At 42.7% G+C, this 114,132-nt stretch overlaps 5 protein-coding genes across 6 annotated transcripts in view; 4 read left to right on the top strand and 1 right to left on the bottom strand.

The window, feature by feature from the left end:
• The first annotated feature begins 3,431 nt into the window (after positions 1-3,431).
• Positions 3,432-28,527, top strand: LOC117384299 (lamin-A-like). The gene is made up of 13 exons (XM_033981588.2): positions 3,432-3,592; positions 4,028-4,368; positions 18,598-18,754; positions 19,696-19,821; positions 20,212-20,379; positions 21,215-21,340; positions 21,910-22,130; positions 22,281-22,701; positions 23,160-23,267; positions 23,479-23,598; positions 23,902-23,955; positions 24,331-24,489; positions 25,641-28,527. The coding sequence occupies exons 2-13, from the start codon at positions 4,037-4,039 to the stop codon at positions 25,674-25,676; spliced, it is 2,028 nt and encodes a 675-aa protein (XP_033837479.1). The 5' UTR covers positions 3,432-3,592; positions 4,028-4,036; the 3' UTR covers positions 25,677-28,527.
• A 1,293-nt stretch (positions 28,528-29,820) lies between these two features.
• Positions 29,821-86,776, bottom strand: pear1 (platelet endothelial aggregation receptor 1). 2 transcript variants are annotated; one of them, XM_033980856.2, is made up of 23 exons: positions 86,724-86,776; positions 53,011-53,207; positions 50,306-50,407; positions 50,113-50,213; positions 49,470-49,562; positions 46,420-46,666; positions 45,539-45,644; positions 45,329-45,465; positions 44,193-44,405; positions 42,500-42,674; positions 41,539-41,659; positions 40,696-40,859; positions 40,244-40,346; positions 39,455-39,607; positions 37,503-37,634; positions 36,536-36,664; positions 35,151-35,267; positions 34,239-34,457; positions 33,712-33,821; positions 32,776-32,902; positions 31,876-31,944; positions 30,730-30,945; positions 29,821-30,637 (listed from the first exon to the last, which is right to left on the bottom strand). In XM_033980856.2, the coding sequence occupies exons 2-23, from the start codon at positions 53,124-53,126 to the stop codon at positions 30,510-30,512; spliced, it is 3,078 nt and encodes a 1,025-aa protein (XP_033836747.1). In that variant the 5' UTR covers positions 53,127-53,207; positions 86,724-86,776; the 3' UTR covers positions 29,821-30,509. The 2 variants fall into 2 exon arrangements, with proteins under 2 accessions (XP_033836747.1, XP_055083904.1); XM_055227929.1 differs by having other exon boundaries at positions 53,011-53,216; positions 86,724-86,768.
• On the top strand, positions 60,805-64,064 carry LOC117383659 (uncharacterized). Its single transcript, XM_033980855.2, has 3 exons — positions 60,805-60,816; positions 61,247-61,282; positions 63,261-64,064. The coding sequence occupies exons 1-3, from the start codon at positions 60,805-60,807 to the stop codon at positions 64,062-64,064; spliced, it is 852 nt and encodes a 283-aa protein (XP_033836746.2).
• A 3,613-nt stretch (positions 86,777-90,389) lies between the features above and the next one.
• Positions 90,390-95,815, top strand: ggctb (gamma-glutamylcyclotransferase b). The gene is made up of 4 exons (XM_033980854.1): positions 90,390-90,500; positions 91,472-91,617; positions 93,567-93,699; positions 95,660-95,815. The coding sequence occupies exons 1-4, from the start codon at positions 90,390-90,392 to the stop codon at positions 95,813-95,815; spliced, it is 546 nt and encodes a 181-aa protein (XP_033836745.1).
• An 8,272-nt stretch (positions 95,816-104,087) lies between these two features.
• LOC117383700 (sodium- and chloride-dependent transporter XTRP3-like) overlaps positions 104,088-114,132 on the top strand; it is a 19,751-nt gene continuing 9,706 nt past the window's right edge. Inside the window, exons 1-4 of the mRNA XM_033980909.2 lie at positions 104,088-104,335; positions 106,514-106,654; positions 112,615-112,706; positions 113,172-113,399. Coding sequence (XP_033836800.1) covers positions 104,209-104,335; positions 106,514-106,654; positions 112,615-112,706; positions 113,172-113,399 — 588 coding nt within the window. The 5' untranslated portion in view covers positions 104,088-104,208. The remainder of the gene's footprint in view (positions 104,336-106,513; positions 106,655-112,614; positions 112,707-113,171; positions 113,400-114,132) is intronic.

Genomic DNA, 114,132 nt, shown 5'->3' with positions numbered 1-114,132 from the left:
CTTTGGGGACATGTTTGTTGTGGTGATAAAAAAAAACTCAACCGCAGCAGGTACAGACTCATCCGCACATTACTGGCGACTCTGTGTGGCGCAAGGTAGGAACAAGGAAACGTGTTCGCTGTTTGAGGTATGTTGAGGGATGGGCGGAGCGTGGGCGGAGGCTTAGCGGTGGGCGGGCGGTGACGAGTGGAGTGGAGTGGAGTGTAGTGTAGTTTGGGAGCTTCCTTGGGCCGGTAGTGATGGGGAGGAAGGGCGTTTACCTGTAGGGGTTGGTAGGCGAGATTGGGGTAGGTGGAGTGGGGGCGTAGAGCTGGGGCGATTAATCGTAGTTGAATTGATTCGGGGATTCATTCATGTTTAATCAGTGATCAGGTGGGGGGGCCTTTTTGGAGAGGTCCACGGCTAATCCTCTGCCAGTAAAAACACGTGGTTTTTGGAGCAGAGTCAAGACTTTGGAAGAAAAAAACTAAGGAAAGACATTTTTTTTTTTGTTGTTGAATGGTTGTAATTAATTAAGTCATTCCATTTAGTTTATGTTATGGAGATTAATTTATCGCCAAGCATCACTCTTCACCTGTGACGTCACTAGAGTTGGGAGATGTATCGTCGATAATATTGCATTTGTTGTTTTGGAGATGTGTATCGTTAGAATATCGAGTATACGCCTCATGTGAAAGCTCAGAACCTCCGGAATTCACTCGGTAGTAGCCATGTCCCAATTAAACAGTTGCAGAAATGGGACAGGTCCAGCCCACGGAGCCGCTCCCGTTACCCAGCAACCGAGACGCGCCGCAAACGCTAATGCTAATGCTATTGATTAAAAAAGATTACGCTCTCGTGATCAAATAGTCGGACCTTGAGCCCCAGACATTATGATGAATCCAAATCTTACGACTAAAACACAAAAATTCAAAACTAGCACATGTAACTTCTATAAATATAACTAATTTGACAATGTAATAAAATAGCAGAAATTACCTTAAAGTAGGATTTTGATATTGACATGGGAATATATAAATAGTAAAGGTGCATTAGGGCAGTGATGGGAAAAGTCAAAACATTAAAATACATTATAAAGTTGTATGTCAGGACACTCTCAAAGTGTGTTCCCTTTTTACTGAATCATGTGACAGTCCAAAACAGACTCATTATCTTTGTAAAATGAACAGGTGGATTACTTCTGCTTAAACATTCTTTAGTCCATGGAAATGATTTTGTTATTATCTAAAGAGACTCAAATAAGTGTCACATCTCACAGTGGATCCAAAGTCAGTACAGACAGAAACATAAAAACATAATTAAAACACAAATCATCTAGTGGACAAATTGTATTCTGGTTTTTAAAACATTCTGCTTTTTGTCACACACTTCAAATGTGAAGTACAAATCTATTTTCTGTAACTGTAACATTTCATGTCCACTTCCTCAGTGATAAAACCGTTTGATGTTCTTCAGCTAAGATTAAAAGAAACTTCCTTTACTCTACATTTAAATTAAACATTTTTAATTTCTGTAAGAAACTAGAAGGTTAACCCTAAACTTTACACACACGCTGCAGTTTTAGGGCACATAAGGGACAGCATGGGCCCTGAAGGAACCACAGACGCCCCACAGGTCTTCTGCAGGACCACCTCCTCCTCGGGGACTCTAGACGGGGGACAGTGGAGACATGACCCAGTGCACTTAGACCACTCTGTCTGATGCGTCCCTTTGTCTTCCAGGCGAGGTGGAAAGTAACTCTGCCCACTGCCCGCTGGGATAATGGGCCTTGTGTTTGTTTGGTCGGACGTCCTGCAGAGTCAAAACCTGTAATGACAAACACATGGAATTACAAAATTATTACAGATTAGGGTGAAAATTAGGTTCACAGTGAATGTTCTAAATATTATTCATAGTCACTGGCCATTTATATGAACACAAACAACTAAATAAAGTCAGCAATAGTACACTTTGGAGAAATTATCAATTTAATGATGATACATCTTGCAGCCTTCATTAATATTACTACAGATTCCAATAGGCATCATGTCCCATACGTCATGAGGAGTGTGTGTTGGCAGCAGGTCAGCGTCTCTCCAGTGCAGTGTTGGGTTCACATTATTGTCATCTGCATTTGACCCATTTCATACATCGCCTGCATCTTATCAGCCACCAGTTCTGTGACCCCTGCAGTGTTTCTGTCCACATACAGGACGCTGCAGATGAGAAAAGAAAATGCATATCCAACATAAATAAATAAAAATAAATAAATCTGACCAGTCCAAACAGTCTTCTTTACTCTTTCATTTAAAAGCGTTCAGGGACTGTAAAAAGCAGATAAATCACAGAATTAAATGCATAAATTAGAGGCTTATATTGCGTAATTTGCATGTAAATATAAGTTTGTTAAACATAATTAAACTGTGCTTTCGTGTTTTCCGGCCTCGGAGGTGCACTGGCCAAGTGTTTAGTCCCATGTTCGTAGCTTTATGAATTACTCTGTGGGCTTCTTTTCTCCTCACAGTAAAAACATGATAAGCATTTGGTGATAATCTGTCCAAATATGAAAGTTTGAGAGGACTTTTCTCTTTGTTAGCTGCAGATTTCAAGTCAAACTTTTATCTTAAATCTCCGAGTCTTACCCAGTTAATAACAAACTCCTTTGACAGTTTTGTGAGCATTCTGGCCTGTCACGTTCACAGTTGTATTAGTAATAATTCCGTAAAGTTAAAACCGTCTACCTACATGTTTTCTCAGTTCTCCGGAGAAGCTTTTTCGCTCTGTGTTTTGCATATGCTCATTCTTCTTTCTGACTCAAAAATCATCTTGAACCAAAAACACCAAATTATAACATAAATAAATGACATTATGTCCAATATTTTTGCAATTAAGAATAAATCAGCATTAGGATTGTTATCAGAAAAAGCTGTATTAGATTTGAATGTGCTTATTTACCTCGTATCTGGGGGCACAGATAATGATTTTGCATTTTAAAATCTAAATCTTGCATACAGTTCCTTTTAAAATATCTTCTGAACACTGCACTGGCTCCAGCAGAAATGTATCTCTGTGTTTAGTCCAACTTTAAACCGTGAAACATCGGCTCCATCTCTCCTGCTCTCTTCCATTCACATTTTGTAACTCCACTCTGTTTGTCCTGGTTTAGACCTGGTTTTGCTCTGGTCTATCCCTAGTTTCAATCACTTTATTGCCCTGCTAAAGTTCTAGGTTTGCCCTGATCTGACCCACTTAGTCTAGCTCTGGTTTAGATCTTGTTTCTATTTTAGTCCCATCTTAATTCCGGTTTGGTCCTGATGTAGTCCTGGTTGTTGCTACAAAGCCAGGAACAGGCAGGGCTCTGTGCACAGCGATCAGATCAAGCCCCGCCCTTTCACACTCCTCCTCCCACTCAGAGCCCAGCCCCTTACATCCACAGCCCCGCCCCTCCGAGTCAGTACATGTGCAGAGCAGAGGCAGAGTGCTCCCGACAACTCACACACCCTCTGCTCCACAGCTCCAGCGTGCTCCTGCTACCCAGCCTCGCTCCAGAGAGTACCCACCCACAGGCCCCCTCTGAAGGCTACAGACAGCACCTCCTCTGCCCCCGCTACAGGTCAGTCTAACACTGCTCCCGCCCTAGGGCCAGAGGGAACTTATCCGCTGGGTCATTGGTCTGGTCTGAAAACTTTGCTGTGAGCTCTGGTGAGACTGGTTTGTTCACGTGGGTGTGTCAGCTTTGCATGTGCGTGTGTGTGTGTGTTCACCCCTCCCTCTCTTTCACACACTCACACACACACACACACACTCACACAGTTGATGTTTTGTTTCAGTGTGTGTGATCACTGTGGCGTTAGTAGACACACTACAGTTGTTGTAGGATCTGGTGTTTTTCGGGATGGTACAAACAGGATGACAGTGGTTTGTTGACTCTTACTCTGTTGTGGAACATGAAATGAAACGTGAGATTAGTCAGAATCTTTGAAGTCTACTTTCACTTTTGTTCTATCATGTGCCACTGTGCGTCACCCTCCTGTGTATTCCTCCTCAGATTGTCACCATGGAGACCCCGGGCACCAAGCGTGTGCGCAGTGCCGTGTCCCCGGCCCGGATCAGCCGGCTGCAGGAGAAGGAGGATCTGTGTAACCTTAATGATCGCCTGGCTGTCTACATAGACAAAGTGCGCTCCCTAGAGGCGGAGAACACCAGCCTGCGCATGCGCATCACTGAGTCCGAGTCCACCGTGACTCGCGACCTGTCGGGCATCAAGGCGGCCTATGAGAGTGAGCTGGCTGACGCCCGCCACACCCTGGACCAGGTGGCCAAGGAACGTGCCCGCCTGCAGCTGGAGCTGGGCAAGCTGCGCCAGGAGCACCAGGAGCTCAAGGCCAGGTCAGACTCACACGGTCACCTGCACACGGCCACCTGCACACGGCCACCTGCACACGGTCACCTGCACACGGCCACCTGCACACGGCCACCTGCACACGGCCACCTGCACACGGCCACCTGCACACGGTCACTTACACACCATCAGCCTCGCCAAAATATCACAATAAATATCACACCGGGAGATTGATCATTACGTCTCTATTTGTCACCATGACTTTTTGAGCAGGATGATGTAGTTTTAAAATCTTCTGAATTGCAGAAGTTTGAGCTGCATTTGGTTCTTTTGTTTAAAGACTTGAAATGACTTGAAGCATAAAGCAGAGGATGTGACTTGGGACGTGACTTGGGACGTGACTTGGGACGTGACTTGGGACGTGACTTGGGACGTGACTTGGGACGTGACTTGGGACGTGACTTGGGACTTGAGGCCAAAGACTTGAGACTTGCACAACAGGGACTTGGTCTCACAATAAAGTGTGGGGACAATAAAGTGTATCTCACCTTGACCTTTGTTTAGATCTGGTCGTGCTCCGAGAGCCAAATGTTTTCTTTGGTGACACTTGGTGTGAAAAGTTTGAGTCGCGCTGCATGTGTCACCTACAAGTGTTTTCTGTGCTGTGACCTCCACCTGAGCGGAACAGAGAAGTGGAACATCAGAGGGACTGTGGGACTTTTGTCATCAGTGTTGGTGGAAATGTATCTAAATGAATGAGTTTAGTTGAAGTAAACATTGGACAGTTGTTAAATGCAGTTAAAGTAGTAGTAGTAGTAGTAGTAGTATGCAGTGGTAGTCGACAGGCAGCAGAGTCAGTGCAGAGTCTAGACTTTGGTTGCACAGTACAGTAATGATAACTTTCACATACTTCAGTGTTCAGTGTGCGGTTACATATTTACACAGCAGATCATAAACCTGCAGATCTGAGGCCTCTGGGCCTGTCTCGGCACGTGGTCTCAGCGAGACACTGAGACATGTCCCTCCCTGTCCTCCGGTTAGGTGCTCTCTCTATATGTTAGTACTAGCCTGCTCCGGTTGGATGCTCTCTGTATGCTAGCATTAGCCTGCTCCAGCTGGGTGCGCTCTGTATGTTGACATGATCCTGCTCCAGCTGGGTACTCTCCGTATGCTAGCATTAGCCTGCTCCAGCTGGGTACTCTCCGTATGCTAGCATTAGCCTGCTCCAGCTGGGTGCTCTCCATATGCTAGCATTAGCCTGCTCTGGCTGGATGCTGCCTGTATGCTAGCATTAGCCTGCTCCGGCTGGGTGCTCTCTGTATGTTGACATTAGCCTGCTCCAGCTGGGTGCTCTCTGTATGTTGACATGATCCTGCTCCAGCTGGGTACTCTCCGTATGCTAGCATTAGCCTGCTCCAGCTGGGTGCTCTCCATATGCTAGCATTAGCCTGCTCCAGCTGGGTACTCTCCGTATGCTAGCATTAGCCTGCTCCAGCTGGGTGCTCTCCATATGCTAGCATTAGCCTGCTCTGGCTGGATGCTGCCTGTATGCTAGCATTAGCCTGCTCCGGCTGGGTGCTCTCTGTATGTTGACATTAGCCTGCTCCGGCTGGGTGCTCTGTGTATGCTAGCATTAGCCTGCTCCAGCTGGGTGCTCTGTGTATGCTAGCATTAGCCTGCTCTGGCTGGATGCTGCCTGTATGCTAGCATTAGCCTGCTCTGGCTGGATGCTGCCTGTATGCTAGCATTAGCCTGCTCTGGCTGGATGCTGCCTGTATGCTAGCATTAGCCTGCTCCGGCTGGGTGCTCTGTGTGTGCTAGCATTAGCCTGCTCCGGCTGGGTGCTTTGTGTGTGCTAGCATTAGCCTGCTCCGGCTGGGTGCTCTGTGTGCTAGCATTAGCCTGTTCCGGCTGGCTGCTCTGTGTGCTAGCATTAGCCTGCTCCGGCTGGGTGCTCTGTGTATGTTGACATTAGCCTGCTCCGGCTGGGTGCTCTGTGTATGTTGACATTAGCCTGCTCCGGCTGGGTGCTCTGTGTATGTTGACATTAGCCTGCTCCGGCTGGGTGCTCTGTGTATGTTGACATTAGCCTGCTCCGGCTGGGTGCTCTGTGTATGTTGACATTAGCCTGCTCCGGCTGGGTGCTCTGTGTATGTTGACATTAGCCTGCTCCGGCTGGGTGCTCTGTGTGCTAGCATTAGCCTGCTCCGGCTGGGTGCTCTGTGTGCTAGCATTAGCCTGCTCCGGCCGGGTGCTCTGTGTGCTAGCATTAGCTCAGGTCTTCTCAGGTCCAGATGTGTTCCTTCTCTGTGTCTGTGCTCCATTTGCATTGGCAGTTGTTGTTTGGTGTGTGGTTGCCATGGCGGTGCTTGTCTGTGGGTCATGTGACGTGGGTGACTCAGGCCTCTGGTATGGGCTGTGTGCTCACGGAGCAGGAAGAAAGGACTGGAGCTTGGTGCTCGGGGCAGGGGGCAGGAAAACCCCTGACTGCGGTGGGCTCCTGTAGGAATGTTCTCCTACTGTATGATCATGTACCCACAATGCATCTCACCCCAACGGGACGGGATACAGCCTCAAAGATCTGTCCTGGTTTAAAGTCCAGTAGGCTTAGATTAATGTTTACAACAATACTACAATTCCAAACTCAATTTTGATAGTAAGGACGAGGCCGATAGTTCATAATACTTTATATGATTTTGACACAATAGTTATGTTTAAAGGGGCACCAAGTAACATTTCCACCTTAAAAGTGCAAAAGTTGCCTAACCTGCTTGTCTCCATGGAGATGTTATTGTCTGTGATGTTGTAAAGTGATTGTACGTATCTATCCCCGTGAAGCCGAGCGGGTGGAACCAGCTGACGAGGTACAGCTCAGGGGCCTCATTTATGAAGCTTGTGTTGTACAAAAATGTGTGTGTGATTTTCCACGTTAAGTGTGTGATCTATAAAAACACAACTTTACTTGGAAATTGGCCTTCCAGTCAAAAACTCTAAAGTGTGTTTGTGTGTGGGTGTGTGTGTGTGTGTGTGTGTGTGTGTGTGTGCCTTCTGTGTATCTGCATATCTCAGTCTGTGCTCAGAAAAAGCAGGTTTGAGGAGGCTGGTGGAAGTTTGTGTTTTGTTTCTAGAATTCCACATAGTTTTATAAATGAGACTCCAGATCTGTGGAAAGGCAACCCCGCTCTCCTTAAGAACACGTGGATAATCAATATATTTTGGCAAACAACTATAATTAAGTCGTCATATAGGAGCTGTAAAAGAGTGTACGTCAAGAAGAAAACTCCAGGGTCACCCACATGATGCTCTATGGACAGTGATGGGAAGAATACTTTTTATTTAGTTACATTTTAATGCGGGTTTTCAGTATTAAGTATTTTGTAATTTATTCCTTTACATTGTCCAACCAGAGTACTGCATTCTGAGTACTAGAGTACCTTTATACTGAGTTGCGTTATGTTATAGTGAAAAAACATGAGATATAATTACAGCTTGAATCACACAAACACTCATCACAAGAGCAGCGTTCTGTTTGTTTTTTTCTCACTAATACTTCGCAGTTAAAAACTAAAATATCTTAATGAAGTACCGCCATGTATTCCATTTAAATTAGGAAAGTAACTATGTTTTGAATACCACCAAATGAAAAAGTAACTGTTCTGGAATGCAGGAAGTCAAAATTAGTATTCTGAATATGTATTTTTGGTACATGTATTTATTCAGTTACTTCCCGACACTGACTGTGCTGTTGGAAAAGTGAAAACTGATGCAGGAAAAGTCTGGAACTAAGAAAGTGGAAGAAGCCTGTACGTAAACCCCGACCCTGGCCCTTAGGTTTAGAAAAGGTCTGTGCGTTTCATCAAGATCAAAATGGCGTGAATCATTAGCGTATTTTTAGCATGTGGTTTAGCGCAGAGTTCAGAGGAAAACGTTTGTTGTGTTAAAGGTTTTCTGACGTGTTGGCGCAAAATTAGTCAGACCCCAGGACCAGATCTATCGTATAAGGTCAAAATGAGTCCGCCGGGTTTTATTATACGAGAATTAGAAAGCGTGTGGTTAGCATGCTAGTTGTTGTTAGCTTTAGAGTGACGGCAAAACCCCGCTCTGTCCTCTGATAGTTGCGAAAATGCGCTTATAAACTCGGTGAATAATTAGGATGCTCTGAATGCAGAAGTGAGTGAGGAATAACTTCGGACCTCTGCAAATCGCTTTGAAATTGTTCTGTTTTTTCACGTTTTAAGACGATATAAATCAAGCGCGACGTCTTTTAATATCGAAAGCAAAGACGAACTCGAATTGAATCGGAAAATCCAGCGATCCGTGAGGCTTGGATTGTAAAGTTTGCTCATTGTTCAGAGTTTACTGTACTTTAGATGTGACCGTGATAATACCAGATAACGCTTTACTATCAGTGAAAGTGTGTGTGGATGGGTTTTTATCACATTGTGAGGACTGATATCTCCGCACACACTCGCATCATGAGGACAAAATCAGGTCCCCATGATGTAAATCCTTTATTAGATCAACAACATGATTTAAAGATTTATGGTTTAATGTTTTTCTATAATTTAGAGGTTCCTATAGAGGCTTGACTATGAGAATCTGCCAATGATTAGGTTGCGGTTAAGGTTTAGGTTAAAGACGATTACCTAATTTCTCTTCGTAGTTCATTTTAAACAGTTTGCAGTTGTCCAAAGTTACTCCTCACTCACCTCCTGCACTCTGAACATCCTAATTATTCACCGTGATGAGTTTAAAAGCGCTTTTCACAACTAGCGGCCAAAGCGGAATCGCCGTCTAGCATGCCAACAGCGCACTTTCTGATTCTCGGACCAATTTTTGGGGGAAATTTCAACACTGTATAGGCGCAATGTTTAGGCCTGTATAACAAAAAACAATCAAAAACCAAGGAAATTTACTTGCAGTTACACCGATTGACCACTGAATTGACCTCAATGGAGTGTGGCAGCAGAGAGCACTCTAGACGCTCATATGCAGCTCCACCATTTAAACCAATGCATTAAAGAGAAAGTTATGTTTTAGTAGCTGTCCACCGCAGTGACCGCTGTGCACCAGAGGGTTAAACGCGTTATAATTCGATGCAGGTAGCGCGCAGTGGTCTCATTTTGACCTCAAGAGCTGCTTATGCAATGTATCTGTACTGGGGCAAGGCACATTTTGCTCAAATACATGGAGAAAAAAGCAGCTACAGTCACTTTACGGTCAGTTTACAGGAAATGAACGGAAGTCAAGGTAATCTCCCCACACAGCATGGAAACCCAACGTGTGTGCGTGCAGAGTGAACAGCCCCTCCCTGCCCTGCTCTGTCTGTCTGTGTGTGTGTGTGTGTGTGTGTATATATATATGTGTGGGTGTGTGTGTGAGTGGGTGTGTGTGAGTGAATTGCCGTGGTGATGGATGAGACACACCTATACACTGCCGCTGCGGGTCACACCTGTCCAAACCGCCCACACCTCCCAGTGAAAGTGTCTGACAATGAGAAGGACGTGGTTTACATTGTGCGTTACAAACACGAGAAGCTACTCAAAGGGGCACAGTCGTGATACTTCGCAGCTGATGTCACCCACAATCCCCGAGGATGTGACGCCAACTGAAGCTCTGTTACTCAATTTAGACTTTATTCTGAGCTTTATTTTAACACAGAGAACTGACTTAGCTGGAACTACGACACGTGAGCTGATGTGTGCTGTTTAAATCCATTTGGTGTTTTCTGACTTTAGACTTAGACCTAAAAAAAAAAACCTTATTTGGCAATGTTTGTTATCGCATGCGTTTTGTCACCATGGTAACTTCTCAACATTCCACCATAACCATGCGTGCAGGCGTGCAGTAAACCCCCAGCGCGATGTCACTACGAAGTATCAATTTGCATTTTCACTTCCACTGAAGTCTGGAGGACTAAAGGGGCGGGGGGATGGGCGGGGTCTGGAGGACTAAAGCGGAGGGGGGAAGGGCGGGGTCTGGAGGACTAAATTGGGCGGGCGGGGTCTGGAGGACTAAAGAGGGCGGACGGGGTCTGGAGGACTAAAGGGGAGGGGGAAGGGCGGGGTCTGGAGGACTAAAGGGGAGAGATGGCAGCACACTGTTTTGACTGTTTTGACTGTTTTAGACCACAAAGCTGCAAATTAAAGCTGCACTAAGTAATATTTCTGTTGTCATGAAGCACTAGCCTGTACACTGTGTAGTATAGTCTTTGGATGGGGGGTGTAGCTGAAGCAACAGGAAGAGGGAGTGTCCCTAAGGATCACACTGTTTGACTCTATAGCTTTGGTGAGTCTACTGATAACACTATTTGGAGTGTCAAGTATTTCCTGTAATCGACTGGCCAGTTTTCCGGTTTCTCCTGTGAATGTTCCTTTATATAAGTGTAACAGCAGAGAAGGAGATGGAGGAGAGTGAGATGTTCTGAGGAGGAGATGGAGCAGAGTGAGATGTTCTGAGGAGGAGATGGAGCAGAGTGAGACGTTTTGAGGAGGAGATGGAGCAGAGTGAGACGGTCTGAGGAGGAGATGGATTAATATAAAATGATTACCTTATAGGCATAGTCAAAGGCCTACTTAAAAAATGGTTTAAGAATTTGTTATAATATTGTAAAATAATGTCTTAAACTCCTCCACAGCTGTTTCAGAACACAGTGTTAGTCCCTGTTTCTAAAGGCAGTGTTTTTTCAGCATATTATTCGTGTTTGAGGCCTGTAAAAAGAGAGACGCCTGCCTGAAGCACATGACGACTTCACATCGGCTCTGCTCCTCCGCTGATCTGTCCAAAGTTTGGTTTTCACTCTTAAAACTCATGAAGACATCAAAGAGACAAAACAAATGCTCTCTGTCATTAATAATATTTTAGCAGCTTTAGTCTGTGTTTAAGCTGCTCTCTCAAAGCCGATACTCTAAAAATGCCTAGATCGTCGGTCCTAGAGGAGAGTGACATGTTCTGAGGAGGTGAAGGAGAAGCACGAGATGTTCTGAGAAAAGTAAGATGTTCTGAGAAGGTGACGGAGAAGCGTGAGATGTTCTGAGGAGAATGATGGTGGAGAGCAAGATGTCCTGAGGAGAGTGAGATGTTCTAAGGAGGTGATGGTGGAGAGTGACATGTTCTGAGAAGGTGATGGATGAGTGTGAGACGTTCTGAGGAGAGACCGATGTTCTGAGGAGGTGATGAATTGTGAGATGTTCTGAGAAGGTGATGGAGGAGTGTAAGATGTTTTGAGGAGGAGATGGAGGAGAGTAAGATGTTTTGCGGAGGAGATGGAGGAGTGTAAGATGTTTTGAGGAGGAGATGGAGGAGTGTGAGATGCTCAGAGGAGGAGATGGAGGAGAGTGCGAGATGTTCTGAGGAGGAGACGGAGAGTGAGATATTCTGAGTAGATCGTGTTTTTTAGCAGAATTGTGATAGTTTTCCACTATAACCCTGGTTCACCAACTCCGTGCTCCTCCTCCTTTAGTGAAACCGGATCTGTTCCTTTTGTAAAGTGTGGTTCTTTGCGGCCCTCAAAGTTTCCACAGCTGGCTGGAGGCCCGATGACTCACACACATGGTAGTAAATGGTTTTAAGATGGCGGTCTCCAGGAAGACTCCTCTCTCCGGCTCCTCTCTCCGGCTCCTCTGGCTCTCGTCGGGGCTGCTTAAGTAACAGCGGCTGAATGCCAAACAAAGGCGTATTGAGAGAGCGAGTCCTGGCATCGTAAACGTGTGCAGATGCTTTCGTTTACTACACAAAACTTTTGCACAATACTTTCTCTCGCCGCTGCTTTTTCCTGGTGGATGTTCCATTGCTTAAAACAGTGCAGGAAGTAGAAACGTGGACAATGTTGAGCCCAAAGCAGTAGATGTTTTGCTTTGAAATGTTCCACAGTATGGCATTAAACTGGTCTATCATGCATGAATTCAATAACAGATGGTTTTTTTTTATTGCTCAACACAATACCTTGAAAAACATGCATTCTTACTGTGAGCGGCCTCGTTTCTCCACAGATCGTGTACGTTAAGTCATATGTTTTTAATGCTATGCTGTGGAACATCTTAGGCAAAGGAACAGCAAGCAGATGGCAGACCTTCCACCCGAAAAGTTACATATTGCACCTTTTTAAATAACGATATGTTTTAAAGGAACTGTATGTATCAGCATTACAATAGTTATCAGTAAAAGCTGTGTTTGATTTGAACAAAAATTTGAAAACTGAATGGTCACATGCAGTTCCTTTAACATAATGGGCTGATGGGGCGTTAGATCTAAGCTGCCTGGTTTGGATTGAATTCTTTTTCGATCACAAAACTCAAACCAGACCATGAGCAAACTCGCCACCGAAATAACAAGTCTGGAGCTCTGCATATGTAAGCTCTGAACTGAACCAAACTTGTATTTCACGTGATTTTTTTGACTAAAACTAAACCTTAAAACTAGTGTAGTCTCTATGGAGAAGGTTCTTGCTTCACCTGGAATGCCCCATAGTATAGAATTGAATATATCTGTCTCGCATTCACTTCATAATTATTCAAAAACACCTTTTAAAACTATGCATGGGGGGGAACAACATGGTAAAAAGCTCAAAAAAGTCGGTATTGCATCACAGTCCCTCTATAAAGGGCAGGAGGCAGAGTTGAGCCCAGGTATTCTCCTTTCCAAAATTGTAGGTTTGCGGTCGGAGGAATCTCTGCCGGAGGAGTTCATTGTAAATCCCGGGTTACGAGACGGCATGTTTCTGGTTAAATGTGCGAGGGGACGGCCCACTTCTGTCTTGTAAACACCTCGCAGTAACAGTGTGGTGCGCATCCCTCATTAGTATTACTCCGAGCAGGCTGAGCAGTGGACTGAAATCAAATAGAAATCATAATTTGACTTCACAATTAAGTTACAAAGTGTGCCGCAGTCCTCTTTGAGATGTCCCTGTGTCTCCGTGGGGTCATATTCTGTGTAAAAGCTGCTGGCCCTTTAGTTTATTTCCGAAATGTCCCTGCGTGTCAGATGCCGTCGCTTCCAAACAATTGTAACACTGATTTATTCTTAATTACAAAATCATTACGCATGATGGCCAAGTTGTTTGTTTTTGTTCAAATCAGCTCTTCCACACCAGTAGCCGGTCTCACTAGTGTCTGAAGTGAGCAGCTTGACAGACATGTTATTTAATAGTTACAATCCTGCAGTACTTTAGTTACAGACTACAGGCTCCCTCTGGCTCCTGGGTATAAAAATAAGTGCTATGTTTGTGGTAGACCTGTGTAATAATCCTGTCAAACTCGTCTTCAAACATCTGCTGCTGTCATACTGGTCTGCTCGCCTCACCTGCCTCGCTCACTCCTGTCCTTTTATTTGAATATCTCCTAGGGGTGTGCACGTTATCAAGTTTGATTTAATGGAGTGATCTCGAGCCGATCCTCTGTTAGATTTTTATGCTCCGATTCTCCCCTCCCTTTACTGTCCGTCATTAATCAAACTACTGCACATCGCATCAGGTTTGTCAAGTTGCTGTGTACATTTTGTATCATGTTTTTGTGTATTTATGGAGAATTGTCGTGTGGGGGCATGGGTGATGTAGACTTGTGGGGGGAGTCTTGCACAGAATCTCACAGTTAACCATAAGGAGGGTTTGAATAGGGCCCAGGATAGATCACTAAAATACTCAAATATGCACGGATGACATCTAAAACCTCTTAAAACAGACTTCAACAGTAATCATTTACATTCATTTCCTGGTTTACCTTCTGCAGATGAGCAGGGGTGAGATAGTGAGGCAGTTTCTGTTCACTAGGAACGTCACGAGGTTGGGTCCACAAGAAGTCATTTGTGCAATCCAGTTCACCATGTAGTTATTTTTATTTTTTTATATATTTTTGGCTCATGAGGAAAGAACAATGTACATCCAGAACAATGCTGCTCTGGTCCTGACTAGAACCAGGAAGTACGAGCACATGAGTCCTGCACTGGCTTCATACGGCTCAGAGAATAGACAATGTTTAAGTCCAGGTCCAAACTGGTTCTGTTTAGCTGTGCATATGAGGTTTTTATTCAGCACTCTTATCTTTTAATGTTTATTTTATGATGATTATTTATGTTTTGATTAGTTGTATTGTGATTTTAATGTCTTTCTTCTTCTGTAAAGCACTTTGTGTATCCATTATGCTGTACAAATAAACTTGTGAAAAAAAGGGCTGGACGATATGACAAATAAATCACTATCTCCTGATAATGATCAGATCATGCACCAGGAATGTGCTAAAACATGTCTGTAAATGTTTTGAGGTTTAAATATCACACCAAAAGTGTCTGTAAAATGAAATAAAGGTGCTATGCAGCACTCAGGGGCCCATCTCCAGATCTTGAGCTAGTCTTGGTCAGGATTACCTTAGCTGGAGGATTTGACCTATGGTGCATGTTTTGGGTTTACCGGGGAACTGGAGGAAACCCACCCGGGCACAGGGGCACAGGGAATATTGATCTGAAAAAGTTTAATAACATAAACCGGTCCTTTGACTTCCTGTTCTGCTGGTTCCCCGCCTCTTCATAGTGGCACGTGCCTGAGCAGCCAGTCCCTTCTACTCTGAATCCAGAAGCATCTGAAATTGAAAAATTCTCATATAATTCAGAACAAAATGTATAACTTCTTTGACCTGAGATAAATAAGAGCTTTTGAGTGTTGATCTGCGCTGTTTCTCAGTCCTCGCTGTTGGTTTTTCCAACTTTTTTATGCATAAGCAGGCGTGTTTGTTTTGACACAAATGCCGCGTCTCTCCGATTGGTTAATCCATGTCAGTCATGCCCTCTGGACAGGATACAGCTCCAGATTCACTCTTCTTTTGTCAAAAAAGTATAAAGAAATGGTTGGACATAGGGGGTAGGTGAAAACAAAAATTTTCTCAGCATCCATTCCTCAAATAATGCACAGTACACTATTACTCAAATATGCACTAATCAAAGTCCAACTTACACTTAAAGGGCCTGCACCTGAGTTTTCCCATGGAGTGAATACAATGTGTCTTGCCCCAGTACAGATATACTGTATAAGCAGGTCAGAATGTCTGCTTATACAGTATATCTGCACCTAATTATGAAGGGTTTTGTTGTCCAAGGACCAAGATATGATCAGGTAGTGCATGTTAGCATGCTAGTTGTTGTCAGTATTACCGGCCAAACTCCACTGTGGTCTGTGAAAGTTGTGAAAAGTACTCATCATGGTGAATAATTAAGATGCTCAGAATGCATTTAGTAAGTGAGGAATAACTTTGGACCTTTGCAAACCATGTAAAATGAACTAGTTCTGTTTTTCATGTTTTTAAGACGGTAAAAATCTGGTGCACAGCCTTTTTAATGTGAAGGAAACAGTTAAAACTTGCTTAAAAGCTCCCCCAAGTCTATTACATAATGTTTCCCTTTCAAAAGCAACTGAATACTTTCATCTAAACTATTCATTCTCGCTCCAGCTGGCCCGGGGCAGCTGCGACTGGGTGCATTTTGCTGTATTGTGTATTTTCATGAGCTCTGTTTATACTGAGCAGTTTGACTGTTGATTGAAAAGCCCCATACACTGTTTCTGTGTGTGCGTGTGGGCGGGGGACCGAGCACACTTTGATGACTCACTTATGGACATTCCTTACTGTATTCCTGTCACATGACCATCTCCCGCCTTATCTGTATTCCCGCCTCAGAGGGTGTCTCCCATTTGTGCTCACTTGATCACTGGATTCCTGCCCAACCACACACAAAGAAGACAAGGCCGTAGAAGGACAAGTTTGGTCATCTGTCCTCAGAATTACACCCAAAGAAAAAATTTGTTTAGGATTTAGGATGGTCATTCCCGACATGACATTTCAGTTCATTTCAGCAAAGATTCTCAGGGGATCTCCAAGGGTTTTTAGAAAAGCGCTCCAGACTAGAGTGAATTTAAATGAACGGGGTGGCATGTTAAAGAGGAGGCATCTTGCAGAATCAATATTTAGCTTTTTACCATGTTATAACGTTGTCTCCTCTTCAAAAACATGTCTGAAGAGGTTTTAGATGTCACCATTACATGTCTGAGTATTCTAGCGATCTCTTTCCTTACTTTTAGCTGTAAGGTTCTGTGCAACGCTCCGCCCACAAGCCTACGTCACCCATGGTCCCACACGACAATTCTCCATAAATATACAAAAACATGATGCAAAACTGTACATAGTAACTAGACAAATCATCTTTATTAACCAGAATGTAATACTTGTTCTTATATAAGACAGTAGCTTCTCAGGTCGATGAAGGATATGTGGGTCCCCAGCATGTCAGTGGGTAAAATAATGGTCCCTGCTCGATAAGTGTTGTGTGTAGCAGTGTATATCGCAGTGTGCAGTGTGCAGTGTGCTGGTATGACTGGTTTTGCTTTGCCAGTTGTTCTGTAGTAGTGCCATGATGTCACCAGACTCATGAAAGCTCCATTCACAGACACCCAACTGCTGTGGCACATGTGTCTAAACTCACTGTTAGCATCAGTGTAACTTTCTAGAGGCGGCACGTCACCTGCACGATTCCATGGAAATAAGTCAAGTTAAAACCATACTTTAAATGATCAGTCTCAGTGGAGAATGTTCCAGTGTTGTAATGTTGATAAGTACAGCTTTTCCAAAGAGACAGGCCAAATAAGAGTCAAGTTTGTGGAGGTGCAAGCTTCACTACAGTAAGCACTAGGGTTGTCAAAAGGATCAAACAGCAGATACTGATCGATATTTAAAAAAAAAAAGGTATCAATACTAAAAAAAGTCACATTTACAGGACAGAAATGAACCTTTCCTGAATAGCTTTAGAATGATCTTGAGCTGCATCAGAACAAGTATAAGACACATATAACTATGGACCACTATGGAACCTACCTGGACACTGAGGGATTGCACATGGGAATATAAAAAGTACTACTATTTAATGTTGAAAATCACATTCTACTGTCACATTCACAGTAAGGCCGCATGTTTTTCTACCATTTTCAGTCTAATAAAAACACCAAAAATGAAAAAACACATGCTTTTATTATTATTTTTTTAATTACAGTGTGAAGCTGTAAGTGCCACCCTGTAGAATCATACAGATTTGCTCTAGTAGAAGGAGGGGCCCGCAGCAGAGGGGAGGTTAAACAGATTGTTAGTAATTAGCTCGTTGACCACAGGAAATGGGCCTTCACTGATTGTGTTAATGCAGAACTCCACTCATCACTGTCACGGCCAGATGTGTGTGAGAGGTGGTGGCGAGGCCAACACTATAACACTAGGGCGGCACTAGATATTTTTCATTGCTATAGAGGTGTTAAGTTCTACAATGAGGAGAGGAACACTTAACATGTTCATTTAGAGCCTTGTATTTGTGAATTATGAAGACTAATTGAAAATGATTGTGTTACATTTGCACAATTTTAGTTGAGATTAAATGTGCTATGTAAATGGAGGGAAATCTATGGGAGTACGTTGGCTTTCTAGGGGAGTCTAGTGCTGCCTCAAGCCTGTTGGAGGGGACACTAAAATGTTTCACATGTGATGCATAGGAGACAGATTCTGGGACGCACAGTTTATTTAGAATGAAGCTGCTTCAATCAAAATCAGATGTTGTTATTTCATGTGATTCAATCGAGATTTTACTTTCACTCAGCCCATATGAAATGCTCTTGTTACTGCCTATGATAGTTACACTTATGGTCCAGAAACACTCTCCAAGTCCTGGATAAATCACTGTCCTCATTTAGACCTGGTTTAGTTCTAGTTAAATCCTGGTTTAATCATGATTTAGTCCTGCTTTACTATTGATTTAGCCATGTTTTATACATAATTTAGTCCTGGTTTAGTCCTGCTTTTGCTTGGTTCATATTTACTCGTAATTTAGTTTTAGTTCAGATCTGTTTTAGATGTAGTTCTATCACTCTGCCCGCTTCTGATTGGTTGTGGTGGGCTTTACGTTTTCTCCACAGAAATGGTAAGAAGGAAGCTTTTGATTTGGTTCTTTTTTTGCCTGGTATAAGGTTATTCATGATTTAGTCTTGATTTAGACCTGCTTTAGGCCTGGTTTAGACCGGTTGTGTAACTCTGCCCCCCTCTGGTTGGTTATGTTCTCACTGAAGCTGTCCTCTGCTCTGCTCTCTCCACAGGAACAGTAAGGAGGCTTTTGAGTTAGTTGTGGTTTAGTTCCAGTTTAGTTCCAGTTTATTTCCGGTTTAGCCCTGATTAAACCTGTTTTAGATCTGGTTGTGTGTAATTCTGCCCCCCTCTGGTTGGTTGTGTCCTCACTGCTGCTGTACTCTGCTCTCTCCACAGGAACACTAAGAAGGAGGCTGACCTGGAGGCGGCTCTGGCCCGGCTGAGGGAGCTCGAGGCCCTGCTCAACTCCAAGGATGCCTCCCTGAATACCGCCCTGGGGGAGAAGAGAGCTCTGGAGCTAGAGGTCAAGGAGCTCAAGGCAAACATTGCCAAGGTAAATATGCTCCACAAGTCCTGGTTTAGTATTTGATCATACCTAGTTTAGTCCTGGTTTAGTCCTGGTTTAGTCCTGGTTTAGTTCTGGTTTAGTCCTGGTTTAGTCCTGGTTTAGCCCTGGCTTAGCCCTGGCTTAGCCCTGGTTTAGCCCTTGTTTAGTCCTGGTTTAGTCCTGGTTTAGTACTTGTTTAGTACTTGTTTAGTCCTGGTTTAGTCCTGGTTTAGTCCTGGTTTAGTCCTGGTTTAGTCCTGGTTTAGTCCTGGTTTAGTCCTTGTTTAGCCCTGGCTTAGCCCTGGTTTAGTCCTGGTTTAGTCCTGGTTTAGTCCTGGTTTAGTCCTGGTTTAGTCCTGGCGCCTCCCTGACCTCCCTGATAGCTCTGGAGGGGAAGGTCAAGGAGCTCAAGGCACACATTGCCAAAGTAAATAGACTCAAATCCAGGTTTAGTCCTAGTTTAGTCCTGGTCCAGACCTGGTTTATTCCTGGTTCAGACCTGATTTTGTCCAGGTTTAGATACCTTAGATTCCTTCACATTTCTACACAGCAGATCAGAATTGGACTAAATTATGACAAAACCAGAACTAGATCAGGACGAAACCAAGTTTACACCAGGAATAATCTTGGTACAAATCAGCCTTTAGTTCACTCCTGGATCAGTCCTGGTTTAGACCCAGTTCATACTTGGTTTTGATGCTTTTCCGGACAATATGCCTGTACTACGAAACTATTAGAGGGTTCGCTAAGTAACTTTGAGATTAACGTTGGTTAAGAATACTATGAAGCTGGATCACTTTCTGTTGCTGTAGATCTTTGGCAACATGCCCTGAGCTCATAACCTGCATGGGAGGGCATCTGTTGTAAATAAAATGCAAATAGACTAGATAAGTTGTAGATCTGAGTAGGTTTGTGAACATGTATGGATCTGTCTCCTCGATCTCTAGCTGGAAGGAAGCCTGGCAGACATTAAGAAGCAGCTTCAGGAGGAGATGCTGAGGAGAGTGGACGCGGAGAACCGTCTGCAGACCGTGAAGGAGGAGCTGGAGTTCCAGAAGAACATCTACAACGAGGTTCTCTCACACTGCACCCAACAACAGTCACAACCTCTGCACATGAAACCAGACAGCTTTACAGAATCATATTAACTCTGAATGGGAGTTAAGGGGGCATCGAGTCTCAGTCCCGACGCTTATCCAAACTCTCCTTACCGTTAGCTTTAAGAAACATGATCCAAAACTGTACACAACAACTAGACAAACCTGATGCAATGTGCAGTAGTTTCATTTGGGGGATTTACGTTGGTTATGTTGTGATAACGCGCTGAAGGGACAGTGACTTGGCACGGAGAGCAAAGGGAGGGGGAATTCAGAGCATCAAAAACTAAACTGAAACTTCTAAAACATATTAATATGCTGCATTGTTTTTCAGTCTCTCACTCTATCCCTCCTCTGTGTGCGTAGGAGCAGCGCGAGACCAGGATGCGTCATGAGAGCCGTCTGGTAGAGGTGGACGGTGGCAGGAGAGACTTTGAATCCAAGCTCCAGGAGGCTCTGGCCGATCTCAGGGCCCAGCATGAGGAGCAGGTCCGGCTCTACAAGGAGGAGCTGGACAAGACCTACACCGCTAAGGTACTCTCTGCTTTACATACTCATACACTACGTTTAGCGCACTCTGGCTTCTCTGCGCATGTAAACAACCAAATCCAAATAGTCTTTGCCCCAGAACCTGTCTGACCTACTGTAGACTGCGACATGAGTGGTCTAAGAACCGGACAGGTGCGAATGATAGCTACGAGGCGTTCAAGTGAATCTACTAATTTAGCTTTAGCACTAAAACTTTGCAGCTTTACCTTCTAATAAAAATGAATAGATAGATTAGCATCATCTCATTTACATTGAGAATTTGATTTTCAGACATGCTACAAACTGCATGACTCACAGGGTATTTGCTCTGGGCAGCACAAATAAACACATTGAAGCTATGGTCGTTTTTACTTTCACTTTTACGAAGCAGACCAAAACAGTAAAAAAACACATTTTAGTCTTCGGTGGAGAGACTGTAGTTTGTCCATTTACTCACTTGTTTTAGATCCACACTAATGACAAACACATGTCTAATATTTACCTGGGTGTTTTTTACCCCGTGCAGTCCTCTCCTAGTCTGCGCCTAATGTAAATCATTATCAGTCGCTGTTACATGCAGCGGGTATCCCAGTATCTACCTGCTTCTCTGGATATGTAATTGGGACCTTTCAGATTCAGTCCATCATACCTAAATTATATTTCCCGGGTTTACATGCTTTTGACAAATATATCGGTTTTCCGTGCATGTAAAAGTAGTATTGGCTAATAAACCGGTCAATTACACCTGAACTTGAGGAGGTTCACCAGTGGCCAGGCTCACATCTTTGTAAAGTAGAAATGACTGTCTGTGTAAATGGTGAGGACACGTCCCTGTGTGCAGCTGGAGAACGCCCGGGAGTCGGCCAACAGGAACAGTCACCTGGTGGGAGCCACTCAGGAGGAGCTGCATCAGACCAGGGTCAGGATTCAGGGCATGTCCGACCAGCTCGCCATGCTCCAGAAACAGGTAGGACCCTCTGCTCAGCCTGCTCACACAGAGGTAGGCCCCTGTACTCACACCCAGGTAGGCTCCTATAGTCACACACAGGTAGCACCCTCTGATCAGCCTGCTCCAGAAACAGGTAGGCCTTCTGCTCAGCCCAGATTAGGAATGCACTGATACCGATACTGGTATTGAATATCGGTGGCGATACTGAAAATTGGGTATGGGTTCCATAATATTAAGAACCAAAGCCAAAATGTAATGTAATGTAATAAGACTATTTATGGCTGATTTTGGCCTAGAACATCTCATAATACGTATTTGAACTTTTATTCATTAAGTTGTTCAGTAGTTATTTTAAGGATAAATAAAAGTCACAGAACACAATTTATCCCCAAGAGGAATGGTGTCTTGGGCTACATTGCTACTTTAGCTGCATGAAATGACAAAATTACAGCACTCTGAACTTTATATAGACACGTACAAGCCTCATATGTACAGTATCGGCTTCCTGTTTGTAAGACTGCACAGATCTACACTTCATATTTCTTGCTTCCCTGTGCCTGACCCCTGTCTACTCTATCCCCGTGCAGCTGTCCCAGTCCGAGGGAAAGGTGCGAGAGCTGGAGGAGGCCCTGGCTCGGGAGCGTGACATGATGAGGAGGCGTATGGACGAGAAGGAGAGGCAGATGGCAGATCTCACGGCCCGCATGCAGCTGCAGCTCGAGGAGTACCAGGACCTCCTCGACATCAAGCTGGCCCTGGACATGGAGATCCACGCCTACAGGAAGCTTCTGGAGGGCGAGGAGGAACGGTAAGCTGGCACACACGGGGACAACAGGGGCATGTACCACCACCACCATATTTATTTTACAATATCTTTTGCCTTCCATCATTATTGCGATCAATATGATTGTAGCATTTATTGTAGTAATATTATGGTATACGTGTTCTGTGTCCCCAGCCTGAGGCTGTCCCCCAGCCCGACCTCTGGCAAAATGACGGTGAGCAGGACGTCTGGGTCTGCACACAGCCGGGTGCTGTACCAGACGTCCTCCAGCACCAAGGCAGCATCCAGCAGCCGTAACTCCTCTGGCACCCACGCCACCCCCGCCACCCCCGCCACCCAGGCCGCAACTAGTAGCCGCAACTCCTCTGGCGCCCACTCCACCTCTGGCATCCAAGCCAAGTCCACCGTGCAGGTGGCATCCAGCAGCCGGACCTCCTCTGGCACCAGTGCCAAGAGGAAGCGCCTGGACCTGGACTCTGAGACAACAGTCACCAAAGCCCGCATCAGCCAGCTGGCCTCAGCCAGCGGCAGGGTCACTGTGGATGAGGTGGACCTGGACGGCAAGTTCATCCGCCTCAGCAACAAGTCTGACGAGGTAACGGACATTCAGTAATCCTCTCCTTTTCAGGTGAACTAAACAGTCTGTTAGCAGTTAACCATGTTTCAGTATTTTACATTGTTGGAGTTGAGTTTTGTTTTATTCACACGTTTGAGTAACTCAAACTGAATATTTAACTGTTATCGTCTCCTTGTCAAGAGTCCCACTCGCTTGGTCCCACTGCCATTGCACATAATCAGCTGGTAGTACACATTCTTTTAGATTATTTCAGTGCATAGATTTCCTTCACTACACACAACTAACAGACTTAGACATGAGCAGCTGCTTATTTAGCAGCACAGAGCAGATAAAGACCCTCTGTCCTGTAGTATGGCCAAAGATGATTTTCGTTTTTTTCCATAAATATGATTCGTTTTCAGTTATACCTTGTATAGGACCTCCAATATTTTTTTTATAATTGGATGTTTAGATCTTTTACTGTTGTTTGTGCTCAGGACCAGTCTCTGTCTGGCTGGCAGCTGAAGAGTCAGGCTGGAGGGGGCACTGCGCTGATCTACAAGTTTCCTCATAAGTTCACCCTGAAGGCCGGAGCCACTGTCACGGTAATGTTGATATGAGCTCTGACGGTCTCACTCGACTCACTCACAAGAGGAGGATTTTATCTATGTGGATTTTGCCCCCGCATTTTCATTGCATCAGAACTGAAATTAGTACTATTTAAGATGTAATGTTTCAGTTAGTTCTGTTCATTAGTCTTTTGTTCCGTGGCTCTGTAACCCTCGGCTCACTGGTCTGTCACTGTGCTTCTGTCAGGTCTGGGCGGCCTCAGGGGGAGGGACCCATAACCCCCCCACAGACCTGGTGTGGAAGACCCAGGACGCCTGGAGCACCGGAGACAAACTGGAGATCACCCTGATCAACACCAGTGGAGAGGTGTGTCTCTGCTTCAAACTGTGGAATAGTTCTGATTTAGTCCTGGTCTAGTCTTAGTTTGGTTTGGTTTCTTTCATAATGACTGCCAGAGGGAAGTAGTGAATGTTCCCTGCACATGTGCAAAGGGAGTCATTCATCCAGGATTCATAGAACCATAGTTGCATTCATAACTTTTGTTTCATGTCCTAGTTTCGTCCTGATTTAGACTCAGTATGGTACAAAGAACTCCTCCTGCCAAAATCCAGTTAATATAATGGAATATGACTGTTTTTGAATATGGATAAACATAGATATTGTTGGCAGGAGCTGGCTTCAAGGAAAGTGACCATGATTCTGCTGGAAGACGACGAAGAATCGGTAACAGTCACTGACACATGCACACACACTTTATACTACAAAATATAAGCTCCAGACTGGTCAGTGGGCGTTTGGATTTGAGTTTTAGTTGATTTGTAGAACTATATAAATACATGTTTTTTTCTGGTATATTTAAGTACTGATTCTCTTAAAAATGTGATTTCAAATTAAAATTATTGTAATGTATTATGAATAATATTTACTTGTTTTAGTTTTTTCAGTATATTGGAACCCTCTAGTGTTTGACTCATTCCAATATATAGTGTGTTTTTTGTTTGTTTTTTTTAAATAAAATCTATAAATAAGCTAGCTGTTCAAATGAGGATATATTGCATTTTGACAGTAGCCTACAGATGTGTATGTGTCCATGTGCAGACCACTCACAGCACCAGTGAAGTGGAGCGTGAGTACAACCTGCGCAGCCGCACGGTCATCTGCGACGCCTGCGGTCAGCCTTCGGAGAGAGGAGGGGCCTGCGGGGGCGGTCTGCCGGAGGGGCTCGGCGGTCACTCCTACATCATGGGACACAACCAGGTAGGACTATGACAAGACCTGATAGGCAGGACTATGGTAACCAGTCCACACGGGGGACTAAGACAACTAGACTAGACAGGTAGGACTGTGTTAACCAGACAAGTAGGACCGCAACAACCAGGACTGAAAGGGAGGACTAAGGGTAAGGGGAAGAGTAATAATACAACCAACCCCGATAGGTAGAACTAAGGTAACCAGTCCAGATGGGTAAGATTAAAACAGCCAGGTAGGACTGCGATAATCAGATAAGACCAGAAAAGGACTGTGACGATCAGCCTTAATAACTGGAAAGAAGTGGACTGCAGTTGCTGTCAGATGGAGGAAGCAGTGCAAATTTGAAAATGAAATATATTTAATTAATAAAGATGTAAAAAAAATATGTTAATAATAAAGTTAAAGGAAGATGTCTGTGTAATCCTTCAATCGTCCAGGTCTGATCCACAAAAAAGTTGTAGGAGTGAAGACTCAGTTCTGCTCAGATTGTAAGAAGCGACTTGGATGAGCAGCGAAACGTCTTCACTCCTACAGCTTTTTTTTCCCAGTTTCCAGATTTTACTTTTGTCTTTTAAAGGAACTTAGACCTTCTTTCAAGCCGCTCAACCTCTTCGATTTAGCTTACAAAAATCATAGTTTTAGTTTTAATTTTCTTTTAAGCCTCATGTCCACTGCACGATTTTGTTTGTCTGCGATGAAAAATGTAGGATTATGGGGAAAATTTTCAGTCATAGCTAAAAATCATGGATTGAGCTGCAGCTGAGATCAAGTCCGTCTGATATATTGGCGTCTCGGTCTCAGAGTGAACCCTCATCTCAGTGAATCTGCGATCAATCTTTGTGCCCAACAGTAAACACAAGCACTCCTCAGTAAATGAAAAAGAATCAGGAGGAGATGGTCCCGTTCAGGGTGAAGCTCTTCTGCTCTTACTCACTTTTACACATGCAGAAACATCGGTAACCTCGCAGCTAAGGAGTACAATTACAGAGACGTTACCTCGCGGGGCCCAGAGTGCTGTGACTTGCCGTATGCTTTAAATTCCTCACGTTGTGTTGTGTGCCGTCCAACAAGTGGGTGCACCAGGGTTTAGTTTTTGGATGACCAGTACTCAACACAAACATTGGTCTGCGTATTGAACACTCTGTCTCCTCCTCCAGGGCCGTGTGAAGCCTGAGAGCTGCTCCATCATGTAGGACTCTGTGCTGTGGACCTCTCTCTTCGTTCGTCTTTAGTTTTGGATGAGATGTTTTGTAATCACCAGCTGTGGGGCTGTGGAGCTTTGGGGGTTTTGCCGTTTGCTGACTCTTTAGCTTGTAGTTTCCTGTACTGTAGTTAGTGCTTGCCGCTCATGGGTTAACTTTTTTGTCTTTATTTTACCTGAATTGTCGTACTGTAGGGAGCTATGCAATTTTTCAGCCTAGCGTTTTAATTACCTTTTCGTAGGGATGCACCGATGTGATATTGGTATCGGATATCGGTGTCGGTATTGAAAATTTTGGATGGGGATATTGGTTTAGCCGATATTCCATTTTGGTTTTGAGGTTTTTGTGAAGTCGAGTGGAATGTCACTGACAACATGTTTAACACTTTACAAATGCAGACAAAATCGCACCTGTTTACAAAGGCTCATGTTTATGACTCAATAATAATGCTAATGCTAATTTTAAGAGCCTAATAAATATTTAAATAACGCCACTGACTGAAATAATCTACACCTAAAAATTGTGTCCTTAATCTGCATTTAGCGTTTTAATAGAAGTTAGCATTAGCATTGTGCCCAGCAGTATCCTCTGGTGCAGTTTTCCTCTCTAGTGTTCAACATGTTGTCAGTGACGTCCACCCACAGCTCTGTCCACGGCCTCATCTGTCTGATTTAAACATTTTAGCACAATTCTGCAAAAACCTCACAGACATTATGCCAGAAATGGTCGGGCTGTTCCTCTGATGGGAAGTAGCCGGCACAGAGCCAACTGGTGTAATAGTACGATTTACAAGTCAAAGTCTCATAATATTAAACTTGTGTTTTGTCATTTAAAGTAATTACAGGCCTTGCCACAGCCTTGTGAAAATACATGTGGATCATTTTTACCTGATGCTGTTTGTGTTTAAAGGACATAAATGATATTTTCAGTCAGTGGCTATTCAGTATCGGCAGATGCTTAAAGCCCAGGTATCGGCATCGGTATCAGAACAGAAAAAGCTGATCGGTGCATCCCTACTCTTTTGCACTGCAAAAATAAATATTTAAATTATCAAAAAATGGCTTGAAGTGAGACTTGAACTGGGTGACTTTACTGAGTCGGGTTAATTTAAAAGGTGTAGATTATTGGAACACTATTACTAAAGGAACACTATGCAACTTTTCTAGTATCCAGTATCGGTATCGGTGCAACCCTGAAAACTTTAAAGGGCCCATATTATGCCATTTTCTGCTCTATGTTATAATGCTTTCTCATCACAAACAGACCTGAAGTTGTGTTTTGTCTCATTCACACACGTGTAACACACACACGCTGCATATTTAGGCTGAGTTCTTTTCTCAGATGATAATTACACCTTGTGATGTCATGTGATACAGGAAGTGCTCCGCTCTATTTTTAAACTTCATGCAGTTTCACCAGAATCGTTTGGATAATTTTAGCCCTGGAGTTGCCGATCTCTACTGAACAAAAGATAAAAGCTATTGGTTAACTTGAAAACTATCACTTCATGACATCACAAGGTGGAACAGAGCATTTTGAACTTTGGAGATGTAGACAAAACACAACTCCAGGTCTGTTTTTGAGGAGGAAACGACATTATCACATGACTTAAAGCGAGTCAATTGTGCGTAATATAGGACCTTTAATGTGAGCGGGATTGCCTCTTCACAGATCTGACTCGTAACTTGGCCTGGTGGAGTCACCCGCTTGTCTCCACGGATATACTGATAAGTTAGAGTTTAATGTCATACTGTGGAACATTCCAGGCAAAGCAATAACACCTCCATGGAGACAAGCAAATAACGCACTGACCTCCACCAGAAAAGTTAGGTAGTGCAGCTTTATAACACATTTATCAAATTTGAGGTGGATTTTTTTTAAACTACCACATAAAAAATGCAAAAATACAAAAAAAATAAATAAATCCTGATAGCCTACATGTCAAAATGATCAAAATAATTAAATAAATAAATACATAAAGTAAATAAATGTAATTGGTCAAAACGTCAGGTACAAATACAACTTAAAATTTGTGAATTCAGTCATTTTTACCTTTTTTAAATATTGATTTCTGCAGTGAGGGCAGCTTTAAGCATTCAGTAACCATATGAAAAGTGCCTTGACTCGATGTAATTCTAAATTCGTTATACTGCCCTTATGTGTTCGTGCTTTGTATGATTATTTTTTTTCTTTTTTTTAATTGCATTTCATTTGTATCAAAAGTAAAGATTGTGTAAACCAAAGATTCTCTGTGCTCAGTTAACCGTGTGCCAAAAAGGCCCGTTTGATGCTGCAGTCCAGAAGTGCTGTAATAATTTGTGATAATGTTTAAAAAAAAAAAAAAAGTAATTGTGAAAGAAATGTTTGCTTTATGCTTTACTTTGATACAGTAAAAGACCTCGACACCTGCTGTGGCTGTGCTTATTCCAACACAAATGGACACTTTATTTACATATTTACACATCATATAGTTTTTACAGCTTAGTACAAAAAGTCTGAAACGTGAACAGAAACGTGCGTACATGTCACATCCAGAGGTGGCAGTATCGAGCTATACGTTGGTCTTCCATCAGTGGTTTTTAATCTCATAGTATTTGTAACTGTACTTTGAGCTTTTATTACTCCTCCCACATGCAAGTCTCATCACAAATGCCCTGTTTTGATAATGTACAGTGCGTAACAGCCATATTTTCTTGAAACTGGTCTGATCAGTTCTTGTTTTTGATTCTTTGCGGTGACATTATGCTGGGAGGGCGGTTACCATGGTGATACAATGTACACAAATAACAAAAATAGCCTGATGGGTTTAGACAAGCTGAAAAATAAATAAATAAATGGATTTAAACTACACATTTTCAGAAGTCTGTGATCAATATGAGTGTTCGATTAAAAAAAAAAAAAAAGGTGCGAGTGACAAACTGAGCGTGTGACTGTAGTTTTATTTGAGAGGGACTTATTTAACAGCACAAATCACTTCACCTGTTGTAGCGCCAATTAAGTCAGTTCCTTATGTCCAGATTGTGTTAAAACAAAGCTCAGATTAAAGTCTAACATGAGGAAACAGAGCTTCAGACAGAAAAATGCCTCCAGTTAGCGTTTCACCCTTACCAGAGCATGTTGATGACGTCAGCTGCAAAGTATCAAAACCAAAAGTTGCTGTTTTGTCCCTCCAATTATAATACCAAATCCTAAATCAGCTGTTACCTCTTTTCTCAGTATTTATGGATAGTGTAGAATAGTTTCCAATTGCTGTTTAGAAAAAAAAATGGCATTATTATAAGTTATAACTATTTTTGGTGACTAATTGCTAGTTATAGGTGATATTTTGAGGGTGTTTTCCCATTCGCAATATTTTGTTTTGAATTGTTAATCACTATGGTAACAGTCGTGATTTGTCATCATTCTGAAACCCATGGATACCCTTCTCTGGGCGTATCATAAATACTTTTTTTTAAGAGTACATTTCAACCAGAGATGTTCCTTAAACTGATCTGAAAATGAGTGAGGTCAAAATAAGTCAGCTGTGTACCGTCTGTATCCAACTGTAACGCATTTTATTGTCTATTGTGTGGCTTTGGTGTCTGAAACTTATGTGACGCGCTTATAAACTCATCATGGGGAATAATGAGGATGCTCTAAATACAGAAGATAAATGAGGAATAACTTTGGACCACTGCAAACTGTTTAAAATGGATTTGTTCTGTTTTTCACCTTTTTAAGAATCAGATACAACTTTGACTCAAAAAGACCTGCCCTTAAGTACCATGTGAGTTTTCCTTACAAAAAAAAACCACAAAAAAAATCCAGCAAATAAAACCTGCGAGGGCCAGCAGTAGTATAGTAGGTTAAGCATTTGCCTATAAACCAGAGGGTAGCCAGTTTAAATTCCACCAAGATATATATATATGCTGTAATTGTTATGTCATAGGGCAAGACACTTAATGAGGTTTAATAAATTGATGAACCATATACACGAAGCAAAGTTTTGTGATGTAATTTCTGGAGTCATTTAGCAAATTTCAGCGATTTTTAAGAGACAACTTTCATGTTTCAGTCGTCATACTGTTCTACAATATTCCTACGCATAATAAATGGTATGTTTACACGATTTTTTTTTAAATTTGTTATTTGCTTTTTTTACATTTTAAAAAATATATTTCAATTTTATTTACAATTTGGTCGACATGTATGATTTCATTGTACCTCCTAAAGCACAGCAGGAGAAGGCTACTGGCCCTGACGTTCAGTGGTAACAGGCAGGAGACGATATCCACATTCCTCACTGGTTTGTACATACAGCAGTCTGCAGTACTCTTTAACTCTAACCCAATCGTGACCACGTCCACACAGACGACCCTCCAAACACCTCACACACCTGACCCTCCGAAAGGCTGGTCCCGTCCAAATGTCATCATCCAGGTGCAGCGCGAAGCCAAGTCTGTGTGTCAGAAACAAACTGGGGAGGCCCTAAGCAGCAGGGCCCAGTAGAACAGTCCATCTGGGTAAGTACGGAGGACTTCTGCGGTCAGTATGGAGGACTTCTGGGGCTAGTGTACTATGTGTAACAATGCACACAGGCTATCTGGGGATGTGACTATAATATTATTTGAAAGGGACTTGCTTAACACAAATCAGCTCACCTGTTGTAGTTCCAGTTAAGTCAATTGTCAGATTGTGTTAAAACAAAGCTCAGGGAACTCTGATGACACCAGTGAAGTATTCCCAGTGCGGAGGTCCTCTGCGGTCAGTCTTCTTTGGTCACTGTGGAGGCCTTCTTTGGTCAGTACGATGGTTTTCTTTGGTCAGCATGGAGGCCTTCTTTGGTCAGTACGGGGGTCTTCTAGGGGAGGGTGGCCGGCGCAGTGGGGGGAGGTCGTAGTGTCCCGGGATGTGGCTGTTGACGGGGAGGTCGTAGTGGCTCAGGGGGTCGTCCTGAGAGAAGTAACCAGGCTCTGAAGAACAAGAAAAAGTCAGTATCATACAACTCCACTGGGGAAAAGATTTGAGAAGTAGTGCCCAAATGTGAGGGTGGCTTAGAGCATACCTCTGGGGGGTGGGGTTGTGGGCGGCGGTCTACTGAGCTCTGTGTAGGAGTGGTTCCGGGGGACAGCAGATTTCATCTCCATGTAGCTGCTTTCGGGGAGCCCACAGGACGGGTCCAATGAGCCGCAGAAGGGCAACCCTGGCAGGTCTTTTATGGTGGCGTACGGGTTCTCACTGTTTACAGAACTACTGCTCACAGCCAGGCTCTCCTTCAGCTCTGGGGACCAGCAGGGACACAGGTTAGCAGGGTTTACAGGTTCACCTTATTCCAAAAGTTATCATGGGTGCAGCGATTGTCATTTGGGTTGTATTATTTTTCATGGAGCTGCCGATCTTGACAGTAAATATGTTCTACAGTATATGGACTCCAAAGCCTCCAGTGTTGACTTGTTGGTCACATGAACATTGAACATTTTACACAAATCAAACTACTTTATATCAGGTTTTAGCGGCAAAACTTTTCTCCACTTTTTTCCGCTTAACCAGAAGTGCCATTACAAAGAAAGCACGGTTTAGTAGAATTTAACGCAAAAGTGGGCGGGGTGGAAAAAGGAGCATAGGCTTGTTAAGTGTGATGTCACGTTCAGGTCCAAGGTAATAAATAATGTGGCAAAAAAATTAAAAATCAGAAATGCTACAAATCAGCCAGTTGGACCTGGAAGTGACATCATGACTTAACAACTCTGTGGCTGCACAGGAAAACCTTATTTGAATAATTTTATTGAATAGAAGTTTTGTAAAAATTGTTGCGTATTACCTCTTTTGATTATTTGCACATCTTTATTTTATTTTATCATAGTTTATATTTGCTATTACTTTAAATTGTTTTATGTTGCACCATGTCACTGAAGCAAGTTCCTAAGTTGTGATTTTTCCTCACTGACAATGGAAATAAAACATATTCTGATTCTGATCAAAGAGAGACTGGTTAAAGCTCAAATGAAAATACTTCTGTAAATGAAAACATATAATTTGTCATTGCAATTTTTATTCATCTTATTTTAGACAATGGGGTTCCACTGTAGTCGTCTCTATTAAAGAGAAACTGATAAGTTAGAGTTTGGCGTAGTCTCAATATAAATCAATATAAAAGCTGTCATATAAATGCACTTTCTTTTCTTACTTCAGAAAGTATAGCAGAAAATACCTTTGTGATAATATTTTCCGGCTCCTGCTCCAGCGCTGTAACTGTAACTGCGGTCTATTCCATAAGCTCCTGAGGATAAACACAGTGTTAACTCTTCAAAACAACAGAGCATATGCAAATTATCATCCCTATCTAAATATTACTTTACAAAGAGAAAAATATATTTAAACGGCCCAGATTACTCTATTTTCTGATAGTTAGTCTGATGTTATAAAGTTGTTTCCTCATCACAAACAGAACTGGAGTTGTTTAACATGTTTAACACACTTAACTCTGCATATTTAGGATTAGTTCTTCTCTTAAAAACACTCTGTTCCACCTTGTGATGTCATGTGGTAATACAAGAAGTGCTCCACTGTGTTAAACTCCACACACCTTCACTAGCATCATTTGGATAATTTCAGCCTTGAAAGTGCCAATCTCTACTGAACTAAAGGTAAAAGGAACGACATTGCAAAATGACTACGCAACACTGCTGAATCCTACATGTATCACCGATTAAGAAAATAGAATTGGACAACAAACTTAGTACAGAGAAATGAGAGTATATTAGGGACGATGACAATATGGTGTCTCAAAAATAAGCAATTGAATATCGCTCAAACATGCACAAATCACACCTACAACTCTGCGAGGGTAAATGCTGAGGTGAAACAAGTACAATGTGGTTAAAAGCTCTGAAAAGTAGATTTCTGGTCTGCTTTAAAGTTTGCAAGACTCTATTTTGTGTAATATAGGTCCTTTTGTGTGTTTATATGACGTGCGTGATGTGTAGGGGACGCGCGTGATGTGTAGGGGACTTGTGTGATGTGTAGGGGACGTGCGTGATGTGTAGGGGACGTGCGTGGTGTGTAGGGGACGTGCGTGGTGTGTAGGGGACGTGCGTGATGTGTAGGAGACCTGTGTGGTTGCAGGGGTGGTGGGGCTTCCAGTCGGCTGACAGGGTGTTGCTCCCGTCCATTCCGTACAGCCCTCGTCTCTGCCGCTCGCTGTTCTTCAGGCTCCCAAACAGCACATTATTGGTGTTCTGCAGACACACACATACATCTGCTATCAGACAGGGCTCCTGGGGTCAGATGTACCTTTTACGAGGTCAACAGCTGTTTTTCGTTTGAAGTAAAGAAGCAACTTGTTCCTGCGACTTTCCTCTGTGTGTTGGATTATGGAGATCTGTTTTATATGAATGCTTCAGCTCAATGTCTTTGAATGGTTGACACTGTTTATCATGCTTCTCTAAGGTTCATTACTAACTGTAAAGCAATGACACATCACTGTGAGTTGTATTCTCGAGTGGGATGGCCTGCCCTGGCCGTTCGAAGGAGGAGTCATTGGTCACTTTCATTTATAAGGCAATGCTTGGACTAGTGCTGACCTAGATCTGTTCCTTACTGTCACAGAGAAGGGCTGATTCTTGTTCTCTCCGTTCACAAGATCATGTGTTGCTCTCTGTTCCTTTTGGTCCCACTGAACTGGGCAAAAAGGCTTTGGTCCACTCTGCACCTATGAGGTCAACTGTACCCTAGGGTCAGCTCTACCCCATATTCAACAGTATCATGTGTGAGGTCAGCTGTACGTTGTGGTCAGCTGTACACTATATGAGGTCAGCTACATCCTGAGGTCAAATGTACCCTGAGGTCAGCATTGGGCAGCACATGTTAAAGCTTATGTTTGGACAATATCAACACAATCTTGGCCTGGGTTATTCCTCTCAGTAAATATTTCTAAACAAACAGCTTTTGAAAAGACCCAAAAACCTCGATACTCAGAGAGCCAATAATCCCATTGCTGTTCTCTAGGGTCAACTGTACCCTTGGGTTTCTCCAGAATCACACCCACCTTGATGCTCCTGTCGTGGTTGTTGGGCAGGTGTGGCAGCGTGGCCCGGTTCTCTCTTAGGGTGTGGTAGCTCGGGTTGGAGTAGTACTGGTGATAACTGTGGGGGATATCTGCAGAGAGAGGGCGGACTTCATTAAAAATACACCAGTAACATTTTGGTAGAACAGGGTAATGTCACATGTTCAAAATCAACTCAAGTTACACATTTCAGAGCGAAAACCCCTACATTCATAGAAATTGTGTTCCCTTTTGCCTCGTGTTACCTCGCAGTCTGCACTTAACACCCGGGTTATTCAGCATACGCCGTATTCAAAGAAGGGGGGGGCTTATGGATGTGGCTTACTTGGCACAGTGTTCTTGAAACGGGCAGGGCTTACATGTGTGGGCACGGCTTGCCTCTGCACCTGGATCATACTCGCAGTGGCACAGCGTACGCAGAGGGGGCGGGGGCTAACATTTATGGGTGGGGCCTGCCTGGCACAGCACACTTAGAGCACGCAGGGCTTATAGAAGTAGGCGGAGCTTACCTGGCACAGCGTACTCGGAGCGGGCGGGCCGGCTGGCGGAGAAGGACACAGTGGGCGTGGCGTTGTGCTTCTGTTTCTGTCTGTGGCGGTACAGCAGCAGCAGGGCCAGGAGCAGCACCACCAGCAGCACCAGCACCATGATGCCAACGATGGCCCCCCATGACTCCTTCTCGCTGGGGGGAAGTGGCACCATCACGCTGCCCGTTTGTGACGTGGGGTCTGGACACAGAGAGCAGAAATAAGAAATGTTTTGTGGTAATCGTGATATATTGTTACTATGCAGAGTGTGTGTTGCTATAGGCCGATCATATTTAACACAGATGAAGGAAGCTAAAATGAATATTGTTAAAATGCTGATTTTTGTTGTACAGTTTGTCATGCAGCGAGTTTTTGGTCTAGTCAATAACAGAAATCATGAAGCTCAACATTTGTGAATTGACCTTTTAGATATTTGAAAGAAAAATGCAATGTAAAAAGGGCTGTAGACCTTTAGCCGATTAATGGAGTCTTCATCAACCAAAATATGAGACGACAGCAGAAATAAAAAGTTGTGAGAGAGTTAGCTTTGGCATTTTAAGAATGAAAAAATGTCTTTATATAAATACTTTGTTTCCTATTACTTTTCATGCATTAATAGTAGTTTTGGCATGTACTCCCCCTGCAGGTGTAGACTTGTGAGTGCAGTTTGGGTCAGATACACAGAGATACATAATAGCCACCTTTTTAGTTGACTAATCGATCAGCAGGACATGTCTTAAGTCCAACAAGACTTTCTCTAGTCTTCTACAGGCCTAAAATGTGATCAATAATGCCACCTTCTGGGAGTATAAGATCATCATGTTGTAGAACCTGAAAACCGAAAGCCGTTCCAGACTGAAAGTGCGGGGATTGTATTGAATATGAAGGCTTTACCGGGCTGGCAGTCTCCCTCGCTGCACACACACTGCCCGCTGACCCGGTCACACACCAGAGGGGGCAGACACGAGCACGTCTGAGCGCAGAATGGACCGAAGCGACCGGATTCACAAGCTGCGGAGATACATACGGCACATGTGTGGGTCACCAGAGCAGCAGAACTATCAGCCTCCTCCGCCTCTACATCTCCTCTTCACCATATGATCATAATGGTACAGATTATATTGTGCTTCTTCAGTTTCTTCAGTAAGGTTTTTACTATAAACAATGCACAGCTGCACTTTACACAAGACCTACTGTTCTTATGTCTGCTGTATAGTTTTAATCTGTGACATCAGTGGATCATTTCACACATTTGAAAGTGGTGGAAGAAGTACTTAATTCTGTTCCTTAAGTACAGATACCAGAGCGAAAAAATACTCACGTAAAAGTATCACACGAAAAAATTACCTGGTTAAAAATGTACTTAAAGTGTAATAAGTAAAATATTTTGGGGCAGATTTTGAGGTTGAGTAAAGCTTCAAATACATCGATTTTGATAAAGATTTGTGCTGAATTTTGTTCAGAAACAATTTAATCAATCGTTTTTTCTACATTTTGTTCACTCAAACTATAAATGTGCTAAAATAAACCCTCAGCCTTTTCAGCAGGTCTCATACAATAGTGAAAAATACTCCTGTTCAAAAATGTAGTGGAGGAGGAAGTACAGATACCTGCCCTTGAATGCAGTGAGGTAAAAGTAAAAAGTACCCACTGTAAAACGTACTTAAGTAAAGTACAGATACCTAAAATGTATAAGTACAGTATTGTCCTACTTTTACTTGGTTACATTCCACCACTGTAATTTGGATGTTTAAATCGCAATATTGATTGACCTAATACGACTTAATATAAGAGTCTGCTGATTTCTAGCTTGAAAAATTGTGGAGTTCAATGAGGAATTAGGAAATGATACGACGCCGTAAACATCATCACAACAAAGCGCCTCATGTTGTCGGCTGCTCCTATGGATAGCTGCATGTCACACTAGCGAACAGTGGATTTTTAAAAAATTTGCACCAAAACGACTTTGCAACGCTGCCTAATCCTACAAGATTCACTAATTAAGAAAAAAAAAATTGGAGAACGAAGTGCGGACAGAGCAGTGGGTGTGTACTGAGGACGGTGAAAACTGGGTTAGATCAGAGTAATATCTTGAATAAAGGAGAATAAAAACTACTCAAACATGCACAAATCACTCCAAATACAACTTCAGAGAGTCAATGAGAAGAAAAAAATAAATATATATGGTTAAAAGCTCTGAAAATGTCTGTTTGCTTGCATCCTGGTTGGCCTGACAGTGAGCAGACTATGCGAGGGACTATGTGAAGATGAGGACTCACGTTTGGAGCAGTCCGGGCCCGTCCAGCCTGCAGGGCACACACAGCGCCCGTCCCGAGGGTCACAGGAGGAGTTAGCACAGGGCCCACACACCTGTGAGCACTGAGGGCCGAAGAAGCCAGAGGGACACGCTGGAAACACAAAGGCACATCTGCTCAGGGCGAGGTCTCAGGACATGTTAGAGGGTTATTATGTTCCTACCATCAGCAGAGAGTTTTGGGGGATCCACTCTACTGTTCATGTCTGTGCCTGTGTTATATCTCCTAAGTTCTTTCTAAGCACTTCACTTTCAATTTTAATTCAATTTTTTTCGCAACCGAAACTCACAGCAGCAGGCACCTCACAGAACTTAAGAAAAACTGTTGATTTAACAAACAGAAAGTCATTGGTCGATAACAGACAGGCAGATTAACCAATAATCACAGGAAAGAAGCACGTGGAGAACTGTTCCAGAGCGCCCCTCGTCACTACAGACTGAATATATAAATGGACAGAGCTATCCCACTAGCCGCCACGTTCCAGAAAGGAAGTGATAAATAACTTTGGACCACTGCAACCCCTTTAAAATGAACTAGTTCTGTTTTTCATGTTTTTAAAACTTTAAAAATCAGATACAATGCCTTTAACTCACTCTGCATGACCCTGGTGTTTTTTGTCCATAAATGAAGATATGAACAATAATAACAGACCAACTTTTTTCCCCGAGATCGCTCCTGCTAGCGTTTGATTGACAGATATCACACTTGAGGGGGTGAGTACCTTCAATAACTTAGCTCCCGATTGGCTCTTTGGTTGCACTCAGAATTCCAAATATAGAACTTCAAATTAGCCGTTATAACTGCTAGTCTCGATAGCGTTCAACAAGGCCTCATCCAAATGCTAAGGGTGACATCATATTCCCCTCCAGTCTATGGCAGTCACCAGTTGTATACAAAAGGCTGTTCACAAATGCCCATGTTGTTGCCTTACCCTGCTCACAGTTGGTCCCTGTGTACCCAGGCGGGCACTCGCACAGCCCAGACACATGGTGGCACAGGTATGTCCCCCCGCAGGACGGACAGGTCAGGCTGCACTTGTCGCCATACATGCCCGCAGTGCACTCTGGACAAACAGCACATGTCAGAGGAGGCCCAGAACACAAAAGGCACATGCAGAGGACTCTTATGTCCACTAGGGGGCACACATGGACATTTACCCCCAAAGGAGCAGTAAATGTTACGTGTGTTTTAAGATGCAGAAAACGTCGCCTGGATTGTCAGGGGAGGAGAAGAAGGCTTAAATCAGTATCGCCTGGCTGTTCTCAGGCTTGAGAACAACCTGAGAACATCCAGGTGACCCCAGATCGCACAGAGTCCCGGTGACAGGACAGGATCTTACATTTGTTTGAAGTGTTGCACTGAATAAAACTACTGAATGCATTCTCCTGTTTGACCACACAACACAGACCACATCACCAGAGCAAAGAGCACAGAGCTCACTATGAAGTTTACAGGCTTAGGCCTGATCAGTGGTGAGGACAACTTTTAGCTCATCAAGATTATGTATTAATCATGTAGTCTTTATCATACAACATCCAGGGTCTTCCTGTCTGATTTTACACCTCTTTGGTGACATAAACTTAGATAGATGAGGAGATGAAGAGGAGGGAGGGATGCTCCTGAACTGCAGGGCGCCACATTTCATCAAAACATATCAGGTCCAATCAGCTGTCAGTCCACTGTCAATGCATGTATTTGACATTTCCCATCATACATTTGGGCTTTGAAGTCCATGAAGGCGGGTGAAAGCAGCTGCAGGCAGCTCTTTTTCACCATCACCTGCCTTGATTACTGGTGCCTATGTAGTGTTGTTGTAGGGCTGTCCGCCTGCAGCCGCCTTCACTGCCTTAAAACACGCCTATTACCAAATTCATCACATAAGAACATCTTAGAAATCATAAACATGTTTTAAAGGACCTGTATCTGATTTCAAACCATGAGTCTGGAATACATTTTAATTTGAACTTTTAGCCTCTCCCACTTCATCTTTTCTGCCGCTGTGACATTGCACCATGGCACAGAAACAGCTGTTTGGGATAGTGCCAGGCAAGTGTTTCTTTATGGTTCTCAAATCTCTGCTGAATGCTTTTGCTGGTTCTTAGTAACACTGTGCCTGATGGGATGAGAAGAGGAAACCCTGTCAGTGGCTTCTGTGTCAGTTATTACCTGAAGGAATGCTAGGCCCTTTAATACCAAGTGTGCGTCTGTGTAATCGTTAGTCTTCAGGTGCAAAAGAAACATTCTATTCTGTCAAGTGTACACCTATGCAACTGAAAAAATGCACTCTCAAAGTTTATTGATGATGTTTAATCCTTGTATATAAGTACTGAAGTCATGATTTGGTCCTATTTAAGACCTGGTGAAGACATCAAATACAGTATATGAAGCAAAATGTACAGAATTATGTCTCCAAGAACTTTATTACAGAATTTCAGATTCTGATTCCTCGCAGTAGCTACTCTTTGCTTTTCATGATCAACTCTCCTGAAATGGTTTTGACTTCACTGCTGTGCCACGTCAGGGTCCATTAGTGGAACGCCAAGAGTGTAGAGCAGTGATCAAAGCAAAGGGCAATGGCTAGTTTGAAGAATTTAAAATATTAAACATGTTTTGAGTTATTTCACAGTTTTTTCTTTGCAACACTCATGGTAAAACTGGACAAAACGTTGCAGGAGTGAAGGCGTTTGGCTGCTCATCCAAGCTGCTTGGATGAGCAGCCAAACGTCTTCACTCCTGCAACTTTATAGAATTTTCTTTTACTATGGATCATACCTGTATGTTCAAACCTCTGACTGTAGCTGCTCGCAAACATGTTTAAATGACTCCCACAAAGCTACAACCATCCTTGTATTTCCCTGGACAGAGAGGATCAAGAGCACTCACTGGTCTGACAGCGCGGGCCCCAGTATCCCGGGCGGCACACGCATGTCCCGCTGTCCCGCAGGCAGGTAGCGCTGTTGGGGCAGTGCTTCACACAGCTCTGGTTACACCCGGGGCCCCACAGTCCGTCCGCACAGGGCTCATTGCATCGGGAGCCTGTCCACATCAGAGGACGGGGTAAGTCACAGGGACATGTCGTTTAAGTTGTTCAGGACTATTCAAAGTACTTAAAGTGAAGTACGTAGTAGTAAGAACCTGGACTAAAGAAGAAAGTGAGGGGGCGGGTCTGGGAGCGTAAGGAACAGTGTCTTGCCAGAGACTTAGTTTGGTGGGATAGTACCTGTGTGTATGTATAGGTCTACCAGTCTGTTGGAGGAAAAAAAATTGAGAAGAAAAGTACAAAAATACAGGAAGTAGCGCTGAGTTCTAAAAAGAAATCCCTCTGTCTTTGTCATCAACATAGAAAAGTCCATTTAAAAAGCAGAAACAATGAAAGAGACATTTCTGAGCTTTGGCCCTTGTTAACATTATGTTTTCTGTAACAGTCATGGAATTACTTCTGTGTATATCACATCTGCTGCCTGTGTCACACCAGGAAGTAAAATGAAAAACCTCACCAAAATTGTGAAACAAGGAAAAAGTAGAAGAAAAAAATTGAAATCTTTATCTATTATGATGTTAACCATGTTTTAGGGAAATGAGTCTGTCAAAAGCACTTTAAACTGTACTTTGGACATCTTGTATTATTTAAACGTGCACAGATTATTAGTTTTGAGTAATCGTGTGTCTGACCTGTCCAGCCCGACAGACAGCGGCACTCCCCGGTGGAGCCGTGGCACCCGTCGGCCTGTAAGCAGTCACACCTCTTCAGACAGCCGGGTCCGAAGTGTCCAGTCTGAGAATGAAATGAAAATATATATAAAAATGACAAACAAAACAAAGGATTAAAACAGCTTTATGCTTGTTTCACCGTTTGTTGTGTTTTTATTTATCACCAACTAGAGAAGGAAAAATCACACACAAATGCACACACACTTTTTTCATGACTAATCGCATGTGTAAATTGCTTGATCCCTCATAGTATGTTCCTTTAATATTAGAAAAGTAACTGTTCTGATTAACACCCAAAGAGAAACTGTACTAGAATAGATCCTTCCAGTGACTGAAAACAAACAGGCAGCTGTTACTCAAAATGGTCATGAAATGACTATATATTATGTATGTATGTTACATGAGCTACTTACAGGGCAGGGCTGGTCACAGAGCGCCCCCTGCCACCCGGAGGAGCAGGTGCAGGAGCCATCAGCAGAACTGCACTTGGCCCCATTGGTACAGGCACAGGTCCTGTTACAGCCGGGGCCCCAGGTTCCCTCTGAGCAGGGGGCCGAGCACTGCGGGCCCCTCCAGCCTGCACACACACAAACAGCACACACGCTCAAGGCTCCTGAGCACAGAGGGAGCAGGGATGTCACAAACTGATAATGTTTCCAGGAGGTAATTATGCAATGAAGATTTTAAATCAGGCATAGATGGAGACCAGACACACTGAAGGTGCATTTGAGTGTCACAGGGCTGTAAACATCACACACTTCCATCAAGAGGCATTATTTTAGGCGCCTGAAATAAGGGTGCAGACATTTTAAACTGAGGTCACAATGCATGCTTTTGCACCGCTGTAGACCCGGGCCTGTTTTAAAGGTTTGTGTTTAAAAAGCACACATTTTATCACTTTATATTTTGTTAAATGTAAACAATTTTAAACTCAACGCCCTTTATAGAAAAAAAGAAAATAAATAAAAAAATTATAAAATGAACAAATAAAAATAAAAGAATAAAATAAGAAAATAAGAAAATAAAATACAAATCTTTGGTCTAAATGTTTGTATTCAAGTGTCTCATGGGCCTATTGGGGTAACAAATGTCCATGGGAAAAATTATGTGAAATAATCTAATCATAGTAATCTATTATTATGATACAACAATTGTATCAAAATCTTTCGGGAGGGCTGGAACAAAAAATAAATAAACAGGATGCAGCGCACGTGTCACGACTCTAAACAATCGTGGAGTGAGTGCGGCGCGCCCACCGTCCTTGCAGTAGCAGGTTCCGTCCACCGGGGAGCAGTCTACAGCGTGGAGGCAGTCACACTCATGGGAGCAGTTGTGTCCGAAAGTGCCGCTCTTACACACCGTCTCACAGTGAGGCCCCTGGAACACAGCACCTCCTTAGAACACTATGTATATATTGTGAAAGCAGGTAGTCTAGGCCTTATGCAGTCTGCAGACATGCTTCTATACTGATCTACTGCTTCTGTTTAACGCAGCCCTTTGATCAAACACACCCACGCTCTGCTCCTATTGGTCAGCCTCTGTCATGCCCCCAGCTGTGACAGGTGGATTTAAAGGGCCCATATTACACTATTTTCTGATCTATGTTATAATGTTGTTTTCTCATCACAAACCGAACTGGAGTTGTGTTTTGTTTCATTCACACATGTTTAACACACACATCCTGTATATTTCTCTCTAACACCCTGTTCCACCTTGTGATGTCATGTGGTAATATAGGAAGCGCTCCACTGTGTTTTTAAACTCCATACACCTTCACTATAATCATTTGGATATTTTTAGCCCTGAAATTACCAATCTCTACTGAATTAAAGGTAAAAAGTAGCCGTTAACTTGACTACATTACAACTGCAAGTATCATAGTAATCAAAAAGCCAGTCTGGAGCGAGGCTGTTGAGAATAACCTCGGGGAACAGATTTTTCTGTTCTTAATGTTCATATCTTGACTTATAGACACAATAGCAAAATAAAAACACCAGGATCATGTAGAGCGTGTTAATACGAACATTTTAAGACCAAAATAATGAGCCTGACAGCAGCATTTGCAGAGAGAGGCAACAGCTTTTCAATGTAAAGTGAATTGGAGCCAGAGCCGATGGAACTGGACGCGTGCCCATGCTCACTTCCTAGTTGAAACGTGGCGGCTAGCGGGTTAGCTATGTAAATTTATATATACAGTAGAGTAGACTCTGTTCTTACCATGAACCCAGGTGCACATATACACCTGCCCGTGGCTCCGTCGCACGCTCCACCGTTCACACACAGACACGGCTCCAGGCAGGCGGGGCCATAAAAGCCCACTGCACACGTCTCGTTACAGTGAAGCCCCGCCCACCCCGGCTCACACGTGCACTCGCCCTTCATCGGGTGGCAGCTGTAGAGAGGACAACACAACAAGACATGGTCAGGTATGAAAATCTGTAATAAGCAGTAACCACAACTGATACTTTGCAGCTGATGTCATCAACAGTCTATGTGATGCTAACTGTAAGCACTGTTCTGTCTAAGACTTTGTTACACTTTAACCTGAGCTTTGTTTCAAGACAATCTGACCAGAAAGGGGTGAAATAGCTTGAAGTACAACAGGAGAGCTGATCTGTGCTGTTAAACAAGCCTGTAATCCGGTACAGTGCCTTTTTTTGTCTCCTGTATCTTTAACAAAACTGAGTACTTCTTCCACCATTGCTTACAAAGATTACAAATATACTTTTCCTTCGTGTGCGCATTAAAGGGTTAAACATCAGAGTGTTCGGCGCAGCCACAGACCCTCTCCCCTCCCTGTCCCCTCGTCCAGAGACACTTTCCCACACTGAATAAATGAGTGGAAACTTTGAGTTAGCTTAAGTTCAGAGTGCAGTTCACCCCGAGGCCAGTGGGGTGCGACACTGCTCCGGGTCTGGGGGCTTCTGCTAAAGTCATCAGTGCATTGGACCTTCTGTTCTGTGCACACGACCAAAACAGCTACGGCAGACACGAAGAATGAGCTCACATTGGCAAACACTAGAAAAAAACACTAGCTAACAGAGTACCTAGTTGCTAGTTGATGATCTAAGGGTTTTTCTGGGTGTATGAGGTATGAGGTAATCTCTGGGGGCCATAACCACTTAGTCCTTTGTAAACAAGCAGTAATATTTTTAAATCAATGGAGTGGAGTGGAGGTTTTTTTCTAAGACTGGGATGATATGTGAATGCTTTTTGGTTTTGAGTAAGAATAAGTGCAGCATCTTTTTGGATTAATTGCGACTGTTGAATAGATTTTTGAGTAAGATCACACAGAGGCCATTCCATCTAAGTTTTCTGCATCTGAAATGGACAAAAAAGTGCAAAGAAAATGTGTCTATGATAAATATTGACCCTCAAAAGTCATTGTCCCTTCTAACATATATTGAACAAGTCCATATAGTACGCTGTCAAGCCTAAACTACTCTTATATTCTTCAAAATCGACTTTTTGAAGCTTTCCGACATTTTACACGGTTTTAAATGTCATCCATGCATGTTTGAGTAATTTAGTGATCTCTCCATAAACCCATATTTCGGTTAGCTGGAAGATTCAGTCAAAGGCTCCACCCACAAGCGTATGTCACTCATGCTCCTACATGACAATTCCCCGTAAATATCCCAAAGCATGATACAAAACAATATACTACAACTTCACAAACCTGACGCTATGTGCAGTAGTTAGCCTTCATTAGCCGATTGTAAAGCGACAACGCTCCGACGGGGGAGTGGCTTTTGACTCAGTGTTTTCAGCGTATATAGCATTTTCAAAACAATAAAAGGTAACACGGTGATCTAAATATGTTAAATGTTAGCAGTTAATACCCCACAGAAGTAAAATACCCCGTCTTTAACAAAATATAAGGATCTTGCTGCGTGAGGTGCGGTCTGACCTGAGCGTGTTCTTGTCCTCGCACAGGCAGCTCTTCTCACAGTGCATGCCGTAGTAGCCGTGGCCGCACATCCGCTGCGTGCACTGAGGGCCCCTGAACCCGGGTTCGCACAGACACCCACCGTCGATGTTGTAGCACCGGGCCCCGTTAGCACAGTCACAGGTCCCGGAGCAGTCCTGACCGAAGGAGCCCACCGGACACTCCTCACTGCACCTGCGGAGGAGTGCGAGGTCACATGGTCAGCCGGGCACTCGCAACCAGAGGGGTGGGTGGGGCATGAGCCTTAGAGTGGAGCTAAACACTAAATCCACGTTTTTTACGACTAAATTGTGTATACAGTGTTTGAATAGCATTATCTTCTGTTCCTAGTTATTTTTGGAGGGGTAATTTTAGGTCAATTTTGAGTTTTCTGGTCAAAAACGCCTATATCTAAGATCGTGGTGTTCAGTGGCCTCTGCAGTTTTCAGTAGTTGGTGACACCACAAATGACTGTTTTGATTGCAGCCAGATGTTTCTGATTACAAACACCTGACTGCAGTGAAGTGAAGTGTGGATACCTGTTAGACCAATCACACTGTTCTTATACCCCCAGACACAGCCCCTCCTCCCCCCTCACTTTCCTCTTTAGTCCTCCAGACCCCGCCCCTCCTCCTCTGTCACTCTCCCCTTTAGTCCTCCAGATTCTGCCCAGTGTGTATTTGAAATGTGGTTGTGGGCAGAGTTTGGGTGTTTAGTGCCACTTTAAGGAACACCTGGTGGATTTAGTTGGGATGGGAGGGTAACATAAACAGAAAACAGGGGTTGAAGTCATCCCCAGAGGGCTACAGTCTGGCTCGTGCCCTGGTTTATGGGCTTCCTGAGGAGGATGTCCAGGATGTGGAGGATGTGCAGGATGTCCAGATGGGAGGTACACAGTTAAAAAAGGACATGCTGCTTTCACCGAAAATGTGTGAGCCAATACAAAATCTAAACCTACTGTCCTTACACTAGTGTCGTTTTTGAGAGATCTGTGCTGCACCAGCTGAATACTGCTGGTTGTGTTTACATGTGTGTTTGTGTGTACGTGTATGTACATATGTGTACACGTGTGTCCATGTGTGTACAGTCCAAGCTACAGACTGTCCCTTGGTCCTTACCGGGGCCCCGTGAAGCCCTCTGTGCACTGGCACTGGCCGGACTCTGGGTGGCAGCGTCCTCTGTTGTGACACACACACTCAGCTGAACAGTTGGGCCCATAGCGTCCTGCAGGACAGCGCTCTGTGCAGACGGAGCCCTGACAACAGCACACATACAGGTTTACATACATACATGTGTTAGGTCCATGTACCACTGTGTGTTATACTCACAGTCCAGCCTGGAGGACAGGCGCACACACCCTTCCCTCTGCACACACCTCCGTTCTGACAGGGGCAACGTGCTGGGCAGCGGCCCCCAGTACACGGCTTGTCACAGCTGAGGACCACACAGGTATCACAGGTCAACAAATCAACACCACATAGGACAGTCCTTTAAGAACACATGGTGCATTTTTGCGTTCTGATGGACTTGGGATAAGTATTTCACATTTTCCAACTTAAAATATTGTCTGCATTTGAAAAATAGACTTTATAAACTACACCTCTGTTTCCAATGTATTATTAAGGCTTTGGAGCTCCCTCTGCTGTCAACAACTGTCATGTACAACGGCAAACTAAACAAATGAAGCCTTTATTCTCTGAATGCTATGCTAATAGAGACATGCTATGCTAATGCAGATAAGCTATGCTAACAGAGCTACATGTTCATTGTGAACACAGTTTGACCGCAGAATAATTCAAGTCATGGTTTATTGTTTTAAAAACTGGAGAAGTCTATATTTTTTATCTGTGATAAAACTCAACGGGTCTCAGAGAAGACAAATTTGGATTATTGGCTTTATGAAACAAGTGAATGAAGCAAAATACAAGGGGACAGTATAGCTGTAGTTAATTTTGCACAATATGTGTTTAAGACTAGATCTGATTTCAGAATGTTCGCCTGTTTTTCTGGTTTGGCTAAAAACAAACCAACAAACAGACTGCTTGAAAACAGAGTGTTTTGTGGTAATGTTGTGAATGAGGTTAAGTGTGAAGAAATGTGAATGTTGTTTTTGTATAAAACAGGAGTCTCCTTCTACAGAAAATGTGCTGAAAGTAAATAAACACATTACTAAACATCATGTAAAGATACCACACACAGCTGTACTCACTAGACTCCGCTGAATCCGCTGTGGCACACACACTCCCCTGTCATCCGGTTGCAGGACCCCCCTGCTCCACATCTGCACCTCTGCAGACAGGACATCCCATAGGTGCCCGGGGGACAGGGCTCCTCGCAGTGCACCCCAGTGAAGCCCGCGGAGCACCCACACCGTCCTGTCACCGGGTCACACTCGGCCCCATTCTCACACTGACACCTACGGGTGCAGCGGGGGCCCCAGTGCTGCGCATCACAGTCTGTAACCAGAGGAGAGCGTCAGACTGTGGGACGGCAGATAATCCTAGTGTTCTGTGTAAAGATGTCAAAAGTACTGCTGTGTTAACTCAAATATTTTTATCAATGACATATTTTAGTGATTAAAACTAAATCAAAAAAATTAAAAGGCAGTCATAAAAAACTAAAACTAAAATAAGATATTTCTGTAGAGTAACAGTACAGATTTTTTTTTTTTTAATTTAAATGAATGACAGGTATGAGTGGAGACTAGTTCCACGTCGCTCTTTTCAATCCCCAGAGCCCCAAAGCAGAGCGTAAACAAACACACCGTCCAAGAACACATCTGTACCAGGACACAAAGCCAAACAATTTTTCTTTGTTAAAATATAAAATGTACTTTCTGGTTGACTGCAGCTGTGGAACACTCTGGTTCAGTGGGAGACTTGTGGGAGTCAAGGCCAAAGTGTCGTAGGTAAAGAATTTATATTTTATTACTGCTGCTTTTAAAACAACATGTTCTGATCTTATCCTTGTCCTTGTTGGTCGCTTTAAAGCATTTAAAAACACTATTAAACGCTCTATTGGTGCAGCAGCTCTTCTGTGTAAAGAGTCTGCACCGGTCTCTCCAGCGTAACATATTATCACACAGTTTTAACTCTTTAGCTATAGTTGTAATAAATTTGGCAGCATTCGCTAAACTACTTCATTTGCATTTCCCTTACCTCAGATTTTGCAAAAAAAACAAAACAAAAAACCACCACATTTTGCTAATTAATTCACTTATAGGAGCCAAACTCTGCTGCGTCTTCTGCGAGAAACCACATCGAGCTCCACTTTAGCGTGTTTAACACATGAGCAAACGATTAGTCGAAGGCCCTTTGTCGACTAAATTAGCGTGACATTATCGTATATATGTTTTTAAGTTACAGAATGTGACATAATACCTCCCAAAAACCCAGAGTAAAAGACCATTTGTGAAGCAGCAGTGACTCAAAGCTTTAGTGTTGTGTCCTTGGGCAAAACACTATATAAATGTTTTAATAGTGAGTGTAAATGTGGGACAAAGGATCGGAACAAACCCATAACCCGGCGTGTTTACAGCATGCGTGTCATTAGCGTGGCTGTCTTGACCAGTTATACCAAAAATGTAAGATGGCGAGCGTGGGTAGCCGTAGCACTTTGAAGCGCGCTCAAATGTCTTTGTTCAATTATTTTCAAATGTTTTTAATCCAAACAGTCAAGATGGAGGTTGGCTTTTCTGGTGCTCGTGATAGTGTGTTGTGATTGGCCAGCGCGCAGACACGGCTGCTCTTGGATTTGTGAAAACCTTAAACTACAGCTGCCTCAACAGAAAAAAGTCACATTGTTCCTCTGACTAGTTTATTCTGCTCTGTTAGTCTCCGTTTAAAATGACAACCATCCCCAGACAAATTTCTATGTGTTTTCATTTCTATTTTAATTTAAAACGTTTAATAAAGACAATCAGAAGTGCACGGTTAGCACGCTAGTTATTATTAGCTTTACCATGACGCCATAGATTGTATATATAACTGGACATAGCTAACCTGCTAGCCGCCTCGTTCCAAATAGGCAGTGACCATGAGCACGATTCTGTTCCGTCACCCCTCTCTTGTCGTTTTGGTCTTAAAATGTCGGTATTAACCAGTTCTACATGTTCCCGGTGTTTTGATCTAAGTATTTTATCCTTAAATCAAGATATAAACATTAGTAACAGACAAATGAGCTGCCCTCTTTCCCCGAGGTCGCTCCCGTTGGCGTTAGCAACAGGTTTGATTGACAGCGTTGCTAAGCCCTAAGGGAAGGGGTGTTACTTTAAAACCTTCAGTCCCGATTGGCTCTTTGGTTGCTATGATACATGCACTGAGATGATCAAATATGGCTCCAAATTGAATGCAATAGCAACAGCAATAGCCTGGACGGGCTTCATTTGGCTGGAGCCGATCGCTACACTCGCTCAGTCCGCTTCGCCAAACTTCGCTCTGGTCTCTAAACGTTGTGAAAAGTGCTTATAAATTCATTGCAGTGAGTAATTAGGATGTTCTGAATGCCTGAGGTAAGTGAGGATTAACTTTTGACCACTGCAAAATGTTTAAAATGGACTAGTTCTGTATTTCACGTTCTAAGATATAGTGATAAACATTCCATATTTGAGTGATAACATGTTTGTGACAGCGCTCCGGTCATGTCCCCGCTATGTGCCGGTCCCACTGGGGAATGAGGGTCTGATCCCGGGACACGGCCTCTCTGCTGGTTCCCACAGCCCCAGCAGGACTCTCACTACACTGATGAACCACGGATCTTTCTCCTCTCGTACTGAACTGGATTCGATGTGTGCAGGTTTTTTAACAGAGCTTTGGTGTAATCCCTTAATTGTCCAGGCACATTCCATCGCAGAAGAAAATTGAATCCTGTAATTTACAAGTCAGACCCAAATCAAAACAAAAAAAAAACAACAGGGGTATTCAGAGGATGCTAACGGCACGTTTCCACTATCCTTACTTGGCCCTGGTGTGACGTGTTTCCACTAGCCCTTCTTTAAGTACTTGTTGTAACGAACAGGTACTAAACTGTTGTAACTGTCTCTCATTGGTCAGAGTGTTGGCAGAATCCATGGTTACCAAAAAGTTTCCACAGATATTGATTTACTGTTGGCCAAGTAGGGCTGGTGGAAACAGGAGTTAGATCAGGTGACAGTTGACACCTTAGGGTAGTTCAGTGGACTTAATTAATAACTGCAAGTCCTTTTAAGGTGACGAAAACATAAACGTAAATTAGTGAAAGGGGCTAAAATGTGTGACTCACCACTGGAGCAGTCGGGGCCCCTCCAGCCCCCCTCACACTGGCACCGCTCCGGGGCCACACAGCGCCCGTGAACACACTCCTTGGTGCAGCGAGCTTAGGGCAGACACACACACACACAGAGTCAGCACAGAGTCGGGAGTGGTTCACTAATTGACAACTGTCGCCTGGAGAGTGAGAGCTGTGGAGGATTTTTGTGTCAAAATTAGAATGTTTAATTTGCTTAAATAAACAGTAAAGGATTATTAAAAGACGGGCATCGCTGATTGACCACGTTAATCAAAGGGGGCGCTCTTTCACTGTTTGATTTTGTAATTTTATGTTGGTTAAATCAACAATTTTATTAATCTGTTGCTGTGAGTTGGGGCTGTACACGAATAAAATTGAAAACCGACATATGTAAAATCCATAGTACAACTGTAAAAAAAAAAGTCTGTTGTCACCTCCCCCCATCTCCGTCTGCTCGGATCAAAAATGTCACAGCAAAAGTAGCCAAATAGCTACCATTACTTCAACCAATACAGCTCTCAAAAGTATCACTTATCTGACTGTGTCTTTTTAATAATCCAAACTAAAAAAAAAAAAAAAAAGGTCCATTCTCCCCAATGACCCTTGGGCCAAACACCTCCTCCTCCCGGATTCTTACCCACACACTTGTCTGCGCTCTCGTAGTAGCCAGGGCAGCACTGGTACCTGCGGCGGTAGTCTGTCTTCACGGCTTGTCTGTAAGCTGTTCTGTACACCACTCTGCAACACGCAACGTTAACGGGCTCAATGTTCCGCAGTGTGGCTTTAAGTGTTGCTCTACTAAATGAATAAAAAGAAAGCCCACGACTCACCTGTGGCGCACACATCTGTAGCGGTCCTGCCCGCTCACACAGGCCTCCTCCGACACCTGGTCGAAGGGCTGCGAGTACGATTCCTTCACAGACGTGGTAAATCTGCGATAGAGAGGACGTTAGCTTACACAGCACATTCTCAGCAGGTCTGTCACGAAAACACATCAGCTTTGTTATTATATTATTGTTCTTTCATCAAAAACATGCCTGAAGAGGTTTTAGATGTCATTCACGCGTGTTTGAGTAATCTAGTGATCTCTGTCGGGCCCTAGTCGCACCCTTTTGACGGTTAGCTGTATGCTTCTGTACAACGCTCCGCCCACAAGCCGTCACCCATGCTCCCACACGACGATTTTCCATAAATATACAAACGCATGAAACAAAACAATACACTACAACTTCACAAACCTGACGCAATGTGCAATAGTTACATTAGCGGGACGCAAACTGACTGTGATTACCGAAATATATTTATTATTTGATTTCTGGACCTTTAAGATGACCAAACTGATGTAAACCGCACAATCTGATGTGAGCGAAAACCAGTCGATGTTTGATGTCTGATGTTTACGCGCCATAAATAAATCAATAGTCTAATAATTCAAAAAAATCTGTTAAGAATCAGATTTTGATTGTGCATGTAACTGCAGCCACTGACTGTTGTTGTGACAGCGCTCTGAAAGGGGAGTGACTACAGCATTTTCAAAACAATAAAAGGCAAAATGATGATCTAAATATGTTATGTGTTAGCAGTTAATACCCGTGTTATAGATGTTTCCTCTTCTCATCTTACAGCGAACAGCAAGGAGGGTTTGAATAAGGCTCGGGAGAGATCGTTAGAGGCATGTTTTTAATGAGGGAACGATGTTATAACATGGTAGAAGGTTCCAAAAAGTCAAATAGCAAAATGAAATACAGTGGTCCCTCTTTTTATCAGGGGGTTACGTTCTAAAAACAACCCCCAATAGGCAAAATCTGACTTTTTTTTACAATTATTCTATATGTTTTGCAGCTGTAAACCCCTCACCACACACTTTATACACTTTTCTCAGATAGACATTAACATTTTCTCACATTTCTCTCTTGTTTAAACTCTCTCAAAGTTCAAACCTTCGTAGGCGCCTTTGTCGGTGCAGAACGTTTCATCGACATTGTGGGTTTTGTCGGGGAGAGAACAAATCGCAAACATACAGCACTTCAGAGTCACACTGCGATCCAACGTTTATGTAAATTTGTCTGAACACATTCTGTACTGTACAGGAGACTCGGAGGAGACTGATGGACAATGGTCTACAGTCCCTCAGCCAATCAGGATGCAGAACACAATGCACGTTCAGACGGTGTAAAAAAAAGCATGAAAAATCGCACTAAAAAACCCCGCAAAACAGCGAGGCCGCGAAAGCTGAAACGCGATATAGTGAGAGACAACTGTACTTTAGTAGTTAGTAGCTATAATGAGTCAAAAGATATTTATTCAGCCTTCTACAACTCAAATTATGTTTAGTTACTTTTTAGTTTATTGGTTTCTTTTAACAGGGACCACATGCAAACACATTAAGCTAAAGCTGGTTTCAATCGGGAGTTGCTGGGCAGGTTACAAACAATTAAAGTACATTTAAATATCCAGTCATTTACAATCAAACCGTGCACTCTCCCACTCTTTCATTTAAAAACACTACACTCCACATTTCCACATTTAACAGTGCTCAAATATATGTCAAAAATGATCATATAAGCTACCACGTGCAAGTCAGTGTCGTTCACCGAGTTGACTTTTTCTAACATTATAAGTCGAAGGAAAGTTTCAGTCTGTCTGGAGCCTGTTTCATTCTTTAAGTCTCTTGTACAAGGAGGCCGTCTGCACAAAGACAGAGCTACATCTGGGGAGTCTGCAGTCACTGTGACATGTGGATCTGGATGTTCTGGGCGTCCCCTCAGAGCAAAGCTGGACAAATCTCTCAATTTTTCTCTTGTTGGATTCTTTAAAAATTCGATGTATTAATGGCACATCTGAATACACAATCAAATGATCAAAGTTTAGCATTTTATATTTTGTAAGAGTTTGACAGTGATGATGCTTTAGTGGTTGCTTGTCCAGCACTTTTCTGCCTGACTATACAGAGACTTTAGTTGTTTTAATTATGTCTCACTTGCTTGAGATCAACTGGAAATGCAAGAGTTTATTTGACTGTAGTAAAAGAAAAATAACAAAAAGTACTACTATGAGAAAAAGTATCTGCCCTCCCAACATACTTTTCCATCTTTCATTTATTACAAGTCGATATAGTAATTATTGTGACAGGTCTAACTCTGATGATGAGCTGCGACGATCATCGACTAAAGGTGAGTAGTCGACAGAAGTGGGTAGTACTCAGTTACTCAGCTATTTACTTGAGTAACTTTTTAAAGAAATTGTACTTTTAAGAGTACTTTTTCTAGCTGCATATTTTACTCTCGTGTATTTCTTTTTTTTATTGAAGTTACAATACTCTTAGTCGAATAAAAGTTTTGGTTACTTTAGTTTCCCAAACACTTTTTTACTCTTTCCTTGAGCACTACTTGCTTCTTCAAAATAATATTACTCAAGCAAAAGTACAGTTACTCTGACTTGAGTACAATTTTTGGCTACTCTACCCATCTCCGCTAGACGACTGCTAAGATAATCGTTAAGCTGCAGTCATAGTTTGAGCATAAACATGTCTCACGTCTCCCAGAGGCTGCAGACGTTGGGGTCCCGGGGGTCCAGGCAGGAGCAGAGGGGGAAGAAGAGCCAGAGGAGGAGTAAGGTGTGGTGGTGCAGGGAGGGGACAGGGGCAGGCATGGTGCTGGGAAGAGGCGGGCCTTTTGGGGGCTTCACATCGACATCACCCCCTTAAACGGTGCGGTAGAAGAGGGCTCGCGTCTGCTCCGTCTGTGGAACAAAAAAACCAACAAGAGGAAACACATTGAGGATTAAACCTTACAAAGAAATACTTGCTGAACTGGGGAAAAATAATATTAACCAATTTAAAATGGAACTAAACACCAAATCTACTGTTCCTAGTCATTTTGTGGTCATTTTTTGTGCAAACTAGGACAATTTGCAGTTTTCTGGTCAAAAAACAGTCAAAAACTAAGCGTGCGCTGGTTCTAGTGGCTGCTGCAATTTCAAGTACTACACGACATCACGCAACACTGCCTTGATTACAGCCAAGTGTTTCTGATTACAAACATCTCGCTGCAGGGATGGACTTTGACGTGTGGATACCTGTTAGACCAATCACACAGTTCCTTATACCTCCAGATCCTCTCCCCGTCACTCTGCCCTTTCGTCCTCCAGCTCTATTTGCAATGTGGTTGTGGTCAGAGTTTAGGTGTTTATTCCCACTTTAATGTCTTGCCTTCCCAGAATTGTAAAAACCTGCCCATTGCCACACAGCAGGATTATGTTAAAAGCAACACAAAATAACCACTGTCGTAATATTTGCCTTTCACTTTCATTTCCAGATGTGTAAATGAACTTAAACTTTGACTGAATCATGACTTAAAGGTAGGTTACGTACCCTGTGGTCTTACTGTTTTAAAATAGTATTAACATATATGAACAGGCCTCATGCGAAAGCTCAAAACCTCCAGAATTCAGTCACTGAGCTGTAGAGGCTGCACTAGCACTGATTCATGATTGGCTGCAGGTGCTGGGGTTTACGTAGTGACCATTCAGATCAGAGAGAGGCATTTTAGGTTTAAACCAACTGGATTTTGTTGTAGAAACTGGAAAAAGTGAGTAGCCGATTCTGCTTTCTTACTGAATAAAAGCAAACAACTTGTCCATCATGTTTTTGTAATCAAGAATAAATCAGCATTACGATTGTTATCAGTAAAAGCTGTGTTTGATTTGAACATGTTTACCTCATATCCGTGGACACAGATACGTCTCGTTAAAGAAATATTTCACCGTACCCTTCAGTTTTAGGTCCATGCTCCCACCACAGCCCAAAGCCCAAAGCCACGACATTTAATAATGCAACCAGCATCGGAATTTTATAACCATAACATTCAAGATGGCGACATCAGGTCAGTTTGTATTTTCAGTAATCGGGAAATGTCAACATTCTACAGAGAAAAGATTGAAAAGGCAGTACACAGTAGACCTAACATAAGTACACAGTAGGCTTAACAGCACAACTCAACGCAGTACAAAAAATATACAACATTTTCCCATTAGTACAAAGAAAATGTACAAACAGTAAATATTGACCTTGAAAGATTATTATTCCTCCTGTCATATATTGAAGGATGTGTCAATACAGTAGGTCTAACAGCAGCCTGCGTTCTATTACACACAACTCACTGACCACAGAGTGAATCACACGGCTCTACTTCACTTTACGGCTCTACTTCACTTTACGCCTGCATCTTCTTCCAAAAGTCCCGCTGCTGCATGGAGAGGCCTCTGTACTTTGTGTGACTAGTGTTTTATGAATCATCATTTACTGTACTAGGACTGCATACCAACATTACCAGCATTGCACACTCACATTAGGCCTACTGTACCAGGAGCCTACATCCTGCTGTGTCTACCTCACTTTTACATCTTCCATCTGCTGCTGCTGCACGGAGACACTGTGTTCAGAGCATTTCATGAATCTTACGGCCTACTGTACCAGGACTGTACTCCTCACATTAGGCCTACTGTACCAGGACTGTACTCCTCACATTAGGCCTACTGTACCAGCACTGCAGACTAGGGATGGGGCAGGTAACAATAATATCATTTATCGTGGATCAACAATAATCGTTCATGGGACATTTTACATAATCCTGATATCGTCTCCATTATATCTCCAGAACGTGCAGAAAAAAGCTACTTCTTCGTGATTTTCGTAGCTGTTTTCCATGTTTAAGCAGTATACCTGTTTAAACATGGAACGTATTCATAACATTCAAATTATAATTATTAATATCCATAACATTTTTAAACAGCAGCCTTAATAATTGTTAGACGCAATAATTTTAGGCTTTGTAATCGCAACACAAAATTTGAATATGGTCCCATGTCCACTGCACTTTCCTCTCATTAGGCCGAGCAGTGTCATATATATAAATGGACATAGCTAACCCGCTAGCCGCCGCCACGTTCCAAATAGAAAGTGATCATGCGCACGCTTCCGGTTCCATCGTCTCTGGTTCCAAGTCACTTAACGTTAGAAAACCGTCGCCCTTCTCTCTGTAACTGCTGCTGTCAGACTCGTCATTTTGGTCTTAAAATGTTCGTATTAACCCGCTCTACGTGATCCTGGGGTTTTTATTTCGCTATTGTGTCCATAAATCTTTCCCAGAGGCCACTCCCGCTAGCATTAGCAACATGTTTCACTGACAGCGTCGCTCAGAAGGGGCGTTACCTTCAACAGCGTCGCTCCAGATTGGCTCTTTGGTTGCTATGATACTGCTGTTAGCCTTTAAAAGTTACTTAAGTAAAAGTGACGGAGTACTACCCTCTGTGGTGTGAGTGCAGTTTGGGTCAGATACACAGAGATACGTAATAGTTTTGAGAGCTTTTGCCACGCCCCCTTTTTAGTCGGCCAATCGATCGGCACGGCGTGTCTTTAGTCCGATAAGATGTGCAGATCACCGAAACAAAAGCAAATGCAGTTCGCGGCAAATAGCTAAGCCGCTGCCGCCATCTTGAATGTTTTGGTTAGTTTCAGCCCCTTCGTTCTGCTGAGCTTCACCACTCCACTGTCGCTCACACTTTCCATTCTTTCTCTCCTTTTTTCAGACCCTAACCTCTGCATGGAAAGTTCATTCTGCACACTGTGGGGCCCTGTTTGGAGCACTATTTTTATAAATCAGATTCATGCTAGTTCTGGTGGGACACTTCCAAATAATGGATCATAAAACGGAGGAACTAGAGAATAGTGTTGTCACGATACTAACACTGCAAACTCGAGTTCAATACTAAGGAATAGATGATTGATTGATTCGCGATACTGATTCTGATGCCACGATCATTAAAAACACTGTTGATTTAGATAGCAGAATGTGTTTTTCCACATTAAATGGCAGTACTTTCCTTTCTATTCCCATGTGGCCTTATATCTGTGTAATCCCTCAGTCGTCCAGTAGGTTCCATATTGGTCCATGGGCGTCTACTCGTCTGTGTGTCTTATACTCGTTCTGACACAGCTTTAAATCATCCTAAAGCTACTCAGGTAAGGTTCTGTTTTTAGAGATTTACACAAAAGAGTCGCTGAATTCATTTGGAATAAGTGCCGCCCCGAAATTAAATTGGAAAAATGGCAGTTGGTTGCGAAAGCTGGAGGTCTCGCTGTGCCAAATATTCGGTGCTTCTTCTCCGCAGTACAGCTCAGTAATTAGAGTGAGTTGTACAAGATTCGGGAAATTTTAATCTAGAATTGGAATCGTTAGGACGTAACCCGCAACGTCTTTCAAAAACACCATTTCTACCGACTTTACAACAACAGATACCACTAGAGAAAAAGTTAGCGATATCTTAAACACGCGGAATACGATTAAGAAGGAATTTTCAGTTAGTCTAAATATTCATTTCTAGCTCCTATATCTGATAACCCCAGCTGCGCTCCTTCCTGCATGGATGTTGTTTCCACGGAATAGGAGAATTACGACATTAACGTTATTATCTGAAAGCGATATCCAGTCATCTAGTCCGTTACATGACAAATTTAAACCGCCAAACTAACAGAACATTCAAGATGGCGACATCGGGTCAGCTGTTCATGCATGTTTTTTCAATTATCTCAAAAATGTCTAAACGCTACAGAAAAAAAAAGATTAAAAAGCCAGTTCACGGTAGGGATCGAGCGATAGGGTTTTTTTCATGGATGATGCCGATACAGATGGTTTAGGGTCCAGAGGAACTGAAGGTCGATATATATTGAGCCGATATATAAGACCGATTTTGTTTATTTTTTATTTTGTTTATTTATTACAAACTCACTCACAGCCTCCTTATATATCAGCCAAATGATATATTGGCATGTCTCTAGTACATAGTAGGTCTAACAGCAGTACACACGTCCAACAGCAGTACGCAGTAGGTCTAACAGCAGTACACAGACCTAAAAGCAGTACACAGTAGAGCTAAGAGAAGTACACAGACCTAAAAGCAGTACACAGACCTAAAAGCAGTACACAGCTGGTCTAACAGCAGTACACAGTAGGTCTAACAGCAGTACACAGTAGGTCTAACAGCAGTACACAGACCTAAAAGCAGTACACAGTAGGTCTAACAGCAGTATACAGACACAGCAGTACACAGTAGAGCTAAGAGCAGTACACAGACCTAACAGCAGTACACAGTAGAGCTAACAGAAGTACACAGAAACAGCAGTACACAGCTGGTCTAACAGCAGTACACAGTAGGTCTAACAGCAGTACACAGTAGGTCTAACAGCAGTACACAGTAGAGCTAACAGAAGTACACAGAAACAGCAGTACACAGCTGGTCTAACAGCAGTACACAGTAGGTCTAACAGCAGTACACAGTAGGTCTAATAGCAGACTGCATTCTGTTACACACAGCTCAGCACAGAGCAGAATGAATCACACGGCTCTACTTCACTTTACGTCCTCCATCTTCTTTCATAAGCCCCACAGCTGCACGAAGACGTCTGTGTACTTTGTGTGAGTAGTGTTTTATGAATTATTAGGCCTACTCTACCAGCACTGCATTAGGCCTACTGTGGGAGAATTATGGCATTAGTGTTATTCATGCTTTAAATGAAGGCAATATCATCCAATCATTTAGTCAGTTACGTGACACATTTAAATACCCAAACAATATTTTTCTTCAGATATTTGCATATTAGTTTGCTCTAACTGCTCGACTCGGTTTCACAGTACAAACAAGAAGTAGGGCCACACCGTCTAGAGCGAATTTCACTTTCAAATGAATTCACACTTATAAAAACCTCACTTATATTTATTTATTTATTTTTCCAAACTTGGGCCACTGCTCGATTACACTGGAGAAGACTCAGCTAAAACAATAATGAAAGGCTTCACTGTGGTATGACGTGCTGGAACAGTGTAGACTCTGGAGCGCATGTGTGTGTGTTTTCTGGTCAGTCAAAAGTGCGTGCTGTCTCCCGTGGCCACAGCGTCTTCAAGCACTACATGACATCACACAGGACTGCACCGATGACAGCCTGGTGTTTCTGGTTGCAAACACCTGGCTGCAGGGGCGGAGTTTGAAACGTGGATACTTGTCGATACGCTGTTCTTTATACCTCCAGACCCCGCCCCCTCCTCCTTCCCTCCTCTCCCCTTCAGTCCTCCAGGTACTGCCCAGTTTAGCAGCTCTATTTGAAATGCGGTTGTGGTTGGCGTTTAAGTGCTTAGTCCCACTTTAAGTACTTTACTGCTGCAGATATTGTGGCTACAGAATGAAATACAATTTAGAACGTGTGTAAAAACATGCATATGCGACTTTTCAATGGACGCAATGAGAAAATCACAAACTAAATTCCTCCAGAAACAACACAATCTCCCTTAATCTGTATAAAAACCCTGTAGTTTAGATCTGTACAAACATGCTGAAATGTGATTCTTGTATTAGTTTGTCAGTTTATATTTAAAAAGTGGGTATTTTACTTCTATGGGGTATTAACTGCTAACACGTAACATATTTAAGATCATAATGTTACCTTTTATTGTTTTAAAAATCCTATACTCACCAAAAACAACATATTAACAAGTTAAATAAGTTTCAATTTCATTTTTGGCGCTCTGAGTCTCCCCTCCCGTTGCTCTCCACGCGAAGTCACACCCCCTTCACAGCGCTATCACAACACAGTCAGCGTGTATCCTGCTAATAAAACTACTGCACATCAGGTTTGTTATGTTGCTGTGTACGATTTTGCATCACGTTTTTGTATATGTGTGGAGAATTGTCACGTAGATGCATGGGTGACGGAGGCGTGTGGGAGGAGTCTTGTACAAGCTCGCACAGCTAACTGTAAGGAGGGTATGAAAAGGGCCCGAGAGAGATCACAAAATTACTCAAACATGTATGGATGATGGCATGTTTTTGATGAGGGACCAGCGTTATAACATGGTAGAAAGAAGAGAAAAAATAAAAAATTGCCCACTCTTTAAAGCTGTTCAAGATGCAAACACTGAACCAATCCTATTATTAAAACATAAATCGCAAATCTAATCACAATGCTTGTCAGAAAAATCACCATGAGATATTTTCCTCAAATCCCTAAGAAGAATTTTATCCCAGATCCTCATGAATCTTCACGGGATAAGTTGTTGTTCATATGGGACATGTGTTGTGTTGTAGTGCCATGTGCGGAGCAGAGGCTGTTGTGTACACGTTTATGGAGCGCTCTCAGCTGGGGCCCATTACTCTGCGACCATAAAGGGCCCTCATTAAAACACTTCATTAGAAACACAGAGCCAGGGCCAGACAGCAGCCGGCACTAGGACCCCGAGGAGCCGCAGGAGGGCCGGGTATGAGTCTGGGGGACATATGGAGGTTTATTTTATGGTAAAGTCTTCATATGTTTTGTATGTTACACTGACGATACTAAGTCCAAGCCTGGTCTAAAGCAAGTCTTAAACAGCTTTAAACCAGGTCTAAAACAGCACTAAACCAGGTCTAAAACAGCACTAAACCAGACCTAAAACAGCACTAAACCAGGTCTAAAACAGCACTAAACCAGGTCTAAAACAGCACTAAACCAGGTCTAAAACAGCACTAAACCAGCTCTAACACAGCACTAAACCAGGTCTAAAACAGCACTAAACCAGGTCTAAAACAGCACTAAACCAGGTCTAAAACAGGTCTAATACAGGACTAAAGCAGGTCCAAAACAGAATTAAGCCAGGACTAAAACAGCACTAAACTAGGTCTAAAACAGCACAAAACTAGGTCTAAAACAGCACTAAACCAGGTCTAAAACAGCACTAAACCAGGTCTAAAACAGGTCTAACACAGGACTAGAGCAGGTCCAAAACAGAATTAAACCAGGACTAAAACGGGACTGAACCAGGTCTAAAATATAACTAAATGAAGTCTAAAAGAGAACTAAATCAGGTTTAAAACTGGACTAAATCAGGATTAAAACAGGACTAAACCAGGACTGAAACAGAACTACACCAGATCTTAAGGATGACTAAACCAGGCCTAAAACCAGAATGGAACGGTTTTAAAATGGTCTAAACCAGGTGTAAATCAGAACTAAACCAGGTGTAAAACAAGAGTAAATCAAGTCTAAAACAGGATTAAACCAGGTTTAAAACAGGCCTAAACCAGGTCTTAAAAAGTATGAAACCAGGTCTAAAGAAGGTTTAAAATGGGTCTTAAACAGGACTAAATCAGGATTTAACCAGGGATTAAACAGCCCTAAACCAGGTCTAAATCAGAAATAAACAACAACAGAACAACAGAAATCTGATGCAAATCTTAAAGGAACTGCACATAAGGTTTTTATTTAAAATTTCTTAAACATGACCTAACTCTGTCTCCAGATATGACCGATAGGGTATGTTCAAATCATATATAGTCTCATTTGTGTTGCCAGTTTTAATGCTGAAATCCAGTTGGTTTAAACCTAAAATGTCTCTCCCTGATCTGAATAGTCACTACCTAAACCCAAGCACCTGCAGACAATCATGAATCAGTGCTAGTGCAGCCTCTGCAGCTCAGTGAGTGAATTCTGGAGGTTCTTTGACATGAGGCCTGTCCATATATAATGAAAAAAGCCTGTATGTGTCTCTATCTGCGGGTTACGGCTCTGGACACACAGCTAGAGCGCAGCTACAAACAGGTCCTTTAAACCGGACTAGGGCACGTTTTATGGGTCTGGACCACGTTTCAGTGCGCTGGACAAAGGACGGCTACGTTTCATTTTGACCAAAACAAAAACGGTCAAGATTCTGACCTAATATAATGTTACACTTTGTATTGTACAGGCGACATTTGAACCTCAGGAGCCTCAGGAGCCCGAGGTGAGATCCAGGGCCAAGTCAAACTAACACAACACCAGTGACTGAGTGGAAACTTCACAGTACTGCTCAAGAAAGGCAGAGGAGGAGGGGGATGGAGTGTGATGGAAGGAGAGAGAGAGGGAGAGAGGAGAGAGAGGGGGGTGAGGGAAGAGAGAGAGACAGAGAGAGGGTGATGGAAGGGGAGAAAGAGACAGAGAGAGAGGGGGAAGGATGAGGGGATGGAAGCGGAGAGAGGGAGGAGAAAAAGGAAGGAGTGGGGGGAAAGAAAGAGGGGAAAGGGAGGGAGAGAGAGTAACAGAGAGAGGGAGGGGGGGGTCTGTGTGGCAGAAGCTGGCAGGGTTTGACGTGCTGCTCGGAAAAGAACGCCATAAACACAAGCCACAGTGACAGAGAAACAGAACAGAGAGAGAGAGAGGGCACAGAGAGAGAGAAAACACAGACGAGGGCATAGAGAGAGGACACAGACGAGGAGACAGAGAGAGGACGCAGACGAGGGGACAGAGAGAGGACACAGACGAGGGCACAGAGAGAGGACAGAGAGAGGGCACAGAGAGAGAGAAAACACAGACCAGGGCATAGAGAGAGGACACAGACAAGGAGACAGAGAGAGGACACAGATGAGGAGACAGAGAGAGGACACAGACGAGGGCACAGAGAGAGGACAGAGACGAGGGCACAGAGAGAGAGAGAGAACAGAGACGAGGGCACAGGGAGAGGACACAGACGAGGGGACAGAGAGAGGACAGAGACGAGGGCACAGAGAGAGAGAGAGAGAGAGAGAGAACAGAGACGAGGGCCCAGGGAGAGGACACAGACGAGGGGACAGAGAGAGGACACAGACGAGGGCACAAAGAGAGGACACAGACGAGGGGACAGAGAGAGAACAGAGACGAGGGCACAGAGAGAAGACACAGACGAGGGCACAAAGAGAGGACACAGACGAGGGGACAGAGAGAGGACAGGGGTGAGGGCACAGAGAGAGAGAGAGAAAGAGAACACATAGGAGGACATAGACGAGGGCACAGAGAGAGGATACAGGTGAGAGCATAGAGAGGGCACAAAGGGAGACAGAGGGCACAGAGACAGAGCGATCACATGGAGAGAGAAGGCACAGAAAGAGGGCACGGACAGAGAGAAGGAGAGAGAGCACAGAGAAAGAGAGGGCGGGTTGGTGGTGGAGGGGGTGGGGGGTTTGTGGAGCTTTACACTAAACTCTTTGAACTGACGTCTCACAGACCACAAGTGCTGTTTAAACCTGGGACTCAAACTATTCACTCCACCACAAAAAACATTCGCCTCAAAGGCCACCAGGAACCAATGAAAACACATTCATTTCATCTTAGAAAAACGCATCAGTCTCATGGAGCTATTTAGTAAAAAATAAAATAAAATAAAATAAAACTTTACTAGTTGTCCATTCACTGCTCTGTTAAACAACACTGAGGGGAGTGAAGTGTCTTGCCCAAGGATACGATGGCATTATGCACTGGCCAGAGCTGAGATTGAACTGCCAACCACACTGTTACAAGACGATACGAACAATCTCAAAATGACAAAAATAAAATAACAGCATCTATGATTGGCCCTCACCCACCGCCCCCCAGAGCCCGGGCAGAGGGCGCTGATACGTCCCATTTCAGCCCATTTTCTTCTATCCCAGTTGCTGGTAAAAGTCTAGTGGGAACAGTTTATCCTGTGGTGCGCTGTTACACACACTCTGGTCCTTTGTTGGGTTACATTATTATGCGGCTTTTTGAAGATTTGCCCACATTTTAGGTTGTGCTTGTTTTAAAATAAAACAAATAAATAAGTGAAGAGAGATGGGGTGTGTCCGTCATTGACTTTTTAATCAAGGCCATGCCATGAATATGTGGACCCAATTTAGTAACATTGTATTGTTCCATACAAATTTCCTAGGAGGTGCTATCGAGCGAATTTTTTATTTTCTTAAATCGCGTCAACACCGCCCTGCATCAAGACCGCCCTGCATCAAGACCGCCCTGCATCAACACCGCCCTGCATCAACACCGCCCTGCATCAAGACCGCTCTGCATCAACACCGCCCAACGTCAACACCGCCCTGCATCAAGACCGCCCTGCATCAATACTGCCCTGCATCAAGACCGCCCTGCATCAAGACCGCCCAGCGTCAAGACCGCCCTGCATCAACACCACCCTGCATCAACACCGCCCTGCATCAATACCGCCCAGCGTCAAGACCGCCCTGCGTCAAGACCGCCCAGCCACCCTGCATCAACACCGCCCTGCATCAAGACCGCCCTGCATCAACACCGCCCTGCATCAAGACCGCCCTGCATCAAGACCGCCCTGCATCAAGGCCGCCCTACATTGTGACCGCCCTGCATCAAGACCGCCCAGCGTCAAGACCGCCCTGCATCAACACCACCCTGCATCAACACCGCCCTGCATCAATACCGCCCAGCGTCAAGACCGCCCTGCGTCAAGACCGCCCAGCCACCCTGCATCAACACCGCCCTGCATCAAGACCGCCCTGCATCAACACCGCCCTGCATCAAGACCGCCCTGCATCAAGACCGCCCTGCATCAAGGCCGCCCTGCATCAAGGCCGCCCTACATTGTGACCGCCCTGCATCAATACCGCCCTGCATCAAGGCCGCCCTATACTGTGACCGCCCTGCATCGACACCGCCCTGCATCGACACCGCCCTGCATCGACACCGCCCTGCATCGACACCGCCCCGCATCGACACCGCCCTGCATTGCGACCATCGTGATCGCTCTGCATCGCAACTGTCTGTAATATGTTTACCAACTGTCAAAAGTCTATGACAGTGAAACTCAAGCTGTGGTCCACCAGCGCTCCCTAGTGCTCCGTGAGAAAATGATGGCCTAATAAATAAAATACAAGTTTCTTTTGTGTTAATCACATTATTCACTTGATTGATGTAGTAGGTTTTCACTTAACCCTGCACACACAATGTGGAAACAACCTGTGGTCAGTTTCACTCTTATTTCATTTGTCCAACACTAACGCACCCACAGCCCGTCTGTCTGTGGCCCATCTAGCTCCTGATTTGGATTTGGGAGAAGGACCTGTTTAAGGAGGACGGGCGTCGTATACAAACTGAAAACAGTGAGTCTACAGGCGTTCACTTCAAAGACACACTGAGCGGGAAAACAAACGCAAACAGCTTTTCTACAGCTTCGTTAGATGGATGTGTGGACAAACAGAGGATCTATGGCAGAGAATAGAGAGCCGGGACTTCTTCTCTCACATAGAAAACTCCACTGTGTGTTGTCATGTGGTAATACAGGAAATGCTCCACTGTGTTTTTAAACGCCATACACCATCACTACAATCATTTGGATGATTTCAGCTCTAATTGGAAAGTAAAAGGAGCTGTTAACTTGCAAACTACCACTTCATGACATCATAAGGTGGAAAGAGAACATTTTGAGCTGTGGAGATGTAGACAGACTAATAATAAAGTGTTACTCAAACATGTGTGAATGAAACAAAACACAACTGCAGGTATCTTTTTGATGAGATAATAACATTGTAACGTGGCTTAAAGCTAAAGCGTGAATTTTGTGTAACAGAACTTTTACTGTAAATGTTATGTATGAATATGTTGTTGTTTTTCATAGTCTTAGGAATTATTAAGTTCTTCAGTTTAAACACATTCAGTCATTGGTGTTTTATTGTGGAATCTATGTAAGTAAGTCCTGTTAAGTTAATAACTGTTAATTCATAAAGTACTAGTAAGTAAGTAAGCAAGTAAACTTTATTTATATAGCACCTTTCACAGATAAAATCACAAAGTGCTTTACAAAGTGCAAATAAAAATAGATAAAACAACAACAATAAATGTTCAACAGAATAAAATAAGACAAAGAGTAGTAAATTAACTAAAAGCTTGTCTGAATAACAGTGTCTTCAGCTGCTTTTTAAAAGAGTCAACAGAGTCAGCCACACGAAGAGACAAGGGCAGGGCATTCCACAGTTTAGGGGCTACTGCTTGAAAGGACAGGTCTCCTCGAGTTTTAAACCAGGTCTTAGGGACCTTCAAAAGGTTTTGGCCCGAAGACCGGAGGGAGCGGCCAGAGGTGTAAGGAACCAGCTTTTCCGAGATATATTCAGGGGCCTGTCCATTAAAAGCTCTAAAAGTCAAGACTAAAATTTTAAAATCAATTCTAAATTTGACAGGTAACCAGTGTAAAGAGGGTAAAAAGAGTGATGTGTGCCCTTCTGTTGGTTCCTGTTAAAAGCCTCGCTGCAGCGTTCTAGACCAACTGGAGACGAGTGACTGCAGATTTGTTAAAACAAGTAAAAAGAGAATTACAATAATCTAAACGAGAAGAAATAAAAGCATGAATAATCAATTCCAGATCAGATTTAGATAACATTGCCCTCAGTTTGAAGATAGATCTCAGATGGAAGAAGCAGTTTTTAACCAACTGTCTAGAATGGATGTCCAGGGACATTGACTGGTCAAATAGAACACCAAGGTTTCTGAGGCTCGGCTGGGAAGAGGAGCCCAGAGAACCCAGGTGTTGTTTGATTAAAGGAACTTTCTTTTCAGGAGCAACGATCAGAATTTCAGTTTTCCTATAATTTAATTGAAGACAGTTGTGAGCAAGCCAGTCCTTAATAGATGAGACACAATTTAATAGCTCAGCTAACTTATGTAACTCTGAATCATTGAAGGAGCAGTACAATTGGATGTCATCAGCATACAAATGGTAAGACACATTTTTGAAGGTGCTTATAATTTTACAGAGAGGGCTGATGTACAAAAGGAACAGAATTGGGCCTAAGACTGAGCCCTGTGGGACACCGTGTAACAGGGGACTGACTTCAGACATTATATTATTCACAAACATGGCAAAAGTTCTGTTGGTCAGGTAAGAAGAAAACCATGAAAGAACAGTCCCATGAAAGAAAGAAAGAACTACTACTACTATCACTACTACTGTGTTTGTTTCTTGTTGCAGAGAGACAAACTGCTCCTAGCGCTGACAGAGCAGTGACAAATGTAGCGCTAAGTACACACTGCGTACACAATATAATTAAACACGATCTCACCGTGTTAGCTCACTCACACACACACTGCGCAAACATGCTAATGTGTCCTCTCCCTCACAGCACCTAAACACAGAGCACCCATGGGCCCAAACACAGAGCACCCATGGGCCCAAACACAGAGCACCCATGGGCCCAAACACAGACCACCCATGGGCCCAAACAAAGAGCACCCATGGGCCCAAACACAGAGCTCCCATGGGCCCAAACACAGAGCACCCATGGGCCCAAACACAGAGCTCCCATGGGCCCAAACACAGAGCACCCATGGGCCCAAACACAGAGCACCCATGGGCCCAAACATACAGCACCCATGGGCCCAAACAAAGAGCACCCATGGGCCCAAACAAAGAGCACCCATGGGCCCAAACACAGAGCACCCATGGGCCCAAATACAGAACATCCATGAGCCCAAACACACAGCACCCATGGGCCCAAACATAATCAATATTCAAACTGGAGTATTCTACAAATAAAAACAACCGCAAAGTCTTTATTTTAATTAATTTTAATATTAATGTTAGTTAATTAATGTTTTCTGATTTTAATAAAAAGTGACTGTTAGCTTTGAGACAAAGTGAGAGAGCTAGAGCCAACTACGATTTTACTGAGAAGCATTGGGATTAGATTTGCAATGTATGTTTTAATAAAGAGGATTCTGTTCCATTTTCACATTTTAAACGCGTCCAAAAGAATTAACAAAAAAATGAGCTGACAAACTAACATAAGAATCACATTTCAGAACATGTTTTTGCAGATCCAAACTGCAGGGTTAGCAGTTTTAAGGGCTGCAAGATTAATCACAATCAAATCAAAACTGCAATTTGAATGGACGGAAGCACCATAATTTCCTCCACAAACAAACAAAACTCTTGTCTTATTCTGCATAAACACTGCTAACCCTGTAGTTTAGATCTGTACAGACATGTTCTGAAATGTCCCTGTGTGTCAGATGCCCTCCCTGAGTCTCCATGGGGACTTCTGCATAAAAACTGTTAACTCTGTAGTTTAGATCTGCACAAACATGTTCTGAAATGTGATTCTTGTATTAGTTTGTTAAGTCAGATTTCAGTTTTTTTGTCAGTTCTTCTGGACGTGTGTAAAATGTGAACTTTAAACAGAATCCTATTGTTAAAACATAAATTGCACAATGCTTGTGAGAAAAAATAGAGCAGCACCCATGGGTGTCTAACGCCTGACCAAGCCTCGTCCGGTCGACACAGCTACCTCCAAACCCGAGGCTAACCGACGCTAACCGCCTCTGACCAGCGCTAACATGGTGGCTAACCCCAAATGAGAGGCTCCGCGGGGTTTAAGGGGCCGGAGCAGCACAGGCTGTAATTACTGCACCACGACACAGAAGAACACCAGCTAAAGGAGAGGAGAGCTAGAGGAGCAGAGAGGAGTGGAGAGCTAGAGGAGCGGAGAGGAGTGGAGAGCTAGAGGAGCAGAGAGGAGTGGAGAGCTAGAGGAGCGGAGAGCTAGAGGAGCAGAGAGGAGTGGAGAGGAGTGGAGAGGAGTGGAGAGGAGCGGAGAGCTAGAGGAGCGGAGAGGAGTGGAGAGCTCGAGGAGAGGAGCGGAGAGGAGCAGAGAGGAGCAGAGAGGAGCGGAGAGGAGTGGAGAGGAGTGGAGAGGAGCGGAGAGCTAGAGGAGAGCTAGAGGAGCGGAGAGCTAGAGGAGCAGAGAGGAGTGGAGAGCTGGAGGAGCGGAGAGGAGCGGAGAGGAGTGGAGAGCTAGAGGAGCAGAGAGCTGCAGGAGTAGAGAGCTAGAGGAGCGGAGAGCTGCAGGAGTAGAGAGCTAGAGGAGCAGAGAGCTAGAGGAGCATAGAGGAGTGGAGAGCTGGAGGAGCGGAGAGGAGTGGAGAGCTGGAGGAGCGGAGAGGAGTGGAGAGCTGGAGGAGCGGAGAGGAGCGGAGAGCTAGAGGAGCGGAGAGCTAGAGGAGCGGAGAGCTAGAGGAGCGGAGAGCTAGAGGAGCGGAGAGCTAGAGGAGCAGAGAGCTAGAGGAGTGGAGAGCTAGAGGAGCAGAGAGCTAGAGGAGCGGAGAGCTAGAGGAGCGGAGAGCTGCAGGAGCGGAGAGCTAGAGGAGCAGAGAGCTAGAGGAGCGGAGAGCTAGAGGAGCAGAGAGCTAGAGGAGCGGAGAGCTAGAGGAGCGGAGAGCTAGAGGAGCAGAGAGCTAGAGGAGCGGAGAGCTGCAGAAGCGAAGAGCTAGAGGAGCGGAGAGCTAGAGGAGCAGTGGCCGTAAATAGGTGTCAGGTTTGTGGAGATGCTCGAATCATTTGGATGATTTCAACTGTGGAATTTCCCATCTCTACAGAACAAAAGGTAAAAAGTAGCTGTTAACTTGAAAACTATCACTTCATGACATCACAAGGTGTAACAGAGCATTTTGAGCTTTGGAGATGTTACAGACTAAAGAGTTACTCAAACATGTGTCAATGAAAGAAAACACAACTCCAGGCCTTTTTTTGATGAGTAACAACATTATAACAAGACTTAAAGCTCACAAAAGTCATTTTTTTGTAATATAGGACCTTTAATTTGGAAAAAGCGTTGTCAAGGGAATAATCAAGTCTAGGTCTGCCAGGTAAAGGAATGTAACCCAGTCCAAAGTCTCCAGCTGAATGAAGTCCTTAAAACGTGAGGATATTTTTACAGTACGCTCCAGACGACCACATGTTTGTTGTTTACTGAAGCTGTTGTGTTTAAGTGTTTGACTCATGGTGCGTTTCTCTAATTACACTCACGAAACAATGGAACAACGTCTGTCAGGGTTTACTTTGACAAACTGTGAATTTACTTTGAGTTTGAAGTACTCAGTTTTGTGGCTTAAGTAAAAGTACAGGCGCAGAGGTAAAATGGTACTCAAGTAAAAGGAAAAAGCATCACGTGAAAAAATCTATTTACGTAAAAGTGTTAAAGTACCTGTTTAAAAATGTACTTTAAGAGTAAAAAGTATTTCACAAGTGTTCTAATTTTAAAAAAAAAGATACATATTTTGGTCAACAGCAGCAATACAAATCAATATCTTAATTTTTCTCATGAATTTTGTGTATTTATTTATTTATTGCTCAAGGCCGAAGCTTGAACTTGAAAACTTTACTACGAATATGGTAAAAATGACCCCTCAAATCATATGAAAAGTACTTTATACTTTTGAGTCCTGTTGAAAAATGTAGTGGAGTAGAAAGTACAGATACTGCTCTCAGTTGTAGTGAAGTAAAAGTAAAAGTATCCACTGTAACATGTACTGAAGTAAACCTAAAAATTCTACTTAAGTACAGCACGTTACTACATGTACTTCGTTACCTTCTAATGTAATCTTGTTTGAGTCAGTGACATGCGTGTTCTTTTAGTTTACCAGAACGTAGCTACCATATATTTTTTTTCTTTTTCATTCAAATACGATGATTGCACGGCACTGTTTCTCGGGCCTTTCCCCCAAATGTACCACAGTGAATGTAAGACTCAGAAATGTGGTCTCGTTGGTTTGGGCCCAATACATGTTTTTATTAGTCCACCGCAATATCTGCGCCCTTAGTCACAGCTTTAGTCACACTTAGGCTTCACCGGGTCCTGGAAACGCAGGGTTAAACTTACACCCCATGTTTTTTTGGTTAATTTGCTTTAGAATCTGCCACTGGGATCAGAAATGCTCTTTAAAATACGCATATTATGAGCTATAACTACACACTGTTATAATGAGTTATTTTAAAATGCATTGTGTTTTACAGAAGTCCCGTTTCAGTGTATTTTTATAGCACTTTTAAAACAACTTCAGCTGCCGAGTGCGTCACATACAAGTCTGCAAAAACACGATATATAGGAAAAGAACAAGAAAACAAAGATATCCCGTGTACTAGGCCTGTCACCGAAACATATTTTGAAGTTCGATATATCGCTGATGGAAATATAAACCATGAACGATAATATTGAAAGTGATTTATGTCGCTGACACAATAACACTAACCTGGAATTATCCCCAAAACACGATTCTAAATGTACGATATGGTTAAAAAAACACACACTGCAAAAAATAAACAGCCGAATGAAAGACTTGAGGAGTTATTTGTGTCCATAGTGACTCATAGAAGTTATTTATGCAACTCTCCACAGCTCAAATCTAATTATAGAACAGGAAAAAAAACCTAAAAGTTCCCCGCTAGTACTAAGAAAGTTCTCCTCTTGTACTAAGAAAAAGTCCACATGATAAATCCCGATCGCTAAAAATGGTTGTTCCATCTGTCGTGTATTGAATGATAACTCCATACAGTCATTATCGTGATTACTACCACTGTCTTGTATTAAATGCCAGGGGGAAGAAGTAGCGTTGAGTTCTGCAGGGACAGTTTACACACAAAGAGGACACTCCTGACAGTTTAAACCTTCAGTCGATACATAAAGGTGCGTTATTCTGATCATAATTGTCGTGCAAATAAGACATGTTTTGGACACTGTTAACATTATGTTGCTAGGTAACAGGTAGTGGTGGATGAAGTACTCAGTTTTGTTGCTTAAGTAAAAGTACAGATACAGAAGTGAAAAGTTACTCAAGTAAAAGTATCACATGAAAAAAATCTACTTAAGTAAATGTATTAAAGTACGAGTTTAAAAATGTACTTTAAGAGTAAAAAGTAAAGGTATTTCACAGAAGTGTTGTTCATTTGTGAAGTGTTAAAATGTGTTATTGATTAAAAATGATACACATTTGGTTCAAATGGTGGTGGAAAAGTACTTTTTACTTTTCAGTCCATTTAAAAAAAAATGCACTGGAGTAGAAAGTACAGCTCTCAAATGTAGTGAAGTAAAAGTCAAAAGTATCCACTGTAAAATCAACATAAGTAAAGTACAGACACCTAAAAATTACCTGTACATATGTCATATCTTCAGCCCATGTTAAACCAGGAAGTAAAAATGATCAACAACATCTAAAAAAATAGAACAAAACTATGAAAGATTTTGAGTCAAATATTAATATAATGATGCCAATTGTGTTTTTGTGATGCAGTAGTCTACCCTGCCATGTGCTAATTATGCAAAGTGAATCTTGCACACTGTCTATTTTCCAGCGCTCACGCTCCTGGCTATGTGCTGTAGTGTCCAGCGGTCCAGGCTATGTGCTGGTGTTTGCAATCTATCTCAAATGTCCATGTGCTGGATTTTTAGCCTGTCTCACATGTCCAGTGGTCCTCAGCGGTCCTCAGCGGTCCTGTCTATGCACTGGAGTTTGCAGCCTGTCCTCAGCGGTCCTGTCTATGCACTGGAGTTTGCAGCCTATCCTCAGTGGTCCTGTCTATGCACTGGAGTTTGCAGCCTATCCTCAGTGGTCCTGTCTATGCACTGGAGTTTGCAGCCTGCCTCACATGTCCAGTGGTCTTCAGCGGTCCTGTCTATGCACTGGAGTTTGCAGCCTATCCTCAGTGGTCCTGTCTATGCACTGGAGTTTGCAGCCTATCCTCAGTGGTCCTGTCTATGCACTGGAGTTTGCAGCCTATCCTCAGTGGTCCTGTCTATGCACTGGAGTTTGCAGCCTATCCTCAGTGGTCCTGTCTATGCACTGGAGTTTGCAGCCTATCCTCAGTGGTCCTGTCTATGCACTGGAGTTTGCAGCCTATCCTCAGTGGTCCTGTCTATGCACTGGAGTTTGCAGCCTGCCTCACATGTCCAGTGGTCTTCAGCGGTCCTGTCTATGCACTGGAGTTTGCAGCCTGCCTCACATGTCCAGCGGTCTTCAGCGGTCCTGTCTATGCGCTGGAGTTTGCAGCCTGTCCTCAGTGGTCCTGTCTATGCACTGGAGTTTGCAGCCTGCCTCACATGTCCAGTGGTCTTCAGCGGTCCTGTCTATGTGCTGGAGTTTGCAGCCTGTCCTCAGTGGTCCTGTCTATGTGCTGGAGTTAGCTCTATCAAACATGTCCAGTGGTCTTCAGCGGTCCTGTCTATGCGCTGGAGCAGGGGCGACGTAAGCCTCAGCGACCCCCACATCTGCTTCCCATTACGGGCCGCTGTGGTGGCGTGTGCCTGGTGCTACGGTCCTCATGTGTTTTTTCCACAACTGTTACAAAAGACTTTAGAGCAGCGCTGCACCAAAGACGACACAGAAACTCAGAGAGGCAGATGAACGCCGGCCATTTTGGGGACGTTTCATAATAGTGTTTATTTATGCAATATTTTCTGTCAATGCAAGCCAAGTTAAACACGCACTATGTAACTTTTATGCTGTGCTATTTTCTATTAGGGCTGTCATTTTTGAAGTTCCATTGCTCCATAAACAACATAATGTCCTGTCTTATTCTGCATAAACACTGTGAACCCTGAGGTTTAGATCTGTACAAACATGTTCTGAAATGTATTAGTTTGTCAGTTCATTTCAGTCTTTTTGTCCTTCGTTCTGGACGTGTTTAAAATGTGAACTTTGAACAGAAACTTATTATTAAAACAAAAATCACAAATAATCACAATGTTTGTCAGAAAAATCGCAGTTAGATATTTTTCCCAATTCGTTCATCTGTGTTTCAAGGATGTTTCACAGTGCGGCTTGTCTGGCAAATCCAGAAATCTTTGTGTATTTTTTAAGCAGATTAATCTGGTCCCCATGTCCTTCGTTGCGTCTCAAGCCTGGTCAAATGTGATTGTTCAAACAGATTTGTTCATTTCCGTGATACATGAATAAAATCAAACTGATCTCCCCTCATCTCATCTCAGTTTAGTGCTTTGCTCATTGATTCTGCAGAAATCTGTGATGTTTTTCAGTCCCTGTGGTATATTTTTTTCGTTTACTTTTTCCAATTCGGATGGTCCACGCAGGATCCCGATTGGCTAATCCACCTGTCAATCCCACCCATTTGAAAACGGGGAGATTCGCCAGTGACCAGACTCACATTCTCGTAAAGTATTGAAGAAGTGTGTGTTCTGGATCTCAGGTAAGTGACACAGACTCTTGAAGGAAATATCAGACGTGCCTTCACCAGAGTTGAGTTTTCTGTTTTTCTTTCTGATATTGTGCCGTCCAAAGCCTTTTCTTCTATGATCGAGTACTGACACGTAGACGATTGGACAAGACAGAGAAAAAAACAGACGGCAAAAATCAGATACAAACGTGAAATAAAAATCTCTCACCACACACTGACTTGATCTGGTGATAAACCACTGATATTGAGCTGACACGCTCCACAAAACAAAGTGCGAATGCAGCAGCTGTTTCCTGTTTGTGGATGCACGACACTCGCGTATAAAGATCCAACATATGATGTTTTCAGTGCACAAGCCTAACATGAGCCAAACTCACTGCAATACATGAGCCGCTCAAATGTAAAGGCTCAAAGAAGTGAAATAAATGCAGAAAAAGTTGACTATAGGAAGAAGAAGAAGTTTTGACTTTACGCTAGCTTTAGCTTTAGCTTTAGCCTCGCCTCACAGCGCCACAAACTTGGAATTACTAAGCGTCTTTTTGTGAATCGCTGAGATCAGTTATAAAAATAAGAGTATAATTAAGATATGATTTCGATGTTATTCATTCAGAAAACATGAGTTATGTTTGGGTGACGTGTCTTACAGAGCCCAGCCCTGCCCCAGGACCCAGAGCCATGCCTGGAGCAGGAACACGTAACCTGAAAGGAGCGAGCCGCACCAAACAGACCCGCGCCAAACAGACCCACGCCAAACAGACCCACGCCAAACAGACCGACCCTCGCCAAGGCCCCGAGTGAACCGCGCCAATGGAAAAGAGGCTTTAGTTACTTCCCAAAACTGCTGACCATATACTTGTGTTCCTGGGCACTGCTCCTGCACATTTGATAAACGTACACCATGCCTTCTCTGTTTGGATTTGGAGTTCGGCCTTTGGAGTTTTCTTCCTGTATCTGTGAAAGCGGGCATGGCACAGTTAACTAGAGCTGTAACGATTCAACTATAAAAAATAATGATAGTGGTATTTTGATAATTATAGTTGTTATCTGGACTGTACAGACTCAAACACACGTACTAGAAGAGCTTTTATTGCAAAGACTGAGCCGTTATTACACCTAAATGAAAGTAAAAGAAAAGAAAATTCTATTTATTCATTATTATTTTCTATGTGACATTCTCCCGTCAGACTTTATTTGGTCGATAATGTCTAAAAATCGTATACAAAACGGTTTGACCAGGCAATTAATCGAAAAAAAACTACACAGACAAGACAAGTGATTAGTTTGAGCCCTTTCACTTACCGCTTTTGAAGTGCCGTTCCACTTTAAACCAATAAATTACTGACATGAACTGTAACTTAATGAAAACATATAAACCTTATGAGACGGTGCTTGCACTTTAACCCCACAAACACAAGGGGACACCACTCTCTACATGTGGAGAGCAGTAACTTTAATACCCCTGCTCCTCACCATCTCACAGCGCAGTACAGATCCACACACTGAGCCAGTCCAGGTAGCAGAAAGTAGGTCCAGAAATGATTTAGCGCACACACACACACACACGCACACAGACCCCCTTTCCCCCCTCGCTCACATCTCTCTCTGCTGCATCTGGAACTCACTAGGTCTGAGGCCTGAGCCACGTGGACTGGCTCTAGCTTCAGTTACGGGTGCAAATAGCTGTGTGTGCGTGTGTGTGTTTGTGTGTTCTTAATCATTCATATTTCTGTATCGTCCACGTATTGGTAAATGTGTCTTCTGTATTTGTGGTTTAAAAAATGCATTATATTTTCAATCTCTGCGCTAGTATCAGTTTAGTATCGGGTATTTGGCAGATACTTAAAGCCAAAGTATCGGTATCGATATATCGGTAGAACAGGAAAAAGTTTGGTTTTAACGTTCTGTCTCTTTGGACTCTGGTTCGTGCCTGTCAGCAGAAATGTTACATGGTGCTGCTTTAATAATAATAATAATTAAAACTGCAAGCAGTGATAAAGGCCCTCGCCACCCCTTGCGACCGCGGGGTACAGGCCACAGTGAAGATCCTGCCTTTCGTTCCCACTTACATCGCCCCTCCCCCCAAAATCAGCGTCTCAGTAAAACTACTCCATTCATTCCAATGGGAGCATTTATGACATTGTCACGCCTGCACGGTTGGAAATAGAGGTATGTCTTCATTGGCTTTTTTGTTCAGTATGATGAGAGGAATATGTGTACCAAATTTTGATGGTCTATGACAAAGTAATTATTTTTCATCCCAGTTAACCAAAACCCATGTATTTCAATGAGAAATGTCAGACGTTGCCATGGCAACACCTTTGAAAATAGAGGTATATTGTCATTGGCTTTTTTGTTCAGTATGTCAATAGGGATGTCCATGCCAAATTTCAAATGTTTGTGACAAAGAAATTTTTTGTTTTTTATTTCTTCCGACCCAGATAACCCCTTCATTTTGTCCCCTTCAATGCTGCTAACCCAGAAAACTTGCCTTTCACCCCCTCCTGGAGATTTCCTGGACAAAGACCTTTACGCCAAGCAGTGGAGACAAGTTCAGGCTCTTGCCAACCAGTTCTGGACGCGCTGGAGGCGAGAGTACCTACCCACACTACAACAGAGACAGAAATGGACTGTATCACGTAGAAATCTGCAAGTTGGTGATTTAGTTTTGCTCAAAGACAAGCAGGCCCCACGCAACAGTTGGCCCATGGCTAGAATCACTGCCACGTTCCCAGGAAAGGACAATCATATAAGGAAGATCGAGGTTATGGTAAACGATCAAGGAGGTGTAAAGACTTTCATGCGGCCAGTTAATGAAGTTATTCTTCTTCTACCAAAGGACAATTCTTGGGGTTAGTTCATATTAGTGGCCCCTTAGAGGCCAGGCGGGGAGTGTGTTGTCTTTTAGGCATTTGGTTTGATGAATAAGTTAAATAAGTTTATAAATGTAAAATGTATTAAGAAGCTAAAATAAGGGTCTGTAATACTGTATAAATGTTTTGCATTATTATTTTATGATTAACTGTAGTTCAGAATAAAAAATATATCTATATATAGCGGGACGTTTCCACTTCCGGTTTACCGCATCACTTCCGGTTTCCGGTCTAATGGAAAACGAGAGCGCGTGTCATCTGGCATGGGGCTAGTCACAATCTGTCGCCATCCACCTTGAAACTCGCACATGGCAATGCCGTAAGTTGTAAATATGTTAATTTATGTCTAGAGAGTTATATTTTTGTATTATTTAGGAAATATATGAAGTTTGTTCAAAGATGAATGTATATTACGTTTGTGTCATATGTAGTTCATTCACTAAGAGCATGTTATTGTACCCTTACAGTTTTTACCGTTTGGAGAAGGAAAATAAAGCAACAAAACGTCCCCTGTGGTCCTGGTCCTTCTTCAGTGGTTTATCTTGGTGTCATATTGATGACATTACAATACCATTAAAAGGTTCAAGGGGGCGCTGTGGAGCAATATAATGTCTGACCTGTGTAAACTGTATATCTATGCGTTCAGATCAACATTTTGAAAAACAGTATATTCATGCCGGGAAATAGGACACTAACTGTGTGAGTTACACGCAATTAAAAACTTTAAAAAATTGCTTTTTCTTTGCAGGCTGGCCACACCCACATTTTATAACTTAGAAAATTCCAAAAGAGTTGCTTATAATCCCACATGCATCTACTTCATTTTGACCAATTTGCAAGTTTCTTGAATGAAAATCCGAGGCGTAAAAAATTCAAATGTGAGAGGTAAAATTTTGAAAAAATGGGGTTCCGCCCACAATGGCCGACTTCCTGTAGGGTTTAGGGTGGGGTCATAATGTAATTTTTTTCTTGTCTTGACATGTTCTATGTTTGTACCAAATTTCATTGTCTACGATCATTGCCACAATGTATTTCAAATTTTGTGGTGGCGCTATTGAGTCATTTTGAAACATTAATTTTTTTGAACATCAAAATAATAAATTTTTCACCAACCTTGAATTTTGGGTCCAATAAAATTGACTTTTCGTTAACGTTCGGGGGTCAAAAATGGCTTCAAAGCGCCTACCAAAATAATAAAGAATAATAATGGAAACGCATTTTCCACCCATTATTTTTCTCTCAAGCCATAACAGCTACAGTCATGTGACTTTCTCACATTGAGTTTCAGATTTTTACGTTGACTTTTTTCCAAGTCGGGCTCCCATTGGCCCCATGAAAATCAAAGTTTGAGGTGGCACTACCGAGTCGTCTTTCGTTATTTTTTCTCGGGGTCTTTTGTGACAATTAGAGCTCGTCGAGTTCTAGTTTTTGATACCACTCACTGCCATGTCGGGGCGTGTTTACTACTTGATTTTTGCCATTTTCCATGCTCCGGACGCGGTTTTAATGAGTCCCTCGCCGGGACGTTGTCCCAGGCTCAGGCCTAATAATAACGGTTTCTGTGTTATGTTTTCTACAGCATTATCGATTAAGGCTGCACAATATATCGAAACAGTATCAACAATCGATATAATAACACCAGGGGTCTGCATCGGGGAAAAAAACTGCTGTTTAAGTAAAACATACTTCAATTAGGGTCATCAAAAATACCAGAAATCAGATACAAACTGATTCTAAAACTAGTATCAAAACTAGATACCCATTTGGGCAGGTATCGATACTAAAAAGTCACATTCTCAGAACAGAAATGAACCTTTTCTGAATAGATTTAGAATGATTGAGATGTATTTTTCACAAGTATAAGACACATAGACTAGTTTACACCTAAGGACCACTATGAACCTACTGCACACTGAGGGATTACACACATATACTACTACACTACTATTTAATGTTGAAAATCACACTATATTATCTAAAGAAAGTGTTGAAATCGAGTTTGAAATTGTGAGTACCGTGACAACACTGGCTAACACACAGATACATAACTCTCATAACGTATTTGTCCCGACTCAAGAATCACCAAAATATACAAAATCTAAACGGCGGATTTAAAAAACACATGCTGTCCTAGAGAGGGAAAATAAACTCACTACCCTCCAAACCACTGTTAGAGAGGAGGGGGAGGGAGGGGGCTTCTGGTTTTTGGGGTTTGTGGGCGGGGCCTGGTCAGTTTGTAGGCGTGGTCTGGTTTTTCGGGGTCTGCAGGGGGTGGAGTTTGTGGTTTTATGTCCCTCCCCTTGCTCCTCTGTGCTGTTATTCCTCTGTCAGTGTTCTGCTTTAGGTCGGGGTCTGTTGGGTCCGGTGGGAGGGGGCGGGGTCTGCGGTCTATGCCCCTCCCCCTCGCTCCTCTGCACTGTTATTCTGCTGTCAGCCTTCTCTTTGGCACAGTGGACCTTATACAAACAGAGCTCTGAGTATTACAGAGTGTGGGTTTACTGAACGAACACAGAGCGGTCAATTATTGTGCACGAGTAAGACTACTGGCACTTCAAAATAATATTACTCAAGTTGAAGTACACAGTAGAGGCCAAGGAATGACATAAGTACACGAGTAAAACGTGTTTGGTAGATAAGAGTAATGATCACGGGTGGAAAGTGACTACATAAGCCTCCATAATTACATTTTATAGTGCGAAATGGACTCTTCAGAGCGTATATTCGTACACGTTTGAGTAATCGTTAATATTCTCCAGTACTCAAGACGCCATCGCTCCATTCTACCGCCGTTTTCACCGCCATCGGTACACGCCCGCCGTGACATACGCACTTCCTTCTCCAGTTTTATCGTCTTAAATCGGTGATACTTGTAGGATTTTGGCAGCGTCGCCGAAGCACTTTGGCTCAAAAAAGTGGCGTTTTTGTTTTCCAACCCAGAAGTCGGCGGACGTGTTTCTTTTATGAAGTCGTTTTAGATGGATATGATGTGATTGTGAGTTAAAATGTGCAAATTAGAACGTAATGATTCACAGGTGTCACGGATCGTAAACAGTGACTGGAAGAATAGTTTGGGAATAGTTTGGATTTAGTTGCAGAATGCTGAATACCTGAGTGAAAATGTATTCGGGTACATGGTCCTATCAGCTGTATTTTGAATATTTGGAATACTTTTACACTGCGTTGCATTTAGAATATAGAGTAAAAACACAACACAGGATTGAAAACGGACTCGAGAAGAAAAAAACATGCACTTACACTTTTATTTTTCTCTCTAATATCAAGTACTTCCGTGTATTCTTTTGATTTTAGGAAAGTAACTGTTTTCCAGTGGTGGAATGTAACAAAGTATAAGTAGTAAAGTAGTGGATATGTTTTATTTTTACGTCTCTACATTTGAGAGCAGGTATCTGTGCTTTCTACTTTTACTCCACTACATTTCTGAACTGGACTGAAAAGTAAAAGTACTTTTCATTACTACTGAAAAGGCTGAGGGTTTATTTCATGTTCATACTTTGAGCAAAGAGAAATATACAAATAAAAACAAGTAGAAAAAAATGTATTCAGTTGTTTCTGTTGAACAAAATTCAGCAGAAATCTTCATGAAAATCACTACATTTGCTTTTCTAGACCTCAAATTCAGCCCAAAATACTTGTACTTTTTACTCTTTAAGTGCATTTTTTAAACGAATACTTCCGTCCAACTCATCCCGAAGCACGGCCGTCTCGAGGTTGTGTTCCAGGCAAGCAACATCACCATGGAGACAGCTAGAAAAGTTACATAGTGCATTTTTAACATTAGAACTGTAAGGCAAACCTGCAAAACCTACCATGGAATCCTTATAGCGCGAACCTACCGTGTGTTTAAACGTAAAACGGTGCAGCGCAGATCTCCCTCACACCAGCTGCGAGGCTCCTGTCCACGTTTTTTAAATAAGAAGAAAAATGTGCCGTTTAAAAGCACAAAACTCAGAGTCGAAAATGATAAATGAGCCGAGCCCGCTAACGCCTGGAGGGTTAGCGCGCGGGGGGGGGAAGATGCCTGGCTGTTTACACGAGCACGTTTCACTAGAAGAAGAATCACCTTTGTCTCTCCACCAACCACACCTCGAACTATAACCACACTCTCTTTACGTTTACACAGAAAACTGACCTTGTTCGATCTAAAGCGATGTTTCAAAATGCATGGAAACACGGGAACTACGATGGAGGTACCACGATGATGATAAAAAACACTTTCTTTAGACAATAGAATGTGATTTTCAACATTAAATGGTAGAATCGTATTCTCTGGGCTATAAGTCGCACTTTTTTTTTTGATAGTTTGGCCAGGGGTGCAACTTATACTCAGATACGAAAAATATGTGTTTTTTTTCTGGATTTTTTGTGCATTTTCTGGCATTTTCTGGCTTATACTCCGGAAAACATGGTACTTTATTTTCTATTCCCATGTGTCCTTATATCTGTGTACTCCCTCAGTGTCCAGGTACGTTCCATAGTGGTGTGTACTAGTCTATGTGCATTTTATATAATAGATTATTTTTTCATACCAAAAATAAATGAAACGAAAAACAAGGTAAACCTCATTCGATTATTACGCTTAAAGAACTTAGAACAACTGGAATCATCATTTTGGTCTTAAATTGTTCGTATTAACCCGCTCTACACGATCCTGGTGTTTTTATTCTGCTATTTTTTCCATAAATCACGATATGGATATTAATAAATAAGACAAATAAGGCGACTTCATGTTGCTAAGCGCCTGATCCGAGCTAAACCAGTGGTGCGCGCGGGAAGGGGCGTTACCTTCAACAACCGCGCTCACGATTGGCTCTTTGCTTGCTATGATACTCGTGGTCAGAATTCCAAACGTGGAAGTTGGCTCCAAATTCACCGCTATAACTGCTCTAGCCTCGATGAGCTTCGTTTAACTGGAGCGAACGCTATCGGTGACGTCACACTCGCTTAGTCCACTTCTTTATACAGTCTATAGGTTTCGAGGTTTCAGTGGTTCATTTCTGTCCTGCGAATATGACTTTTTTAGTATCGATACCTGCTCAAATGAGTATCTAGTTTCGATTAGTATTAGATTTGTGAAACTTTTAGTAACCGTACGCTGCACCTAACAACATAATCCGATCACATTAGGCACAGACTAGGAGAGGCGCTCAACTGCATGAGGTAAGAAACAGCCAGGCAAATATTAGACATGTGTTTGGGCGTTTACTCGCTCATCAGCGGCGATGACAAACTACAGTCCCTCCGCTGCGGACTAGCATGTGTTTCATTGTTTTGGTTCATTAAGTTACAGTGAAAGTTAAAACTGCCAGAGGATGAATGTGATTATTTGTGCTGAGGAGAGCAAATAACTTGTGAGTAATGCAGTTCATGAAAATCTAATTCTCAACAACTGTAGGTCTTTAGTTGTTTAGTTGATTAATTAACCAAAATCTGGATTAGTTGACAAATCGTTTTATATAGATTCTACGGATTTATATGAGACAACAGCAGGGAGAATCAGAAGGAGAAGTGAGTTCGTGAGTTAGCTGAAGAGTTGGTCATTTTTCTATTTATACGTAAAAAAGGAAGATACATGATTTACAACCTGAATCTGTCTTTAAATAAACACACTGTTTCCTCCTGTCATGCCTAATATGATCAACTTGGGTGTTTTTAGAGACGTCAAGAGCATAGACTGTATATATAAATGGTCACAGCTAACCCGCTAGCCGCTGCGTTCCAAACAGGAAGTGAGCGTGGGTGCGCTTCTGGCTCCATCGACTCTGGCTCCAATTCACTTCACGTTGAAAATTTGTCACCTCTCTCTGTAACTGCTGCAGTGAGACTCGTCATTTTGGTCTTAAAATGTTCGTATTAACCCGCTCTACATGATCCTGTTGCTCCAGCTACCGTTAGCGACAGGTTTGATTGACAGCGTTGCTATGCGTCCACTCCGCGCTAATCCAGCAGTGTGGGCGGGAAGGAGCGTTACCTTCAACAGCCCCGCTCCAGATTGGCTTTTTGGTTGTTATGATACTCGTTGTCGGAATTCCAAATGTGGAACTCGGCTTCAAATTGTCCGCTATAACTGCGCTAGCCTCGATGAGCTTCATTTGACTGGAGCCGAACGCTGTGGATGACGTCACACTCACTTAGCCCACTTCTTTATACAGTCTATGGTCTAGAGCCAGTCCTCTGTCAGTAAAAGCATGTGGTTTGGAGCAGATGGAGGACTTTGGAGGAAGAGATTTAACTGTTTTTTGAGTTAAAGGCACTGCTTAAAAGTCAGTGTTGTTGTTTTTGTTCATGAAACTCATTGTGATGTGTTGTCGTATCTCCCAACCTCATACACTCCTACACACAATACAGCTGACAAGGACTTGTTTGTTTGAGCTGTCGGCGCAAAACTCCATTTGAGACTGATTTGGCTCCATGAAAATCTTAATCGGGATGTGATTCAACACTGGCGAAGAGGAGGGGATGGAGGAGGCTGGTGGTTCTACTGCTGCAGCGAAGGAGAGAGATACTACGTTTACACAGAAATCTGAGAGCACTGAACGACCAACTTCAAATCGTCTTTGCTCCGAAAACCTCAGACCACTTTTGTTCCAGTCTACAGCAGGTCAAAGAACCCAGTTTATACTTTGCAGCTGATGTCATCAACATTCCCTGGGACAGTGATGCTAACTGTTGGCACTGCTCTGTCTGAAGCTCTGTTCCTCAAGTTTAACACAATCAGACCGTAAAGTGCTGGAACTACAACAGGTGAGCTGATTTGTTCTGTTTAACAAATCCCTCTCAAATAACATTACAGTCACAAGCGAGCTAACATAAGCCAACGTTTTTTAGCTGTTAGTCACTCTCACCTTTTTCGTTGAAACTCAAACACCTAAACTTTGAACGGTCAGACTGATCACGGGCTCTTGAAAATGTGTTGGGGTTAGCGTTAAATCCATTTTGTTTTTGTTTTTTTCTTCTTGAGTTTTCAGATTATCTTAAAACTTTTTTGGCAGTGTTTCCTAATGTGTACATTGTGTCACCATGGTAACTGCTGAACATTCCGTCACAGACATACAGGCAGAATACCACCAGCATGATGTCACCGCAAAGTATCACTAGGTACAAACGGGGCTGAGGGGTTCACAGGGTTTCAGTAGAGCTGTAGTCCACTAAAGACATTCTCGTTGGACTGAAGACATGTCCTGCCGATTGATTGGTCGACAGAAAAGGGGGCGTGGCAAAAGAGTATTATTATTATTTTAAGGATCTAAATGAGACAGCAGAAGAAACTGCCAGGTATGTAGCGAGCTAGTTGAAGATTTAAGAGTGAATTAAGAGGTTAATCTGCATTTTTTTTCATATAAATACACCTTTTCAGTATTTGTACACACCGTATAAATAGTTGTTTTTGCAGGATCCCATGTTATTCTCTCGTGAGTGCAGTTTTGGATAAATCATAGAGATGTTTTCTAGTTTTGAGAGCTTTTGCCACGCACCCTTGTCCATGAACAACATCTTTAGTCGACTACAGGCCTATGTACGACACAAACTGCAGTAACAAGACTACACCTGCAGGGGGGGTTCGTGCAAAACAACTATTTATGCAGAAAAAAGAACTAGGAAACATGTATTTTAAGGCTATATGCTGGATGGAGTCTTAGTACCAGAAATTGTATTATTAATCATTTCTATGGGACAAGAGCTGAAAGAAGAAGTGAGTGATTTCTGGGTATTTCTGGGTATTTACATGTAAAAAGGAACATTAAACTCATACAAATAAACTGTACTAAAGGGACTATTGCCTTAAAAGCAGATATTTTAACACAGGCGAGGTTCGGTTTATATAATTCAGGCTAAAGCTCCGACTGTTTACAAATGTCCTGAAAAGGTCCCAAACATCTCATCTTCATCTTCATCATCTTCACCACAACATGACATAACAGAGAGGGAAGGAGGGAGGGGGACAGAGGGAAAGAGAGACAGAGGGTATGAGAGGGAGAGAGAAAAAGAGACAGCAGAGAATGAGGGAGAAAGAGAAAGGGAGGATGGGGGGGACGAGGGAGAGGAGGAAAGAGGATGAGAGAGAAGAGGAGGGTAAGAGGGGGGAGAAGGAGAGAGACAGAGAAGGGCGAAAGTGGAGAGAGACGGAGAGAGAAGGAGGAGGAGGAGAAGATAGTGTGTGAGGGGAGAGACAGAGGATAGAGAGAAGAAGAGGAAGAACAGTGAGAAACAAATCTGTCTGTAACAGCTGCTTCTGAAACACTCAGGACTAAACACCACATTAACCCCAGAACACTGTCATCTACATGAGAGAGGACTGAACCAGGACTGAACCAGGACTGAACCAGGACTGGACCAGGACTGGACCAGGACTGAACCAGGACTGAACCAGGACTGGACCAGGACTGGACCAGGACTGGACCAGGACTGGACCAGGACTGGACCAGGACTGAACCAGGACTGAACCAGGACTGGACCAGGACTGAACCAGGACTAAACTAGGACTGAATCAGGACTGGAGTAGGACTAAACTAGGACTGAACCAGGACTGAACCAGGACTAAATTAGGACTGAACCAGGACTGGAGTAGGACTAAACTAGGACTGAACCAGGACTAAATTAGGACTGAATCAGGACTGGAGTAGGACTAAACTAGGACTGAACCAGGACTGAACCAGGACTAAATTAGGACTGAACCAGGACTGGAGTAGGACTAAACTAGGACTGAACCAGGACTGAACCAGGACTAAACCAGGATTGAAGTAGGACTAAAACAGGACTAAACTAGGACTGAAGTAGGACTAAAACAGGACTGAATCAGGACTGAACCAGGACTGGAGTAGGACTAAACTAGGACTGAACCAGGACTGAACCTTGACTGAAGTAGGACTGAACCTGGACTGAACCAGGACTAAACCAGGATTGAAGTAGGACTAAAACAGGACTAAAACAGGACAAAAACAGGACTAAAACAGAACTAAACCAGGACTGTTCTAGGATTGAACCAGAACTGAACAAGGGCTGAACCAGGACTAAAATTGGACTAAAATAGGACTAAAACAGGACTAAACCAGGACTATTCTAGGACTAAACCAGTACTGAACAAGGGCTGAACCAGGACTGAACTAGGGCTGAACCAGGACTAAAATTGGACTAAAATAGGACTAAAACAGGACTAAACCAGGACTATTCTAGGACTAAACCAGTACTGAACAAGGGCTGAACCAGGACTGAACTAGGGCTGAACCAGGACTAAAAAAGGACTAAACCAGGACTGAACTAGGGCTGAATCAGGATTAAACCAGGACTGAAATAGGACTGAAATAGGACTATAACAGGACTAAAACAGGATTGAACTAGGACTAAAACAGGACTAAACCAGGACTGAATCAGGACTAAACCAGGATTGAACTAGGACTAAAACAGGACTAAACCAGGACTGAATCAGGACTAAACCAGGATTGAACTAGGACTAAAACAGGACTAAACCAGGACTGAATCAGGACTAAACACGCCTTAACAGGCACTGAACCAGGACCAAACCAGATACAAAAACAGAACCAGGACTCAAGCAGGTCTGAACCGGGTCTTAAGTCTGAACCAGAATTAAACCAGGACTTAGATGTTTAGATAATATAGTGCTGGAGCTCGTATCATGTGTGAAGATGACAGCTCCGGCTCTGCTTTACCAAATACGGCCAGAGCGCAAATGTTCGGAGCTGGGACTGAGCGCACGGGCATCTCCTAATCTGGAGACACCTCACGCGTAAAAACGGTCACGTATGGAACGAGCGCGCGGTGGTCGACTCCATACACATACACACACACACCCACCCACCCACACACACACACACACACACCCCCACACACCCACACACACACCCCCACACACACACACACACACACACACACACACACACACACACCGCGCACATATGGCACTGCCCCGGGAAAACAAGAACGCTCTGAGGTGCCACAGGAGACAGAGCGCAGCGCCACGTAAACCCCCGCACGTCTCTGTTATTATCCTCGCATCATTTGTCACTGCGGGTTTGCAAATTCACTAGATTTACGTAGGGTAAATAAACAAAAACGAACAAGGCTTGTCACGATAAATAACTTACTAGGTCTATGACAAAAAACAAACAAACAAACAAAAAAAGGGATTACATTTAAGATGAAAAAGGGTGAATAAATAACTTCTATGACACGATGTAGTTACGAATTTATAATTAATTTGCAGCCCATGTTTTTTTACGATATTAGTGTTATATTTGTAATAGTTTCTGGGGATAAATTGACGTTTACGTGCGCTGTCTTATATTTTCTTCAGTAATAAGTTAGGTCTTACTTCCAAATGAGTAACGCGGCGCACAGTGACAGAGGAGCTCCGGCTCGGTCCCGGGGCCAAAGAGGAGCTCTGTTTTCGCCGCATCTTCACTTCAGAACAAACTTCAACAACTTCAACTTGAACAACCGATCAGTTGCGTCACTTTACGCTCAACGCTCGCGCGGCGCACGGTCTGCAGCCCGCGTCACGCCGCTGTTACGCACGTTTCACTAACTCACAACAAACAAACAAATAAACAAACAAAGCCGCTTACCTTCGGAAAGTTTCAGTGTCGCTGCTCTCCGCGAAGAAAAACTACAGAGCCAGACTGAGCACGAGGAGGAGGGGCTTGTGGAGCACGAGCGAGGAGACGAGCAAGGAGAGAGGAGACGAGCAAGGAGAGAGGAGACAAAAGAGGAGAGAGGGGACAAATGAGGATATAGGAAACAAAAGACGAGCAAGGAGCGAGGAGGTGGGAGAGGAAACGAGAGAGGAGACGAGCAAGGAGACAGGAGACGAGCAAGGAGAGAGGAGACAAAAGAGGAGAGAGGAGTAAGGGGACAGAAGAGGAGAGAGGAGTGAGGAAACAAAAAAGGAGACGAGCAAGGAGTGAGGAGACAAAAGAGGAGAGAGCAAATAAAAGAGGAGAAAGGAGTGAGAGAACAAAAGAGGAGAGAGCAGGCAAGAGAGAAGTGAGGAGAGAAAAGAGGAGAGAGGAAGCTAAAGAGGAGAGAGGAGTGAGGGGACAAAACAGGAGAGAGGAAACAAAAGAGGAGAGAGGAGTGAGGGGACAAATGAGGATATAGGAAACAAAAGACGAGCAAGGAGCGAGGAGGTGGGAGAGGAGACGAGCAAGGAGAGAGGAGACAAAAGAGGAGAGAGGAGTAAGGGGACAGAAGAGGTGAGAGGAGTGAGGAAACAAAAAAGGAGACGAGCAAGGAGTGAGGAGACTAAAGAGGAGAGAGCAAATAAAAGAGGAGAAAGGAGTGAGAGAGCAGGCGAGCGAGGAGTGAGGGGAGAAAAGAGGAAACAAAAGAGGAGAGTAGAGTGAGGGGACAGAACAGTAGAGAGAGGAGTGAGGAAACAAAAGAAATAGAGGAGTGAGGGGACAAAAGAGGAAAAAGGAGAGAGGAGACAAAAGAGGAGAGAAGTGAGGGAACAAAAGAGGAGAGAGGAGGCGAGAGAGGAGTGAGGGGACAAGCGAAGTGAGGGAACAAAAGATGACAGAGCAGTTGAGAGAGGAGTGAGGGGACAGAACAGCAGAGAGAGGAGTGAGGAAACAAAAGAAATAGAGGAGTGAGGGGACAAAAGAGGAGAGAGCAAATAAAAGAGGAGAAAGGAGTGAGAGAGCAGGTGAGAGAGGAGTGAGGGGAGAAAAGAGGAGAGAGGAAAGAGGAGTGAGGGGACAAAAGAGGAGACGAGTCAGGAGAGAGGAGGTAGGAGGAGGAAACGAGAGGACACCAAGGAGAGCTGAGACAAAAGAGGAGACAAAAGTGGAGAGAGGAGAGGTGTGAGGACACAAGAGGAGAGAGGATACGAACAAGGAGAGAGGAGGCGAAAGACGAGCAAGGAGACAAAAGAGAAGAGAGGGGGTGAGCAAAAAGAAAGGAGATGAGAGAGGAGACGAGCAAGAAGAAAGGAGACAAAAGAGGAGAGAAGTGAGGGAACAAAAGAGGACAGAGCAGTTGAGAGAGGAGTGAGGGGACAGAACAGTAGAGAGAGGAGTGAGGAAACAAAAGAGAATAGAGGAGTGAGGGGGCAAAAGAGGAGAAAGGAGAGAGGAGACAAAAGAGGAGAGAAGTGAGGGAACAAAAGAGGAGAGAGGAGGCGAGAGAGGAGTGAGGGGACAAGTGAAGTGAGGGAACAAAAGAGGACAGAGCAGTTGAGAGAGGAGTGAGGGGACAGAACAGCAGAGAGAGGAGTGAGGAAACAAAAGAAATAGAGGAGTGAGGGGACAAAAGAGGAGAGAGCAAATAAAAGAGGAGAAAGGTGAGAGGAGACAAAAGAGGAGAGAGCAGGTGAGAGAGGAGTGAGGGGACAAAAGAGGAGAGGAGCCAGGAGAGAGGAGGTGGGAGGAGGAAATGAGAGAGAAGACCAAGGAGAGATGAGACAAAAGAGGAGACAAAAGTGGAGAGAGGAGAGGTGTAAGGACACAAGAGGAGAGAGGAGACGGGCAAGGAGTGAGGAGGTGGGAGAGGAAACGAGAGAGGATACGAGCAAGAAGAGAGGAGACAAAAGACGAGAGAGGAATGAGGGGACAAAAGAGTAGAGAGGAGTGGGGAAAGAAAAGAGGAGACGAGCCAGGAGTGAGGAGATGGGAGAGGAGACAAGCAAAGAGAGGTGAGACAAAAGAGGAGAGAGGAGACAAAAGTGGGGTGAAGAAAGGAGAGAGGACCCAATAGGAGGAGGTGAGAAAGTAGAGAGGAGAGGAGAGAAAAGGCAGAAGATAATAGTAGAGAGAGGAGGCGAGCAACGAAAGAGGAGATAAGTGAGGAGCGAGGAAACAAAATAAGAGCGAGGAGATGAGCAAAGAGACAAGAGAGGAGACGAGAGCAGGCAAGAGAGGAGAGAAAGGAGGAGAGAAGAGTTGAGAGAGCAGAGAGGAGACAAAAGAGGAGGAGAGAGAGAAAAGACAAGCAAGGAGAGAGGAGGTGAAAGAGGAGCAAGGAGACAAAAAAGAAGAGAGGAGGTGGGCAAAGAGAAAGGAGGTGACAGGAGGAGACAAAAGACGAAAGAATAATCGAGAAAGGAGCCAAAAGAGGAGAGTGGAGACAAAAGAGGAGAGTGGAGTGAGGAAACAAAAGGGAAGAGGAGTGAGGAGACGAAAGATGAGAAAATGAGCGAAGAAACAACTGCATCTTTGCTCTTCATCCTCTGCTCCCTCTGTCCCTCTTCTGCATCATCTCCTCCCTCTGACCTTCTGCTTCTCTGCTCCACATTGACAGACTGCACACAGGGCCTTCTATGGGCTCCATCACTCCCTCCCTAAAACCTGTGATTGCTTCTTTGACCAGTAGAGGGGGCTAAGTGAATACCAAATACTCGAGTACACCCCTGAATGAGTCTGTGGCGTTACATAAGGATATTTTCTAACAATCCTAAAGTGGTAAACGGTTTGAATTGTTTTAAAAGAGACATTTCAAGCATCTACACAGCAAATGGTTACTAATAAGAACTGATTCGTGTGTTATAGAGTGGTAATTACAGTTACCGTAGCGATAAACACAAACACACAGTATACTTGTATCACTTTATGAGCTCTGAAATCATATTGAATCATTTTAGGTTTGATTCTAGGTGGAGGAGCCAATACTGTAATCCAGTTGTTTTAAACCTCAGCCAACCTAAACCCCCCAGCACCTGGAGCCAGTGGCAGCCCTTTCAGCCGTCATTGCCCTGTTTACTCAGTTGATTATCAGTCGTAATATCTCATACATGTCCTGAACATATATCTGTGAGTCGCACTGTCTTCACATAAAATCAGTATAATAATAAACTATAGCAGTGCTTATACAAACTAGCTAATCAGAGTTATTTATTTAGTGAATTCTTTGAGTGAATTCTGGAGGTTCTGAGCTTTCACATGAGGCCTGTCCATAAACTGAGAATGAGACAAACTTGCATGTGTCGTATGTGTCTCTATCTGCAGGTTAAAGCTGTCCTCCCTCAGGCATGTTAGTGCTGGGACAAAGCTGTTGTAGTTGAACAGAGCACAGGTTATTTGCATGTGAATGGTCAGCTGTGATGAGACCGCCAGCCCCAGTCCACTGTCAACACAGCGCTCAGTCCCACCAGCATGGAGCCCACCACCAGAACCATGGAACCCACCACAAGAACCACAGAGTCCACCAACACCAGCACGGAACCCACCGACATCAGCACAGAGTCCACCAACACCAGAATGCAGCTCACCAGAGCCATGGAGCCCACTATCAGCTTTATGGAGACCTCCAGCACCTTCCTGTACTTCGCCTATGGCAGTAACCTGCTGAAGGAACGCCTGACACTGAAGAACCCGTCCGCCACCGTGCACTGTGTGGCCCGGCTCAAGGTACGGCCCTGCCAGGTCACAATCCTCAGGGGGAAAAATGACTCGAACCTGTTTTATTTCTACATTTATGACTAGTTTAGAATGATTCAGATTTGAAGAATACACAATTTATATATTTCTGACTGGTTTTAATAATTAAAGGTACAATGTGTAACTTTTCTGGCTTCTCTCTATCTGTGGAGAGGCAAGTGCACACGCTATTTTTATAAGAGTGTTTTTTTGTTGTTGTTTTTATCTCCAATAAACAACATGACATACAGTTGAACAAGCAAAACACTAACATCTCCATGGAGACCAACATGCCACTAGAAAAGTTACATAGTGTGTGAGAATTGTTAGCTTAAAGCAGGTCTGCTCTGCAAAAACACTTTTCAAAGCACTTAACTATGTTGTAGCTGTTTCCTCTCAACATGTTCTCAGCTGAATTTGTATTTGGGGTGTTTTGAGCAGTTTTGACCAATCTTTATTTGCATATTTTCAAGACAGCATTTTGCTCATCAACCTTCGCTTTAACCACCTCTCACGTCCACCCACTGCTGTGATGTTTACAGTGACTTCAGCTCCCACTGCACACCGCACTTTTCTTACATGGAAGTCAGCGGATTTGTTTCTTTTATTAAGTTGTTTCAATATTGAGATTTAAAATGTGCAAATTATAACACAATGATTCATAAGTGTCACAGGTGGTCTGAAAACGGGGCCACTTGGAAATAAGTGATTGAAGATCGCTCAAACATGCACTAATCACACAAACAACTACAACACAAATACAACACTGAGAGGGTAAATGAGAAGGAAACAACTGTAACATGTTTGCAAACTCTGAAAAGTCGATTTTGTAGAGTAAGTCTGCTTTAAACTATAGGTGTTTTAGAATGTTCTTATGTCACGTGAACCCAACCTATGAGAAATAAAATGTATTGACACTAATCAGAAATACATATAAACCATCAACTGTGTGTCCTGTGCAGAACTTCAGGCTGGTGTTTGGGAACCACAAGGGGCGGGCCAGTGAGCGATGGCATGGGGGAGTGGCCACCATCGAACACAGCCCGGGCGACGAAGTGTGGGGCGTGGTGTGGAGGCTGAGTGTGGCTGACCTGGAGTCCCTGGACAGGTGAGGCAGGAGGGGGTGGACATAGACTGTATATATATAGTGAGGCAAAAAAGTATCTAGTCAGCCACCAATTGTGCAAGTTCTCCCACTTAAAAAGATCAAAGAGGCCTGTAAAAGGTACATGGGTACAGTTCAACTATGAGAGACAGAATGAGAAAAATAAAAATCCAGAAAATCACAAACATCACAAATTTTTTAAGAATTAAGTATTTGGTCAATAACAAAAGTTCATCTCGATACTTTGTTATATAGCCTTTGTTGGCAATGACAGAGGTCAAATGTTTTCTGTAAGTCTCCACAAGGTTTTCACACACTGTTGCTGTAGTTTGGCCCATTCCTCCTGCAGATCTCCTCTAGAGCAGTGATGTCTTGGGACTTTTAACTCCCTCCAAATATTTTCTATGGGGTTGAGATCTGGAGACTGGCTAGGCCACTCCAGGACCATGAAATGCTTCTTATGAAACCACTCCTTCCTTCAATGCCTTTGGTGATGGAAGGAGGTTTTCACTCCAAATCTCATGATACATGGCCCCATTCATTTTTTCCTTCACACGGATCAGTCGTCCTGGTCCCTTTGTAGAAAAACAACCCCAAAGCATGATGTTTCCACCCCCATGCTTCACAGTAGGTATAGTGTTCTTTGGATGCAACTCAGCATTCTTTCTCCTCCAAACACAACAAGTTGAGTTTTTACCAAAAAGTAGTATTTTCGTTTCATCTGACCATATGACATTCTCCCAATCCTCTTCTGGATCATCCAAATGCTTCTAGCAAACAATATTTACAGCTTACTATTTACAGAGAAAGTTGTGTTGATGTGTAAAAGTGTTGGGGTGTTATTCTGTCTTGGTAGGTTTTCTTTGTAAATATGTGTGTGTGTGTGTGTGGGGGTGTGTGTGTGGGGGTGTGTGTGGGGGTGTGTGTGGGGGTGTATGAGTGTGTGTGCGGAGATAAAGAAGTAATACTAATAATATTAATAATAAAAGTAAAGATAGCGATAACAGGTTTTATTATTGATGTCATACTCAGTGTTGGTCAATATTGCTCTATGTTAGTTTTGTGGTCCTAATGGTGGTATTGGTTACCATATGTTTTCCATTTTCTAATAATTGCTCTCACAGTTGATTTCTTCACATCAAGCTGCACCTATTGCAGATTCATTCTTCCCAGCCTGGTGCAGGTCTACAGTTTTGTTTGTGGTTCCTTTGACAGCTCTTTGGTCTTGGCCATAGTGGAGTTTGGAGTCTGACTGTTTGAGGTTGTGGACATGTGTCTTTTATACTGAAACGAACGAGTTCAAACAGGTGCCATTAATACAGGAAACGAGTGGAGGACAGAGGAGCCTCTTAAAGAAGAAGTTACAGGTCTCTGAGAGCCAGAAATCTTGTTTGTTTGTAGGTGACAAAATACTTATTTTACCGAGGAATTTACCAATTAATTCATAAAAAATCCTACAATATGATTTCCTGGATTATTTCTCCCCATTCTGTCTCTCAAAGTTGAAGTGAACCTATAAATACTTTTTGCCCCACTGTAAATGAACATAGCTATCCTGCTAGCTGCCGCATTTCAAATAGGAAGTGAGCATGGGCGCGCTTTGGTCTCCGTCTGGCTCCAGTTCACTTTCTATTGAAAAAACGCTGCCCTTCTCTCTGCAACTGCTGCTGTCAGGCTCGTCATTTTGCTACTAAAATGTTCATATTAACCCGCCCTACATGATCCTGGTGTTTTTATTTTGCTATTTTGTCCATAAATAAAGATATGAACATTAATAACAGACACATTAGGTGCCTTCTTTCCCCAAGGAGGGGTTATAGAGTAGACAGGTAGATCTGAGGGGGTGTGTCAGACCTGGTGTCTCTGGACAGGTGAGGCGAGAGGGTGGTAGACAAGAGAGGCGTGATCCGACCGGTTTCTCTGTACATGTTGACCTGGACCTTCTGCTACAGTCAGGAGAACGTGACGCTAGGAGCCTACAGCCCGGTGGAGCTCTCTGTGAGGACCAGAGGAGAAGACCTGAGCTGCCGCACCTACATCATGAACAGCTGTGTTTACGCCCCACCATCTCCACAGTATCTGAAGGTAACGCTCTGTCGACAAACGTCACTGCAGCTGACCTTCTCATCAAACTCACACAGACACACACATGCATACAAACACACACATATCATACACACGCACACATGCACACAAACCTTTCATATCTACACAATTACAGGGCCTATCTACATTAAAAACAAACCTAGCACAACTGTCTACCTTTTTACATGTTTCCTAGTACTTTTTTCTCCAAAATAGTTGTTTTTGCATGAACTCCTGTGCAGGTGTAGTCTTGTGAGTCTAGTGAGTTTGGGTCAGATACACAGAGATATGTAATAGTATTGAGCCACGCCCCCTTTTTATTCAACCAATAGATCAGCAGGACGTGTCTTTAGCCAATTAAGAATTTCCTTAGCCAACTACAGGCCTAAAAGGTGTCACTGTCAGTTTGATCCACAATATTAAGACATACTGGATATCTGTATGTACTGAAAAAAATCTAGGTTATGTCGAACCATAATAGACCGTTAGTACGTGCTCGTGTTGACATGTTTTGACCTGTCTCACACGTGCGTACTGCTGGTCACACGGCACAAACACACTGGGGATAGATTGTGTTGGGAGCAGAAAGGTGCACGTCCAAACCCCAACAAAGAGACAAAAGCCACAGACAAAGCTCGTGTGTGAGGCTACATGTGCAAAAGAACATTCTGGATGAGCCTGGCTGAGCTGTGGAGGTCAGGAGGCCCGCTGCTCCAGATGTGTGCGGAGAGCTCAAATGTGGGCCAAATCAGGGAGGGCTAGACACTGGGGTTGTTGTCATTTCAACTTTGTGACTATCTGAGCTCATGGAGGGCTAGAATTTGATGTCGTAATTTCAGATGGGAGAAAGGGGCTGGTACAGATCTATTGAAAATTAGCTGTTTTTTTAAATATCCAAATAGAAAATGCACAAATTTGTGTTTCTGTTACTGAGGGGGTATTTTACAACTATGAGGTATTGACTGCTAACACATAACATATTTAGATCACCATGTTCCTTTTTATTGTTTTGAAAATGCTGTATTCAAGGATTCAAATAAAGCCCCGGAGAGATCGCAAAATGACTCAAACATGCACAGATGACAAATTAAACCTCTTCAGGGATGTTTTTGATGAAGGCAATTTGGCGTAAAACCCCCTCTTTAAGGATAGAGTCCACACATTTTCCACGTTAATGTTGTGGCCGATATCCAGTATTTTACTATGACAATATTGAAGGTGATCTAACTTTTCCAGTGGAGTCAGCTATCTGCCTGTCTCTTTGCTAAAGATGTTCCGCAGTATGGCATTATATTCATTGCTGTTATATTTCCACTTGAACTCATTTGTTTATGTAAAGGAGGACGCACTTGTAATGACACACAGGCCCAAACTCGAGGGGACTGGGCTTTTGTTATACCTGGTCCCCGACTCTGGGACAGTCTTCCTCTGGGTATTAGAACAGGCCAATCTTTAAATATTTTTAAATCTTTGTTGAAAACTCATTTATTTGCTTTTAACAGGAGTTGAGCAGGACTGTTGTATTCTATTGTGTTTGCATGTGTTTTTAAGATTGCACTTTACATCACCTGTGTACAGCACTTTGGGCAGCTGTGGGTGTTTTTAAATGTGCTTTATAAATAAATTTGACTTGACAATGGGACTTTTTTGTGATGTTAGACAATGGCAAGTGATAAGGTACAAAAGGTACTAAGCCACTCATCTGGACACTGTGTTATAAACCCTAGTGTTTCTGGTAAGTATCATCAGACTGAAAATGGCTTCTGGACGTTAGCCGAAACATCTTGATTGCAAAAACAATGTCCAGATGACTAAAACTGAAACATTTCCTACCTTGGATGTTTCCTGGATGAATGGGATTACACTGACGTAATGACAAGTGATACAAGACACAAACTAACAAGACAATCGTGAACCTCCCCTGATAAAACGTCCTCCCTGACTGGTGCTGTGTCCTCAGGTGATCGTGATGGGAGCAGCACAGAACGGTTTGCCTCAGGATTACCAGGACAAACTGCGAGCCATAAAGACCAACATGTACGAGGGTCCTCTGCCCGTGATGGAGGAGCTGGAGCGGGCGTGGCACAGGGTCGCACACAGCTCCGTACCCTTATGACCACGTCACACACCCCCCGCCCCTCTGTGATGCTGCCGTGCCCATCTGACCACCTCACAGAAGCCCGTCTCGGACCACCTCACACAAGCTCCGCCCCCTATAACCACCTCACGCAAGCTCTGCCCCCCCTACTACCACGTCACACAGCCTCCTATGACCACCTCACACAAGCCTCGCCACCCTATGACCTCCGCACACAAGCCCCGCCCCCCTATGATGCTGCCCCATTCATAAGACCACCTTACACAAGCCCCACCCCCCTAGGACCAACTCACCAAGCTCCGCCCCATATGTCCACCTCACACAAACCCCAAGCCCTTTAACCACCTCACACAAACCCCGCACCCTATGACCGACGCACACAAGCCCCGCCCCCCTATGTCCCCTCCACAGAAGCCCCCAGGTCTCTGTGTGCATTTAAAGTGTTGGACCATCACTGTTTGCAATCATCTCTGTCTCTACTGTTTGGCAATAAATCTTTTTTTCACCTCAAAATGACTGATTCCATTTTGTGAGAGGATTCTGTCTATGTTCTGCAGCGACTTTCAGGACGTAAAAACAAGCTAAAAAGAGTAAAAGAGTCACACGGTTCACTGTCGTAGGCTTCACACACGTGGAGGTCCACAGGGAGCAGCCATAGGACCATGAAACTTTGAGCCATCTCCAAGGAACAGAGCACCAGGGGATCTGCTGGATCACTGACACGGCTCACACGTTAAACAGGTTAAAGGTACTGTACTTGATTTTTATTGCCTTCAGTTAGTGAAAAACAGAGCTAGTACATTTTAAAGAATGGGAATTATGCAAAATCTGCTTTCTACCATGTTAAGATGTTGTTCCTTCACCAAAAACACGGCTGAAGAGGTTTTAGATTCACATCCACAGTTTGCAGTGGTCCAGAGCTATTCCTCACTAAACTTGCGCATTGTGAGTATCCTAATTATTCACCACGATGAGTTTATAAGCAGTACAGTTTTCATGTTATGGTAAAGATAACAACAACTATTATGAATACATTATATTTGCATGCAGACAGTATGGTGGATGAAGTACTTAATGTTGTTACTTAGTAAGTAAAAGTACAGATACAAAGATAAAAAGTTACTCAGTTAAAAGTATCACATGAAAAAATCTGCTTAAGTAAAAGTATTTAAGTACCGACTTAAAAATGCACATTATGTTTGTTAAAGTGTAAATGTTGTAATATTGATTAAAAAGATACAGATTTTGATCAACAGTAACAATATGAATCAGTTTCATATTTTTTCTTTTGAATTATGTGTATTTATTTTTGTTTTGCTCAAAGCCAAAACTTTTGAACTCGAAAACTTTAGTCAGGACGTTTTTACAAATATGATAAAAATATCCCCTCAGATCATATGAAAAGTACTTTTACTTTTCAGTCCTGTTAAAAAAATGCAGTAGAGAGAAAGTACAGATACAGCTCTCAAATGTAGTGAAATAAAAGTAAAAAGTATCCACTGTTAAAAGTACAAATACCTAAAAAATTCTACTTAAGTACAGCACTTTACTACATGTACTTCCCTTACGTTACCTTCCACCACTGAGCAGTACACAACAGACCTCAAAACCTGCTTATATAAAATATCTACAGCAGTAAGACAAATTACGCTTAAACACAAGTGAAAAAACAGGTAGAGGTCCTTTAAAGTGGTAGATTTAGTGTGAGCTGTAGGGATCACACAGGTGGAGGCCACAGCAAAGGCTCTACGTGGCTCCTGAGTGAAATGAAAGCGTGACACACATGACACTTTGACCAACATGTAAATCTTGTCATCATTGTGTGAGTTTTTATTTTGGCTGTGACCGTGCACACTGCTGCCGGACCTCCTGAGGACTCTGTGAAGGCATTCCAAACAAACACGGATGTGGGGCAGAGCGCGGCCTGACAGCAGGGGGCAGCAAAACAACACCTCCTGAGTCTGCAGCATCTGCTCCAGAGGGACACACACACTGGACTCTCATTCACAAAACATAAAGAATACCACAGATGACTATTAGAGACTGACTACAGGAATAATTGACTTTTCAAAGCTTTAAACCCATGTTATTGTTGTTTCCCCTTCTCATTTACATTCTCAAAGTTGTATTTGGAGTGGTTCACGTTTCAGTAATTTTTAATCACTTATTTTCAAGATGTCATTTTGCTGATCAACCCGCGTTTTTACCTCCACCAGTACGTGCCACTGCTCTATACTTATTTCTTTCTCCAATTTTATTTTCTCAATCTGTGACACCTGGAGGATTCAGCAGCATTTTGTAGTTATTTTGGTAAAAATCCATGACTCTGGGATGGATTTACAGCTTCTTGAAAGATACTAGAGTGGTGGTGTTAGAAGTACTTGATTTTGCTACTTAAGTAAAAGTACAGATACTGGATAAAAAAATATTCAAGTAAAAGTAAAAGTATCATGTTGAAAAATCGACTTGCGTAACTGTAAATGGTATTAAAGTAAAGGTTTAAGAGTAGAAAGTAAAAGTATTTCTCACAAATTTTGAGGTTTTATAGATCTTCAAATGTAGTAATTTTGCAGCTGTTTTTATCTGTATATTTTTGTTTTGATCAAATTATGAACGTGTTAAAAATAAACCCCCCGCCTTTTACTTTTCAGTCCTGTTCAAAAATGTAGCGAAGTAGAAAGTACAGATACTGCTCTCAAATGTAGTGAAGTAGAAGTCAAAATCATCCACTTTTAAATCTAAGTAAAGTACAAATACCTACATTTTTTACTTAAGTACAGTTCTTTTACTACTTTTAGTACAGTACTTTACTACTTTTACTTTGTTATGTTCCACCACGGGTTTTCAAATACAGTATTGGAAAGAAATTATAACTTGGAAAACAATTATTTCTTGAGATATTTACAATTAAGACAATATTTACCTTCAAATGTAACAAAAACACATTTAGACCAGCCTCCATTGACTGAAATAATCTGGTATCACAAACTCTAAGGGATGTACGTCTGCCATTTCTAAACTTTACTGTAGTTTAACAAACAGCAGAGGAAACTGGACTGACAAAGACACTTCTACAAAGCCGAACAGAGGGAAAGCACACGTGAAACTGCTCATTCAACTCCTTGTTCTTCTTAATGGTGAGAATTCAGCTGGAAAATCACAATATGTTTCTTCATAACCACCAAGCGACAAATGAGTAGGAACATAAAAACAACTCCTCAGACTCACCATATCCACATATTCTGGTCCTGTGTGAGGTTAAAGGACCCATATGACACTCTGTTCCACCTTCTGATGTCATGCGGTTATACAGGAAGTGCTCCACTGTGTTTTTAAACTCCATATACTAATAATAAAGGATTACTCAAACATGTGTGAATTAAAAAAAAAACACAAAAGGCATTGGCTTTAACCTGACCCACCTTTACTATAAGACTGGGTCAAATTAACTGAAAAAACTCGGAAAACTTGGAAGGTTTGAGATACATGTTAAGGCTTCAGGCTGATGTTTACTATTCAGAATGGGTTAAATGGTCTAGATATGGTAATGAAGTCTTGTTGATGGTTTGTGCCGCCCTATCTATGCATTTATACAACTGTGTATCACTCCAGAGTCATATAATGTTTGCTAAATTCTTTGCCAGCTGTACTTGGTTTTGTTCTACTATTGTGCAAAACCTTCAATAAAAAAAATCTGTGTCTCGCCGGTGTGAACTGCAGCTATCCATCCTTGTTTCTTTTATTACGTCATTTTAGACAAATATTGTGATTTAAAATGTGCAGACTGTAACATAATGATCCACGAGTGTCATAGATTATAGCTATAGAGCAGACACAAGCACAATGTGTCTGCTTTAAACTGTGGAAGGACGGAAAACCAGCTCCATGAACATTTTGAGCTCTGGCCTGTTACTCTTCAATATTATGTGGCATTAAGATGTTTACTTTAGTCTGGAATATTAACACTGTGACTGGTACAGATGTTTTAAAATGCCTTTTCCTAACAAACTAACAGATAAATAAATAAATAAGTTAATAATAATAATAACAATAATAATAATAATAATAATAATAGCAATAATAATAATAATAATAATAATAATAATAATAATAATAATAATACATAAATAAATTTAAAAAAATACATAAATATATAAAGTTACAAAATATACAGACGTTATCTTTAGGCTACTCAAACTAAGTGAAGGAGCCCAACTTTATTCATTCCTTGTGAAATTCTTCTCCTGCATTTGACCCATACACAGGAAATTAAACTAGGGTCTGTCACCAGATCTATCTTGTCAGAAGCAATGGGAAGCACCAATACAGTGCCCAGAGTAAACTCACCCAGACAAGGAGAACATGTAAACTCTGCACAGAACGACCCGGGCCGGCTCAGAGCTAAACCCAGAACCTTCTAGTTGTGAGGCTGAGGCGTAACTGCTAACCACTCTGCCACTTGGTTTGGTCATTTTACCTTTTTATATGCTATTTTTTTTCCACTCAATGCGCTTTACATCAAGGAAGCACTCACCCATTCACGCACACATTCATACACCGGTGTACGCAGACACTGAGGGTGAGGTGGGTTAAGTGTCTTGCCCAAGGACACAACAACAGCATTCATCTGTGTGTGCTGGCTTTTATTTTTTATTTCGTTTTTGTCGAGAGGGGGATTTGAAGTAGAACACAATTACACAACACATTCCCCAAAAGTAGCACCTCACGTGGTCATTTCAGCTACAAATTCACCCTCTGTGGTCTGCTCTCCATTCATTGTTATGTTGTGTAATCGGTTAAAACAGTGTTGCATTTTCAAACGAAATGTACAAATACCTCGGCTACTGTGAAAAACTGCAGCGAGACGAAAAGATGTGACTTTACACCACGCACAAATAGTTCATGAATGTGGCTTTGATGAGTAAAACCTGGTCCAGCTGTGAGGGGCCTGAAGGGAGGGGCCTGATGGACGGGAAGGGGGTCCCTTTTTTCGCTTTGTGCGCCTGTCACTGTGGATTTGTACGCACCTTTGTTCTGCACACTGTCAGGAACATGTATGCAACGCTCCAACTGTTGCTGGACTTTCTTTTGAGGGTCTAACTGTCCAGGGCAAGACAAAAACACCAAAGAAGTTAAAAAACAAAACGTGTCTTGCTCAATAACACAGCATTGTACACGCACGCCCTGCAACGTCCAAGTGCCTGAACTGTTTGCATGTAACTCTAAGGTCTTTTTGAGATAAAATTTGACATAGTGAACCAGAAACAGCGTGCGCACTAACGTCAATCTAACAGCAGGGGGCGCTACTGCACACGTCCTTGTTTTTGTGCCATGAAAGTCCCCCCTTTGCCAAAATGCGCCCCCTTCTTCACCTCCTTTGTGAACCGTTTCTCTGCACAGTGTGAATCAAAGAAGAGACAGCTTCTCTAAGTCTGGACTATAGTTTAAGGTCAACGTTTTTGCGAGTTTTGCGTCTTTATTATAATACTGAGATGGGATGATGATATTTTGTATGTACAGTAATGAAAATGGCACACTACTTCTTGTTTTTTTTTTTTTTTTTTTACATCGAATAAACACGTAATACACCGGAAAACATGACGTTAAACTAGTCAAGACTTTGGAGACGTTCATGTTTTACCCACGTTGTCCAGAGAAACTGCGCAGAAAAAGTTCGCAAAGGATCGGAGGAAGAGGAGGAGGAGGAGGAGGAGGGGGGCACGCTTTGACAGGAAGGGGGGGGGTTTCATGGCATAACACCGGGTCGTTCCTGAGGCAGATGTGCGCGCTCTGAATAGGCCCACCCCGCGGTCTGGTACGATGCGCAGCGAGGAGCCCCACATGGCTGTTACACAAGCCCCCCGCGCGCGCTCGAGCCCACCAGCGGCCCAATAAGGCGAGGGCCACGGGGTCACGCGCTATTACCAGAGCAGGGGATAACTGACCACTGATGACAGTCCATGGAAAACGCGTGTGTTCATTACGCACGGACGAGGACGCAGGACATAGGACTGTTTTTGATTATTTATTTCTATTCATGCATCGTGTCGATTATGAGGAATTAGTAGAGAATGTAAAAGTTAATTTGCAAAATAAAAATATAAATAAATAAGTAAATATATAATAATAATAATAATAATAATAATAATAATAATAATAATAATAATAATAACCAAATGTGTGACAAACGTGTGTGCTTGTGTTTTGTTTTGTTTTTTTGTTTTTTTAATTTTTTTTTATATAATCTTCAACATAACATTAACTATATATTTGTGAGTTAATGCTTCTTGTTTTAGAGAACTTTTGAGTACTTTTCCTTCATGACAAAAGATATAAAATGTAGTTTTAAATTGTTAACCTCCTAAGACCCGAGCTCTTGCATGACACGATTTGTTAATTTCTCTTTGTTATTTAGGCTGACTGGGACCTGATGAGTGTAAATACAAGGAATTATCTTTTTACATGATGTAGTTTCTGAGAAAAGTGATGTTAAACGAAACAAATGTGGAAATTTTAATCAATGAAAAAAAAAAAAAAACATTTGAATAATGATTTGCAAAAACTATTTATTAAGACCCTGAACACAGCAAGCGTAAAACAAAATGAGAAACAACAATTGTGCCTCTTGGAACAATGTGTCTCATGTGAAGAGCTGATAACAGGAGCAAGAAGATATATGACAAAAAATAAAAAATAAAACAAATATTCTGAACATTCTAAACTCTATTCAAAACAGAACATTTTTGCATTGTTGCTGTTCTTGTATGCTGTTATTCTTCTTCTAAAAATTTGCATTGTGGCCTAGACGACCCAAAATATGTTGTCCACATATGAGGACGCCAGGTCCTAGGCGGTTAAACCTTAAGGCAGGGGTGTAGAACTTAATTCTGGGCCTTGGGTACAAATCATCTTTGGCCTGCACTACATATTGTCTAATGGAAAATGCACATTACAGACTTTGTGAGGGGCCCTTCTCTGCACTGGGCCCTGGATAAACACTACCCTTTAACCCCCTCCCAGTGCCAGTTTTTGTTTCTTGCGGCTAGGCCCAGTAATTATACAGATATTAACCATAAACCAGGTCAACAACATCTGCAAACAGACAGTTACACGGCAAACTCCACCTGAGAGTTCTGACCTGTCTCCAGCTCAGGTTGAACTATAGAGATTCTACAGTGTGTTGATGTCACTTGAACCCAGCCCTAGAATCAAACCTGACCTGCATAAAATCCCTCTGGTCAAAGTGATCCACACTAAACTACACACATCTGCAGACATTAATGACCAGAGGTGGTACAGTAGCCAAAAAATATACTCAAGTAAGAGTAATGTTACTTCAAAATAATATCACTTAAGTAGAAATACAAAGCAGTGATCCAGGAAATGACTCAAGTATTTTGGAAAACTATTACATAACATGCGATGTATAATTTGAAGTTAAAGAAATGTGACAAAACATAAAATAATGACCAAAATGTGGTATTTTCAAACAGACACAAAAATGAGACAAACTAAATCATATCTGAAGGAGCTGCAAGAAACACAACATGTCACTTTTGTCACTCACAGTGGGAAGAGGAACCAAAACTTTTACTTCAATAAAAAATATTTCACAAGTACGAGTGAAAGTATGCTGCTGGAAAAGTACTCTGATAGTACAATATCTTTAAAAAGTTCCTCAAGTAAATGTAACTGAGTACCCCCTACCTCTGGATCTCAGTTCATATGGGTGAGTTGCATACTGTCGTTGTGTCCTTGGGCAAGACAATGCACCCCCCCTCTCCCCCTTTGTGCGCGCGCGGATGTATTTGTGTAAATGGTAGAGTGGATCGTTGATGTAAAAAGCGCACAACTGGAACTAGGAAATAAAAATAATGATATGGAACATGACTTGTTCAGTGTGGTCTGTGGTCAGGCAGGGTGTCGTTTCTTTTATGGTCTTTTCCCTTCCGTTATTCTGACTCAACATTAACGTTAAGTATCCGTATAATCATGTGTGGAGAAGTGGGTTATTCATGCGCCCTCCGAGTCAAACATTCACCTGTGTTAAGGCCCTGCCCACGGCCAACATCCTCTTATCAGGCCTCAGACTAGCTGCGCATGTGGGGCAGAAGCGCAGAGCCAGGGTCCGACAACAAAACACGAGCACCGGAGCCTCTGGACCTCTGCGCGGACACGAATCTACACCCACCCACGCGGAGGCACTCGACCGACCGCTTATTCACCCACAACACGCCGAGTCTGTGCGCCTTGGACCCGCGCAGACCTGTCACGGCGGCTCGGTGTCCTGGAGAAAAGAAAGACCCTCCTCTTCACAGCGCCGCCGTGTATAAGAAGCGGAGCACACAAAGGAGCGCGCTCAGACCGACCGCGCACCGGGGCTCACGCGCACTAAACACTGACACACAATAATGGAGAAGGGGGCAGCGAGAGCCGAGTGGGACAGCCCGGTCCAGTTCATCCTGGCCTGTGTGTCGTACGCGGTGGGACTGGGGAACGTATGGCGCTTCCCGTACCTGTGTCAGATGCACGGAGGAGGTGAGTCCAGCCAGCGCGCGCTCCCGTTAGGACTTGGAGCACAAGAGGGTTATTTGTATTAGCACGTGCACCTTGGGGTAAGGTGCACCTGCTCTGGGTGACGGTGTGTGTGTGTGGGGGGGGGGGGGTCCTCTCCAAGGGCCCACACGTGCGCTCCTGCTCAGTTGTGCGCCCTGGTGACTCTTGCCTCGATGGCGGCAGAGCGTTTGACACTTGAACTCACAGGTTTGGTTGGACCACGTGGTGTTTTTGTGTGGAGTTTGCATCTTCACTCCGCGAATGTGTGGCTTTCCCCAGGGTACTGGATCTCCCATCTGTTGTATAAAAGACAAGAACTCCAGCTAGGTACTCCTGACCACTAACCTGCAGCTCAGGTGTGGTCTCCAGGCGCCTCCACATTCACTCAACATGTATAATCCCGTGTAGACAATAAAGAGTCTCTTGATTTTTTGTTCTTGGTGACAAATTCAGAGTATTGTTATGTCCAGTCCAGTGCACAGCTTGGACCCACAGCCTCTGCGTTACATTTTGGGCATTTTTATGCGTAAAGCTCACGCCGCTGACATCATCATTTGAAGATTTCATTTTAAACCTGACCCTACTCATGGCTCTGGCTATTTTTTCTTTGGGATGACCATAGAAGAGGGTCAGAGGTGATGTAAATAAATACTGGGGAGGTCTGCCCCGCGCGGGAGAGCGCACCTGCACCACAGTGTCAGTTCTTAAAGGAACTGCATGAAAGATTTTGATTTTAAGATTCATGAACTTGACCTATCTATCCCCAGATAATGAGGTAAATCAAATATCGCTCTTACTGATAACAATTCCACTGCTGATTTATTCTTCATTACAAAAAAACATTGGACATGATGGACTAGTGATTTGTTGATAATTTGGTGTTTTGGTTCAAGATGATGATCCAAGAGCAGAATGAGCCTCAAGTGAGTCTCTCATTTGTGTTTGTTCAATGCTGAAATCCAGTTGGTTTAAACATAAAATGCCTCTCTCTGATCTGAATGGTCACTACCTAAACCCCAGCACCTGCAGTCAATCATGAATCAGTGCTAGTGCAGCCTCTGCAGCTCAGTGAGTGAATTCTGGAGGTTCTGAGCTTTCACATGAGGCCTGTCCATAAACTGAGAATGAGACAAACTTATATGTGTTTGCTGCCACCCCAGGTTCAGTTGTAATTACAGTACCTTAAAAAAAAGTTTACAAACAGTTCAATTTAATGTATTTGTTTTGCAATTTACAATTTAAACAAAACAAAAGAGTGATCTCTTATGTAAATCATAAGTATATTAAGTAGGACTAACACATGCACATCTAAATGAGGGTTATGTCAGGTCTAAACCAAGACTAAGCAGGTCTACAGCATAGTCTCTATTTATAAATGTACATAGCTAACCTGCTAGACCAGGGGTGGGCAAACATTTTGACACACGGGCCACAATGAGTTGTAAAATTGGGGGCCGGGCCAGGATATATATAAATATGTCTATCTATCTATCTATTATATTAGAGGTTTGGCCTGTAACATGTAGCAAAGCATGAATATGTAAGGCTCATTGTACAAATTGTTTTGCAAATGCATTAATGGAATTAATAATTAATTGATTAAATTTCAGTTAAATAAACACAGCAGAAAAATTATAAACAAGGTTTACGTTCGGCGGGCCGGATTAATAAGCCCAAAGGGCCATGTGTGGCCCCCGGGCCGCAGTTTGCTAGCCACCATGTTCCAGACAGACTGTGAGCGTGGACATGCCTCTGGCTCCATTGACTCTGGATTTTTATGACACTATTTAGTGCCTAAATCAAGATATACACATTTATAACAGAGAAATCAGGCACCGTACTTCTCCGAGGTAGCATTAGCAACATGTTTGATTGACAGCATTGCAAAGTCACAAAACAGCATTGTGGATGGGGAGGGCCATTACGTTCAACAGCCTCGCTCCAGATTGGCTCTTTGGTTGCTATGATACTCAAGGTTGGAATTCCAAATATAGAACTCGGCTTCAGATTCGTCCTTATAACCGCTCCAGCCTCGATGAGCTGTCGGTGACGTCACACTCCCTTAGTCCACTTCTTCATACAGTCTATGGTCTACACCAGGACTTCATATGGACTGCATTGTCTTTGTTAACGCTGAAGTTTATGACTTGTTGTGTGCAGGGGGCTTCCTGATCCCCTACCTGCTGATGCTGTTCCTGGAGGGAGTGCCTTTGTTCTACCTGGAGCTGGCAATTGGACAGAAGATGCGTCAGGGCAGCATCGGGGCATGGACAGCCATCAGCCCGTACCTGGGGGGAGTGGGTGAGTGACTCCTGTCTCACATGCACACAGACCCAGCTCCTGGTTGCCGAGTCTGCTTCTTTATACTGACTTCGAACTTCTATTTTTTTCCCAAATTCACTTGCAAATTTTGACTTAGCACTTTCACGAAGGGTTGTCAAAATCAGATACTAATCAATACTAATACTAATATCCAAAGCTAGATTTTCATTTGGGAAAGTATCAATACTCATTCACAGCTATTTAGGAAAATAAACCTGTCCTGAAAAGCTTTAGAATGATCTTGATTTGTATCTTTCACAAATATAAGACACATAGACTAGTTTACACCCATGGACCACTATGGAACCTACTGGACCCTGAGGGATTACACACATATAAAGCCACATGGGAATAGAAAAGAAAGCACTACCCTTTAATGTTGAAAATCACATTCTGTTGTCTAAGTAAGAGTGTAAGAGTGTTTTAAATGTTACTATTGTAACTCCACTGTCACGCCATAATGCTGTTTCACGATAATAGACCCGCTACAAAATGCAATGCAAGCTGTAAACAGTTGATTGATGGTTTAAAGCAGTTTTTGATGTTAAATATGTTAATAAAAACATCACATCTGATTAGCCGGTGTTCAAGTGTGGCATGTTTAACTAGTTCTGTATATTTTGCTCTTATTAGCTGGGGTAACAAACATAGTGACCAGTCATATAAAGTAGTGATAAGTGTGATAAGACATACCAAGACATATCAAGACATAACATGACGTAGACGTAACAGCTATTTACAAAAGTCTGTGCTGTGTGTGTGATATTTCTGTTATTTTGGAGGTGGGTAAGGTGGAGATTTGTAAGTTAGGAGTGAAGATATAGAGAATGTAAATATGGAAAAAAAATAAAATAAATAAATAAGTAAAAAATAAAATAAAATAAAAAATAATAAATAAATTAAAATAAATTAAAATAAAATATAAAAATGAAATAAAATAAAATTGGAAAAAACATATAGATATAAAAATAAAAAATTAAAATGAATTAGGTGTTGTGATTGGTGAAGCCCAGTGGTGTTTTTCTTTTTTTCGGGGGCTATTTTTCAAAGATTATTCGCTTGATGAGCTTTGAAAATCTGGTACAAAGCATGGCTACATTCACATTATAGGTCAAATCTGATTTTTTATTTGACCTAGATCTGATTTTTCACAACATTGACTATGTTTAAATGCACACCAGGAAAACCGGGTAACTGGCCTAGTCCAATTTAAACCGATTTATCAAAATGCATGTAAACCCGGCAACTACGATTGAGGCTTTGTGATTAGATTCTCCCAGATCACATTAACACATCTGGAGAAGCTCATGTGTACTCATGTGTACTCAGCACCGTGTAACAGCACGGTCCGACTTACATTAGGAGCAGACTAGGATAGGCATTCAACTGCATGGGGTAAGAAACAGCCAGACAAATATTAGACGTGTGTTTGGACGTTTACTCGCTCGTTTTGTTTCAGCAGCGACGACAAACTACAGTCCCTCCACCGCAGACTGGCATGTTGTTTTGTTATGATCCGCTACGTTAAAGTGAAAGTATTTACACTGTTTCAATGTGTTTATATGACAGAGCAAATAATGTGTGAGTGACAAAGTTCCTGTATGACATGTCGCTTATATATTTGTGCGGTTGCATGTATGATAGCGTATTTTATTAGCAATTAATGCAAAATTAATGGATGCCCCTGTTCGCTCTTGTTGGGTTCTTTGAGTGGCTGTAGACTGGGACGAGAGCGGTCTGACAGGTTTTGCGGGACGATTTTGGGGGTTTAGCACACTCGGATCTCTTTGTGCATGTAAACGTAAAGCAGGTGAACAGATTTTTTCTCGAATGCGACACTTTCAGATGTGATACTAAGTCAGAACACACAAATCACTGTTATCATCTGCAGCTCTGCAATGCCTCATGGTTTTACTGAAAGAATTTAAAGATGAAACGTTCAAAACATTCTGCCCCCTCAAGAAAATGAGTCAAACACAAAATATCAATTGCATAATTCCATGGAAATAAAAAGTTCAAACCATATTTTGAAACATTCTCCACGGAGATAAATGAGTTTTATATGATACTGTGGAAGACTGTAGTCCAAGAACAACATTTCTATGGAAAAAAGCAGGCTCTTCTCAAGGACAGATAAGAGTCAGGTTAGTTTAGTCTATTCTGTGGCAAAAATGTTACATACTGGGGCTTTAAGGTGAAAGATGGAGAACAAAACCTTTGATAATTGTTTGTTGGCAAAATGGTGCTCGCTGATTAAAAAGATATAATGTAAGCCATTCACTTAAAGAAATTCTTGGTCGACTAAAGAATTCCCTGTGCTTCAATGACTCGACTAAAAGGGGCGTGGCAAAAGCTCTCCAAACTATCTCAATCATCCGACCATATATTTGACCCCAGGACCACTGACAGGGCAAGAAAAGTTTGTGTAAATTGAACATGTAAATGAAAACACGCGGAATTATTCACAATTCATTCCCACTTCATTCCCACATCTCCAAGCCCCTCCTCTCTGACGCTGTCCATAAACACGACCAGTCTGAAGTTTGGACACACTTTCATTTGTGTTTCTTCTTTATTTCTATGATTATTTACTTTGTAGATTCTCACTGAAGCATGAAAACTATGAATGACATATATGGAATGTAGTAAACAAAAAGTACCTCAAAACTTGGTAGAGCGGTCAGATCCACTGACCCACAGGTTGGTGGTGTGATTCCAGCTCCCACAGATGAATGCTGTCGTTGTATCCTTGGGCAAGACACTTAACCCACCTCACCCCCAGTGTCTGTGTACACTGGTGGATCAATGTGTGCGGGACTGGGTGAGTGGTCCCTTGATGTCATGAAGCTCATTGAGAGAAGGCCAAGAGTTTGCAGTTCTGTTGACAAAGCAAATGGTGGATACTGTGAGGATCTGAGTATAAAACATTAAAAATAGTTCAGTTATTTAACTTTTTTTCTTTCCTACGCAGGTCCACTTTTCTTGCATCATATAGTTGACATATTCTGTGTGTATACAAAATGTAGAAAAGTAGTAAAAAGAAAGAAAAAACCTGAATGAGCGGGTGCGTCAAAACTTTTTCTGGTAATGTAATCCCAGTCAAATAATTATTCAACCAATTAAAATTTTGATTAACTGAGACACCATCAACAGATTAATCGACTAAACGACTAGGCCTACTCCAGGTTTTCTTCTTCTGCACATCAGGCCACTTCAGGGCTGTTTGGTCCCCACAGAAAAACCCATTGGAACTGAGAGAGTTATTCTTCAGATTCTTATGTTCAGACCTCTATTTGTTTCATACCTCGACAGTCTGGGCTGCACTCTCCCTCATTCCTCTTCATTGTCACGTGACGTTGCTGTGACGTGTTGCTCAGCTCATTTAAACAGATTTTGGCGCTGTCTTCCTACTTGGAACAGTATCCCAGGTGTGAGAAAGTTTATATGCCCCCTCGTCCCGGTTTACAGTCTGGTGAGCGCGTTTCTGGATCTCGATGGCCTCCCTAATCCAATGATGGTACTTGTTGCTCTCTGTCCTATGACCTTAGAGTTGTCCCAATCCATGAGATAGTTTTCCCTCTTGTAGTGGTCTGATATTGCAGATTTAAGCTGTGGCTTGGGTGTATGGTTTGGTTGTTTCTTTTTGCCTTCTGAAGAAAATAAATAGAGATCTGTACAAAAGAACCTAAAGTATTTATATCAGAAGACCTAATGGGGCGACAGTAGCTCAGCTGGTAGAAGTTTTGTCCACTGATTTGAAGGTTGGCGGTTTAAAATCCCGCTCTGGACATAAACATCACCGGTTGAGCGGTCAGATCCACTCTCCCACAGGTTGGCGGTGCGATTCCAGCTCCCACAGATGAATGCTGTTGTTTGTTTTGTCTGCGTTCCTTGATGTAAAGCACTTTGAATGACTTGAAAATAGAAAAGCTCTATCTAAAAACGTGGCCATGACCTTTAACGAACCTAATTGGATTATTAATAACTTCTAGATAAGAGCGTATTGTTACGAAGCCGTCGACAAGATATGTTTTTTTCTGTATTACATTCTGCTCTTTTAAATTGTTGATTCATGTTTTGTTTTTGTATTATATGTTCTGTCAGGGTCGACATCAAATCAATGAAATATTATTCATGAAAATCAGAAAGAGAGTGTTTAGATGTAATAATGGTACTGTGTGTTTGTGATATCAAATTATGCATGTGTTTTAGAGTCTGTAGTGTATAGTTCAGATAATGATTACGATTACGATTAATTTGTATTGCAGACTAGTCACCATTGGTCGATTAATCTGTTTAAGAGAACCTATCAAACGCCAAACTGAACTTTGTATGTGGTGAAGTCAGGGCTTAACATGTTATTGTGTTACAAATAAATGAATTATCTGAGCCTAGTCAATTATTGTTAGGTCTGAAAAATGCTATATAAATGCAAGGGTTAAAGTCCTTTTAATGGGCAGCAACAATGCCTGCCTGGTTACATAATGCCATTTTTGCTCATATACAGGAAAATTACCTTCCTTAATTTGTGCTGACATGACTTTGAACTCTGTGGGAGTTTTGGTTTCATGCGGATGTGGCCGGTCATTTCCGAGATATTTAAGTGCATCTCTGGTGGGATAATACCTTTTGCACATATACACTACAGTTTCACTCCAATCACGAAGCAGTTTGAGAAGAAAAGTTGACAAATATGTTGAAAATTACAGGAAGTAGAAAGTTTAAAACACACTGATGACATCACGCTGAAGAATTGAATTATATTGAAAAAACTGGCACAATTTACATAAAAGAAACATATTTTTTCCTGATAGTTTAAGATAAGATATGCCTTTATTAGTCCCACATTGGGGAAATTCCAGAACAAGACAACATTCATATATGCATGCCTGTCTATGGTAGAATGTTCAGCAGTTACTATGGTGACAGGTTTTTAAGTCTGAAAACTCAAGAAAAAAATATAAAAATGGATTTAAACAGCACATTTTCTGTCTGTGATAAATAGAAGCGTTCATGGTCTTGCTTAAGAGTTTGATTTTCAACAGTTTTGATCAAAAATATGTCTGTTTTAAATGTCATCCGTGCATGTTTGAGTAATCCTGCAGTCGCTCTCGGGCCCTATTCAAACCCTCCTTATCGTTAGCAGTAAGATTCTGTACAATGCTCCACCCGTGAGCCTACGTCACCCATGCTCCCACACGACAATCCCCAGAATTATACACTACAGCTTCACAAACCTGATATGATGCGCAGTAGTTTCATAAACGGAAAGTACGCCGAGTTACTTTTGTCTCAGTTAATACATTGTTTTCGGTGAATATAGCATTTTCAAAACAATAAAAAGTAACATGGTGATCTAAAGATGTTATGTGCAGTAAATACCCCAAAGACGTAAAATACCCCCTCTTCAAAAACACGAAAAACAGAACTAGCTCATTTTAAGCAGTTAGCATTGGTCCAAAGTTAATTATTACTTGCCTTATGCATTCAAATCTACCCTAATTATTCACCACATTGAGCTTATGATTCAGAGACGAGCGTGGAGTTTTCCCATGACAGCAAAGCTAACAACAACTAGCATGCTAAGGCACACTTCCTGATTAGCGGAACAATAAAATACTTTCTAATTAGATCGAGACAGCACGCAGAGGACTTATTAAATAGTAGTACTTTCTTTTCTATTCCCATGTGGCCTTGTATCTGTGTACTCCCTCAGTCGTCCAGTAGGTTCCATAGTGGTCCATGGGTGTGTACTAGTCTATGTGTCTTATACTTGTACTGACACAGCTCAAAATCATTATAAAGATGCGCAAGAAAGGTTAAATTCTGTCCTGTGAATGTGACACTGTAGTACCGATACCTGCTCAAATAAGTGAGTGTAATACTGTTCCTGAATAGCTAGCTTTAGTGCTAATCCAACCTTCCTGTTGTGTGTGCAGGTCTGGCCAGTGTGGTGACCTCCCTCTACCTGTGTCTCTACTACAACATCATCAATGGGTGGAGCTTCTGGTACCTATTTCATTCTTTTCAGGTAAGGTCCTACAGTATATTATGCAAAATTGACCCTTGTGAGCTTTAAGTCATGTTATAATGTCGTTACCTCCTCAAAAACACACCTGGAGTTGTGTTTTGTTTCATTCGCACATGTTTGAGCAATCCTTTATTATTCGTCTGTAACATTTCAAAAGCTCAAAATGATCTGTTCCACCTTGTGATGTCATGAAGTGGTAGTTTTCAAGTTAACCTTTTGCCATTAGTTCAGTAGACAGCATATTCCAGAGCTGAAATTATCCAAATGATTCTAGAGAAGTTGTATGGAGTTTAAAAACACAGTGGAGCACTTCCTGTATTACCACATGATGACATCACAAGGTGGAACAGAGTGTTTTCTGTTTGAGAGAAGAACATAAAAACACAGATCGGAAAACAGCGTAATATGGGCCTTTTAAACAAATACACAATTATTGCGTTATGAACCATCTGGTGTCACATGTAGGCGGTCCTCCCCTGGTCCACCTGTCCTCTCTCAGCCAATCGGACGGAGCCGCTGGAGGAGTGCCGGGTAGCCACGCCCACACAGTACTTCTTCTACAGGGAGACTCTGAACATCTCGCCCAACATCGAGACCAACGGGGGCATCCACACGGGGCAGGCCCTGTGTCTGCTCCTCGCCTGGGTCATGACCTACCTCTTCATCGTCAACGGGGTCAAGTCCACCGGCAAGGTACGGAGCTCTGTTAATGGGGTATTTGATTTGATTCCTTTTTATTTCGAACACGTAAATGCATATAAATCTTGTCTGGTCTTGTTTCTTCTTTATTTCCATGATTATTTACACTGTAGATTCTCCCTGAAGACATCAAAACTTTGAACGACACATATACGAGTGTAGCGAACTACTTAATTCCATATCTAAAATGTAGAAAGTAGTAAAACATAAAGATACACGAGAGAGTACGTTCAAACTTTTGACTGGTAGTGTATATAAAAAGTCAATAAAAAGAAAAGAGTGTACACATGTTTGAAAGGCAATAGGGAGAACTAAATGAAACTTATGTGATCCTTCCCCGTTCTCTTTTACAAGAACTACACGCTTTGATGAGTATTCAAACAGCATACACAAAGGATCTATAGTTTATTAAGTGTCAGAAAAAATCATGCCTGTTTTAACGTAATCTGTTGTACGGCATACACAAAGAATCTATTAAGTGTCAGAAAAAAGCATGTCTGTTGTACAGTATATCCACAATACAGTACAACAGATTATCACATCGGTAGCCATCAATTACATTCTTCATTTTACTTTTTACATGTTTGCTCATTGCTTTATATCGGCATTGAGTTTGTTCCAAAGTTCTACACCGTTCATTGTTAAACACATGTACCTGCACATACCTGCTCAAAATGAGTATCTAATTTTCAATACTTTTGACAACCCTAGCGCTGAATGAGGTGTA

This window comes from Periophthalmus magnuspinnatus, chromosome 16, assembly GCF_009829125.3.
Source record: "Periophthalmus magnuspinnatus isolate fPerMag1 chromosome 16, fPerMag1.2.pri, whole genome shotgun sequence".
Taxonomy (NCBI): Eukaryota; Metazoa; Chordata; class Actinopteri; order Gobiiformes; family Gobiidae; genus Periophthalmus; species Periophthalmus magnuspinnatus.
This window is presented reverse-complemented; position numbering and strand designations above follow the sequence as displayed.

Coding starts and splice junctions, on each gene's coding strand:
- LOC117384299 (XM_033981588.2), top strand. CDS start 4,037: ATGGAGACCCCGGGCACCAAGCGTGTGCGCAGTGCCGTGTCCCCGGCC. Junction 4,369..18,597: donor CACCAGGAGCTCAAGGCCAG/GTCAGACTCACA, acceptor CTCTCTCCACAG/GAACACTAAGAAGGAGGCTG. Junction 23,956..24,330: donor TGGAAGACGACGAAGAATCG/GTAACAGTCACT, acceptor GTCCATGTGCAG/ACCACTCACAGCACCAGTGA.
- pear1 (XM_033980856.2), bottom strand. CDS start 53,126: ATGCCTGCCCCTGTCCCCTCCCTGCACCACCACACCTTACTCCTCCTC. Junction 49,563..50,112: donor GAGCGCAGACAAGTGTGTGG/GTAAGAATCCGG, acceptor GTCTGCCCTAAG/CTCGCTGCACCAAGGAGTGT. Junction 45,645..46,419: donor AGCGGATTCAGCGGAGTCTA/GTGAGTACAGCT, acceptor TGTGGTCCTCAG/CTGTGACAAGCCGTGTACTG.
- ggctb (XM_033980854.1), top strand. CDS start 90,390: ATGGAGACCTCCAGCACCTTCCTGTACTTCGCCTATGGCAGTAACCTG. Junction 90,501..91,471: donor ACTGTGTGGCCCGGCTCAAG/GTACGGCCCTGC, acceptor TGTCCTGTGCAG/AACTTCAGGCTGGTGTTTGG. Junction 93,700..95,659: donor CATCTCCACAGTATCTGAAG/GTAACGCTCTGT, acceptor CTGTGTCCTCAG/GTGATCGTGATGGGAGCAGC.
- LOC117383659 (XM_033980855.2), top strand. Junction 61,283..63,260: donor AGGAGCCTCAGGAGCCCGAG/GTGAGATCCAGG, acceptor CCCTGCATCAAG/ACCGCCCTGCATCAAGACCG.